Source organism: Anastrepha obliqua, chromosome 1, assembly GCF_027943255.1.
Source record: "Anastrepha obliqua isolate idAnaObli1 chromosome 1, idAnaObli1_1.0, whole genome shotgun sequence".
Lineage (NCBI taxonomy): Eukaryota > Metazoa > Arthropoda > Insecta > Diptera > Tephritidae > Anastrepha > Anastrepha obliqua.
The window spans coordinates 131,843,517-131,987,695 of record NC_072892.1 but is presented as its reverse complement, the minus strand read 5'-3'; the positions used below and the strand labels follow the sequence as shown (position 1 = coordinate 131,987,695).

Genomic DNA, 144,179 nt, shown 5'->3' with positions numbered 1-144,179 from the left:
AATTGACCAAGTATAGTAAGACAGATTTGATAAAGGAGCGGAACCAAATAACGCGGGAAAAGCTTACGCAACTTCAAAAAAGCTAGTTTTAAAATGAATAAATTTTTCTAAGCTAATGGAAGTGTATGTAGACTTTTGTCGTTGCGTTTTTTTTGTTTTTTGCAAATTTTTTTTTTTTTTGTTATACAAAAAATGAAACAATTTAGTTTTTGTAAATTGAAGGATAAATATGAATTCCGAAAAACTATAATACATCGACAGTTTTTTCAATTATTTTACCCGTTCTGGGCAATAAGAAAATATGCTGCTGTATGTAAGCTTAAGGCCTTCACTATACAAACTTTTGAATGACAAGACTCAGTCTAGCGTTGGTTTCGTTCATCTATTTGATTTCTGACAGGGTAGGTCATTAGCCTGCCGCTATCAGTACTAAAAAGTGGAAATACCAACCTGTCGTTGTTTAGTAACAGCGCCTTCTTACTGCTGGGAGCGCCATCTGTGTTTCACATTTATCTAGCAGAAGGATCACACAGATGGTTGAGGACTTCGCTAAATTTGGTGTGTCTGCGCTATTACCACGATTGCCCGCTCCCTTTGTATGTTTTTCTTTGATTTTGCTTTTTTTACCAGCCACAATGCAAATAATTCGCTGACTATTGTGCGGGAGTGAGGATGGAAAGAATAAGATTGGTTTGAGAAGTGAGTTTTGAAAATATTTTTGGAATGGAAAATTATTAGAATGAGCGAAAGTTGGTAAATTTGGAAAAGTGCGTGGACCATTCTTCTCATGGGATTCAAATCCAAAACCTTTGGAATGGGAGGAGAGTCCACTTACCCTAGACTACCGAGGCCGGCTATATTGCAAAATAAAAAAAAATAAAAAAAAGTATAAAAAATAAGAAATTATATTAAAAAGTACACATCAAAATAGTTAACAGTCAAATATACTTTACGTAGATTGAATGCAATAGCTTACCTGTCACAGCGTGTAAAACGATGAATTGAACTTTCATTCGCAGTCAGTTCTACTTTACCGGAGTAACCTGAACTTATATCCGGCCAAGGACTTGCTAACCCAGCATTCCCCGTGCGTGTATGGGGAATGTTTCGGCTGTCACAACAATAACAGTAACATGAATTGGACTTTCACTTCCAGCAAACTGATGCTGCTATCAATCAATTTTCCACAATACTTTTTAACGAGCTTTTCTTTCTAAAATTCTGCGAAAACTTTTTGACAACTAGACACTAAGCAATTTTCATACTGTTAAAAAAGTACACGCGCTGCACAAAGCCTTAAAACTTATTCATATCTGGGAAGGAAATAAAAAGAAAACGTAGTTATGTACATACAATGGAATTTTCACAGACTACAAGCGGGCATGCACACACATACACATATACATAACTATTTATATAAATCGTTAGACAAGAATATTTTATACCAATCTTTGTCAGTCAATGCAGATTTTTGTGAACCCAAATACATGCATACGTGAGCACATGTATATAAATAATATACACATATGCATACGCAAATATATATATAGGTGTACCTGTAGATGCACACTAAGTCGGGTCGATTTAAAAATCGCTCATCGCTCTGTGAAAATCGTAAGAAACATTGCCGAAGGAACCATACCTCTAAAACGAATTCTGATGTCCCCCAATTTGGGTCGAACGAAAAATCTCACTTTGACCCATTTAGAGTACTCCAATCGAGTCCAAATGTATGACCGACCTCCACTAACTTTGGACGGCCAATCCACCCATGCCAGTGGCACACCCCCTGGAACTCCCCTGGGGGGTTCCCCATACAATCATTTCAAAATATCACCATTTTTGGCCTTTACATGAGAAACTAAAAAGTTCGACCCAAATTGGGGGACATCAGAATTCGTTTTAGAGGTATGGTTCCATCGGCAAAGTTTCTTATTTTGATCGCTAGAATATGATTTTCACAGAGCAATGGGCGAGTTTTTTGCCTCCCTACAAATCGACCCGGCCTAGTGCACACGTATACATATTTGCAGTTTTTGAGGAGACATTTAACCATTTCTAGTTTAATCTTTACGCTAACAATTTGGTTGTTTGTTTTATACTTTGATTTTCTTGATACTCAACTCGCTTGCACATTTTTTCGCCATAAACTTTTACTGCTACAAAAAATTGTGTTTGCAACCACGTAGCTTATCTGACTTTCATATTAACTTAGCCAATATTATTGGCATTTCGGAAGCCAGTCGACGACAGCGACAATGTGAGCGTTCAATGTAGACGATATTGCACAGCAGTGCAATAAAGTCAGATTGTAGCAAAGTTGCAGTTACTTTGATAAAAGTTAGCTTAAAATCACGAAGAGAGAGTTTTAGTTGATGCGCACAGGGCGCTGCCACACGTACGCAATTTGGTTACGTATACGCCATGTGCTACGCTATGCAGAGCAGTGCAGAATAAATATACACGTTATACATTGCAGATTGGCTTATTGTAATTTTTTACTTTTTTCGTTTAAGTAAACATTTGGATTGATGGTATTTGAATTGATAAAATGGGTTTTGCTCATTTTTTGTCTACTTTTTTTTGTACTCAACTTTACTTTTGGGTCATAGTGTAGAAAATATGTGTGTAGGTATGCATATGGAAACTGTGTAGCTTTGTGCGGAAATTCATTGTAGAGAATGCATGGAAAATATAATTAGATGTAGTCGAATGAATTGGATTTTTTTAGGTACATATATTTTTTGGGTTATTTCTCGTCTCGATTTTATAAATTTTCTTCTGGCTGCACGTTCGCCAAGCCTGTGTTGGTATAATATTTCAGGTTGATTGAAAGGTATTTAGACAGACACTTACTGACCAGTGGAGTAATACAATGATACTCCATCTTTCATTTGAGCACGCAAGTCATTTTATTTCGATCAGTGAAAGACGGAATTTTTCGCAATGATGAAATTTTTTCTTTTGGAAAATTGATCAGCAATAGAACTTCATAGATCAATTGTACAATATTATAATATATTTATTTATTTAAGTCTACGATTACAATAACCTTACAGATTAGATACATTTACTTATATTTATTTCAAGTCTTGTGGTGCACAACATTCTTACAGACTACAAAGTCAACATTATTCTAAATGTGAATTAATCTTAAAATTAGAAGAAATATTAAATTCAAGAGCTAAGATGAAACACTTGTGATGTGGTGCAAAGAAAATCAAGAATAAGAAGTATGGGATCAGTGACCCAATGACCCAAATCCTCTACTCCTCCTCACAGATAACATTTACTTTTCAAATCGTCATGAAATCCAAAAACCCGCTACCCTCTTTGAAAGCGCAAATCTGCTTATTCCATCAGAATTACACGCGCCACATCCTTATCATTATTATTATTATTATTACGTAGTTAATAATAACTACTTATTGTCTTCTTCATGACCCAGTTATCACCTCAGCCACTGGCACCACAATCAAATCGCTTATGCAACATTTTCACTTTCACTTCATGCCATCGAACTTTTAACACTGTTTTATACGGTGAATATTTCTTGCCTACTTACAAAGTACAGACTTCCTTTACCACCCCTCTCCTTTCTTTTGTCTCTGAATTTTGACAAGCCCAACAACTTTGCGTTAGTTTGCCCAACTTTCTTGAAAGCGAAGATAAGTACATCGATTTTCAAATGAATGCCTTCCCCTTCGTTCTCCGCAAACAATGCTTAACAACAAACAACATAACAATACCACTACTACTACTCACAAGCCCACAACCGCACACATGTTAAAGAAAAGGCAAAAAAAAATGGTTGTGAAAAAATTTATGAGATTTTCGCAATCCTTAGGCAACTTGGCCGGATGCTGCCGAAACACCTTCGCTTTACAGTGTCTCTGGCACAACTAGCAACTCGATGCGACAACTTCGTTAGTTATTTAATATGTGTGTGTGTGTGGGCGTGCACGTTTACATGCCACTATAAGTAGTCGTACAACAATAATAGAGTAAGTCAGCTCTTGGACAACTGCAAGAAACTCTGAGTTAATAGTTCTGGGCACAAGTGTTCGAAGCAATTTTGCTAAGCGAAAACTTTTAACAACAAGCGCCGTACCTTAACAACTCAACACAACTCGACTACGCGTCCTTTGCCTACTTTTATATGTATTGAGAAGTGTGTGTATGTATGTATGTATGTACGCTCGTTATGTGCTTTGCACCTGAGCGCCAAATGGTTGCGCACACATGCACATTCCAACATACACCCAAAGCTCCACAACAGCAGCATTTCTCTGTGCTACGAGCACCGACTGGCAGCTACTCGACTAGTGTTTGCCATCCCCATCCACCCAACCTCTCGTATCGCCTGCGCTTTGTCCAGCAGCAGGTGCAACTTTATGTGCACCGTTTAAATTGTGCATTCCACTGATAGTTTTATTGCTTGTTGTTGCCGCTGCTTTCGTTACGCTCTGCTGTGTGTTCCACTTTTGCTGCAATTATTAGTGTTCTTCCTACTTAAGTACTAAGTGCGTGAAGAGGTGAAGAGTATCTGTGTATGGGTTTTTTTTTTGTGTTTCACAGCTTGTTAAGCAATTTCCGAAACAGTCTGGAGGTTGGGCGGCATAAAGCTGAGGTATTCAAGCAAACTTTCTCAACTATTTCAGCTACTTCTGCTCCTCCAGTATCCACTGTTGCCATCAAAATCATATTTTTAATGAGTCACTTTTGGGAAATTTCAGCAAAGAAATAGTTAAATAAATTTAGTACAGTGAAGTGCATTAAAAATAGCGAAATTGCTTCTAAATTGCAAAATAATAAAGAGTACTTCCTCACACAACCGCAAGTGGTCGCTGAACGCTTCAAGCAGCAACAAAAATAGCAGCAATGCCATTATGAGTGAATAGGTAAGCGGAAAATCATAACAGCTAGCGGTAAAGCGCACAAGTAAACAGTTACTTGCTTCTGTGAATGGCGGCGAGCGTTGCTCCTTTAATAGTAAATGAGTTATTAAAAGCGCTGCGCGAGCAAAGAATTTCACTTGCTCGAGAAATACTTGAAAATTTGAGAGTAAATATAACAGAAATATGGCGAAGTAAATGTTTAGCAAGTCTACCGGAGCTATTTGAAAAGTAAGAATGGCAAACACTCTCTGCTGTTTATTTTCAGTTTTGAGCAACTGAAGAACTTAGTGCTTCATTTTTGGAGTGCATGCTTTTCTTCATTTAAAGCAATTGATCGTAGCCCAATGAGTTGGTGCGAATCCATGGGGTAACGCTTATAAAATTGTTACAAAAAAATTCCAAGCTAAAATGCTGCACATAGCAACAAACCTCTTTCCGGATCAAGGTGTACTCTCTATCAAAAGGGATTTCACTGATAACGAGGACGAAGTGCCCGAAGTAGACCTCAACGAACTAGAACTGATCTGCAAAAGAATTAAATTGCAAAAAGCACCGGGCATTGATGGAATCCCTAACACCGTGCTGAAAAAAGCACTGCAAGTGAGACCAGAAGTTTTTCAAAGCTGCAAAATCCTGCGCGACTTTATCGCGATTGATGCCCAATGTGGGCTGACGAAGCAGCAGGGGTAATAGCTGGCAGAATCCCCCTTGATATAAAGGTAAAATGCATGAAACAAAAACAGCAGCATGCAAAAAACGCGTAGGACGCCCTACAGAGGGTCGAAGATACCGCTCTGCAAAACTGGTAGACCAAATGGAACGATAGTGGGAAGGAAAGAATCACTTTCACTATGATCCCCGACATACAGAAATGGATCCGGAGAACATATGGGAACGTTACCTTCATGCCGACACAGTTTTTAACTGGGCATGGCTGTTTCAGGCTGTATTTGTACAAATACAATCACACAGACTCCCCATTCTGCCTATACTGCCAAGAAAAACATGAAACGCCTGAGCATGCCCTGTTGAAGTGCTCTAGATTTGATGGGGAACGAAGCATGTGGCGCTCAAATATCAGCGAGAGCATGACAGCTGCTAGCCTAGTACAATATATGCTAGAATGCGAAGAAACGTGGAATTATGAACGCAGACAAATGAGTGAATAAACACACCCTGCCCCCTCGAAGGAATATCTTAACTGGTAATACCGGTGGGAAAAGCAGAACAGCGAGGCGATGGGGTGGTTTGGTCCGCAGGCACTACGAAACTCAGTTCAAAAGAGCCGGGGAATATCGCATGTGAATCGAGCATACGTCTGAGTCGGCTCATGCGTATCTTTAGAAGATTCCACCTCAAAGGTTCGCATACCAAAAAAAAAAAACAAAAAATGAGTTGGTGCGTGGCTATCATTCAGGAGTGCGCAGATTCGAATATACGGGCATGAAGCAACAAAATGTTATAAAAAAATGTGTATCTAATAGCGGTCGCCCCTCTGCAAGCTAAAAAATCTCCACATAAAAACCCATTTACCATTCGGAGTCGGCTTAAAACAGCAGGTTCTCCATTTGTGGAGCAACATCACGGCAACGACGCACACCGTAAATAGGAGGAGGAGCTCGGCCAAACAGCCAAAAGAAGTGGACGCGCCCACTATTTATTTATTTTTTTTAATATACCCAATGGCCAAGCCCTATAAACCTAAGTACACCACCGAAAGGTATTAGCCAATTTTTCTTATATTCTGAGTCATGCAACGAATTGTGATACAGGGCTGAATAGGCAAATACTGAATAAATAACGAAAACGTTTTGTGAACTACCAAAACGCTCTTGAAACTTCTTTCATAATATTTACTATCATGAAGTGTTTATCTCCGGAGAACAATAGTTACATTTTTAAAGGAAAAAATTCAGGCTCTCATATGAACACAATTAAAAAACATCAAAAATATCGAACTTAAAATAAATGAGAAAAATCATATAATTGGTTAGGAAAAACACATTCGATTTAATAATACTAACTTCTATTACCGTTATTACAATTATGGTACTTCTCTTCAAAACTCAATCGCGAAATATTTTTTTCTCTCTAGAAAAAATTAAAAATAAATATAATAAATAATTTTAACCATTTGAAAGGAAAATTGTAAAGCTTAAATTTAAATGTAACTATAAAATATCAAGAAAATTAAAAAGAAGAAAAATAATTTTTTTCCAAAAACTCATGCCAATACCATGATTTCTAATACTTTAATTTGAATATGTAATTTATTCTACCCCCAAAATATTAAGTACGTATCGTTTTAGATGAAAAATTCCAGGCTTTCTTTCGAAAAATTTATGATATTTTAAAATAATATAAGTAAAATGATAAGAATTTTCGAAACCCTCTTTCGCTAAAACCACATAACTTTTCCAACGAAAAACTGCAATCTTTCAATAGACAAAAAATACCAAATACAAAAATAGTATTGAAACCAAAAAAAAAAAAACTAAATAAATAAAAACAAAAAAAAATTCGAATTAAAAAGTATTAGTTGCGCAACTAAGTTCTCGCTGTGTTTCTTTTATGAAAATGCAATTTTATTCTGAAAAAATGGTTACAAGTGAATCATTAAAAGTATTGCGCATCGCTGCTACTACTTTTTCCCATCTTTCTGGTAGATCTCGTATACCGTCACGGTAAAACTGTTCATCTTCTGAGCTTATCCACGGATCAAGCCATTTTTTGATATCTTCATGTGAATAGAACTGCTGGTCAGCCATACCATGTGCCATCGATCGGAACAGGTGATAATCGGACGGCGCAATATCTGGAGAATATGGTGGGGTAGGATTTCCCATTTCAGTGTTTCCAGGTAGGTTTTAACGGGTTTGGCAACTTGAGGCCGAGCATTGTCATGCTGTAGAATTACTTTTTCATGCCTCTCCACGTATTGCGGCCGTTTCTCGTGCAGACCTCGGCTCAATCGCGTCAATTGAAGTCGATACCGATCCCCAGTGTGGTTTCGCTTGGTTTTAACAGTTCATAATAAATAACACCAACTTGGTCCCACCAAATACACTCCATAACCTTCGCAGCATGAATATTCGGCCGAGGCGACGACGTAGAACTATGACCGGGCAGTCTCCATGGCTTTCTTTTCTTTGTATTACTGTAATGAATCCATCTCTCATCACCCGTTACGATCCGAAGAAGAAATCCCTTCCTTTTTGCCGCTAAAGTTGTTCACAGGCGAAAAACCAACGTTCAACATCCCTTAGATTCAACTCATAAGGAACCCTAGTCCCCTGTTTCTGAGTCATTCGCAAAGCATGCAATCGCTTGGAAATGGATTGGCGGGTAACTCCTAATACTGCAGCGAGCTGTTCTTTCGTTTGCCATGGATCCTCATTGAGCAATGCCTCCAATTTAGCGCCTTCGAAGGTTTTTGGCCTTCCTTCACGTGGACGGTCGTCAACATTAAAATAACCGTCTTTAAAGCGACGGAAACAATCTCGGAACGTTGTTTCACTTAAAGTAGCCTCCCATAAACTTTTTGTAGCTCTCGATACGCTTCAGCCGCCGTTTCTTTCGAATGAAAGAGGAAACTTAACACTTCCCGCAAATGACGATTATTCGGCACAAAATCAGACATTTCCGCAAAACCAAAAGTATATGAAACCAAAAAAAATCACTAATGTGTCGAAGCAGTTTGTTTACCATATGTCTAAGCTTGGTTTGTGACGCGTAGGTTATGTTAGAATCGACTAGCACACACTGCTGTGGGAACTTAGTTGCGCACCTAATATAAACAAATATATAACTTTAAAAACAAATTTTCAAACACATTTTCAACTAAAAAATATAAACTTGTCAAAGGAAAACCTTTGAATAGCAAAAAACTAAGAAATATAAAAACAATATCGAAACTAAAAATAAAGAAACACATTTTCTAATTAACAAAGCATCAGAAACTATCGAACTTAAATAAAAACGATTTAAGCTTTCATTTTAACATGACATAAAAAGTAAAAAAAGATATCGAAATTTAAAAAAATCTTTTTCAAAAATCTTTTTAAAAATCTTTTTTAAATAATAAAAAAAAATTTCCAACCACATTTTCGATGAAAAAATATAAACTTTTCAAAGCGGAATTCCAACCATTTATATATATATATACATACACATGTACATATGTATAATTGGCGCCTACACCCTCCAGCTCCTGCCCCTATTTGTGTTGTGCGTCTTGATGTTGTTCCACAAATGGAGGGACCTACAGTTTCAAGCCCACTCCGAACGGGAGATATTTTTATGAGGATCTTTTTCATGGCAGGAATTCACTCGGAGGTTTGCCATTGCCTGCCGAGGGGCGACCGCTATTAGAAAAATGTTTTTATTAATTTTGGTGTTTCACCGAGTTTCGAACCAGCGTTCTCCCTGTGAATTCTGAATGGTAATCACGCAACAACCCATTCGGCTACGGCGGCCGAGTTCCAAAATGAACAAACAGCTAAAATTAAATTTTACTAAAATATGCGCGCCTATATAAAGTTCAGTTCGAACGGAATTTAGTTTTCCTTACTTGCATTTTTATCATTTCGTTTGCTTACCAAGCTGCTGCATCCCACCACAGGTTTATGAAATGATAAATAGAAAGCCTGTACAGCGTTCAAACTACAACTCTGTCTTTTCACATAAAAAAGATGAGAGTCTTTTAAGCTGCAATGGTAACTAGTCGACCATCCCATTGATTATTTTTAAAACGGAAGAAAGTGAAATATTACTCCTCCTCATTTCAAGAGGTTCCAGAAAAATAAGAACAAACATAATTTGTAGGAAGGTATAGGATCAGTAAAATACAACGAACGATGAGCAAATTTTAAGAACACATTTCAGTCTGTCTGTAGAAAACTGAGAACAGCGTAGCCAAATAAACGCTGCTTATTCTAGTCTATTATAGGTTAAACAGGAGGTGAAAAAGTAGTTCTAGAGTACTGTGGTCTACTAAATATCCGCCGCTTCGACGAACAAAGCCTAAAATCGGTTTAGAAGTAATAAAATTGATGAGGCTATTATAAGAAAAATTGGACTCGAATATAACTCAAAGGTCCTTAATTTCCTCAACAGGCTTCAGGATTGTATTTGAAAGAGTGTAATAATTGCGTTACGAACTTTTGAAAAAGTTTTTTTTTTTTAATTTAGCGAGAAGCGTGACTTTTGACACCCAAGAATTATTTTATGTACCTTAGCAGAGGCTATTGTAACACCTTTTTTATTTTTATTGGTGTGTTTATTGTGCAATGCAACTTTTGGAGGAGAAAAGTTGAACAACAAGTTTCATAAACTTGATTCAATAAGAAAATAATAATGCGAATATAATATGGAACACATCAGAGCCATGGGCTTACATGCAAGTCCTCAGCCGCCTCAATATTCAGCCAAGAGGAATGCACACACAAGCGCACAATTACATATCCATGCAAATATTTACTCAGCACCAAATATTGTATAAGTCCGTATGTAAATATATTGTTTGCAGAACAACTATTTATCCTTCTGGGGGTTGGAATACCTCGTCATTGCCTTGTCTGCGCTTTGCTATTTAATCTCCTACTTTTACCCTCTAACATTCATTTGGCATTTCTTGTCTAATTTCTTGCCATCTAAATATATTCCCCAGAGTCCCTGTGTTCGTATATATTTTCTTAGCTAAGAAACTTTTTTAACACTCCACGTATCGCAGAACTTAAACTTAACTTCAATGATGCGCCGCCTCTTTCAACCTCCTAAACTTTTGCTTCGTCTCAGCTGCACAAACTCGTTTTCCCTTGGGTCCACGAATATTCATAGGTGGGTTGCATACACACACGTTACTTATACCTACACATGCGTAGTTGTAACGCATACACATACTTGAATGTACGTCATCTGTGAGTTGCAAGTCTGCAGTTCATTGCGTTCTCTTGACAGCTTCCAAACATTTGGATTGCTGCTCTCCAGAGGTTTACTGCTAAAACAACATTTGATGGATCACAGCGCGCCAGAAACTTGTCATTTTGGTTGCTTGTTTTGTACTTTTCGCCTAGCTAGGGAAACTTTGAAGTTTTAGTTGAAAAAAAATAAGCCGAGTGAGAAAATGTTGTAGTTTTTGCGAGCTTGCTGGGTGTTACTAAATATAATATTATGATGCTATAAGAACATTTTAAGTAGTTAAACTATTTATATTTGGTACTCGCTCTTAAGGTGGGTGTTGTTTTTTCGGTATGACGCCCATGAAGAAGAAACTCTTACGGGTACTACTATACCGACGACTTGTAACGTCAAAGCTACACTTACGTACTTAATACCTCTCCACAATCTACCACACTTTCTGCAGAATTGACAAAAAGGTGATACCACACGGGGCTGGTTAGTTCATAGACTCGAAGTTATGACGTCAACAAAGCTCTGCGCATCTTAAATCATAGTGAATATATTTTGCCTGCACGCATTTGCTCGGTTCAATATGTTGAAAGTTTCATGAGCATAGCGTGGCCATTTGAACAAAACGAGATCCGCGTCCTCTTCCCTCTCCGTGCAGATTGGGCAGCTTAGGAACACTGATGGCCGAATTTATGGATGTACCCAGTGCACTGAAGGGAGTTAGGTTAGGCGTAAGGTTGTTTCCCAGTGGTTGCTTCCTAACCACTTCGCAGGAATGGGTATAAGCCCATGCGTTCATCTACCTTTCGGTGATCTATTCTACCGGTGGGCGATTGAATGACGCCTTTCCTCTTCTGCAATATTTTTACGACTTGCTCTACGGTCGTGTTCGAATAGTCTTATGGCCACACTCTGCATTTTTTGCGCCAAAGTGTACGAAGGAAGCGTCGTCCAAAATCATACGGACTCGAATACAGACAGGACTCGATGCCTTCTTCACAACACATTACAGGTGCGTTGTGAAATTTAAACGACTGTCAATTGTCATTTTTAGGTATTTAGTAGCGGATTTTGAACTAATAGTTACATTCCCAACATTTACATTCATAGTTTCTATTGTCTTTCTGTTGCTTATTAGGATCGTATCGGTTTTAGTCCAAGTTCTATTGACCTCAACCAAGCCTTAAGCCTGCTTACTAATATTCGTTGGCGATCTTATCAATTTCATGGTTATATTTCCCACCCCTACTACAGTGATGTTGTCCGCGAATCTAATGACTTTAGTTCAAGGGAGCATATTCAGTCTTAGAACCACAGCAGTGAACCCAAAACTGATCCTTGAGCGATCCCTGCTGACACGATGTACTTCTCAATGCATTTGCCGCTTCTTAACCTCAGTTTGGGATACGTAAAATAGCTTCTAATTATTTTAATAATACAATGCAACAGGGAATTACACAGCAGCCAAGCCAGCAACCTAATAAAGCTTTTATAAATTCCGATAAGAAGACCGTCATGCCAGATTCCGTACGTGTTGTGGCCTTAATTTCCACGAGACAAGAGGGACACATCATAGGCGTGGCAGTTCGGCCTATGGGTACCACAGTATTGGCAATGGTATTGTCAACTATTGGCGTTGTGGGTGCAGCAATCGGAGTAAACCGTTGAACACCTCCTACAGCTTCCTGATTAGGTGGATGAGAAGGTGGCGCTGATGGCGGCAGAACATAGGTATATTGTGGAGGTGTAGCTGCATTTGTTCACTCATTTTTTAAGATTATTGCATTTGAGTTCTTCGATTAGTTATATTCAAATACATATATAGTAAAGAAGCCATCCAATAAGATTCACCTCAAAGATATATTTTTTAACAATTTAATTAAAAAAAAATTGCCCAATGCCCGTGACTGCCTTTAACAGGCGTTCGAAACTTCTGGCATTAATCACCAAATGATGGAGCAAGTTTTTTTTCCTTATAGCAATCGTCCCATAGCAGGAAATAGCTAACCTCCGATAGTATTTCTGCCATAAAAAAGCGCCTTATGCAAAACCTTATCATAGGTGGGCACACTGCATTATAAACTTACTGCATTACAAATAGCAGTAATCAGTAAAATTTTACTGATAATGAAGTTTAATTTGCATTACCAGTAAACTTTTCCTGATTACTGAAAAAATTGCAGTAAAAATATTTTTTTACTGATTACTGAAAACAATTTGCAGTAAAAATATTTTTTTACTGATTACTGAAAAAAATTGCAGTAAAAATATTTTTTTACTGATTACTGAAAAAAATTTGCAGTAAAAGTATTTTTTTACTGATTACTGAAAAAAATTGCTGTAAAAATATTTTTTTACTGATTACTGAAAACAATTGCAGTAAAAATATTTTTTTACTGATTACTGAAAAAAATTGCAGTTAAATTACTGATAATATAATTTGATTTGCATTATCAGTATAATATTTACTGTTTATGGGAAGTCAAAATGTAATACACTCTCATCACGAAATTTAATCACTTATGTACTCAATAATTCTTTCTTTTTTTTTGGTTTCTCTTATTTTCTTTCTTTCCAAAGGTAAAAAATCATTCAATTTAATTGAAATTTTTTATATTTACATATTTTCTTACTGCACAGATGCACACAACTTTGGAATAAATGCAATAGACCGAAATCTGCAGAAGTAGTTAATGGAGTGATAAATGCGAATTTAATAACTCCATGCATAACAAGGTGGAACTCGCTTTATGATTCCGTAAATAAGTTACTGGAGCACAAAACCAATTTAGCGGAATTGTGTTTCCGTTTAAAAATTCCTACCATTCTCAGTGGTGAGCTTGAGTACTTAGAGGAATACGTAAAGCTTATGAGACCTATTGCAGAAGCAATCGACTTCCTTCAGGGTGAAAAGACCCACTATAGTGTCCTTAAGAATAAAAATGCGTCGTTTGGAGCCTAAAAGTTTTAAGTATTTAACCGAAAGTAGCAAAAAAATGCATGAAGCTTTGCTTAAAAGATTTGAAAAGTACTTCCTGATTCAGCCTGACGCTTGGGATGCTGTTATTGCCGCTATTTCTGTCCCTGACATTAAGTTGTGATTTGTGAAAGCTCTTTTAGAAACAGCTAAAACGCAAACAGGAAGTTAAAAAAATGTTGAACACTTATGTGGTCAAGTATGGAAAAGTAGCCTGTGCCAAAACTCGTATTCTGCTCTCAACCCCCTCAAAAAACATTGTTTGACTTCGGGGATGAAGTAATGGTAAACTTTTTACACTTGGTTTTCAATTAGATATGTGTTTTACGCATATATTTACTTAAATAGATATTAGCATACAATGTGGTTCCACTGACTCGGAAAATTATCTTCAAGAAACGCTCTTATACCTGGCCGAACGAGAAGAAACAACAAGTTGCCTAAATAAATATCAGGCTATTAAAAACGCATTTTTAAAATACAATACCCCATTACCGTCATCTGCACCTATAGAACGGTTGTTTTCATTCGCTGGAATTGTAAATCGGTCCAGAAGGCAAAAACTCAGCGATGCAAATTTTGAAATGCTTGTGTTAAGAAAGGCTAATAGCTAATAGCAAATCAAATTATATTAACAGTATTTTTACTGCAATTTTTTTCAGTAATCAGTAAAAAAATATTTTTACTGCAATTTTTTCCAGTAATCAGTAAAAAAATATTTTTACTGCAATTTTTTTCAGTAATCAGTAAAAAAATATTTTTACTGCTTTTTTTCAGTAATCAGTAAAAAAATATTTTTACTGCAATTGTTTTCAGTAATCAGTAAAAAAATATTTTTACTGCAATTTTTTTCAGTAATCAGTAAAAAAATATTTTTATTGCAATTTTTTTCAGTAATCAGTAAAAAAATATTTTTACTGAAATTTTTTTTCAGTAATCAGTAAAAAAATATTTTTACCGCAATTTTTTTCAGTAATCAGTAAAAAAATATTTTTACTGCAAATTTTTTCAGTAATCAGTAAAAAAATATTTTTACTGCAAATTTTTTTCAGTAATCAGTAAAAGTTTACTGGTAATGAAAATTAAATTGCAATATCAGTAAAATATTATATTTACTGTATTTTTACTGTTACTGCAAAGTGCCCACCTATGAACCATATGTTGTTCGGAGGCGGGATAAAATTGTAAGTTTCTTCATTTCCTGTGACGCACATCACAAAATACAGGGTCCGGCACTCGAAGTATACCCAATTAAAAATGCCATAAATTTCGTTTGGAAAATTGCTTTTATTCAATTCAAAGTAAAAAATGTGTGTAAATAATACAAAATTAAGAATCAATTTACTTTTACTGGATATGACCACCTTTTGCCTTGATTACGGCCTTGAGACGGTCCAGAAACGAAACGCAAGCTGCCCGAATTTGACTTGCAGGTCTTTTGGTCCACTTGCAGACAATGGCTTTCCTCAGCGCCTCGATACTGGTGAAACTTTTAGTTTAGACCTTGCTCTCCAAAATGACTCAAAGAGAATAATCCATCGGATTCGCGTCTGTGGAATTTGAGGGCCATTGTGTAGACGTTATGAAGTTCGAAACGTTGTTTTTTAGCCATTCTTGGTTGACTCGAGCTTTGTGAGTCGAGTTGTGTGCCGAGTCCCGTTAAAATGCCGTGGTCTGCCACCAAAATACTTGTTTGCCCACGGCCTCAAAGAATACTTTCCCGATAAGAATAATTACTTAACACCTCAAACCAGTTGTAACAAAATAAAAATATAAATAAATTATTTTAAAATTTACAGAAAATTTACCCAAAACATCCAGGGAGTTATTGCACATTTTTAAAATTTATTTCTTACTTACTTAATTTTAGTATTTTTTTTTTTGCGTAAATATAAAGTGGCTTTCAAAAGACGCGCCTAGTTGTTGTTGTAAAATAAAACATGAAAAAATATATTTTCTTTTGTTGTTGTTGTTGTTGAAGTGGTAGAATACTGAAATACTCCTAATTAGTGACCAGCATCGTTTTACTACCACGGCCTCGTGTGATGATGTCTTTTGTTTTTTGTTTTGTTTCCAAGTGAGACTCATTTAGTGAGGTCCAAGTATAACAGCAAATCCTTTACCTCGATGTCTGAGATCTTCTTAATTTGCTGTAGGAAAGGCTTACCGAAGGAGCGGAGTCGTGCCCTGGCTGACCCCGGACATTCACATAAATAGTGGAAAAGACTTTCCTTCGCCCCTTCCGCTTGACAGCTTCTGCAGATGGAACTGAAGGGGAGGTTGAGTCTGGCTGCATGCGCCCCTCCTTTGCAATGACCTGTGAGGATTGCACTGATGTGTGAGATGTTTGGCCGAGAACATCTTAACAGGAGATTCGTTCTTTGGATTTTGTTTGACGGCCATGTGATTTTGGTTGTATAAATGCAGTTATTTGCTTCCATCTTCTTTCGGCTAAAGCAAGTGCGAAGCAATGGATGCTTTTTTTATGTTAAGTGGGCCACCGCCTCTGCTATGTCTAGTGCTGAACCTTTTCTTGCTAGCTCATCCGCTGTCTCATTATACCGTATGTTCCTATGACCGGGAACCCATATCAGAGTAATTTCAAGCCAACGACTAAGCAATTACAGCTCTTCTCTACACTGTAGGATCAGTTTGGATGAAATGGATTTGGAGACTAAGACCTTTATGGCCTTTATAGCTGCTTGACTGTCTGAGAAGATAGCTACTCTTGCACCAACGTCCTTATAGAGCTTTAGTGATGTGCATGCTTCTCTGATCGCTAAAACTTCTGCCTGGTACACGCTGGCATAGTCTTTTAAGTTTGACTATTCTTATTCAAACTATGGCTTTTAACAATTACATATGAAAAATGGCATCACTTAAATGTCCACCATCAGCACATCTACAGGTAAAATCCACCAAACAGTTGCCGTCGATTCATCAATGCCTGATTGTTGACAACATCGAGATATCGATGCTAAAAGTTTTGCAGCAACACTTTACACTATAGCGTAAACGTCCAATTTTTGATCTGCCAGCCCTTTTTCTATCTTTAACAAAACCAGTTTCTTAAAATTTTTCTGCCAACCTTTGAATTGTCGACCGGTTCGGGCGATTATTTCCACCCAAAAATTGCGAACTTTGCGATATGTTCACCCATTTCCATAATAAGTTAGAATAATTTTAACGCGTTGTTCTATCATGGAAAATTCTGCACCAGCGGAATTGACAAATGTCAAAAATGATATAGAAAAAAGGCGTCGGAAAGGCACTAGCAATTATTCATTACTAACATCTGAGCGCCACTTTTGAAAGAGTCTTTATACAGTCAAATTTCAAATTTTTTGCAAATTTGAGGAAAAGGAAATTGAACGAATTTTCATCAAAATTTGTAAATTCTGAAGCCAAATTTTATAGCCCATTGATATTTGGTATAATAAATGCAAATCTGGTGGCATTAAAATCGCATTGGTTTTTAGGAATTTTTTTTATTTTTTGCTGCCGGTCTTGGGTATTTTCTTCACATATCGAATAATCATCATATCTAAATCATTTCTTGGTTAAGGGATCGCGCTACGAAATAGATCAAATATCTCAGAGAAAGTGATGCTAGCTGATTTTTTGAATTTTCGAAACCTTCATATAAGAATTGCAGCCGCTTTGCTGAATTCGACCAAAATCCCTTAAGCGGTTTTACACCAATCAATAAGAAGAATATGAGCGTCAATAACTAAAAAATTTACAATATAATTAAGTTTTTTACAACAAACCAAACAACCATTTTGTACTACATTTTTATCAGTTAGAAACTTGAAATAATTGTTTGCCAATTTTTTGAATCGTACTCAACGGCGCATCTTCATCCATTCGCATACAAAGGCTTCAAGGTAATCTGACAATTACAACAGTCTATTAGCCCACTCGATTCTTTGTAACCGAAGAGATTTTCAAGAAGTTCTTTAATTCTCTTGGATATCGATTTTTAGCAACTGGAGACTAAATGCTAAACATCCTTACTAAGGCTCCCGACTAGTTAACAGCAAAGGCAGACAACTATACCTACAAAGCAACCATAAACACGAACTACACACTTGATTTTGCTTCTCCGGATAAGCCCACATACTGGCCCACGAATCCAAGAAAAGTTTCTGACCTAATTGATTTTGGTATTACTGGAAGACTTCCCAGAAATATAGTTACAACTGATACTCACACAGACTTATCATCGGATCATTCTCCTGTGAGTTTCGTAGTTATGGACAACCCGCGGTTTACCGATCCCCCATACAGACTTACTTATATTGCAACTAATTCTCAAGTAAACACAGTTGAAGATATGGAAAACTTGGTGGAAATGTTCAACTCAATCTTCATATCTGCTACGCGTCACTCCATATCGAGCATAAGTTTCTTTCGACAGAAAATCCATAATATAACAAATAGTGGAATCGAAAGACTCGTTAAGGGAAAACGCAGGTCCAGAAGAGAATAGCAAGAGTATAGATCCCCTGCATCTAAGCCGAAAAAACTTTAAGAAAGGCGCTTAAACTAGAAAAAGAGTATAATAACAGATTTTCAATACAAAACCTATCGCCAACGGGAGCTAATCTGTCCTTATGGAAGGTATATAAATTGAGGCCACCAACTAAATCTGAGATACCAATTACTCACGATAAAGGCTTCCGGGCTTAGACACATCCAGAAATAGTGTTTGCTGAGCATTTGGGATGGTGTTTCAACCCAACCCACCAAATAATGAGTTTGAATTGCCTGCAACTCAAAACGATTTGACGAATTTTGGTAGTGAGTCTCCATCACCACTTGAATATAGTAACAATGCAATAAAAATTCCTCCGCATGAGCTCAAGTCAATAATTGAGAACGAGATGAATCCTAAATGAACACCTGGGTATGATCAAATATCTCCAAAAATGGTAGTTAAGACTCCAAACTGCGCTGTTATATTTCTTAGTGTGCTTTTTAATGCAATTCTTCAAGTTGGCCACTTTCCTTCTCAATGGCAAAAATCGACCACTGTAATGATACCGAAGCCAGGAAAAAATAAAGCCCAGGCAGCTTCATACAGACCTGTAAGTCTATTGCCATCTCTCTCCAAAGTATTTGAAAAGTTGCTAAAACGAAAACTTATGCCGCATCTGCAACAAATTAACATTGTTCCAGCTCATCTGTTCGGTTTTCGTGAGAAACATTGCACAATTGAGCAAGTCAATCGCATCAGCTCCGAATAAAGGAGTCCTTTTGAACGACGGGAATATTGCTCATCCGTATTTCTTGATGTAGGTCAAGCGTTCGACAAAGTATGGAACCAGGGACTTGTCTGCAAAATCCATATCGATAGTAAAGCCAGCGTACCACGAGACAGTGTACTGGGTCCGCTTTTATATGTAATATACACGGCTGACCTTCCAACAAACCTGCAAATATTTACATCCACGTTTGCTGACGACACTGCAATCATTTGTCGCTCTGAGTATCCAATAAAAGCGTCGGTTGAACTCAACAGTCATTTGAAACACATAGTAAAGCGGTTGGCAGACTGGCGCATAAAAGTGAATGAGCAAAAGTGTAATCATGTGACTTTTGCGCTCAAGTATATGCCTAAACTCCACACTCATACCTCATTCTAATGAAGTTACATGCCTTGCGATTCATACGGATAGGTGCCTGGTATGGAAAAGGCACATTGAGACCAAAGCTGGACAGATGAAGCTAAAGACGAAAGATCGTCATTGGCAAATTAATTCCCGTTCCGGGCTTAGCCTTGATCACAGAGTATTTCTCTACAATACAATCATCAAACCAATCTGGACGTTTGCGTCACTACTGTATTACCCCACAGTACTCCCAAGTGCCAGGAATATTGCAATTATACAGCGAAGGTAATCTAAAATATTAAGAATGGTTACTGGAGCTCCGTGGTACATAACTAATGAAAATATCCATCGAGACCTAAATGTTCCGTTAGTGGCAGTAGAAATAGCATGAATCCAACAAAACTACTACCAAAGGCTGAGACAGCACCCAAACCCGTTGGCTCGGTCGCTGTTTGATGCCGTCAATTAATCACGTCTTAGAAGAATTGACCCTCCAACCCTGTCACGCATATTTGAGGCCCATATAACAACCTTAACCTTCTTCAAGAAGTTGTAGGAACTATAATTCAAGTTAGGAGCCAAAACCTTATTGTTGGTATTAAAATTAATTAAGGTGGGAAACCGGTTTAGGAGGCCAAAATTTTGGTGTTTTTCGAGAAGTTTTGGAACAAAGTAGGAATAATCAGAAATTGTTTATGTTTAGAGGATATTTTATTTATATAGGTTGTCAAAAAAGTCTTGCGGTATTTTTATTGAATTTTCAATTGTTCATAAAATTGGTTATAATAATGCGATTTAAGTAAAATATGCGCCGTTTTGTTCGATGACGAGTTCTCAACGAGATGCCAACTTCATAATGCCCCTCTTTCCTATTGTCAAAAAACTCGGAGAGCCAATTTTCACAGGACTCTCTTGTGGACAACTTCCGACTACCAAGCTCGTTCGCCATGGACAGAAATAGGTGGTAATCACTTGGTGCGAGATCCGGACTATACGGTGGATGTAAAAGAACCTCCCATTCGAGCTCCAGGAGCTTCTGGCGCGTCACCAAAGATGTGTGTGGCCTGGCGTTGTCCTGATGGAAGACAATTCGGCCTCTGTTGATCAAAGATGGCCTCTTCTGCATGAGTGCTGCATTCAAGCGGTCCAGTTGTTGGCAGTACAGGTCCGAATTGAGCGTTTGGCCATAGGGGAGCAGCTCATAGTGGATGATTCCCTGCCAATCCCACCAAACACACAGAAGAACCTTTTCGACCACGACCGTTTGCGCTTCACGTTGTCGTAAGTGACCCACTTTTCATCGCCAGTCACCATCCGCTTCAAAAACGGGTCGATTTTGTTGCGATTCAGAAGCGATTCGCATGCGTCCATACGGGCAAAAATGTCTCATGCCCAGCTCTTGGCCGATGCTACGGCTGCTACTATGCCGGTCTCTTTCGATCAATTCGGCAATTTTATCGCAATTTTTGACGACAGGCCTTCCGGACCGTGTCGCATCTTCGATCACCTCTGCACCAGAACGAAAACGTTGAAACCATCGTTGTGCGGTGGAAATGGAAACTGTATCGGGTCCATAAACTGCACAAATTTTATTGGCGGCATGAGATGCATTTTTGCCTTTATCTTAGTGGTACTGTAAAATATGCCGTATTTTCTCTTTATTTTGCTCCATGTATGCGACGCTATAACTCAAGAACGACTAAAAGCAAACAACAATTAATCAAACACGTGTTAGCACGTGAAAAGAGCTTTCCAAAAAGCTCTAGCGTGAACCGATGCGACGAATACAACTAGAACTACGCGCTTGCAAAGACAAGCTTGCGGAAATACCGCAAGACTTTTTTGACAACCTATATTTTTAAGTACACTTTTAAATTTATTTGAAGCTATTTCGGCGGGAGACAGTGGACGATCGCCATCCGAGTGTCTTGCTGGTGGGAATTCCTGAAGTTGCAATTTTTCTCTGAAATCATATCAATTTTTTTTTTTAACAAGATATTTCCTAAGAATATGAACCTAATTGTGGTAAAAAAATATTGAAAATTGCATGCTTTTGAGCCGCTTGAACACAAAATAGTTTTCTTATACCATATTTTTTCATCTATTCTGCTTAAAAACTCATATTTTAAATAATAATACAACATAATCCCAGAATTAAGTCCATATATTTAGAATAGAATTGAATAAAGAAAAAATGCCGAAAAATGTTAAAACGATTGGGCGATAACTTTTTAAGCTACAATGTCCACCAGTTGAAAAAAAGTAATTTCGAGAAAAACGTCGTTCTTATTAACGCGCGCTATGGTGGGGAACTGACGGGTAGTCACTTAAGTGCTCGTAGAATCAGGAATAATGCGAATTTCGCTTTAACATTTTTACGACATATTCTTGAGTAGTTATACTAACGATTTATGCAATAAAAAAAATCGATTTTTTGATCACTCTAAACCGGTTTCCCCCCTTAATAGATTCAGTACAAAAATAGTTTTTGTTAAACCATTATTTTTTATTTTTCAATTTTAAGTATTTTTAACACACTTTTATTAGCTCGGGTTGTATGTATGTAACGGACTCTTTGAGCTTAATTTTCACTGGCTTCTAAAAATCGGATCGACTGATAAAAGTTTTCCATTATCCTTATTAGGATTGCCAGGATTAATATTTTCTTTTTTTTACTGTGGGCAAAAAGTAAGGTGAATTTGGTTGTAAAATGAAAAATCTTTATTTATTCTTGTAAATCAATTTCATCCCCTTCAAAATGATCCCCTCTCGATGAAATACACTTATGCCAACGATTTTTCCAATCCACGAAACATGCTAAATAGTCCATTTCCGGTATAGCCATCAGCACCTTCTTCGATTCAGCTTTTATCTCCTCAATCGACTCGAAACGCGTTCCCCGGAGTGGTCTCTTAAGTTTTGGGAATAGCCAGAAGTCACATGGAGCCAAATCAGGCGAATACGGTGGTTGCGGAACGATATGCGTGGAGTTTTTGACGTTTTCAGGGTAGTTGCATTCTCACTTTGTATAGTCTTCACACATGCGTAGATACTACAAGTCTCATACACGCAAATTTTCTCTATTCAATGTGCATATAAGATGAAATAATTTTCATATAAGATGTAATTTTGTTAATTACAATAAAATAATCAAAACATAAATTTTGAAATTATTTTACGGAACAAATTTTTGGCAAATAAAGAAGGAATTTATCATTACCATAATTTCATTTATAAAATTTTATCGATTAAAGTACAATTCACAAAAAAAATTAACTAAAAAAAACCAAACTGGAACTTTACATCTCGTTTTGATTCTGTCAATATAATCCACGGTCTCCTTTTTCTGTGCTGAGAGTATTTATTCTGTGTCAAGGCCAATGCTGGCCTTTCTTTGGACATATAGTCGGTAAAGAAGAAATTAAATATAACACAATTAAATCGGACTAGGTATAAATCACTCACTAAATGAAAACAATAAATTTCATTCAGGAAAACAAGGCTCGACCTTCAATCAATGATCTATATGGGAAAAAGTATGTAACATATTGATTATATCAGTATATTTTGTTGTTACCTCTCCGTTTCAGGAGTGGGGTAGCCGTTTCTTAGGCTCCCTCCACGAAATAAGTTCTTCATCCCGATTACTTCTTTATCACGGCCGATAACTGCATAGCTTTAGACTCACAGTCTATAAGAAAGGAATTAAATATAACACGAATATATCGAATCATTAATTCACTGACTGCAATGATAACAATAATTTTCATTCATAATAAAAAATAGTTAAAAAAAAAAACTAAAAAGCACGCTTCTATTGCTAATCGAACTAAAAATTAGAAAATAAAAAATAGTTTAAAAAAACTAAAAAACACGCTTCTATTGCTAATCGAACTAAAAAGTAGAAAATAAATTTTAATGACAAAGAGACCTATAATGAAGTAATTATTTTACTTATAAAAAAATATAATCGAGATCTGTGGACAGGAAATCTCTCAGCTTACACTCTGTTTACCCTTTGGTTATTATAATTGTAATTCTATCACAAGTCTAAGCCCCAACAAGGACGCATAAGAGGTAGCGCACACATTACACACGCAAGGCAAGATATTAAATTACTGAGTGTATGCGTATGAGTTTATCAAGCCCTTAAAGCCGTATTTATTGGTGTAATACTCAATGGGATGCTTGTAGGTATTACATATATATACATACCATCTACTGCTAAGACCAACAAAACATGCGCACACTTACACTTTGCACAACAGTCAATATTTAGTGGGGCGCCTACAAATATGCTACTACTAAAATAAATAAGACAAGTAGGCGAGTGAGCAAAGCCAACCGGACCACATAGTTGAAATGATGGATGAATGTTTGTGAGTGGCAGCTACAAGAACAAAATAAACTTTAGCAAGCAAACAACAACAAACCGCTGCAGCATAACAAGAAAATTATGGGCTACTAAAACATATTTATTTGTGACAGAATCCAACAACATGCAGATAACTAAAGACATCGGGGTGCGAACGCAATTATAGTAGACTATAGATGAAAAGGCGGAAGAAAATTAAAGGTGCAGCAGTCTGTAGTCAAAGTGAAGGAATATGCAATGCCAAGCTGCATCCAATCTTGAGAGACTCCGGCAGAACTTCTTCTGTGTTCTTTAGGCAAAAATATTTTTAGATTTTCGAAAACAAAAGGCCTGAAACTCGCCAAACATGAAACCGCAGTCATCCTTATGACATGAGATCACATGCCACTCGAGGTCAGCATGCAAATAGGCCACACGTCCTTAGTCACCTAAAAAGTAGTGAAATACTTAGGTATTCAACTTGACTGCAGGCTTACTTTCTGGGCCCAGATACGGCATGCTCCTACCAAAGCAGCAAAGATCACGGGTATGCTAACTATTATAGATTAATGGCAAACATGGGTGGGCCAACATAGAGCAAAAGAAAGTAAATTATGGCGGCCATAAACTCAATTTTCCTGTCCGGCAGCGAAGTATGGGGAATTGTGCTGAATTGCAAAGCCAAGCGCAAAACACTGGAGGTTGTGCAACGAACAGCTGCACTTAAAGTTGCCTCAGCCTACAGCAATTTTCGTGATCAGCGGGCAGATTCCCGGCGACCTCATGGTCCGGGGACAAGTAGATGCGTAGGGCTCGAAGAAGAAACACGTCATCACTAGCTTCTCAGAATTCTCAGAACGGAGATGCCAAACCATGCTGCGGTGGCCACCCCGTGGGAAATTGAACCAAATGGACGGCGAAACTTATTTCATCAATTGACAAATGAGTCCAAAGGAACTTCGCGGAAGGGAACGACTTCTGGAACTGAGTTACCTCTCGGGCCACGGATACTTCCGAAGACACCTTTACCCCATGGGCAAAGTAACCGATTCCAAGTGCATATACTGCGAAGCGCTGAGCGATGATGCTGAACACATATTTTTTAGTTGTAACAGATGACTCGCGGAAAAAAATGCTCTGAGCGAGCAAATTGGCGACATCGCACGGAGCAACATAATCAGCAAAATGCTCGAATGCGGTAGAGGAATGCATCGAGAACGAACTACGGAAAAATATTGACCTCAACACAGTGCGAAGCCGCACAAGTAGAGACCCAAGAAGACGAGCCTATAGCACGAAAGCTGGCTACAAATATGGTGGACCCAGACGTGGGTGAATAGAATTGGTCCTTTATGGATGTCGTTCTGGGCCTCCCGAAGTAATATAGAAAGCTGTTCCGGGAAGGGTGTCGGAGGGATCGTTTTAGTGACCACTACATACGACACAGTAGACGGCGGTCGCTGTAAGTGCGAAGGCATTTGGAACCTTACCTCACCCAACAAAAAAAAAAAAAAAATACTCAGTGCGATATTGGGTTGATTTTGAGCGCCTGCATCTGGAAGGGATCCAATCGTTTTGGACATTGTAGTCAATTCCTCTATAAATTGGTGCATTTCTAATGAAAAGTAAACTGTAAAAATAAAAAAATTAATTTATTTTATAACTAATTTAATAATTTTGATTTAAACTTGCAAAATTTGGAGCGTGATTTTTTTAAATGAAATACCATGAAACCTTTTTTTTTTGTTAATATAATAATTATGATAAAATATGCTTTTAAAAATGTTGGAATAAATTTAATTTTTATATAATTTTTCCGATTTTTTTTTCATTTTTGAAAAACTGGTGCTAGAATAAGGCACACAAGGCTACTTAGTTATCACAGCAATGATTATCTTAGTAGCTTTCTAAGTAGCAGTCAATACAAATATTCGCATAAGAGTTAGAAGTGATTAGTTTGACGGCTTCGCAGCTGCTTTAGTTATAGCTCAGATCTCTGGTTGGAAAACTGGGTTATTGTTATTATCCTGGAAGCAATATTCGAGTTGGACTGACCTGATAATTTAGTTTGCGTCGTGACACTACTGTTCTTTATTGTGCCTCTTTACAGAGTCTACAAGAATAATTTTCTACCACATCTATCTTTCTCATGTGTTAATTCAGTTTAGAATGTCCTGTTAGTAGTTCAGAGCAGAGTTTTATGTCTGTTCTGCTGAGTTAAATATTGCTCCTACCTTTATGCGTTCTGGATCTATGAATCTTTTCGATTGCTGCATGCCCGATTAACCCTCGTTGTTCCCGTTTGCGTAAAAAACCACTTTTGAAGCTGTTATTTACCCGCAGAAAGGTTCGGAACCTATGAAGGGAGTATTTGTACCCTTTTTCGTTGAAGTGTCTATAATTTCCTTTCCTTCGTGCTACTCATGTCCCAGTGCCTGTAAAAGTAGAGTAACAAAGTTGCTTTGGGAATTTCAAAGCATTCCCAGACCAACTTTGATGGGAACGAGAAGCTATCTAGCGAACTTAGAGCTACTTGGCTGTCAGAGGGAATGTTGATATTGGCACCGCGCGTACCTCTCCGTAGACATTCTCTGGCACATAACTCTAAGACGTGGACCTCCGCCTGAAATCGTTTTTCCCATTGTAATTGCCTTGTTGAAATGTGTAGACCAACAATTCCTGCCCCGGCACTGCCGTCTTTCCTTTTGGACGCATCACTAAACCACTCCTGGCTGCCTTGTGTTAAAAATATTTCAATATTTCTCCGTGCTCAGCTATCACTGATGACCACTTTCTAGTTTTCTTTTCATCCTGCCACAGACCGTCAAGCACGGAGAGTTCAGAAGTGAACCCAGAAGTCTAACATGCCCTGTAAAATTGTTTTATTTAAAGAGGCAAACCGAATAGGTCTGGTGGCGAACGAGGACAAAACGAAGTACCTCTTGTCATTAAACAAACAGTCGGCGCACTCGCGTATCGGCACCTACGTCACCGTTGACGGTTATAATTTCGAGGTTGTAAAAGACTTCGTATATTTAGGAACCAGTAGTAACACCGATAACAATGTCAGCCTCGAAATCCAATGTAGAATCTCTCTTGCCAACAACTGCTACTTTAGACTAAGTAGGCAGCTGAGTAGTAAATCCTCTCTCGATGAACAAAACTAACACTCTACAAGGCTCCGATTTCTTCTTCGGCGGCGGTATGTAGAGAACGAGAAATGTTGCTCCATTGTTCGTGCATGCTGGTTTGTTGGGCAATGCTCTCTGAGAGCAGGAGTGAGAATCGAGTGGCGAATCTTCTGGCTGTCTGTTGTGATTGCAGCTTTTCGATGTCGAACATTCTTTGCTTAGGTAGATGCACGTTCTTTGCTGCACAGAGGCGTGTGCGCAGTTTGGCTGCAACAAGGTAGTGATCCGAGTCGATGTTGGGTCGTCTAATACACTAGAAGCGTGTCTTCCATCTATCACAACATGATCGATCTGGTTTCGTTTTTTTCGATCAGGAAACAGCCAGATGGCTTAGTGAATCTTCTTATGCTGGAATCTGGTGCTGCAGACTACTATGAATCGGGCCCCGGCGAAGTCGATCAGCCTCTGTCCGTTACCGGATGTTTCGTTATGCAGGCTGAATTGTCCGACTGTGGGACCAAAAATTCCCTGCTTGCCCACCCTGGCATTGAAGTCGCCAAGCACGATTTTTATGTCGTGGCGGGGTCAGCGCTCATAGGAACGTTCCAGGCGCTCATAGAAGGAATCTTTGGTCGCATCGTCCTTCTCTTCAGTCGGGGCGTGAGCGCAAATTAGCGAGATGTTAAAAAACGGGCTTTGATGCGGATTATTGCGAGACGATCGTCCACCGGAGTGAACGACAGTCCTTGGCGACGAAGTCTCTCTCCCACAACAATCATCAACGTCGTACTCTTTTCTTGCCTTGTCCCGTCCATCGCATCTCTTGAATGGCAGTGATGTCAACCTTTACTCTCACGGAGACATCAACCAGCCGGGCAGTGGCACCTTCCCCATTGAGGGACCGGACATTCCAGGTGCATGCCCTCAAATCGTATTCCTTACTTCGTTTGCAGTGGTCGTCATCAGTATAGGGAAGTCTCATCCGAGGCTTTTTTAAACTTTTAATTGGGGGGGATTTTTAAGTGGCGGGTCCCAAACCTACGCACAACCAGCTATCCTGGAATGTTTCGCCTTCTCACGTTAGCTCACTCCCAAACGGGTGTTCGGAAGCTACCCAGAGGATACGTGGGCTAATCCCTGCCGTTGTGAGCTGATTGAACCATATGCAGAAGAATAGTTCTGGCCATTCTCAAGTGAATGGCGATTAGTAACTTTCCTCACTTCCTTGGACTTCTACACATGGAACCATCCTCCTTATGAAATATCACTCTCAAAAATTCCATAGCCCCGGTTAGAGTTAGGACTGCGTCACCTAGTTTTAAGGTTCCTAAACTAAGCTTCCTTCTTCTTCGGGTGAAGGGTACCAAACACGTTTTTTTCGGATTTATCGAAAGTCCTTTCTCCTGACACTAGTCTTGCGTAACGGAGATAGTTGCATGCGATCAGTTATAGTTGAGTCAAACTTGCCTCTAGCAATAATAATTGGATGTTTTTTGTTTTGTTTTTTCTTTTGTTTTGATACTCCATTCCAAATTGGTTGAATTGATGGCTTATAAAATGTAGGAAATCGCATAAGTTATGCTCTGGCACTTTCTTAACCAACTCACAAAACCATTAATGATGCTTTCCATTTAAATTCAACCGGGCTATTCGGGTCATGTTCTTCGATTTCGATGTAACTTAAATATGTTGCTCTCTGGTCAAAATAATGAGACACGTATTTTTTTGTTCGCCCGAAAAAAATTTTTTTCAAGAGTTATCGGCAATTTTGTTTTTCGCCTCAAACTCGATTTTTTTTAATTATATAAGAAAATTTTTTTTTTAAATGCCCATAACTTAGTCAAAAATGAACCGATTTTAATAATTTTGGGTTCAAAATGATCGTAATTACATACACAAGCGACTTCATGTAGAAACAATTGCAAAAAAGTAGTTGAAATTTTTTTATTTAGCAAAAAAAAAAAAATTGAAATTTTTTCGAAATTCAATATTTCAAAAAGTGTATTTTTTTTTTTTTTATAACTTTTTCCAAATCAAAAGGACATCTCAAACTTTAATTGAGCTGCATGCCTAGTAGCTAAAATGAGTTGTTTTTGAGTAATGAATTTTTGAGTAAACACCCTGTTTCGCACTTTTTGTTTTTCGCAAAATAAAAAATTTTCAACTACTTTTTTGCAACTATTTCTATATGAAATCGCTCGTGTAAGTAATGACGATTATTTTGAACCCAGAATCATTCAAATCGGCTTATTTTTGACTAAGCTATGAGCAATTAAAAAAAAATTTCTTATATACATTCTTTCCATTTCAATTCAAAAGGGCTTTTCGGGACATGTTCTTCGATTTCGATGTAACTCAAATATGTTGCTCTCTGGTCAAAATAATGAGACACGTATTTTTTTTCGCCCAAAAAAAATTTTTTTCTAGCTTTATCGGCAATTTTGTTTTTCGGCTCAAAATCGATTTTTTTTAATAATATAAGATTTTTTTTTTTTTAAATGCTCATAACTTAGTCAAAAATGATCCGATTTTAATAATTTTGGGTTCAAAAGGATCGTAATTACTTACACGAGCGATTTCATATAGAAATAGTTGCAAAAAAGTAGTTGAAAATTTTTTATTTTGCGAAAAACAAAAAGTGCGAAACAGGGTGTTTACTCAAAAATTCATTACTCAAAAACAACTCATTTTAGCTACTAGGCATGCAGCTCAATTAAAGTTTGAGATGTCCTTTTGATTTGGAAAAAGTTATAAAAAAAAAAAAAATACACTTTTTGAAATATTGAATTTCGAAAAAATTTCAATTTTTTTTTTTTGCTAAATAAAAAAATTTCAACTACTTTTTTGCAATTTTTTCTACATGAAGTCGCTTGTGTATGTAATTACGATCATTTTGAACCCAAAATTATTAAAATCGGTTCATTTTTGACTAAGTTATGGGCATTTAAAAAAAAAATTTTCTTATATAATTAAAAAAAATCGAGTTTGAGGCGAAAAACAAAATTGCCGATAACTCTTGAAAAAAAATTTTTTCGGGCGAACAAAAAAATACGTGTCTCATTATTTTGACCAGAGAGCAACATATTTAAGTTACATCGAAATCGAAGAACATGACCCGAATAGCCCGGTTGAATTTAAATGGAAAGCATCTAATATGTTTCTACGGTAAAACCAATCTTAAAGTGTCCCATGAGACAAATGATAAAAGTTATTAAACTATCCCAGTTAAGTTCTGGAGTTCACTCAGAAGGCCTCTGAAAGTGGGCTGTAAATTTATTTGATTGCCTTTCTCCCTCTGACTTGCTATAGTTCTTGGCTGATTATTACGATCGCTTTGCTGCAGTATAACGCTTGACTGCCTCTTTCTGCCAAATATAAAAATAGCTACTTAAAATGGCACAATATTATACCACAATTGCATACCCAGAATTTTTCTAAAAACTGTGAAAAAGAAGTTAAGAATTTTAATGAAATTTAACTGAATTTTTTTCTTTTTCATTGTTTACCTCTTTAAACTTTACTTTGTATAATTTTTCTTGTAGTTTGAGTTATGTTTTTCTAAAATAAAAATTCAAGCAGTTAAATACGAAATAAACAAATAATTCAACTTTTACATTATAACGCGCTGCTATTATTGTGAACACAGGTGTACCCATTTATATACTCATCAATTTTACTGCACCTCTAATATTTACTAGTTGTTTACTTCTTTTAACTCTATGTGAAAATATTTCTTTTTCTTCTTCTGATTAAGAAAAATAAACGCTTTTGCGGACTTTAGCATATTCCTTTCTGCAACAACAAAGCATTTCTTCCCTACACACCAGCAACTGCCACATCTGCCATCAGTTTGCTAGTCCTCATGTGTCTACATGGCTGAATGATATTAACTGTCCGACAATAAGTCAGCAAATTTACGTATTCATTATGACCAATACACACATACATACATACAGCCATACATACGAACAAAAGCAACAATAAGCACAACGAGCTGGAAAATGCCCGATCTATTTGACTTTGACGCGAGTTGGCATTAACTTCGCTTAGCTCTTCACACATCAGCGCAGCCACGCGTCTAAATAGACAAAGATTGGTACAGATGGGGCACGCATATGACACATGCACATGCCACATGCCACAATATCTCAGCATTTGTGTAGAAAAACAATTATGCTGCTGGCAGAGGAGCCTAGTTCAAATATTTCAGAGAGGGTTTTTTTCTTTTTGTTTTTTTTTTTTGTAAAAAGGTTCATTTATATTAAATGAAATATAAGACTTAAATTTTAACTCTTGTAATAGAATAGAATATTTTCTCCCTCCACGGAAACTTCCAGAAATAATAGCATTGCCGAAACCAACTAAAGATCAGTAACCATCATCATATAGACCTATTAGCCTCTTACCAATTCTTACAAAACTATTTGAAAACTTGATTCATCATTGCCTTGAGCTCATCGTACATACAAGAACATAATTCCCTCCCACCAGTTTGGATTCCGACATAAATATTCGACCATTCAGCAAGTGCACCGAGTAACTAACAATATCTCAAGTGAAATTGACAAGAAAAACTACTGTGTCGCAACTTATCTCGACGTAGCGGCAGCTTTTGACAGCGTATGGCACCCTGGGCTACTGTATAAGTTACAAGAAATATTCCCACTTGACTACTATCTATTACTGCGAAGTTATCTAAGCGACCGGTTTTTCTGTGTTAAAAATCAGGACGAATGCTCGGAGGTATTAAAAATGGATGCCGAAGTACCACAAGGCAGCGTATCGGGGCCATTGATGTATATAATTTACACATATGACAGACATTCCCTATCCAAATGACAACAGCATGATTGCCACGTTCGCCGACGACACAGTATTAATTACATCTAATAAGAATATAAATGTCGCTTCATCGAAGTTACAAAATCTAATTGGCACAATGTTGACTTAGTTCGCGAAATGGAGAATCCAAGTAATCGCAGACAAAACGGTCTAACTAATATATACCAATCGTAAATCTAAGCTATGTAAATATCAATTGAAGCATGTTATTTAAATGCAGGACATAAAAAGTGTCCATGTACAGATGAAATAAAATTCGGATTAAAAAAAATCAGTTTGCAGAACTAAAATTAAACGAAATCTGTATAGAAACATTGCAACTTCTAAAGTTTATTACAGATTTTTTATTCCTAATATTTTTCTCTTCCCACTTCATATAAAATTCAAAATTGTTGGTGTTCACTTGAGTTGGAAAAATAACAAACTGTTTGCATATTGAGTTACTTGAAAGGTTTTTATCAGGCAATCGTCGATTGTGAAAGAGGATCAAAACTTTCCCAACTTCATTTTTATATAAAGCGGTGCCCATTTCGTAATAAAAGGTTGCCATAAAGGAAGGGTAGAATATATACATACATGAGATGGAGTGACACTTAGCTCAATCCGGGCACTGTTCCATCAAACTGCATAATAGCCCATATTTTTTTTTAATACAAGCATTAATTCAAAATTTTATTGAAAGGTGTGCGAGGCGTTGAAGGCAAGGTAAATTTAGTCATTTGTTCAGGAAAATAATTTAGTGGAGAATTACTTATACAAGGTGGGCAGGTAAAATTTGCTTTTTGAATCAGCTATAAAAAAAAACTAATAAATATTTTTTCAATCTTTTTCTTTTATTTTTAAGATTGAACTTTGAGAATGACAATGAAAAATAATACCATTCAAATGTCTGCCACGACTGGCTTTACAGTAGGCCATTCGATCAACCCAATTTTTAAGCACATTTTCTATTGTTTGGGCTCCAATTTCATGAATGGCAACTTCAATTTCGGGTTTTAAAGCATCAATCGTCTCTGGATGGTTCGCATAGCATTTGTCCTTAACGGCTCCCCACAAAAAATGGTCCAACGGGCTTAAATCGCAGCTCCGAGGGGGCCAATTGATATCGGAATTTCGGCTGATTATTCGGTTTTTTTAAAAACGGTAGCCAAAAGTTCGAGTGTAACTTTGGTAGTGTGACAAGTTGCACCATCCTGTTGAAACCATATCCTCCTCCATGTCATCCTCTTCAATTTTTGGAAACAAAAGCTCGTTGAGCATGTCACGGTAACGCTCGCCATTTACTGTAACCACGGCTCCTCGCTCATTTGCGAAAAAAAAATAGCCCGATGATGCCGCCAGACCAAAAACCGCACCAAACAGTAACTCGTTGTGGATGCATTTGCTTCTCTACAGTAACGTGTGGATTTTCTGAGCCCCAAATCCGACAATTTTGCTTATTGACGTAGCCACCGATGTGAAAATCAGAAAAGAAGCAGAAGACTCACCACTTTGGAAATAGGTTTTCAATATTTTCCTATTTTGTTCAAGCGTATAGCGTCCCATTTCGTAAATGTCAAACCTTTAAGTAAATTATGAACACATTTGACATGTCATTTGTGTTACCATTCTCAAAAAAATTGGTGGTTCAAAAAGCAAAAGCTGTATGGCCCACCCTATATATTTTAAAATTTGTAGTGACCTATCTACAATTTCAGTATGGGTCCGCGATAATTATCTTAGCCTAAATGCGGCCAAGTCATATATAACAAATGGGCTGAAAAGTCCCTGCTTTATCGTTTGCCTCAAAATAGGCCTCAGTTACAGGGATAACCCCTTCATCCGAGCGAAATTTTTTACCGACAAACATTTTCAGATCTACGTACAGCCTGTAGTCTCTAGGCGCCAACTCTGGCTAATACGGTGGATTTGGTAGCAATTCGATGTTCAACTCATGTAGTTTTGCCATTGTTTTGATGGACTTGTGACACGGTGCGTTGTCTTGAAGAAACAAAACACGGAACGAACGACACCCACTTTGAACATATCTTTTTCATAGTCAAATGCTCATGCAATATAAAGCGAACGCATTTTTTGATCTCTCTTCGATGTCAGCCAGCTCACGGAATTTCACTTTTCGATCATTCAAAACGCTTTTGTGATTTTTTTTAGTGTTTTCTGGTTTTCAAAAGCGCAGAAGAAATGGAGCTTCATTTCTTCATATGCTACTTCCAAAACCCTTTAGCTCCTGTACAATAGACGGAGGACTCAGAGAAATTTCTGGGCACTCCACGTATGCAATTTCCAAACTCGTAGTTGTGTTTACTGGTCATTGGACGAGCGGCACTCACGCGGAACGCTAGGATAACCATTTAAATCCTATTGCAGAAGCTGTGAGCACCTTTCAGAAAAGAAGATTGTTGAGAACTTTCTCTACAAATATCCGGGTTTGGCAGCTAGACACTTAAGGTCACTGGGTGCTCCTTTCTTTGACAGACTGGGGCAGTGCGCTAAACTAAATCCCAACAATCTTTTCCCTTACATCAACGGCTCTGGCTGGCTGTAGATATTTTCCTGTTGGAGGTCTCATAATGGTATCTAAAAGGCGCTTCAGTGCTACTTGAGGAGGAGCAGGCTGGCACTTAAACCATTTCACCTACCTACCTAACCTTACGTAAAAAAGTTAGATACTCGTAGACATTTAAGTGCTTGAGCTCAACCTAATCTTAATAATATTTAAAATTTCAAGGCCAAAGAAAATAGTACAGGAGCAATAAATCATTTCATATGGGAAGCCTGCAGAGTGTGCTTGGGACTACAAGGTGGCGCAAAATTAATCTCCCTAATGGAGGTGTACGCCAATTACATTTGTCACCTGTTAAATTTTATTTATTTAAATATTTTTTTTTTTTGAAGGGGGTTTGAGTCAAAATGTCGGAAGCTCATCAGCACTTGTGAACTAGACAGCTGCAGCACACAAACAAATAAGCAATGCATTGCGTAAAGGTCAAAATAAAGATTTCCATGCCTCTAAATCATTTTTTTTTTAGTAAAAAAGTTATTCAAAAACAAAATTGGATGAATAATTTTGTGCCACCTTGTATATAGCTGAGGATGTAGATTACCGCTACAAAGGAGTAGAATATTTCATATTCTATCTGCTACAAAATTGAAACTTATCTCCAAATGAACCAATCGTGAACCATTATATTAGCTTCGCCAACAAACGAACTTCTTGCAGCCCACGTGAGGCGCTAAATTTAACATTTCTTTCGGGTATTTTCTTTTCCAGAAAAATTATGAAAAAGCTGTAAATAACTTTTTCTATCATTCAATGCTACACTTATCTGTAGATTGGTAAAGTTTTGAGCAAGAGCTTCCGAGTTATAACTATTTGATTCTCAGACTTGGGCAGTACCACTCCCATTTTGCAAAATTTTGTCTCAAACATTTTTATACTTGATTTATCACAATCTTTCTGCCTTAGTTTTATAGCTTCTAAAATTCACACGGTTCTTACGGCCTTCACGCCATGGCTTGGGCAAGTGAAACCCCTCTCAGCCCTATTCAGTGCCACCAATCAATATCTACACCACTGGCATGACATCTTCAAAAGCGTCAAATGTTGTTTCATTAGCAAAGTGGTTAGCGTACTATAGATGAAGCTCAACATACATGCACAGAACTTAGGATCACATACACAGCCACACCCACAGTTTCCACTTGCTCGCTCCCCGCCTTCTTGGTCGTACTAAAACTATTTGAAACACCACTACTCACAAATATGTGCATATGGCGATGTGCACCTACACATATATATCGGGTGTTTTTTTAGTTAAATGAGAAATATCGATATCGTTAGGTTAGGTGGGAATGGTTGCCCAAGGAATGAGCACACTTAGACGAAGATAAACGGATTAGTCCTTTGTGATACCAATATGAAGGAGGGAAGTGAAAGAGATAAACAATGGAAGAAAAGGAGTGGGCGGGGAGAGATGGTGGTGCGAAGGTTAGAAGGATGGGTTTAGAGTGTATGGATTATGAACGATGACTGTGCTGCGTTTGTGTAAACCGTTTTGTGCTGCTAATGAAATTCATCAGATATATCAGTAGGCGTAGCAAAGAAGTAAGAGCCAAGATGCCTGGACCTTAACTCCACCTGAACAGGCAGCTAAAGAAAAGGTACTAAGATGATTCCACCTCATCATCGAAACATCCAACGTGAAAAGGAATCGAGGTAATTCTAAGACTCACAGTATGCATTCTTCGTGCATAGTGTCCTGTGAGAAAACCTACGAGATTCGAGAGCTAATATTTTGTCAACCTCTGAAGCTCGCCCGAGCGTCTCCGATCCGTGGTCAGAAGGATTTTGCGACCTTAAAAGTTTGTGTACCAACGCTCGCTGAGTTGGCAGTCAGGGGATCCCAATTATCTCCCTTCGCGGGCAAATCACCTCACATGTCCCTTGTCTGGCCAGCTCATTCGTCTTACAGTTTCCCGCAATGTCGCTGTGACCAGGAACCCATATAAGGCTTATATGAAAGAATTCGGACGCAATCGAAAGTGGGGTCAGGTATTCCCTGACCAGTTTCGATTGCACCGTCACTGACCGGTGGCCCTTATTGCCGTTTGGCTGTCGATATTGATAACTATGGTTTGACAGCAGAAAATAGCGAATTGTGTTGGCATTACTGTTCAGTAAGGCTTGGCGCAAGTCATCATGAATTATTTAACACCAGAGCAACGTTTCCAAATTGTGGAAACCAACATTGAAAAAAGTAAATCTGTTCGCGAAGTTCATAGAGCGAAGTGTTGACGAAGACGCCGAAATGTCGATTCGTCGTCCTTCTTAACTTGTCCTTGAACTAGGTGGAAAGTTTTACGTAAGTATCTTGGCTTTTTTGTCCTTGTTCACTCCACTCGGGAGTCTCGACAATACTCTTTCATCATACAAGATTCCGGGCCGCAATTTTTACACAGTCCCATGTGATGGCGGCATCTGCTAGCTTGCGCACCATCGACCTTTTTCAGTATTCTTTAGCCGACCGCCACCTCTGCTTCCCTTCGGGTTCCAGTCCAATTTATTTCTTGTGTTCCTACCCGGTGATTTTCCAAGCGTGTTACCTATCCATCGCCACGTGTAGAGTTTGATTTGCCATAGGACGAACTCCTCATGCGTTGATCTCCACAGCGCGTCGTTGCTGATGACGTTCGGCCAGAATACTCTACGGATGATGCGGAGCCATTTGTTGACGAAAGATTGTAGGCCTCTATGTGACGATTTTGGAGACCAGAAATGTTTCACTTCCTTATGACAATACTGACTTCACACATGAGCTGAATATTTGCCGTTTAGTGTGCCTGGTGATTTGTGAACTCGCCTATACTTTATGCATTCGATAAATTCCATCGGGCACACGTCAACCACTATATGTATTGCTTTATTGAGGCGGGCTCTCATAGGTTTCGTCTTGGCGATGTTGATCTGCAGTCCGACAGTATGTGCCAACGTAACTAACCTTCACTTACACTTCAGTGAATTTGTGAGAGAGGAGGAAGATGTCATCGGCGAACTTCAGGTCCTCAAGATACCTGGTGAAACTCCACACTACGCCGCTTTTGTGCCGGGTTAATTGGCTCATGACGTAGCATATGACGATGGCGAAGAGAAGGGACGAAGGGGACAACCCTGCCTTACATCTGAGTTGGTGGAGCATGGATCACTGACATTGCCATTATGAAGAACAGCCAGTTCGGAGTTCTCATAAAAGGCTCTGATGAGGCGAATAATCTTAGCGGGAACTTCCTTTCTTCTCGATGCCAGCCAGGAGCTTCACTTATGAGCCTATAAAATACAGAGTGCGCAAGAATTGAAGCCAAATGACAATCGTCTGTGTCGCATTTTTGCTGATTGGGCTTATTTAGCTTTGTTATTTAGATTTATCGGAAAAAGGAGTGAGCAATTTGACGGATGGAATGAACCATGTAATTCGTAGGCGCGGCAGACACATGCCAGATATCCTATTCCCAAAATTAATTCCTTGAAATTATGTACCAGATTATAAATAAAAAAATTATTCCAACAATTTTTCCGTTTTGTATTACCATTTTACATGATCAAGCTCTTAAAAAAGCACCCTTTATTTGTATGTGCGCAGATACTTTCCATTTCACTCACCCAACACCCAACCGACTTGTCTATTTTTGCGGCTAATTTGCCCTGGCTCGGTGAGCAGCTGCTGACATTTATGCGCGCGTCTAATGGATTTACGTGCGCTGCCTGACCCAATATGAGCAGACGAACGGCTGCTTGCTGACGCAACAGAAGGCAAATTAACTATTGTATGAATCGTAAGTGTATGTGAATGTCTGTACAAACACATAGAAACTTGTATGCCAACGTAACATATCTGATAATGCGAAGATCCTTTAATTTCTTTATGCGCTTTTACGTGTGGCGAGTTTATGGTTTCCACTTTGACCACACACTCACACATACACATATGCGCGCTATGTATATATATATAAGTATAAGCAAATGGTTTATTATGACCGAATACATGTGGGGTGGACTGTATGTGTTTATGTGTGAGTTATACAAGCGCACACACTTCTCATGCTCAAATAAATAGTTAGTTTACATACACACACATCTACACATACCCATACGTGAGACACGAAATAGCCTTTTGCCCGTTTGCTTGCTTATTTTTGCCGGATTCATGGGGTATGTTGGTCGGTCGTTTGGTTTGTCGGACGCTTTTACCGGATTATACTGAAAGCGTTAATTGTAGTGCATAATCCCTGTTTCTGTCAACTCAACCCGTATTTAGGTTGATGGTATTTCAAGGAATCCAAGCGGTCACCGCAACTGCGAGGGTTTATGCGTAGCTATCTTTAAATTATCACTCGATTGGTAGCGGGTTCGACACCCGCTGGCGGCATGAAATGTTAAACAGGATTTCCCAACAGAGATCGCGCTTCGGCAGAAACAAAGGCAAGCCTTCGAGTATAAATATTTATTTCATGAAAAAGCTGCGCATTAAAACCTCGCAGGCCAATAGCCTCTGCTGCTAGCTGCCTCAATTGCGTTTATAATGATTTATTTCAGCATCATCAAACTGCGTTACAGCTCGAGGTGAGCTTCAAATTCATTCTCAATTTTCTTCGGCTGTTTCCCTCCAGTTGCATCTTTTTCAGGTCAATAATGACTCGTTTGGGCGTCCTCGTGCTTTCGAAAGCAGCAGCCTATAAGTGGTCAAGATTTTTTTTGGGCGGTCATTGTTCATGCCTTCAATATAACCCAAAAAACATATTTTTTGTGATTTTATGTGTTTAATGACATCTTCTCTTTTGCATAAGGAATGACCTAACACTTCGTCATTGTACCGTATTCTATAAGTGCCATCACTTTTCCGGAGTGATCCAAAGATTTTTCGGAGTATTGTACGTTTGAAAATTTTTAGGTATTGCTCATCAGCGTGGGTAAGTGTCCATGATTTTCATTCAAAACAATGTCTTCCAATAGTTATACTTTCCGATCGGCGTTGCCTTTCACATCGGCAAAGCTTTAGGTACTTCATTTTACTTTCATTTATATTCAGACCGACGTTCCGATGATTTCGGAAATTTATTTTGTATTGCCAGCTAGAATAGCTATGTCACTGGCGTACGATAGACCTGATTGACTGAAAAGGTTGCAAGCCGGCATTGTTGTTGCAGCAGTTAACTTTGCTTTATCAGTGAAGTGTAAATCACTGGTCGTGTTCGGTAGGCCCGGAAACTTGCTGTTTCGACAGGTTGGGTCCAGAGGGAGATTGGTGTTAGATGAGTGGGTTTGATGGGGCATGTGAAAAGCTGGTTAGTGTCGTGCGGGGGGCCTTCACATGCCGGACATATGTCTAGTGTGTCGTGGTCAATTCCAGATAGGTAGGAGTTTAACCTGCTACAGTATCCAGAACGTAATTGTGTGTCAGAGAGGGAGTTGTGCTGCACCGGTGGGCTCCTAACCGTTGAGGTTTGGTTAGTGGCGGCAGTTTTAAGTGCCGGTACATTTGACGATGAAGCCGTTGAGGCAGGGGTCGCCTGGTGGCGTGAGCAACACATGGCCACAAGTCATGTGGACCTCTCCCTATACGTCTTAAGGCCTGAGCAGGTCCTGTTGCATTTATTGCACCAAACAGCATAAGCAGCAATAGAATATTTCTGGTCCAGGGTTGGGTTCGATACCAGCCTTGAAGAAAAGTATTTGGAGTAGACATACTGCGTAGGATTGCTCCTGTCACGATAGTTTGAGGGTGGGGTACGTTACTCTAAACAGGGTTAGTTTACTGGGCCGGCAGCCCTTGGTCGGGAAAAACCCGAGTCAATCCGGTAACATAGAATGGGCTGCCATGGGAAAAACGACGTGGATAAAGTTGCGTGACCCCGCATAGAATTTTAAAATGGATGGCATACAACCTGCAGTATTACAACTTTTTCTGTGGTACTTGTCAAAGTGTCCAGATGTGCAAAAGCTTCGAGGATTTTCCCGCGATGGATGTTATCACAAACTTGCTTGCAATCCAGAAAGAGTATGTGGGCATCGATGTTGTGCTCATTGCATTTGTCGAGATTCTGCTAAAGATGTTAGAAGTAATCAGAGCCGCGAAAAAATAATAATTTTTAATAATTTTTTTTGGTCGTCAGTTCTTCGATCATGCACGAGTTTTTCTGGTTTTCAAAAGCAGTATAAATTTTATTGAAATCTACCAAGCGGTTTTTAAGTTGGGGTGATCACCAGTTCAAAAAACATAGTTTTAAGAAAAACGCATTTAACCCCTGAAGCATGAATATTTGCTCCGTCACTGATTGGAAAACTGATTCCGCCGCCTTAGTAAAGCTGCCAGGCTAAAATACTCGAGAAGAGTTTGGAAGTGGTGTTGAATGGTGTTATGTCCCGGTACATTCCAGTCGCCAAATGCGCAGTATGGACCGAAGAATAACTCGCAACCCATCGTATGTATATATGTTACAAATTCTATTTCTCCAATTTCAATACAATATAAACGAATTATGGCAGTTTAGAACAGAAAACTCAAAACGATTGATTTATCTTCAGTAAACAATTAAGTACTCCTTGTGCAATCCACGTTTTTGGACAAAGGGTTTGATATTTTTTTGAATTTTTACTCTTAATTGTACATTAGGCTGTAACAAAAACGAAAATTCCCCCTATACCCTTGAGTCAAAGTACTTTTGTGAGTTAATTTAGAAAAAAAAATATATTTTTTTATGTAACATCACTGCAGTCTATAGTCCCCAAAACATCAGATCAAATACGACCAATACATAGAGCTAATTATAATAATAGTCACGACAACCGATTTTTGATGGGCGGTGACTTCAATGCGAAACACACACACTGGGGCTCGAGATTAATCACTACAAAAGGTAGAGAATTGTGCAAAGCTCTTCAACAGACTGGATGTATCACATTTTCTACGGGAACTCCTACATACTGGCCAACGGATCCACAAAAAATACCCGACCTAATAGATTTTTTCATTGCCAAAAAAATATCAGCTAATTATATCAGCATAGAAAGCGGGTTGGACATGAACTCGGATCATTCTCCAATTCCATTAACATTATACGAAAATGCGCTTATCAAGAAATTGCCATTCACGCTAACGAATAAATATACCGATTGGGAATAATTTAGGAATATCTTAACCGCGGATAATCACAATGCAGAAATTAACAACAGTTCCGATTTAGATAATGAAATATTATATTAAAATTATCTAAACTCATACAACAGGCAGCCTGGAGTAGCACTTCGGAAAAAAAGTTTGTTACATCAGGTCATAAATATACCAGAGATATTAAAGATATGCTCGCAGAAAAACGCAAGGTACGTAGACGATGGCAGCAAACAAGATCTCCGACAAAAGACTACTAAATAAAAGTACTTTTTTCATTTGCTCTAAAATAAAAAGTAGCTTTTCCAGAAAGACATCACGAATTTTGTAAGTGGCTCAATATGGCCAAACAGGGTGAAAATTAGACATCTTACCTATGATTAAAAAGTACCGGAAATGTTAAATTTAAACGAATGGCGCATATGGGAACCAGTGCATATTTTTTTCTTATGTTGGTGGGACTGTACGACACACGCCTGTCACTATTTATAAACGGTGGCCAAATTTCAAGGGCTGATGTTGAATGTGAACTAACTCAATTTGGACCACGGAAAGATACACAATCGAGCAACGCGTTAAAGTTATTCAGGCTTATTATGAAAACGGTTACTGTGAATAGTGTTAGCTATCGTGAGATGATAACGAACTTTTTATGGCCCGAATTGGAAGATACTGATGTGGACAATATGTGGTTTCAACAGGACGGTGCCACGTGTCACACAGCTAACGCAACAATGGCTCTTTTGCGCGAAAAATTTGATGGCCGAATAATCTCAAGTCGCGGTGATGTTAATTGGCCGCCAAGATCATGTGTTTTGACACCGTACAACTTCTTTCTTTGGAGTTATTTGAAAGAAAAGGTGTACGTCGATAAGCCAGCAACAGTCCAAGAGCTAAAAGATGAGATAATTCGGCACATTAATGGCATAGGACCTCAATTATGCCTCAGCGGCATCGAAAATTTGGACCATCGGATGGAGGTGTGCCGCCGAGACTGCGGCGACCGATATTTTGTTCCATACATAATTGAGCCATACCAATATTATCATAATAAAGAGAAATGACATTAATTTCCTAAAAAGTTGTATTTTATTCAAAACCAACACCGGCTCTTGAAACTTAACTACCCTTTGAGACGTACAACATCTCTCAAAGGGTAGTTAAGTTTCAAAAGCCGGTGTTCTTGGATTTTGTATGATGATAATACGCCATCGAACCGCACGAATTTGGGTTGCTGGATTATTTGCCCAACACCAAGTAAATACCAAGTAAATCGTGCATGCACCGTATTCACCTGATATGGCCCCGGGCGACTTCGATTTGTTACCCAAGTTGAGGAGATCAAAGAGAATGCGACGAAGGAGCTGAAGGTCATCGCTTCGTGGGCCTACCAGGGGTGCATGGAGGACTGGGTTAAACGTGGCACATGTGTGTTGCTTTAGACGGGTAAAAATAAACTTGCCTGAAATTTAACTCTGTTTTGTTTTATTTGAACATTCCCGGTATTTTCTGATCATAGAATATATCCCCTTCAATTAATATTTTTGTAATAATAAAATTGTACTAAACTTCTAAGCGTGTTTATATATTTTATATCACAAAAACTGTAGCATCAAATGAATTTTTGGCTTACTTGAGCCAAGTTTGGGAAAACTGGAACTTTGCATGATTTTAAGGGCTTATCGAATATGAATAGAAAATTCTCCTATTTTTACAAAAATATTTATTCTTACTGGAGGTTTCCATATTGATATGAGAAATCTAGCTCTTGCAGCTTTTCATTCATTCGTTGATTTGTATATAAAAATACTCGTATAAGCCCTTACAGCCAAGTCCAATCCCCTCATTTAATTTCTCTTGAAATTAACAGGCCTGACGTATAAAACTTGAAAGTCTTATGCTCCATGAAATAATTGTAGAAATTTAAAAGGCCTTCAGCCGTAAATAGCGTTTTGCCTTTGTATATAGAATATGCATACATTTATAAGGAGAATATTTAATACGAGTCAAATAATACATAAAAATTAAGTGCACCAACAAAGGAGTTCATAAATCTCTGCCGCTCAGCATCATTGTAGCTGGTAGCTAATAACAGTAAACATTCCCGCAATTTATTTGCAACAATAACTTACCAATGCCGACACAAGCGTACTCCTACATATAAACTCAACAAATTAGTTGGTAACCTATGGAATAGATTGTAATGTAGAAAATTTGACTGTATCCAACATAACACTATACTGGCCCATTTTGGGGAGGTACCAGTTTGCGATTAATTTCCAGCAAATACTTGCAGAGCTTAAAACCAGGAGTGATGGCTTATGTTAAAGACCTATTGATCTCCACTTCCCACTGATTTTGGATCAATTCTTATAGGCACACATTTTCGTAAGTTCTCAGAACATGACGGAATGGTACACGGGCGGTTACCTCACTGAAAAAGGTGCAGGTGCAGATGTAGGGACCGGGGAAAAAATACTCAGAAGCACCAAGGGAGAACACAAATCCATTTCAAGCGAGATTTAAAGCTACGCTCACTTTAACCTTCAATGCAACTAAAATAACAGAACCATAACTATAATTACTGATGGTCAGACACCAATCAAGGCACTAAACTTTTTGCAGGTTGTATCAAAACTGGGACTGGAATGTCTTGCTAAGCGGAATATCTTAGATAAGTAGGTAAGTATCCCATGGGTTTCAGCATACATAGGAATTACTTGATACAGATAAGACATTTGCTGGCTAGGCCAGCTTCCCTGTTTATAGACCCAGAGCACTTTTGTGGTATAGGAAGCATAGGAAAGGATAACTTCTTGGGTAGAGGACTGGAATAATTTAATAAGTTAATCGCAATCAAAATCAATGATACGTGACTTTAACCTAAATCGATGGAATTAAATAAAATAAAGTTTACAGGAGTTTTAACAGGGCAAACGCGTTTGAAAAGATCTTCTTCAGCTCCTTCATCGAAATCTCCTTAATGGCTTTTATAGACTCAAAGCGGCGTCCGCGTAGTAGCAGTTTAAGTTTTGGGAAAAGGAAAAAGTTCCAGAGAAGCTAACTCCAGTGAATACAGTGGTTTCTCGATGATATTTGTCGTGTTTTTGGTCAAAAAAGTGTTCACAAAATGAGCCCTGTTAGGCGGTGCGTTATCATGATGCAAGATCCATGAGGGTTCTTTCCACAAATTGGGTCGTTTCATATGCGCATTCTCTCTCAAACGTCGCATAACTTCCAAATAATATTCTTTATTTACCATAGAACCATTGAGTATGAATTATGAGTGCACAAAACCAGGATAATAAAAGAAAATGAGTAGCATGACTTTCACTTTTGACCGACTTTGACGTGGTTGTTTGTTTTTTGGGTTTCGGCTCATGTGAATAGCGCCATTCAACCCCTTGGTGACTGGTTTGCTTGTCAAACTCATACACCTACGTCTCATCACCTGTTATGATACGCTGGATATTCGGCGGGTCCGAATTCATTTGCTCAAAGAAAGAAAATCAACTCTCTTGGAACGAGTCGAGCAGCCATGCGTCTTAGCGTCTCATGCCCAATTGATGCTGTGAAATGTTGCAAATTGATTCCTGAGACACATCAAGGTCACAAGCTACCACCCTCGAACTTAAATGAAAGTTTTATAGCACCATTTCCTTGACCTTGTCGACTTTTACATCCGTTGAAGACGTTGATCGGCGATCAGATCGGTGCAAATTTTTCACGACTTCGTCCCTCTGCAAAAGCCTTATACTCGTAGACCCACGTATCGTATATTTGATAAAACACACTCACCATAGGCTTTTCTGCAACATTTTCAATGATTCGATGTCAAAAACAAGCTAATGAACGCTCAAGCTCTGCGACACTATAGAGGACAGTTGTACCAACATTCCAGCAAAAGAAATTTAGACATATGGGTAACGCCCGCTTTTTAAATTTTTTTTGACACAATGTAATCATCATCTTACTAAACATTCCCAGGAATGGTCCAATGGAACTTGCAGGCTCTGTAGGGAGGAAAATGAAATTGCCAAGCATGTGCATCGTTTCCAGTATTGACGCATAAGCAGCACAAACACCTGGATAAATATGTTTTACCAGAGGAGCAATACTCAAATTTATTGAGGAAGCTGGACTCAGAGAAGTAATCAGAATCCATGAAGGGGCCACTGGATCTTTCAGTTTGCAGTGGTAAATACTCCCTTGAACAAATGAATGACGTTTGCACTTCGACCTAAAGCCTTTTGTGCCTTTAATAATAAAAAATATTTGGGTATGCAAAAGCTATTCGCAGGATGGGTACAGCGATAAAGGCGTACATATTTGATAGTCTTTAAACGCAACCCGAACCAGTTTTTGTTGACTCGTGAGAAAAATCGAAGCGAGTTAATCCTTCCACTGTTGTTGATTTGGTCCCTGTCGGAGGTTATAGAACATCATCGCATGGAAATATGTATTTAATTTTTTGACGAAAATGAATGCTTGAGGGTAACTGCAGAGCCGATGAGCTAGCGAGATTCGGCACTAAATTGTCCGATGAGTACAATGGCTTGGCGGCCGCCGAAGCCTAATGAATTCGTGCGCGATTACCATTCAGCACTCAGAGAAGTTCGAATCTCGGTGAAATACCAAAATGAAGAAAAAGGTTTTTCTAATAGCGATCGCCCCTCGGCAGGCAATAGCAAACCTCTGAGTGTATTTCTGCCATGAAAAAGCTCTTCATAAAAACAATATCTGCCGTTCGAAGTTGGCTGGAAACTGTAGGTCCCTCCATTTGTGGAACAGCATCAATACGCACACCACAAATAAGAGGAGGAGCGCGACAAAACACCCAAAAAGGGTATGTATATAAGTTAACACATGACTCCCATGCAGTCAACAGTTGACTCCCACGCTATAATTAACACTTGACTCCCACGCTATATTGGTTTACATTAGAGTTAAGCAATGACAGCAGCAGCTATGGCTGCAAGTGCAGCTGCAACTAAGTTCCTAGAATTAAGCAAGCATTTATTGTACTCCTAGTTTTAAGCAAATCTGAAAAGGCTAGCGTCAAAATAAAATTTGAATAAAATTTAGTAAGATTCAAGCAGCCAACAATTGAAGTTGTGAAATTACTCCAGCAGCAAGCACCGGTTAGAAGCCCTCAGTGTATGACAAGATAAATCAACCAATAAACTAAATCAACTTATATATTGGGTTGGGGAAAAAGTAATGTCGTATTTTGTCAATTGAGCGCGGCATTTAAACATATCTTACGTTGTACTTATTGCAGCGGGTCACACTAAACGGCGATTTGAAGACGACAATCTGTACTACAAATGTTTTTTTAACAGTGTTGTGATCGTACGTTTCAGCCTTAAGTTATAGCGCGTCAAAGATGGAGTCCACAAGCAAGAAATTCGTCATATCTTCCGTTTTTACTAGCTTAGAGGTAAAAATGCAACGAAGGCGGCGGCAAAAAATTGTGAAGTTTATGAGCCTGATACTGTAACGATTCGCACAGCACAGCGTTGGTTCGATCGATTTCGTTCTGATGTAGTAGATGTCGAAGATGCATCCCGTACTGATAGGCCAATCGTCGTAGAGACTGATAAAATCGTTGAAATTATCCAAAGAGACCAGCATGTGAGCATTCGCTCGATTTATCAGGAACTAGGTTTAGACCACACGTACTGACGCAAAAAAATCTCTTGGACCGAATCAACGCTTGCGATTCTCTGCTAAAACGGAACGAACTTGACCCATTTTTGAAGCGGATGGTGACTGGCGATGAAAAGTGGATCACGTACGACAACGCCAAGCGAAAAAAGTCGTGGTCGAGAAGCGGCGAGCCGGCCTAAGCCATCGCCAAGCCCGGATTGACCGCCAGGAAGGTTTTGCTGTGTGTTTGGTGGGATTGGAAGGGAGTTATCCACTATGAGTTGCTCAACTATGGCCAGACCCTTAATTCGGTCCTCTACTGTGAGCAACTTAACCGTTTGAAGCAGGCGATTGACCAGAAGCGGCCAGAATTTGTCAATAGGAATGGTGTTGTGTTCCACCAGGACAACGCTCGACCTCACACATCTTTGATGACCCGCCAGAAGCTACGGGAGCTCGGATGGGATGCCCTATCGCACCCAACATATAGTCCGGACCTGGCACCAAGGGACTATCATCTCTTCCGGTCCATGCAAAACGCACTTTGTGATACCAATTTTTCCTCAAAAGAGGCTTGCGAAAACTGGTTGTCTAAGTTTTTTGCAAATAAGGCGGGGGGGTTTTATAAAGGGGGGATAATGAAGTTGCCTTCTAAATGGCAACAAGTTTGCGAACAAAACGGGGCATATTTGACTAGAATCGGATAATTCTAAGTACGTTAAATAAAGCGTCAAATTTCGATCACAAATACAACATTTCTTTTTCCCCAACCCAATATATACAATGACTTAGACATACCCTTACAAGCATGAAAGCTACTTATCCTTGAGGAAATCGAAGTTGCCTAGATGGGGAAGAGGAAAAGACGATCCCGCAGTTCTTGGGCCATTGTCCTGCTCTATCCAGACGTAGATTTACCATTTTAGGCAGGCAATCCTTTAATGAATCGGAAGATCTTAGTTATGCAGAAATCAGGGATATACTAAAATTTTTGAAGAGATAAGGACAAGCTTTTCATACGGCTTCACAACGGGCTATGAGCATGAGTGTGTCCCACAGGACAACGACTTGAACCAAAACTAACCTAAAATATTCCTTGTTCCGATTTTCAGTTACTTATAGATCCACCCCCGTAGTGTTGTGTGATAAAAAAAGTGTTTTTGCTCTTGCTTTTACATCCATTTGAAACCGGTTTGAATACAGTCACATGCAAGCGACTCTTTATTTGTGAGGCCATCACAATTTTTTCCTCGCTCTCCTTTGTGGTAAGGACATTTATTGCTATCCACCGCCGAACGTGTGTTGTAGGGTATTTTTGTGTACTGGCCTGTTACTTTATTGTAATTAGCTTCTTGCGCTCTATTCAATGAAACATTTCCCTCTCTTTACCACAACGAAACATTTAACATTTAACTTTAACTTATAAGGATTGAATTTGTGGATGAGAAAATATGCAGCTGTAGTTTTAAAATAAATGTAATTGGGCCACTAAATGGTTGTTTCTGGCTTTTTAAAGCGGATGAGTTTTTTGTGCGATGTGGAGCGCATGAACGCAAGGCTTTCGAAGATGTTTAAAAATGAATGCTATGAAAGGATATCAAATCTAAAAATGGTAGTTATTGAGGCTTGACAATTGATCTAACGGACTCACCACTTAAACTTAGGAAAGAGTACAGAATTCTAACAAGAAAATTTTAGTTTTTATAAGTAAAATAATAACAGTTCTCGCCATTCGTGAATGGGTTGAAAACTGTTCAATAATTATTTATTTACTATTTCCTATTTATTATCTACTTTTTTTTTACTTTTAGATATCTGAACTAAAGGGAATTTCAAAATATGTGACTAGATGTGGTTTTATGCGACATAGGCCAGTTCTGGTCGACTTGCTTGCGACGATGTTTTGCACAGCGTCGTGTGCACTTGTTTTTTTCACCTAAACTCTAAGGCGTACGACATTACTTCTCGCATCATGCACAATACTTGATCCATATCCCGGCAACCGCAACTCTTTTTGGATTTGCGGAATATATATATATATATTATTTATGTATATAATTGGCGCGTACACCCTTTTTGGGTGTTTGGCCGAGCTCCTCCTCCTATTTGTGGTGTGCGTCTTGATGTTGTTCCACAAATGGAGGGACCTACAGTTTCAAGCCGATTCCGAACAGCAGATATTTTTATGAGGAGCTTTTTCATGGCAGAAATACACTCGAAGGTTTGCCACAGCCAGCCGAGGGGCGACCGCTATTAGAAAAATGCTTTTCTTAATTTTGCTGTTTCACCGAGATTCGAACCAACGTTCTCTCTGTGAATTGCGAATGGTGGAACTTTATAAAATGCATTTGAACTGATAACCAGGACTTTTGAGTACAATTTTTCAATTCAATTCAATAGATATACAAACATTAGAGCCTTTAAAATATTTGTAGTTCTTGCGGTTTGAAGGTAAACATCAAGAAGCAAAAACTATGCAGCCATAAAAAAACGCTAAAAGCAAATATCTCTCATCTCTCTCTTGATTTAACGGTGAATCAAGGCAGTATTAATGTTTTTCACATTATTAATTAGTCATAATCAGTCTATTGAATTAATTTTGGCCTATCTTTCTACAACAACTATAAATTTTAAAAAGAAAGTTTCTTTGTAAAATACTGGCATCGATACTTTACTTAGATCTGGCTTCGGAAAAAAGGATCGAGTACTAAATAAATATCGGTAAAAAGTGCCGAGTAACAAATTTTGAAAATCAAACAAGTCCAAAGTGAGTTTTCGAGCACGCAAAAGATCGAATTAATGGGTCATCTGCCTTACTGCTCTCATTTAGCACCCAATGATTTGTTTTTGGTCCCAAACATCATCGATGTCAACGTTTTTCACAGTTCTTCAATGGCTGAAGAAGTTATTGAAGCCAGTTAACAGCTCGTTTTGGAGGTATCCAATTCTGAGTGACAAAAGTGTTTTGAAAGTTGGTTTAAGTGAATGCAGAAGTGTACGAGTATTAACTTCCAAGGAGAATATTTTGAAAAACTATAAAGCCATTTTCATTATTATTTTACTGTGTTTTCATTATTGGGTGCGAAATGTTAATGGTAACCTTCGTATGCAAGAGGTTTTGGGCTATATATAAAAATTATTGAAATAAGAATTTTGCACTCAATACTCGTATGTAGTTGAAAACTCGAGAATATTGTGCTTTTGATACCGAAATTCTCGATTTGATCATCATTTAAGTATACAAGTCGTAATATTTTTCTGAGTGTAGGTAAGAGCACTATAAAATTTATGTAAATAAAAAAATATTATATACACGTAGCACATGAGCTGAAAAGTCCCAGGCCTAACACATAAAGGGTTTTTCAATAGGTGCGCTTCAACTTTTTTAGGGAGGGCGAACGACGCAATATTTTTTTTTCGCTTGTCATTTGTGAACTTCATTGGTATACATTTCATCATGGAACGCAACACACTTGACCAACGATTGCAAATCGTGCAAATTTTTTATGAAAATAATCGTTCTGTTGCTGCTACTTTAAGAGCATTACGGCCATTTTACGGTCCATTTAACAAGCCGTCCCGTTTTGGGGTTATGTGAAGTCATTGGTCTATAGTAACAAGCCGGCGACGATTTGTGAGCTCAGAGCCAATATTGAACGCGAAATTGCTGGAATTTCGGCCGATTTATGCAAAAGAGTGGTCGAAAATTGGGTTCAACGATTGGACTTCGTAAAACGTGCTCGCAGTGGTCATGCAAAAAAATCGAATTGCATACTTAAATGTATATGTTCAAACTCGATAATAAAAAAAAAAATTAGTTAAAAAAGTCAAACCGTTTGTGTTTTATTCAAAAAAGTTCAAAAGCTGAAGCGCTCTTACTGAAAAACCCTATATATGGTTTTACTGCATTTACCAAAAAAACGTTGTTTCTTGCTTAGGCCCAGGACTTTTAAGTCCATGTGTTATATATGAAAAATCGACTTAGAGGTTTGGTGGAAAAAATGCAATATAAAGCGATTATTGGTGAATCATTAATTAATCACGGATTGCTAATGCACCACTCGACAACCAGATTTTTCCGCTGAATAACTCCATTTTTTTGCACGAGTACTCAACCCAGTATCTACCAGCCTCTACTTGATGTGATAATGGCTTGGAATTTAAGTGTACACGCTCGATTGTGCAACATTAAATGCAGTGAGCGAGTAATCACCTATTCCGCCTTTAGTAACTCCGCCGACCAAGCTGAAAAAATTGCAATAAAGGCCGCAATTTTTTGCTACCGCTTGCGGAATTTTTATTAGCCTCCTCGGTTTAGCTGAGCAAGTGAATTAATAGCTACGGCCGAAGCCACAACAGCACAGCAAATAAAATTGCTAACGGGTGTATGAGTGTGCGTCTGTGTGTGTGTTGGGTAGGTAAAGTGAATTATGAACTATTGTAGTTCAGTGTTGGTGAATTATATGGGCGAAATTGAAAGTAAGCGCTTACTATTATTATTTAATTAAATGTAATGAATTGTTATGAGCTCCTGAAAATATGATGAGTGAGTAAAGTATGAGCAATTCAATTACACAGGGCAACAAAAAAAAAAAAAATCTGCGGCAATAATTTTGTTAATGGTTTTCATTAGCACCTGTATTATATATATTGAGTATGAAATTACATTTTTTGAATTGACTCTGGTTCTTGAGATAAACGCAAAATTAAAAATTACTAAAAAAATTTAAAGTGCCCTCCTACAGTTGCACTAATTTGATTAAACCTAACTACGGTTTCGTTATCTGTTTGCATATTTAGGTACAACACTTTCACTTATTTGCTGTTAGACTCAGAAGTTATCAGTTAGTGTCATTTTTCAGTTTTAAAGAAATTGTTGTCTCGAAAATATGAGTTCGTCACGAAAACCTTGTGTTAACGATTGCAACAGTTTTTGTTATATATGTGGCAAATTTTGTTCGCAAAAGCAAAGAAAACAGATCACAGAGTTTGTGAAAACAACCTACCAAGCATACTTTGGGATAAAGTATGTACAAAAGAATAAATATTGGGTACCCAATATTGTGTGTAAGTCTTGTGTAGAATCTTTGCGATACTGGAGCCAAGGAGGACGTAAAGGGCTTCAATTCGGAGTACCAATGATGTGGAATGAGCCAACGAATCATTTTAATGACTGTTATTTCTGTGCAGTAAAAGTTAAATGTACAAACCGTTTTAAGAAACGGAATTGGGTTTATCCTAATATTAAATCAGTTAGACCCCCAGTATTGCACAGTGACAATTTACCAATTCCTGTGTTTACAGGACCATCTTCTGCTAACTGTAATGACATTGAAATGTTAGAGAATTCTGACAATCAAGCAAGCAGCAGTGAAAGTGAGGAACAGGGAGAACGGTTCCACCAGGATATAAAAATAATGGAAGAAAGGTACCAAGGTCGATGGGACTGCCACATGATGGCAGACTACTGCTGGACCTTATTAAGGGATTGTCCTAAGCAAAACCATAACTGAAAAGCCAACAGAAAAATTTTTTTTGTAATGTTTTTAAATTATTTAAGTTAACTGCAAATATATATTTTTGTTTTTGTATAATTTTTAATGAAATATATTAATAAAAATATTTTTTTAGTGCATATTGGTATTTTAATACTGTTTTTTCCAGTGAAATAGATAATAGTCTTTATCTCAAAAACTAGAGTCAATTTGAGAAATCTAAAATTTTTCTAGTATTCAGCACACTAGTCTCACACAGAATTGACTTAAACCAACCCTGCCGCAAAATGACTGTTCCCCAGTGTTATTAAATTGTTAAAATATACATATTTTTTTAATTTTGTTAACCCGCTATCTGTAGAGCATCAGGGCGCTAATTTTTTTTCCAAGCCAAATATGGTCGTACGTATGTTTAAGTTGTTGATTATTCTATTGGTTCAGATTTCACTCCACTCTTTTCTAAATCCTTTCTCTCCTCTCCCATCTCTCGTAAGTCCTATCTGCTTTGTTAAATCAGAAATGTGCCAAGGAAATTGGCCTCAGAGCCCATTCTAGCTTAACAGTAAGAAGTCTCGATATCTACGATACCTACGTGTCCCGGAACCCATGTTAGCATCAGGATATTATGTCTAACGACATAATTCAACCTGGATTTACAATACTCAATTACCCTTGAAGCAGTTTAACAGCTGTCTAAGGCCATGAGCGCAGCTTTGTTGTCGCTGCAGACACATACAGATCATTTGAACAGCATACACCTCCGCTCGAAACAAAGATGCGTGCATCCCAAGGGCAAAGTGTAGTTTTGTCCGATTGGATTCCACCTCAGAGCCGGAGCCATGCTCGGTCCTGGAGCCATCCGTGAAAATGCGAGATCAGTGTTTGCCGGGCTCATTTTCAAAGTTTGACCATAGTTGAGCGTCTGGCAGCACCACACTGTATATCTTGTCAAGTACGACTCCTGATGGCTTGGAGTCAAGAGGCATGGCGAGGATAGTTGGAGCGAAGTCCAAGCATCTCATGCCGGGCCTGAAGCAATCGGAAAAGCTCCGGTGCAACAGATGGATGCAGTGTTTCGACGTTTATTTCGGACTTTGTTGATCTATGCTCTATCAAGCTGTTATATATCTCACTTCTGCGTTTGAAGTTGCAATATTCTTTAAAGTTACGAATTATTTAAACAATCAAATAAGACATTATGTGAAGTATGTGCCCTTGGAAGTTACAACTTTACTCCATCTTTCAGGCAGCATACATACATTGAGCCAGTTTGTGATGCTTTCGTAAGAAGTGAACCACTCTCCAATAAGGGGTGACCGTATTGATCGGAACAGAGAGCAATCCGAAGGTGCAATGCCTGGGAAATACGGCGGGAGGCGCAAGATTTCCTTATTCCCTCTAAATATTTCTCTATCGATTTAGCAACGTGTGACCTGGCGTTATGATGCAGCAAAATCAGTTTATCATGTCTAGCGTCCCACTCCGGCCGCTTTTCTTTGAGAACTCGATTCAAACGCATTAGCTGCAGTCGGTAACGATTGCCAGTGATGGTTACAGATGACTTAAAGAGTTCATAATAGATGACATCCCGGCACCCTTCTGGTCCCAACAACTGCACAAAAAACCATTTGAAGCATGAACTTTTTTTTTCGCTGACGATGGACTTGGCTCCCCTTGCAGGCTCAAACTTTTTCGACGCTTAGGGTCATCATAATAAATGCATTTTTCATCGCCAGTGACTATTTTTCATCTACCAATAAACAGGACAATTTTGCAAATAATCTTTAAGTTTTTTGTCAAGTTAGCTGAATTTTCAAATTAAAATGTATTCGTTGACATGTGCGGTTTTGTTAGTGGAGAAGGAAAGTGAGAGAAGCAAACGGAGTCTCAGAATTGAGCGAAAAATATTGAGAGATCCAAGCAAGCTTCTCGATATGAACGAACCAATGTAAGTGCTTATCTTTTTATTCCTGAAAAAGTTAACTCAAATACGGTTTAAAACAGGTTTATCAAAAATTACCAGTTAAATAAGTTGTGAGTTTTGAGTTTAATTGAAAACAGCGCAATCTCAGCGAGGTGATCTTCCAAAATTCCAGGTCTCCGACTATTCTCTGTTTTACGGTTTCTTACGGAGGGAGGATATCAGCTCGCAGTTGGCAAAGATTTTGACGTGCCAATGGGGCAGTGGACATTTAGCTGTGTGCTAAAAGACGTATTGGCGTCACTACAAACACGATTGTGTCCTCAGTAGGTAAATCTGGGCATGAGTGCCAATGAAAAATGGCAAAGCAAAAAGTAGATTTCCTGGCATCATTCTGTGTATGGATGGGACGCACATAAAAATTATTTCCCCCACTAAAGAAAAATTACTCTACTACAACCGGAAGGGCTACTACAGTATCAATGCTATGATTGATTTCTCCTTTATTAGCTCCAACAAAGTGGGATATTGTTGCCGTGTTGTTACAACTTTACACCTGTGGAAGTCATATAAAAGTACAAATACTTCAAACATTTCTTTTTATTTATAGTTTAGTTAATACAGGACTTACATTTTACAGCTTTTTTATTTGTTTACTCGTTCTAATTTTTGTCCGTTAGTCCAACGTCGTCGTAGAAAAATTGTACGAAACTCTAATATTTGACATTGCGAGTGTACTCGGTGAATGCTACTCTACGAGTTTCGAATGTACGTTCGGAGCTATTCGAATTGTATGATTACAATTTCTTAGTTTCTACGAAAAACAGGCTACGATGAATTGTATGATAGGGCTGATTATATTATATATATATATATATATATTTTTCTAATTTTATCATTAAGAACTTTTTAGTGGCTTCATTATAAAAATCTCACACACAAAATCGCACTTTATCATCATCAAATTTTCAAACTCTTTTCAGACATTCACATGAATCAGGCGCTCTACCTCTCGAATCTCTCCGTCCCGCGCATTATCGATGCCGCACAAAAGGCGAAACTATTTTGCAGCTACGAAATGGGTAATCGCACACTCAATTCAGTTAAGTGGTACAAGAATGGGCAAGAATTTTTCAGGTGAGTTAAACTGGAATGTAGGGTGAAGGGAAATATTGAAATTATTTATATTATTACGGGTCGGAATTATTTAAGCCATTAAACCAACCTAACTGACGTTATAAAAATCGAGATTCCGGCGCAATTAAAACAACATTTCTTTAATGCATATGTATGTAAGTATGTATGTAGGCACTCGTATATACACACAAAACATTGTAACCGAATTTGAATTTTTGTCTGTACTCTACTGGACTTTATTCGATTTTTTTTGCATCAGCGCAGTCGAATTTGTATTTTTGCAAGTTTGCTCGTGAAATTGAAACTGACATGAACTGCAACATGCAGCTGTCACGCTGCCAGCAACACATACACAGGCATGAACAATTTCACAGTCACTAGGAAAAATTTCAGTAAATTTAGTAAATTTGAAATCATAACTTTTGACGATTTGTTCTATAAACTTCAAAAGTTCGTAGGTCATTCTTTGTGAAGATATTAAACTAATTTCGGCATATATTTCAGCACCAAAGTACGACAATTTCTCTGAAATATATTTTCATAGAAGCTTTTATGGAATTTTTCGAAGCTTCTTTTAAATATTCGAGGGTCAATAGAAGTCAAAGCTCCCTAGCCGACTTCCGCCAAGGCATCCAGTAGATTCAATAAGTGTTAAAGTTTTTCTTTTGCTTTCATTCACTGCAACTCCATAATTCTCAACGGGCTTATGACTTCACATGCTAGCATAGGTGCGTAAAAAAGTATGTTTGATTTAAAGCTATAGGGGTCAAAAGAGCATAGGTTCGAATCTCCGTGCATGAAATACCAAAATGATAGAGAAAGTTTTTCTAATAGCTGCCGCCGCTTGGCAAGCAATAACATATTTCTGTATTTCTGCCGTGAAAAAGATCCTCATAAAAAACATTTGCCATGGCTTAAAACTGTAGATCCGTCCATTTATGGAACAATGTCATGACGCAAATAGGAGGAGGAGCTCGGTCAAACATCAAAAAAGAGTATAAGCGCCAATTATAAATGTTTTATTAGTGTCATTCTTGGTAGATCCCACCTATTTCTCCTGTCTCTCAGCTGACTAATGAAATTACTAACTTTTTATTAAAAAAAATGTAGTAGGGAAACGACCCTAGCCTTGTTTTCGTACGAGTAGCAAAAACAAAAAAAAAATTAGTTTTTGCAAATATGTGAAATGTATAATTTTTTAGAGAATTTTCAGATTTTGGATATTTTCAACTGGAGCAGAACTAGTCTCCCCCAAACTAGTCCCACCTAAACTAGTTTCATACAACACTAGTTACACATGAGTTAGAATCCAGACTCAAATCCTCACTGCATAACAGTAGTGCATATAATACACTTACAGGCGCATTTTTGATCGCTCTCATAACATCTCTCTGTCTTCTATTCTGAACTAGTCCCACCCAAACTAGTTTTGCAAATATGTGATATGTATAATTTTTTAGAGAATTTTCAAATTTTGGATATTTTCAACTATAGCAGAACTAGTCGCCCCCGAACTAGTCCCACCTAAACAAGTTTCATACAACACTAGTTACACATGAGTTAGAGTCCAGACTCCAATCCTCACTGCATAACAGTAGTGCATATAATACACTTACAGGCACACTTTTGCTCGCTCTCACAACGTCTCTCAGCCTTCTCTTCCCATCTATCCGCCATCCGCTGTTACTTGCCACTCGTTGAAAGTGAGTGTTGTCGCATCGCACAACTAATTTGAATGTGTAATTGAAATTGGCGCAGATTGGCTGCGAGCTACGAGTTGAAAGCAAGTAGAGAATCAGTGGCCCCTTGCATCACACTGAACTTGTAATTTTACGTGCCACCGAACATGCAAACGCCGCACATTTTTTCAGCCAACCCTATTGGTTAGCCTCTTTCAGCTAGGTTGCATCTCTTCTCCTCCACCACGCCTCACCCTATTCGGTTGCGTAAGTCTCTGGCCATTATGCATTTGGCGATTTTTATTGGCCTTGGCAGCTGCAACATTTAATTGATGGAAAATTCGCTGCCGCTCTTAATTGGTCGAAAAAATACAAAGTAAAAAATTTCATCGTACATTTTTTCAATTTATTTTGATTTTTGTATTTTTTTTTTGCTCGGCAACAACTGCACTGCACAAACTTTTATTTGACAATTTCGTATGTAGTATTAATAGTCGGCATTTATTCCAATATTCAGTCGCATCCTGGCCGAGCCATTGAGCACGGAAATATTTTAGCTACTAATTTACAGCATAAATGTTTACTTTTAGCAGATGTCAGTGTACATATTTAGGTTTTTGAATAAATGGAGCATTCCATGGTTACTTATGGACATATTTAACTTGTTTTATGATTTTAGTTGTAATATTGATTTATGAAGTTTAGTTAAAATACATCCAGAGATAGGTTGACTGGACACGGTAAATATGAATTTTATTTAATATTTTGGGTATTAGATTTCTTTATATGCGAGCACTTTAAACCCAGTTCTACTTCAACCGAAAAAAATCGCATAAAAAATCGCATTTACATGCTGAAATTCCCAAAAAATAGTTCTTCTATGAGTTAACTCAATTTTGCTGGACTAACAGAAATTGTTATATCAACAATCCTGGCAATATCGAATCAGAATCGAAGATGAGAACATTCCGCTATAGCAGGAACTAAGTAAATAAGAAGGATACCATTACTGAAGTTTTGTGTGTTAGAATTTTTATGTAGAAAATAATTTTTTCATTTTCAAGTTTTAATAAGAAAAGATACGCTAACATATTGAAGAAAGTAAAGGGTGTTTTTTTAGAGGTTAGGTTTTCAAGTTGGCACTACTTTTTTCGTAAATGGTCTTTTTGACAGCTGTCACTTGATTTATGCTCAGTTTGGTTTGCCATTTCATAATGAAAAGACTTACACCTGAACAACGTTTGCAAATCGTGCAAATTTATTACGAAAATAATGGTTCGGTTCGCGCGACGCATCGAAGAAAATTTTGTTCAGCGATGAAGTTCACTTTTGGTTGAATGGGTATATCAATAAGCAAAATTGTCGCATTTGCAGTGAACATAATCCGCAAGCCATTGCTGAGACGCCGTTACATCCTCAAAAAGTCACTGTTTGGTGTGCTCTATGGGCAGAGGGAATCATTGGTCCATATTTCTTTAAAAATGAAGCCGGCCATAATGTTACAGTCAATGGAGAGCGCTATAGAGCCATGATTAATGACTTTTTCGTGCCTGAATTGGACGATGTTGATGTGGACGACCTTTGGTTCCAACAAGACTGCGCTACATGCCATACAGCCAACGCAACAATCGATTTATTGAAGGAAACTTTTGGTGAGCGCATTATCTCGCGCCGTGGACCTGTGGCGTGGCCTCCAAGATCGTGCGATATAACACCGCTGGACTATTTCCTGTGGGGCTATGTGAAGTCGCTTGTCTACGCAGAAAAGCCCGAGACGATTGACGTCTTGGAAGAGAATATTCGGCGCGTTATTGCTGACATACGGCCCCAATTGCTGCAAAAAGTGGTAGAAAATTGAGCCTCTCGGCTGGAATTTATTCGAGCCAGCCGCGGCGGCCCCTTGCCCGAAATCATTTTTAAAACATAATGGCAAACCCTTATCTTTATAATAAAGCTAAATTCTTGGCCATAACATTAAATTATATACATACGTTTTATTTCATCTTGAAAACCTAACCTCTAAAAAAACACCCTTTAAAAAAAGTTCCAGAGCTTTGTATAACAGGTGCAATGGGCACCACTCTCACGGGGGCACTAGACAAGATACTTGATCTTCACGCAATAGACTTGGTAGCTAAAAACTCCTGCAAAGAATTTTGCACTTAGGCTATTGAGAACTGTATAATTATATAATTACAACTCCTCCGAATTCATAAATAAACGTTTACATTGACAGCCAAACAACCATCAAAGTAATAGCAACTGTAATGGCAAACTCACACTGCTTGCTACAATGCCGGAACAGGTTTGATGAGCTCGCAACTGAGAAACAAGCGCCCATATACTGGATTCGAGGACAGGAAATTGAAAGCAGGCGCAAATCTTTCTATAGTTAGCACGGCCGATTTACAACCACCTCTGTGCAAACAACGACCGAATATAGATGCAGCAATGATTCAAGAAGCGAATGGTCAATGCGTGATCAATAGGATCAACCAAGTCCAACCTAATCTAACCTACTTTTTCATTCCTTTTGATGCATTTCAAAAGAAAACACCTTTTCTGAAATTTTTGTCTATACGCAACCCAACTTTTCGATTGGTACTGTCACGAAGAAAGTTCTGAGGATGGTCACTGATACCGAGAGTAGGAAGAAATTCCTGACGACTTTGATGCCTATGTACAGGAATGGCGATACCCTAGAACAAGCCCTAGATGTTAAGCTCTTCAAAAGCTGAAAATCGTGGAATCACTGCTTCCGAAACAGAAACTGAGATACCCTTAAACAACAAGGCCATGTTAACCAAATTCGTCTTCACTACAGAAGAAGAAATACTAAAGGCTGCAAAGAGCTTAGCCGACGCAAAAGTTCCTGGACCACCGAATGGAGTGGCAAACAAATGCTTGAAGCTAACGATCATATAACAAACCAAAGTGCTTGAACTTGTCTCACACCGGTCTCTCGGGGTGCACCTTTCCGATAATTTCTAACGCCAAAATTTAATTCTGCTTCAAACTCAGTTGCGAGAAACTCAGTTAACCTCGGAGAGGACTGATTACATCGTCCCAATGGTAACATTCAATAGGAATTTTGCCACTCTCTTCCCATCTAAGGAAGAATGGAATAAGGTATTCTCACTAAACAACTTCGACACTACAGATGGCAGTAGAATGGATTATGGTGTAGGAGCTGTGATATAGTCTCGCAGACTTAAAATTGAAAAATCTGTGCGCCTCCCTAATACCAGCATTGTACTCCAGGCGGAAGTAATTGCAATTGGGAAAGCTTGTAAGATACTAACCGCAGATTTCTCTTTTAAGGGCAATATGGCTATTCTTTTGGATAGCCAAGCTACAATTCAGGCACTGGATTTGGTCACAAAAACCTCTAAACTGATGGAACAAAGTAGGAATAGCCTCACCCCCTTGAGCGAAAACCATAAAGTTACCTTAATCTGGGTCCCGGAACACCAAAACATTGAAGGTAACGAAAAAGCAGATGAACTGGCAGGAAAGGGATCTGCCATGAATAACGTTCTTGCAGAATCGGTATTCACACCGAATTACGGATTATATATGAAGGCACAAGAGGAAATGCAAAATTAGCAGAACGTTATAGCCCATCTATAACTTCAAGCAATCGTCAACATTGATAAACATGAAACGATGGGCTGCTAGAAGGCTCACGACAGTCGTAACTGGCTTTTGGTCCATCGGAGAACAAGCAGCCAAAATGGGCATCCCTCACAACTCATACTGTCACAGTTGTAAACAACCAGAGAAAAAGGAAACAATCTTCCATTTCTTCTGCGAATGCCCTGCCCTATGGAAGGGCAGAATGTTAATCCTGGGCAAACCGCTGTTCGAGAGAATCGAACAACTGTCTGGCTTAGATGTTAAAAACCTTCTTCTTCTTCTTAATCGGCTGTATAACCGCTTACGCGATTTTGGCCGAGTTTAACAAAGCGCGCCAGTCGTTTCTTTCTCGTGCTAACCGGCGCCAGTTGGACATACCAAGTGAAGCCAAGTCCTTCTCCACCTGATCTTTCCAACGCAGTGGAGGCCGCCCTCTTCCTCTGCTACCACCAGCTGGTACCGCATCGAATACTTTCAAAGCCGGAGCGTTTGTATCCATTCGGACGACATGACCCAGCCAACGTAGCCGCTGGATCTTTATTCGCTGCGCTATGTCTATGTCGTCGTAAAGCTCATACAGCTCATCGTTCCTTCGTCTGCGATATTCGCTGTTGCCAACGTGCAAAGGTCCAAAAATCTTACGCAGAATCTTTCTCTCGAACACTCCAAGCGTCGCTTCATCGGATGTTGTCATCGTCCAAGCTTCTGCGCCATACGTTAGGACGGGCATGATGAGAGTCTTGTAGAGTGTTAGTTTTGTTCGTCGAGAGAGGACTTTACTACTCAATTGCCTACTTAGTCCAAAGTAGCAGTTGTTGGCAACAGAGATTCTACGTTGGATTTCAAGGCTGACATTGTTATCGGTGTTAATGCTGGTTCCTAAATAGACGAAGTCTTTTACAACCTCGAAATTATAACTGTCTACAGTAACATGGGTGCCGATACGCGAGTACGCCGACTGTTTGTTTGAAGACAGGAGGTACTTCGTTTTGTCTTCGTTCACCACCAGACCCATTCGCTTTGCCTCTTTATCCAGTTTGGAGAAGGCAGAACTAACAGCGCGGTTGTTAAGACCGATGATGTCAATATCATCGGCATACGCCAGCAATTGTACGCTCTTATAAAAAATTGTGCCTGAGCGACTAAGTTCTGCGGCTCGTACGATGCTCTCCAACATCAGGTTAAAGAAGTTACACGACAGCGAGTCACCCTGTCTGAAACCTCGTTTGGTATCAAACGGCTCGGAGAGATCCTTCCCAATTCTGACGGCGCTGCTGGTGTTGAGCAACGTGATCTTACATAGCCGTATTAGTTTTGCGGGGATACCAAATTCAGACATCGCGGCATACAGGTAACTCCTTTCCGTACTGTCGAATGCAGCTTTGAAGTCGACGAAAAGATGGTGTGTGTCGATTCTCCTTTCACGGGTCTTTTCCAAGATTTGGCCTATTGAGAATATTTGGTCGATGGTAGACTTTCCAGGTCTGAAGCCACACTGATAAGGTCCAATCAGTTGGTTGACGGTGGGCTTCAGCCTTTCACACAATACGCTAGCTAGAACCTTATAGGCGATATTTAGAAGACTAATCCCGCGGTAATTGGCACAAATTGCAGGATCGCCCTTCTTATGGATTGGGCAGAGCACACTTAAATTCCAATCGGCAGGCATACTTTCATCCGACCATATTTTGCATAGAAGCTGATGCATGCACCTTACCAGCTCCTCGCCGCCATGTTTGAATAGCTCACCCGGTAGCCCGTCGGCGCCCGCGGCTTTGTTGTTCTTTAGCCGCATTATCGCTATTCTCACCTCGTCATAATCGGGTAGCGGAACGACAATTCCGTCGTCAACGATTGGGGTATCGGGATCTTCACTTTCTCGGTGACATGCGCAGCTGTCACTGTTTAATAGGTTCGAGAAGTGTTCCCTCCATAATTTAAGATTGCTCTGTACGTCAGTCACCAGTTCGCCGTCTTTGTTCTTACAGGAAAACGCCCCGGTCTTAAAACCTTCTGTAAGCCGCCGAACTTTCTGGTAGAATTTTCGGGCATTGTTCCTGTTGGCCAGCATCTCAAGCTCTTCGCACTCACGTATTTCGGCCTCTCGTTTCTTCTTTCGGATAATACGTCTCTCTTCCTTTTTCAGCTCTCTGTAGCGATTCCACAAGGCTCGCGTTGCGCCCGATCGCAGCGTGGCTCTATAGGCGGCATCCTTTCTTTCTGCGGCAGCATGACATTCCTCGTCGTACCAATTGTTTTTTCGGGCTAGCCGGAATCCGATTTCTTCTTCGGCGGCGGTACGTAGAGAACGAGAAATGTTGCTCAATTGTTCGTGAATGCCGGTTTGTTGGGCAGTACTCGCTGAGAGCAGGAGTGAGAGTCGACTGGCGAATCTTCTGGCTGTATGTTGTGATTGCAGCTTTTCGATGTCGAACATTCTTTGCGTAGGTAGATGCACGTTTTTTGCTGCACAGAGGCGTGTGCGCAGTTTGGCTGCAACAAGGTAGTGATCCGAGTCAATGTTGGGTCCTCGGATCGTACGTACATCTAATACACTAGAAGCGTGTCTTCCATCTATCACAACATGATCGATCTGGTTTCGCGTTTTTCGATCCGGAGACAGCCAGGTGGCTTGGTGAATCTTCTCATGCTGGAATCTGGTGCTGCAGACTACCATGTTTCGGGCCCCGGCGAAGTCGATCAGCTTCTGTCCGTTACCGGATGTTTCGATGTGCAGGCTGAATTTTCCGACTGTGGGACCAAAAATTCCTTCCTTGCCCACACTGGCGTTGAAGTCGCCAAGCACGATTTTTATGTCGTGGCGGGGGCAGCGCTCATAGAAACGTTCGAGGCGCTCATAGAAAGAATCTTTGGTCGCATCGTCCTTCTCTTCCGTCGGGGCGTGGGCGCAAATTAGCGATATGTTAAAAAAACGGGCTTTGATGCGGATTGTTGCGAGACGCTCGTCCACCGGAGTGAACGACAGTACTTGGCGACGAAGTCTCTCTCCCACAACAAATCCGACACCGAATTTGCGCTCCTTTACATGGCAGCTGTAGTAGACGTCGCAAGGTCCTACGGTTTTCTTTCCTTGCCCCGTCCATCGCATCTCTTGGATGGCAGTGATGTCAGCCTTTACTCTCACGAGGACATCAACCAGCCGGGCAGAGGCACCTTCCCCATTAAGGGACCGGGCATTCCAGGTGCATGCCCTCAAATCATAGTCCTTAGTTCGTTTGCAGGAGTCGTCATCAGTATAGGGAGGTCTCATCCGAGGCTTTTTTAAAGTTTTCATTGGGGGGGATTTTTAAGTGGCGGGTCCCAAACCCAGCGCACAACCAGCTATGCTGGGATGCTTCGCCTTCTCACTTTAGCTCACTCCCGAACGGGTGTTCGGAAGCTACCCAGAGGATACGTGGGCTAATCCCTGCCGTTGAGAGCTGCTTGAACCATATGCAGAAGAATCGTCCTGGCCATTCCCAAGTGAATGGCGATCAGTAACTTTCCCCACTTGCGTGGACTTCTACACATGGAACCATCCTCCTTAAACCGCACAGACTGGATAAAGTCTTCCTGTAAATAACTGTTAAACAAGTTAGTAACGAGGATGTGGCAACAAAATGGTGCGGAAGCGCTAGTTGGATTCTGGTTGAATCCCCAACCTTAGATATCATTATAAAAATTATACTCTAGCCAGATATTATTTTCGAAACATTAAAAACTCACTCTTTTTGTAGACCTTTTATTAATCTGCATCTAATTGAATTTTAAGATATTTAAGAATCGAAAATTTTCAAACGTCTGCGAGTTACACTTTTTATGGAATTCTCCACATGTACTAGTTACAGTTTTTTTTGCTGCTATGTTTTGTTTACTGTTAGTTTGATGGCTTAATATTATTTGTGTGTGAAATCAAATAAGCCGACGTGCAACAACTGGGCTAATTAAAAGCTATTAGTGACATTTTGTCCAAAGCAATTTGTTTAACTTAATTAAGTGGCAACCTGCAACTCTCATCACAAATCAAAATCAAAAACGTACCTTAATAAAATTGCAAGTCCTAATCAATTATGCGGGAAACGGTAAAATCCTGTAAAAACGGTGGAATTGTAAAAGAACGCTTTTTGTTTTTAGTAAAATAAATTGGCACAACTGTAAAAGTTGAATTTAGTTTTAAAAATTTTTTCTAACATGCGGCCATGATGTCATGTGCGCACTCGCACTTGAATCAATGTAAAAATCAGTTCTACCGAATACGCCGCTCAGAAATACGACACCAAAGGCATTACTTTGGCTTTTGTTTTTGTCCGACCCTTTGGTCGATTTATCCTTCAATAATGGTCACTGATTCCTATAATGACCAGTATTTTTACAATGATAACAAGTAACTGTTTTTGTGTTCCTTGTTTTGTTTACATTTGAGGTTGAAATATGGTTGCTATTTTTACATTTCTTCTGCCAACCTTTAGCAACAAATGCGGAATTGCGCTCTGTTTCACTCACAAGAACCGATCCATTCGTCACTAATGGCGAATCCTGTTCCTCTTAACCGTTGAGACGTTTCTACTATTTGTGTCACATAATTCGTCATATTTTCACTGTTTTCTAACCTTATGGATATAAGATGACGAAGCAAACTAATTCTTCTCGAAAAACCTGAATCGTCGAACAAAGAACTCAGCTTTTCCCACAACTCTTTCGTAGTCTTAGTTTTCTTTATGTACACAAATAAAGGTGAGTCAATCGTCAAAATCAGCTTAGCTCGAGCTTTTGTATCTGTCGCAGTCGCTGCTTCCTCGGTTCCTTCGTCTTTATGAATTTATCAGCGTGGCACGTTTATGGCACGTTTGTAAGATAACTGGAATACATTTTTCTGGCTTGCACCACACTAAATACCACAATTAACACTATTGAAGCAAGCTATTAGCCCATAACCTTTTATAAATGAAACACGTGGATCGATTTTTTATAAACATGGTAGCAGAGCAAGGTTTCAATCCTTTTTTTCGATCGAAAACAGAACTTTATTGCCAGATTTGTTAAGTACATCAATGATTTTAACACAAATATTTAGCTTTAGATGATGCTAGAATATACATTTTGATATACATTTTCAACAAAACAAAATTGACAAAATGGTGCGGTTTTGAATTTTGCACTCTAAAAATCGCGTTTTTTTTTCAGTTAAAAAAAAAAAACGAAATAATTGAAATAATAATATAATTCTAGTACAGGCGATAGCCATTGATGTTGTGAACAACAGATTAACAGACGATTCGGTTAAATAATTTTTTTCCCCCCCAAAAAAAGTCGTTTCGAGATAAATGAATTTAAAGTTTGAGGCGCAGGAGCGTCCGGAATGCTCTCTACCTCGTTAATGGGCTGTAGAAGCTATAATATTGGGAATATCCACATAAAAATTTCACAGTATATTCTCAAGATACTATACTTTCAAAATATAGAAAAATCAAAAAAATCGATTTTTTGAAATTTCTAAACCACCGAGCCCCCTTAAGTCGGCACATCGACAGATTGGGTTATGGGGTTCCCAACTAAGTAAATGCGGATTTCACTCATAGAAGGCTTCAGTTGAATTTTTAGGTTTGCAGACGTAGTACAAATGTAAAACACATTTTGCTATTTAATAGTTGGCAATTCGGCAATACTGCTGTCAATCAGTAAAACAAAGTTCGGTTGCGTAGTTTTCGTTAGGCGTTCGTTGAAAAATGGAAAATCAAAAGGAACATTTTCGTCATATTTTGCTTTTTTATTTCCGAAAAAACCGCAAGCAAGTCAAGTTATGTGATGTTTATGGTGACGAGGCCTTAAAAGAACGGCTCTGTCAAAATTAGTTTGCTAAATTTCGTTCTGGTGATTTTTCACTCAAAGATGAAAAACACTCCGATCGTCCAGTTGAAGTTAATGACACCCTAATCAAAGCAATAACCGATTAAGATCGTCACAGTACAACACGCGAGATTGCAGAGAAGCTTCATGGGTCGCATACGTGCATTGAAAATCACATAAATCAACTTGGCTATGTTCAAAAACTCGATACATGGATTACCCACGAACTGAAAGAAACTCATTTAACGCAACGCATCCAATGAAAATTGGATTGTCTACAACAATATCAAGCGGAGAAGGTCGTGGAGCAGGCCAGGTGAACCAACTCAAACAACATCAAACGCTGATATTCATCAAAAGAAGGTTTTGTTATCAGTTTGGTGGGATTACAGAGGAATTGTCTACTTCGAACTCTTACCGCCCAACCGAATCATCAACTCTGATGTCTACATTGAACAATTAACGAAATTAAACAATGCAGTTGAAGAAAAGTGGCCCGAATTGGCAAATCGAAAAAGTATTGTATTCCATCATGACATGTGGCCTAGCAACACAACTTTGGTCACTGTGCAAAAATTATTGGAGCTTGGTTGGGATGTTTTGCCACATCTGCCATATAGTCCTGCCCTTGCACCATCTGATTATTTTTTGTTTCTATCTTTACAAAACTCCTTGAATGGTAAAAATTTCAATATTGATGGTGATGTCAAATCGTAACTGATTCAGTTGTTTGCTAATAAAAACCAGAAGTTTTATGAACGTGGGATTCTAATGCTGCCTGAAAGACGGCAAAAAGTCTTTGAACAAAATGGGCAATGCATTACAGAATAAAGTTATTTAGTTTCATGAAAAAATTGTCTTTGATTTTCAAAAAAAATCCGCAATTACTTAGTTGGCAAGCCAAAAATAGAACACTGGCTATATACAGCAGTGGTACGACCTATTATAACACACGGTGTCTTAGTCTGGTGGCCAACACTCGAGAAAAGAACAACAGTAAAATGCCTACAAAGTTTTCAAAGGGGTGCTAGTCTCTGCATAAGCGGGGCTCTAAAGACTACACCCACGGCAGCGATAAATGTCTTGCTGCACTTATTACCGATTGAGGCTTACAGCAAACCGCTGGCGGCGAAATCGGCACTTAGGTGAAGAGAATCTTTAACTTAGCGACTAACAGAAGAGGTCACACAAGAATACTAGACGAATATCCCTCTCTACATCGAACGACTGACTTTTATAGCTCAGTAGAGTTGCATTTAAACACATCCTTTACTACAACTTTCCCAACGAGAGAAGATTGGGGGAATGCGGTAATGCGGTAATGGACAATAGGAGCGGAAGCAGTATCTATACTGATGGTTCCAAGCTACATGATCAAGTAGGCGAAGGTTTATTAAAAACTTTTCTAAATTTTTTTTATGGTTTTCACTTTATTTATTGAGGCACAACAACTCAAGTCGTGTTTTACCTGGTATTGAAATAAAAGCAGAGCGCATTGGTATTAAATAATGGCAACTCAGTTATTTTTCCTATGTTTTCTACGTGCAAGTATTTAACATTTTTAAAAGTAAAATATTAATTGAAACAATGTACATAAATAAGAAATAGATAAATATATTTTTTGTTTTCATGAAACTCGGAAAATTAAATTTTTTATAGTTTTTTTTTTGAGCGCTTCTTTGTGAGGGCTTGAATAAATCCTCTTAAGCTGCATATATTTTTATCTTATTGTGAAAAAATATTTAAAAAAATAGAATTAATAATTGAAAGTATTAAAAAAGAATACCATGGTTTGCAATTGTTAATATTCCAACCAACGCCGTAATCTAAAATATCATCGATATCAAAGCACACATTTTTTTTTAATGCAATCCGGTCATCAGCAGGCAGGCAGCCAGAGTCAACAAAGTTCCACGTGCAAACAACACTGCAAATGTGTGTGTTTTGCCATTCCCATTCTCTAACAATTACCGGCATTGAGCGAGTGGTCCAATTAATTGGCTTTATCAAATGGCAAATTCAAATAGAAGTGATGGCACACTAGATGCCACAGCCAGCAGGGAAAATCATAGATTCTGAGCAGGCAGTAGCCTGCTAGTGAATCAGACCCATAGCTAAGATGGCTCGTATAATTCGCTGAATGGGTAAGTAGCTTTTCCATTTTTGTACGGATATCTAAAATCCTCAGACTGAGCCTTCCTGCGTAAGTCACCACCCACTGGGCGCATGAACGTAAACGAATGAAAGGGAGCAAGCAGTCTAATGGTTATGCCAAAATCAGTCAAAGTATCAGATACGCTCGCCTCTGTCAGCAAACTTAGAGTCGAGCATGACGTGGCCATGATACCGAAAATGAACACTTTGTGTACTGCATTTAAATCTAACAGGATTGCTAAAGTCATGAAACTGTCTTTTATTACGATCAAAAAAAGATTTTCAACTATTGTGTAAGTAGTTGGGGTTCTAATGGCAGGCAAGAGCTCGCATGTCTCCCCTAAGAACTTCAGACCAATCAGCCTTTCATCTTTCATGCTGAAAACTTTTGAGAGACTGATTGACCTGCATTTAAGAAGCGAAATTCCTCGGGGATGTTTGTCGCATACCCAACATGCTTATTGTAAAGGTAGATCGGTGGAATCTGTCGCCCTTCTGGAAGCAATTACTAAGTCGCTGGGTAAAGTGGGGGTCGGAGCCGACCTTACCAGAATTACCAACATAATGCTTTACGGCAGAATAGTCGTGGAAAAGTGGGGTGGCAAATTACTCTGCAAGGGCGCCATTGGCAAAAGATGGGGTATTTCGCCTAGAGTTGTATTTTAGCTCTATAATACCATTTTAAACCCAATTCTATCATATGGAGCTTTAGTCTGGTAGAACTCACTAGAGAGGACAACACCGCTGAAGAAGCTGGAGAGGATTCAAAGACCGCACACATATGAAAAGACTGCATAGCGCTTAACGCACTGTTAAAAGTGATACCTGGAGACATCGCAGGCAAAATTGCCACCGCACGTACCACAATCAGACTAAGGGGTACATGCTCGACCTAACTTATGGACACTGAAATATCTTAAGAAACTTCGGGTTCATCCCCCTGTCGACGGATCAATTTACACCCTCGCTTAGTCCAAGCGGCACAGTCTCCACTCGTAAACCATCAAGGGAGGAGTCGACGGAGGGCCATACTTGGAAACAGCGCCTGGTGAACTTATTCACGGATGAATCGAAGTCGGAAGAAGAGTCCTTTCCGAGTAAACTCAAATTCAGGTTACGGACCACTGCAGGGTGCTCCAAACAGAGGTATTCGCAATAAAAAAACAACTGATTAAGTACTCAGATGCGTACCAACTGTTAAGAAAGAAATATTTAATTTACTTTGATAAACAAGCAGGAATTGTGGCCCTTGGTAAATGATGGTGCATTCCAAACTGGTCAGAGAACGCCTCGCTTTACTTTCGAATGCAACTGAATTCTTTGACATATGGAAATGGTCACAGCGACAGTGTACGAAGTTGTGAGACGGATGAGCTGGCCAGGGTCCCTTACCTGGGAGATGATTTCCCCACAAAGGGAGTGGATTCAGATCACCTTGACCTCCAGGAAAGATGGACTTCGCGCCAACTGATCGAGCACTAAGGAAGTACACAAACTTATAAGGTCGCGGAATTCATTTGGCTCCGAGTGAATCGGGGACGCTCGAGCGATCTTCTGATATTGACAAATTATCAGCTCTCGAATTTCATGGGTGCACTTATAGGACACTATCCGCGAGGTGTGCATGCTGGGAGACTTGTAATTACCTTTTGTGGCATCTGTAGGGGGAATGAGGTGGAACCATCTCAGCACCTTCTCTGTAGCTGCCCTGCTCTCGCGGAGCTAAGATTTAGACATCTTGGCACTTACTTCTTTGCTACGCCTGCTAATATAGGAGACCTTGACATTAAAAATTTGATGAGCTTCACCAGCAGCATAATGCAGTTCATGTAACCGCAACACAGTCATCGTTCATAATCCACGTATAGTAAACCCATACTCCTAACCACCTCATCCCGTCTCTCTCCGCCCTCTCCTTTCGCCCTATCGCTCTTCATCCACCTTAAACATCTTAGAAGGAGTTAGGAAAGCGAACCTAGCTTTTTATACCTCTAAGAGAGTTTTAGGTAAGACCTGGAGAATTAAATCTAAGGTTGCTCATTGGCTTTATGCTGCTGTCATCAAACCCATTCTTCTATATGGAAATGATATCTGGCGGTGTGCTATGCTAGAAAACCTATTTTAATTTATTGGATAAGGCTGATCGCCTTAAGGCTCAGAGCGAGCTCACAATGGAAGACTGTCACTCATGGATATTCAACCATATCATATACGAATATCACCAGTGATTATCGCCCTCCCTTTCTCTGCTTCGAATGGAATTTCATAATGAAAATCCCTTCTAGGCTGGAATGGCTTGAAGAAGATCCATCACCCAACACACTCGTTAAGATGTACACGGACGGATTTAAAAAGGATCAGGGTTATATTGCGAAAAGTTTTTTATCAGTGAATCCTTTAAACTAGCGGATCACTGTAGTAATTTCTAAGCGGAAATAAACGCTATACATGAAGCCTTAAAATGGTTAAAGATAAACACAAATATCATCAACAGATATCTGCATTCTGTCAGACAGCCAAGCTGCCCTACGGGCGCTGGATGCTTTCCAAATAACATCAAGGAGTGTCTTACATTGTTACCAGACATCTCTTAGGGAGATGGCCAAACAATATCGTACCATCTTATGCTGGGTTCCAGGTTACAGAGATATACCAGGGAACTGGAGGGCTGACCAACTTGCAAGAGAAGGTACTTGTACGCCAATCATAAACACGTTTATGGGGGTACCTCTCGCAACTTGTAAGCTTCTTATTAAGGACGCGCTAATCAGTTCTGCAAATCAAAGATGGGTTAGCGTTAACACCTTTGAAATTGCTAGGCTAAATCTACGTCTGTCCAAGAATATTATAAAATTGAGTAGACTTCAAATTAGGACCTTAGTAAGGGCCCTCATCGGACATTGTCTTATAGGAAATCATGCAAGGAGATTAGGCGTTTACAGGCATGGTTTCTGTCGTAGCTGCAAGAATGGGAGGGAGTTGGAAACTATTCAATACCTTTTTTGCACATGCCCGGCTCTAGTCAGAAGCAGGAACCGATGTTTAGTATCCTACTTCTTTATGAATATAGATAATCTATACACTTTGGGTAACAACAACCTTTTACTCTTTGTCGAAAGTTTAGGATGTTTCAATATGGAGAGGGAAATGTCACCCAGCCCCTACGGCTCACAACGGACCCATTTCGTTGTCTAAGTTGCATCGCTGTCTCTATATGCGATGCGGCTGCCAAACCTAACCTAAGCCTAGTGTAAGTTGTAGTAGAAATTGAAGTGCATGGAAGGTAACCAGGAGCATCGCCTATTTACTTTGCCACCATTGAGCATTTTTCACTCACTAGGCGCTATAGTAGACCAGAGTATTGACAATTTACTAAAACTCAGTGAAGCAGTGCAACATTTCTACGATCTCAAGCCTACGCTTGTAGAATCTAATTACCAACACTAAGGACCAATTCGCGTTCAGTGTTGATCGTCCTATCATTTCCATATATTCGTTAATTTTAGTAAGACATTTTTATTAATTGGAATTTACTTTCACTATTTCGCGAATTTTCCTGCAGGGCACAAACTACTATCGATGCACACACACATACTCATATACCAGCTCTTGCGGCATGTGTGTGTGGCATTTTGTTAGGCTGGTTTTATGTAAATTTATCTGCGGCAAACTAAGCCAAAAATCAATTTCAATTAAAATACGCGATTTTCTCCTTTCTTTTTTTCGTGGTTTTTTTATTTTTTCGCTATTTTTGTAATTGTCAACAGCAAATGGCCATGCCCGCAATAAAGAAGCTAAATAAAGGAGAGCCGCAATGGTGAAATCCCTAAACCGTGATTAAAGCCATAAAAAGCCGACATTTAGCAAGTAAAACAAAAACAATAGATGAAATTATTTTCAAAGCCGAGCGCTTAATTCGCTCGAATATGAGAAAAACAAAAGGGGAAGCTGTTCAGTGCTTTCACAAAAACAAAAAAAATATTTAAATTTTATTCATTAGAAAACATTTAGGCAATTCACAATTCAGTCATTTTTTATTGGACCATAACTTTTATGGGTTCATATAGAAATAAAATTTCTTTTATATGCAGAGATGTATTTATTAGTTAGGCATGAACAATTATTAATATTTGATTTTACTTTTATTACTATTTTTTCCTTGCTTCAAAGGTATTTTTTTTTTTATTACCGATTGCCCAATGAATACAAATTAAAAGCCGTGTTGCCAAAATATTTGTTATTTGCAATATGAACCCGAAAAAATCATCTACCGCGAGAAAATATTTTACTTATTTTATTTGCTTAGTAGTTCCACGTACATTTTTTTAAAGATACTGGACTGGATATGAAAAATAGAGATAGAGAACTGGTATCAGAACTTTCTTGTGGTAATTTCTTTTGCACCGAAAATAATAAAGAACTGGGAATTTTTTTTATTTCTTTTTAATAATTTTTTTTGTGAAAATGTTCACTATCTTCGATCGAATCTACCAGAGATTCTGCGAGGCTCAGTCGTATCTTGTCCAAAGATCATTCAATGGCTTCTTGGGTCAAGAAGCCAGATGGCACTTGGACTTCTACGGCAGAAGAGTCTCTAGAACTTCTCTTAAATACTCATTTTCCAGGATGCAGCGCTCACGACAGTGATGTTGGGAGAATTCGGCGGAGCCGCTATGACAGCATCTTGCGGATGTAATAGTCACAAAAGAGAAGGTTGCATGGGCAATCAAATCGTTTTCACCTTTCAAATCTCCAGGCCCTGACGGGATTTTTCCCAAGATGTTATAGGAAACTCTTGATAATATTCTGCCATGGCTAATGGAAATTTTCAAAGAGTGTCTAAACCTAGGTTATATTCGAAATAGCTGGAAACCTGTTAGAGTCATCTTCATACCAAAGGTGGGCAGAAGGGGACATGAATCAGCGAAGGACTTTAGGCCAATTAGTCTGTCGTCCTTCCTTCTAAAAACATTTGAACGGCCTTTGTGTATTCCTAACATTAGAAGCTCGCTGGAGAGTTCCAGTATATCAATTGCAGAGCGCTTCAAGAGGTAATCCGAACAATAGAGGGGTCTCTAGCGAGATCTCTAGCAAATACACCATGGCAGCTTTTCTTGACATAGAAGGCGCATTTAATAACATTAGCACTGACGCTATCCAGCGTTAATAAATTTAGAGATGGAAAATTGTATCAACAATTGGATCATCTCTATGCTAAAAACCAGGATAATTAGAGCTAATATGGGTAATATCAACATAACAAAAAGAGTCCACAGGGGCACTCCACAGGGGGGAGTATTATCTCCACTCCTCTGGTTATGTGTTATTAGTAAAATCTTAACAAAACTTAATGAAGGAGGGGTAAAAGTGGTCGCGTACGCTGATGATGTGGTGTTAATGGCACCAGGACCGTGTCCCAATACCATCAGTGGGATCATTCAAAGGGCGCTAAGCGAGCTTAACTCTCGGGCTACAGGCTGTGGCCTAAGTTTAAGCGCGCGTGAAACAGAATTCATGCTTTTTACGACCCAGTGCAAAGTACTTAGGGGTAATTCTGGACTTCAGACTTAGCTGGAAATTAACTATTTAAGAACAGGTAAAGAAAGCAGAAATCGCTTTATATGCCTTAAACGTATGCTCGGAAGAAGATGGGGTCTTCAACCCAAGCATACATTATGGTTGTATAAGGCGGTTATACGACCAATTTTAACGTATGGCTCTGTAGTTTGGTGGAAACCTCTAGAGAGAGAATACAACATCAAATTACTTAGCAGAATACAAAGATCAGCCTGTGCAATAACAGTCGGTGCGATCAGACCATGTTCTAGGGAGGCCCTGAACGCTCTGACACACGTTATGCATTTAGGTTAAATGAAGCGGGTCAGTGGTAGCAAAAAGCTCATGGCCATGCCAGTCTATTACTGCGACAAACCCAGTATATCTCGAAGAGGACTGACTACATCGTCCCGACGGTGACATTCAGTCGAAATTTTGTCGATCTCTTTCCATCTCGGAAAGAATGGAATAAGGGACTCTCACTAAACAAGTTCGACACTACAGACTATACAGATGGCAGTAAAATGGATTGTGGTGTTGGAGCTGATATATATTCTCATAGACTTAAAATTGCAAGATCTGTGCGTCTCCCTAATGTTTGCACTGTCTTTCAGGCGGAAGTGCTGGCAATTGGGGAAGCTTGTAGGTTCCAAATCGCATATCCCTCTTTTAAGGGCAATATCACTATTCTCTCGGATAGCCAAGCTGCAATCCAGGCACTAGGTTCGGCTACTATAACATCTAAAGTGGTGGGACAAAGCAAGAATAGCCTCATCATCTTGAGTGAAAACCATAAAGTAACCTTAGTAAAGTAGTAAAGTAGTAGTAGTAAAGTAACCAGTTAAAAGTTTTAATTCTACTATGCTGAGTGAAAGTCGCTTATCACAAATTCCTCTGTACGGCGTTAGGAATTGTTCCGCTTGTTGCTGATCGATAGAAGTTCGCTGGGGACTTCCTCCCACTAGCTGAGAAGTTCGTTGATGTGGCCCTTTGTAAGTCCAAAAAAAGGCTTAGGACAGGAGGACTTGCTTGGAGGAGGCAAATAGCACTGAGCACTTTCTCTGTGAGTGTCCTGCCTGAGCTAGAGCAAGACTACGATTTTTTCGTTCCGATGTCGTGAGAATGAGTAATGTTCGTGCTCTAAAAATGGAGGATATATACAGATTTGCCAAAGAGTCTGGAAAACTCTCACAGGACTAACTAACTTTGCCTCTGTCTGCATTCTTTCCTATCTCTTTCTCTGATACTTTTCTCCTTTCCTCCTCGACTATCTACCCTCTTTCTAGAGCTCTAAATACAATGGGCTTTTTAGTCTGAGTGTTTTAGGAGCCACCAAATCTCATGGTGCTCCTTAGCTCAACCTATTCAAATTTCAATTTTAATTTTCAAAGCTTAGGACCAATTAGAGGCATGTTGAACCCTTTTTTAGCTCGATTGTTCGCTATTTTATTTCCCTCGTGTCCTTCGTGTGCAGGTACCCGACCTAATAATAATATGTGGAAGTTGTCTAGCATATTGAGAAGGTTCAGGAAGTCATATACCATTTCCGAGGTGGTTTTAGTGGATAGAGCCGCCAGACTATCTGAAAGTATGTTAATGTGAGCTCCTCTCATTTTTCTGCGGAGACATTCCCTCTCACATATCTCGACGGCATGTATTTCTCCCTGGAAAACTGTTGGGTAGAGACCCATTGGAAGGTTTTTTTTAAATTAAGGCCAATTGATTTCCGCCTCTATTCTACCATCTTCTAACTTCAATCCATCAGTGTTCCATATCTAGGATCCGAGTTTGAAGGGGATAGAATTATTTTTCCAGGCCGTACGTTGATTAATAAGAACTTGAAAGAGAAAGGGTTTGGGAGATAATGCTGGTAGTCTTATAAGATTTTGAAATATCCTTTCACCTCCACCTTTTTAAGCGCTCAAACGTGCTTCTTTTTCAATCGAATTGTAGCTACCATTTGGCTTTTTCAGGGTACATTTGACGTTTGAGTGATCTTTTGGTCTTTCTGGAGACGGATGCATTCGGTAGATTTGAAATCTTTTCCGAATAATCCGTCCAAGAAACTCATTCAGATTTCCTCAACTCTTTGCCTAACTTTGTTCAATTCGAATATAAAATCAGTTATTCTCTATTCTCTGCTAAAAAAAAAATACAAACGACCTCCAATCTAAGGTCCAACTCGGTTTTTTCATATTTTTCCTATTTGTAAATAGTCTTGCTCAAAGTAATTTTCCAAAAATCTTCCTAAACGAATTTCAAAAATGTTTAAAAATATTTCCACCGGCTAAAATATTCTGCAAAATATTTTTTTTCTTGGCCTTTTATACTTTCCGATACTTTGGTTATCTACTAAATGGAAAGAGAATAATATTCAAGTGCATATGCAAATACTGTGGCCCCAAAATTGCAGCAATACTCACAATCCGTAGAAGCGCCCGCCCGCTGTTTATTTGCCTATTTCAAGGCGCATTCGATTTTATTTCCAATTCAAGGTATACATAGCTGTGAATTTTATTTGGCTTTTATGCATATATGCGCATATAAGTTTTGCATATTTTCACAAGCAATCAAACGTAGATTTTTCCAGGCCATCAAGGCGTTAAATTAATGCACCCTCCTCCCAGGGTGGGCAACAAATTTTCCGTGACACCTTCAATAAAAATGCACTTTTTAACGCTTAGCTTTTTGAACGTCTGCTCAATTTTCAGCATCATTCTTTTCTGCATAAATACAAACCATTTTTTACTTTCGCATGCAATTTCCTCTTTTGAATGCAAATTTTCTTGTGCATTTATTCATCATCAGTAGAGTGAACAAGAGTGCTAATGGTGGCCGATAAAATACTATACGAGGAAGAGATGTTGAAGTGGCATCAATTTTGGTTGTGCTGACTATGTAATTTTCATAGTTTTTTACCTTTGTTTTAGTTATACTACACATGTACATATATACACATATACACACAAGAACACGTGTTGGCGTAAGGTCATTAATCATGCAGGCAATCAGTCATTCACTTGCTCTACCATTCACTCATGTAAATATGTTAGGCCGCAAGCACACAAGCATATACATATATGCCACCTACACCACTACGGAGGTACACCCTCAAAGTCACATATCTGCCCATTGATTCAGTCAGTCATTCATTTTTTCTCTCTCAAAATTTTCTACAAATTTTGTTGCACATTTTTTATCACTTACAGATATTCACCGCTGACTCCGCCAACTACAAATTGGTTTCCCGTCAAAGGTGTCACCATCGCTGATGGCTCATCGCACTGCAATCAATTCATCTGTAATGTAGAACTGGAGAAACTGAATGTCCATTCGTCCGGTTCGTATCGTTGCGAGGTATCCGGTGATGCGCCCGAATTCAAATTGATCGATAAAACGGCCAATATGACAGTGGGTGGTAAGTAAATTTACGAACGAAAGTAGAATAATATGGCAGTATAAGCAAATTTAAAATAAAATGTATATATGTATGCACAGTAGACACACATATACTCCTATATAGATACATAAAATGCACTTATTTGAAATTTAAATGCATTTATTTGAAATTTAAATCCGCCTCACCCTTGGTTTGATATCCATCCTAAAGATTGACCTTTCAGTTACTTTCTAAATCAATTTGTTTGTGTGATCATTCCAGCCCCAAGGCGCGTATACCTAACATTTCATATACAGTGAGTTCAATAAATATAGCACTAAGTCTTATTGACAAATTTGGACTATTTATTTTAATCTTAAGGCCTTTTCGATTCGCCAAGCAACTATCAGCATTATTCTATGTGAAACTTTATCACCACTCTCATTGCTTCCATTCTAATAAAAATAAGACAAATCCATCGCTTTTCTGGAAGCTGTAGCAAACCGTATGTAGTCGTCACCGAGTAACGAGTGACCCGAAAAGTTACTCACGAAAGAGTCTCGATCCCCTCATTTGTCGTATAGGTGCCGATTTGAGTAGTTGATATCCTGTTCTTCTATTCACCTCTAATTTATAAGTGTCAGTAAAATGGAGTGACGGAAAGTTGTTGTTGTTTTGTCAATTCGCGATAAACTCATTTTCACTGTCATTCATTCTAATTCTAATTTAAGAAATGTTATTGATGAATGCCACCACCTTGAATAGACTCGCCTTGGTTATTCTCAAAAATGCTAAAATGCGCCCTTCAGAGAGTGCGTGATTTCCCATTGGTGCAGTTGCATGAGAGAAATGTGAACAAGATTGTAAGAAGAAGAAGAAATTACACAAACAACACACTAATAAATTGCACAAGCGCGACACACATACAGCGATTACGTCAAATTCGCTGAGAGCTAAGTACCGGTACCACCTTATTACTCTCTCCATCTTGGGTTATGTCTACGTTAGAAATAATTCTGAAGGTGAGGCCAGACAATCAGACCTTTATTCGGCTCTCAGTAAATTTTACAAAATTGGTCAAACCTGGTAAATCTATCATCCTTGAGTTATACTCAACGCGAATTAAGCACTGATGGTGGTGCCTTCTCAAAACAGTTACTTTATTTTTCGCGATTTTGACAAATCCGACGTCAGGCTCCTTTCTAATAGAAAATAAGCAAAAAGAAATGTAACTTCTCCACATTTTTGTGAAAATTCAGTAAGTGGATTGACAATATTGTGATTTATGAGATTAAAACTAAACAAACTAATGTAAACGAAGTGCCGCGTGTTAAATTGTGGAGGCACAAATTAATATAATGCCTCCAATGTAGTTTTTTTGCGTTTTTATGCGGAAGACACTGTGCCAAGAAAGTATGTGTGTGTGCGTATAACTTCTTGTGTTCGGTAGTTTCTATTGCGAAGGTAGGAAGGAAGAGTAGGCGATCTTCTTCTTAACAAACTTTGCTCTGTCAGTGTAAAGTAAATCACCGGTCGTCTTCGTCTAGCTCATCTAACGGTAGGTCCAGGAAACTAGCTGTTTCGACAGGTTGGATCCAGAGGGAGAGGGGTGCTAGATGAGTGGGTTTGATGGGGCATGTGAAAAGGTAGTAAGTGTCGTGCGGGGAGCCTTAACATGCCGGACATATGTTTAGTATGTCGGGGTCAGATCTGGATAAGTAGGAGTTTAACCTGCTACAATATCCAGAACGTAATTGTGCCAAAGTTACATGGCACTCTCGTTGAAGTAGGAGCTCTTCGTCTGCAATGGGTGGTGATTGGACTCCGATTACGGCATTCGGGGGTCGGGAGCTCAAGAAGATGGTAAGAGTCACCCGATGAATGCCGTTTATTGTCTGTCTAAACACTGTCCGGCCCAATGGTTATCTGTTAATTTTGTCCTGGATCTCTTTGGCGTAATTGAGGAGGTGCCTCCTGGCGTGCCTAGGAGGCGGCTCTGGCTCAAACATATAATATATCTGCATGTGTGGAACCTGTGGTAACACTTTAACAGGAACTGTTTACTGAGCAGTTAATTATGCTCTTTTACAGGGAGCATATGGACCTCGTCGTGTAGGTATTGAAGTGGGGACATCAAAAAACATCCTGTCGCAGTCCTAATGGCAGTGTTTTGACAAGTCTGTAGTTTCATCCACTGCGAATCACTGCCACCGATGCGTTGGCTGGATCATGCCGGCGAAATGGATACAAACGCACCGGCTCTGAAAGCCGGTGGTAGCAGAGGAAGAGGAAACCCTCCTCTACGTTGGAAAGATCAAGCGGAGAAGGTGTGTTCAACTGGCGCCGGTTAGTACGAAAATGAAACGACTGGCGCTCTTTGTTAAACTCGGTCAAAATCGCGTAAACAATTTTCTCGCCAATTAAGAAGAAAAAGAAGAAGATGTGCCATTGTTTACTGATATAATATATTTTTTCGCCAAGGTAGGCAAATTCTTGTACAACCTCAATTGTATATTCTTCGTTAAGCAGGTTAGCATTATACCTTGAACCATAGCTAGATCGGACCCTGTACTTTGTTTTCTCCATGTTAATTCTCAGCCCAGTTTTTCGAACTATTTTCTCTAGTTTTATAAACGCATTCTGCGGCTCATTTAGAACACTTGCAACTTCCAACAAAAAACAAGCACATTTGAGCTTCCTTTCTAACTTCGAAACAGATTTTTGCAATAAATTGAAACATTAAAAAATAGAATTTACTTAAGCAGCTAATGCCATCAGAAGCACAAGTAGGTCAAAGATAAATTACTTCCTTTCGAATGCCAATAAAATTTGTTTAAAAATAATAATCTCTTTGGCGTTCATCTGCGCTTTACAAATCAAATCAATGTTCTTCTAAATACCACTCATGTAAATCGCTTTTCCCGAATTGACTATTAACTTTAAGTAGACTGCTGCTTGAATGCTTTAATATGCTCATTTATAACAAATCAGGCAATAAAAAAACGTAGAAAAACAACTCAAAGCAATCAATAAATATTTATGCGCGAGCGACTGTAAGTGCTTTATGCACTCATTTAACGGCAATTCTAAATTTATTACCAAATCAAAATACTTGTGTATTTACATGCCAGCAGAAAGAAATGCAAAAGGAAAAATGGCGAAAAAACAAAAAAATCAAAAAACCAAACAAAAAAAAAAAGAAATCATTCACAAGCCACAGGATGAGGCACGGGAGGGCGCCAAATCAAATCAGCCAACAGGAAAAATGCACATTGCTCGTAATTTATGTTATTGGTTTCGTTGCTATCGCTATTGTTGTTGCTGATGGTTTTGTTGCTGCTGTCGCCAAAAGCTGTTACATAAGGAAGCAGCCGCACAAATAAATCATTGATGCTACTAACGGCATAAGGACACAAACATCAGCAAACACCAACATTTGCGGCCTCACATAAAAGCGGAAGTAACGTTCAGGCTAAAACGATGGCGATGGAGTGCGAGAATGAGCAGCTTATGAGGGAGAAAAGGAGATAGAGAGATAGAGTGAGAGAGAGAAAGGGGGAGAGAGAAAAGAAACAGTAAGCGCAACATTGACAACAATTGATTTGAATTTTTCGCTACGGAAATAATGCGTTAAATCATTCATTTAAGGCAAGCCAACCAAGGGCTTCCTTTGGCTGTTGGCAACTTAAATAGCACGACCGGCAATCTACTTAGAACTTTGCAATCACATTTTGGTGGCTACAAGTGATACATACGTGCACCATCTAAGGTATTCAGGTGGCATGTAAAAATGATGAATGAATAGATGAATGCGGAAGAAACAAATACAAGAATACAAGCAGGAATGGAGAGAAAGTGCGATGATGGTCTACTACGCATCAAGTTGGAAAGATGCATATTCAGAGAACAAATACGACGGAATTGAAGAAATGTATGTATGTATGTATGTACACCTATTTTACGTTGGATTAATCGCTTGATTTTTTTTTTTTGTTGTTTTGTTTCTTTTGAATTTCCTTGGCAGGTATACCTGATAGCGTTCAGTTTTATTTTTATTTTCTCACCATTTCTCGACAAGTGTCTTTCATAGGCTAATCGTTGCTTTTCCACAGCGCACGTGACATCATAAGCACAGAATGTGATAAATTGCTTCACGCAAAATAGGCAAATGCGAGAAATTTGTTTGAATTTGCTAAGTATGAGAATATCTATGCCTACTGCCTACTGCCTACTGTCTTTAAGAAACTTCAGAATATCACGTAATTGCGCGTATTGGTATAAGTAGGTAGCCAACAGTGCTTGTAGTGTAAACGTGATCTAATAAAGTAAATGTATAGTTTACAACTAGTATCATTCGGACTAGTCGGAAAGTAGTTACATTGTTCCCAGTTGATAGTGGCCGAAATATGATTTCGAATGTGGAGGTATGCATATGCTTATTACTGTTTTGAGAATTTTCAGATTCATTGTTTTTAATACTTCTGTAAAAAGTATTATATGAGTAAAAGGGGCGGCCTACTTCTAGAGAGAACTTGATCTAATAAAGTAAATGTATAGTTTATAACTAGGAACATTCGGCCTAGTCGGCAAGTAGTTTCATGATTACTAGTTGAAAGTGGACCAAATATGATTTCGAATGAGGAGGTATGCATATGCTTATTACTATTTTAAAAATTTCAGATTTGTTGTTTTTAATAGCTTTGTAAAAATTATTATACAAGTATAAATAGGCAGCCAACAGTACTTGTAGAGTAAGCGTGCTCTAATAAAAAAAAAAATGTATAGTTTATTACTAGTAAAATTTGAACTAGTCGGCAAGTAGTTAGATTGTAACTAGTTGAAATTTGACCAAGTAAGAATTCCAATGTGGAGGTATGCATATGATTGTTACTGTTTTAAAAAATTTCAGAATAATTGTTTTTAATACTTCTGTAAAAAGTTCTCTACAATCAAATAAAAAATCAGGAATATCTCTCGACTAATATTTCTATGATAAACAGTCAGCAACTGTGTCTTGCACAGCAAACAAAATCTAACGAAGTAAATTTGTAGTGAGTTGAAGGTCTTAGTATTCAGCGTTCTTACTAAATTTTAGTTGATTGGTTATTTATAATTATTACTCTTAGAAATAAAATAAAATATATAAAAATGTTTAGTGTTCTCCAGACTAGTCGGCATATGATTACACTCTTTCCAGTTGAAGGTGTGCCAAATATGACTTACCGAAGCAAAGAAATAAAAATATGTTTTCACCATAACTTCAAAATTGAAGGTACAAAATTATTTGCTCAGAGCATTTTGAACTGATTTAAAACAAAAAAAAGATGTTAACAATAAATTATAAAAATCATTTTACTTAATGACTGAAGAATAATATTATTAATAATAAACATTTTTAATAATTTATAATAATAATTATTATTCTTCAGTCAATAAGTAAAATGATTTTTAAAATTTATAATTAATTTTTTTTTTTGTATTATAATTTATAAATAATAAAATTTTAATAATTTTTAATAATTGTTTATAATAAAAATTCCTTAAATGCTAATTCTAAACAGGCAACAACTACTTGTATTGAAGATTCATCATTAACAAGAATGAAAGTTCACAAAGAAAGCAGAAATTATTAGATGTTCATTAATTGAAAGTGGTCCAAATTTGACTCAAGGCAAAAAATATTTTGGATGATTTAAAATAATTAAATTTAGGTAGATTTAATACCGCTTTCTTTGATTATAGGTAATCGTGAATCAATTTAAAAATTGATATTAAAAAAATTCAATCAAATCCTACTCTACATTTACATTTTATTGTAAAAGGAATCGTCATTTTAATGTTGTCGTCAATCAAATCAAAAATCAAAAATATGAACTCAAAAACCTCTCTCTAATCCTACTTGAACATTCACATTCTAATGTAAAAGGAAGCCACATGAAATCGTCAGACTTGCACTCAAACTTCAATAGATTTTGCGTGGAAACTGTGGATTTCTCTATATGGTAGCAATGTTTATCGTTCAAAGCCCCAATGTGAAGTAGACGCTAATGCACCGCATGCCAACTAGCGAATTTATTAGGCATCATTACTCATACAAATGGATGCTGCGTGTCGCAAATTTCTTTGCTACAGCTACGTCAGCACTGCCCAAAAATTCAGCAAAAGCATTTCCAAAGACACCTCTGCTAAGATTTTTTTCTGCTTCTTACACAAAAGTACAAAAATGTATAAAAATATCAACACGATTATGGGCACGGAGGTCTGCTCATCCAACTGTCAATGATAAATGATTACGCCTGCGGGATACTGCTGGTCCTGCTGTTGCTGCCTTTCCTATTCGCTTCCCATACATTAGCATATAGATTCACGTTTAGCAACCATTTGCTGGCGTTCGTGTACGTAGGCTTCGCGCTTCACAGCAGGCATTGCAAATTGCATTTAATTCATTTGTTATTCTTTCAAATTTTTTTTTATAGACAACATTTTTTGTTTTTTTTTTTTTTTTGGCATTGTAACACATTCCTTTATTTCTTCCTTCGCATTTGTTTAGTCACTGCTGGTACCATTTCGATTGATGGTGAAATAAATTTCCTTTATATCGGAATGAGTTTAGGTGAGTGTGGAGAACATAAATTTAATTAGTAATTTTTTCTTTAAATAGATAGGATGAATATGTTTCGATTTCTCGATAAACAGCATACTGATATATTTATTTATAAGTAACTCAAGTATACGCAAGTATGTCTGAAAGCTAATCCATACACTGGTGTGAAAACGGACTGGTTTTGCAGGTTTTTACTAATGCAACAGTTGATGACTCACAACGCCAAGCATAGAAGTTTCAACGCTTCGCAAATGGCAATTTTATCTAGAACGCCCAACGGGTCTCTCTCTAACAACCAATTCAGCTTGCGGAAAGCCAGATCTACGGCCGATATGATAAGAATGGTGGCAGAAGTAGCACAAAGGGTTATAAGAGCGGGAAGGTCTGCAAGAAAGTTTTGCGCTGTGATCACCTTAGACGTTAAAAATACTTTTAACTTGTCAAAATGGTGTAGCATCATCACTGCCCCTCAAGGTTTGACCGTTACAGCCTATCTTGTCCGCATTATCAGCAGTTATTTAAGTGACCGAATCCTGCGGTATGACGAATTCTGCGATACAGCCCGATGGTGTACTTCAAGGGCAAGCACCAACTTTTTGGAACGTAGATAAAGATAAAGCTTCCGAAATTGTGGGTTATGCTGATGATATTGCTCTGGTGGTAGTTGATAGAATACTCAACCACTTGAGGTAAAAGTACAACAAAGCTGCAGCGATAGTGCAACGAGGGCTTAACGAGACTAAGTTAGAGTTGGAAATTCAAAAAATCGAAACAGTTCTAATAAGTTAATAAGTGCTGTAGGTCAAACGTCCATTGAGCTGAACTTTGGTAGCCACCAAACAATCTCGAGAAAAGTGATCACATACCTATCTTGGGATCTGTATCGACACAAAACTTTGTTTCAGGCAGCATTTAATAAATGCCAGTTGCAAGGCGGCTTCTGCCAATAGTACTCTAGTGCGACTCCCCTCTAATATAAGACGTCCCCAAGATAATAGCAGGCGACTACTGTTATTGGGTACTGACTCCATAATCCTTTATGCAGGTTGCATCTAGGCAGGAACCAAAAAGCCCAAACTACGTGAAGTCACTCAAGCACACAGGCAAAGTGCGCTGCCTATAGCTTGAGCAATTTGTACCTCTGGACATCTTGGCAGACGAAATGAACCGCTTCTATAAGGTGCAAGGAGCTCAGTCCACACCAGAATGCAAAGCAGCCGAGCTAGAGCTGACAACGATTGCCGTTGGCAGCAGCGGTGAGATCAGTCACAAAACCTATGTTGGGCCTACAAACTCGTACCACTTGTTGCTGAGTAGTTAGGAAGAAAATATGGAGAGCCCACTTTTACCTCTGCTGCTCAGCGGACATGGTTGTTTTTGGGAATACCTGCACCTTTCACACTTTCTGTCTAAACTGCCAAAATATTGACGAAAGCGCAGAAAACGTGATTTTTCATTCATCTACTTCAGAAAGGAACGAGCTATTCTCGAACGAGCTCTGGGTCATCAACTATCTCCCAGCACCCTCATACGACATATATGTGCGCAGTCAACAGTAAGTGGGAGCCAGCCCAAACGCTCGCTGCTAAAACCATGACGTGACTTTGTCATATAGATTGGGAACGCAAAGCGATGCAGCAATAGTTACAGCAGCAACAGTGAAGGGGGACGATTTATGACGAACCAACGACAATCATAGACTTTTGAGTAAAAGACTCACTACAATGCCGCACAGAAGGCAAGACAGTAGTGGGTTTATATGACACTATTGCGACTTTTCCGATGTCTCTTTTACGTAAGAACCACCCATGAACGCAGTCGGACTACCGACGGCGTATAGCCTTCATAAGCCAGCAAGAGTGGAACCTGGACGCAGATACCTGTTGTGTCTTCGGGCATAAACAAACGCAGCTTTACCCAACTGTTATACTTTTGTGGTGTGCCAAGGTGATCGTGATAGTACTAGTATGAGCGTGCCCCACATACAATTGGTGTGATGGCATCTTTGAGATGTTTCTGTGATTTTGATTTAAACCTTCTTAAAAAAAAATAACAAAAAAGTGGTGATTTCGACGTGGAGGACAATTTCCAAACTCTTAGTTTTTTCTACCGGTCATTGAACGATCGACCCACATGTGTTAAAGCTAGGCTTATGATTTAAAGTCCGTGGCCGAAACTGTGGGGCCCTTTCAGAGAGGGAGACTTCTGATCACCTTCTCTGCGAAAGTTTGGGTTTGGCAGCTATACAATTAAGGTCACTGGGTGCTCCTTTCTTCGACAGTGTGGGACAGTACGCAATCCTAAATTCCATCAATATTCTGCCTTATATCAACAGCTCTGGCTGACTGCAGATATCTGCCTGTTAGAGGTCTCTTAATGGTATCAAAACGGCCCTTCAGTGATACTTGGGGAGTGCCAGAGTAGTACTTGAACTATTTTATCTACCTACCCTAAGCTCCTCCATCGAAGGTAACTAGTGACCCATATTATAAGCCAATAGATGGTGCCGTTAGTACGAGTATAGGCTATGAGGTGAAATTATTGCGATTGCGACTCATGTATGTACCTTTTTCGCGGATTTATTGATAAAAGTACTGAATTTTTTTAGATCGTGATTGTTTTTTACTTGGACCTTTTAAAATGTTCGGTTCGATTCTATAAAATTGGCTGAATCTCGGTTCGGTGTGGCCTTAAAAATCGATATTCGGTCGTTCTCTACATTTAATGGAATTAAATTTTTACTCTTTCCAATAAAAGAAAATTCATTGCAAAATATGCATATGTCTCTTATTTATAGTTAAATTAAGTTAAATTCCAAGGGATCTATACACCAGCGTTTTAAGTTTCTTCTTGGGGTACTTATAGTGTGAACACTTAAAGTTGGAAATTATACTTATACTTTATGACGCAGTATATGACGCAGTTTATGACGCAAAATATCTCAAACTTCATCAAAGAACTTCAGTGGGAAAGTGTAGATAATTTGCAATTGCCCAATTTGAATTTGACATCTAAAAATAAACACAAAATCAAATATTTATTTAAGTGCAAGCTAAAATAACAAACTTTAAAAGCTCTCTAACCCCCGAAAATTAGTTGTTCGATATGATTCCGTTAGCACAATTGCCATGGTGAATAGAGGTGGGAGAAGAGCTGAGCGGAAGGCTTTGTCTATACGCAAACACCCTTGAGAGACCTGAGTGTAAGCAAACAATAACATCTTTCCGATACGACAAATATGACACACAAGCACAGGCAGGAGATTCCCTGTAGGAAAAGATACACGTTGTGAAGTAGAATAATACCAGTTCACTTTCTGTTGAAGCAGCTAGTGCGCTTTTCTCCTTGTTTTCAAGTGAGATGTCCTATGAAATGTCTATTGTCCGGTCTTGCATCTGCAAAATACCTGTTAAGATACCAGTTCGCACTAGCCATACAAATAGCCAGGTCATACTACTCCAATACGCTTCTAGAATAACCAGTTTTAGACCAGTTCAAATATAAAAACGCAGTTCCACACCAACGTTTTAAAATATTATATTTCCCTACACGACAGCTGACTATCATATATAAAAAAAAAAAAAATAATTGGCGCGTACACTTCTGTTAGGTGTTTGGCCGAGCTCCTCCTCCTATTTGTGGTGTGCGTCTTGATGTTGTTCCACAAATGGAGGGACCTACAGCTTCAAGCCGACTCCGAACGGCAGATATTTTTATGAGGAGCTTTTTCATGGCAGAAATACACTCGGAGGTTTGCCGTTGCCTGCCGAGGGGCGACGGCTATTAGAAAAATGTTTTTATTAATTTTGCTTTCACCGAGATTCGAACCAACGACCTCTCTGTGAATTCCGAATGGTAATCACGCACCAACCCATTCGGCTACGGCGGCCGCCTGACTATCATATAAGCATTCATAATATCATCATCACTATCCTCTCTAAACTACACATTTTTATTCTAGCCATGGGAAAGTTCTAATAGTTTCCCCTAGTCGGTGTGATATTCTCTCTTTCCCCTTTACCAATAGCAATTTTTTATAACTGAGAAATATATCTGCTCTGCTCTAATGGCAAAGCAACTAATCATTTTTATTCTTACAATGTAATAACTGCTGACAACTAAACTCCTCATTGTCGTCATCACAAACTTCTCAGCACTAATAATCATACTTCTCATTTTTGTAATCAGCGCTGATGGGCCAAACTACTCATTTTCGTTATCAAAAAAGAATAAGTACTGATGACAAAAAATGTTCATTTTCGTAATGATAAAATTAGTATTTCTTTGTATTCATTAGAAAACTCTTACATATCAATTCGATGTTTCATTCACGTAGATTCGAACTCACGCATTTTCAAATGTTAGCCAAGCATCTACCATTCGGCTATGGTGGCCATACAACAAACACATCAAAAGTTCACACTAGTATAATACTTTTTCCAGAGCAGCCTCATTATAAGCATACAAATGAGATGCCTTCCCGTTTAAAGTATAAAATATATCTACTGTATATTTTTCACTTATATTAAATTCCTATTGGTAAAAGAGATATAGAATTCACACCGACAAGGGTAAAAGGATATAAAATAAAATATTTGATTTCTGATAATGCGCATGTATTAGACACTAATAAAATACTTGTAAATGTGTTGGAATTTTTGTCAAAAGTGCTCAGCACTGTCTGGTAGGGTTCATATTAAAATTAAAATTAAATGAAACTTCCTTCAGGTACCGTAATGGTTTGATGGGGCGTACAAAGGCGTTACATCTCTCCATTTCTGCCAAAAAAGGGTTAAGACCGGGGCAAAAGTGTACCAGGAGAATGTCTTAGAGGGCGTGATGTAGCTATTGAGCAGTACTCTGTTCAATGGAGAGCGTTGGATTTTCCAGAAAGATTCCAGTCCAGCTCATAAGGCAAAAACGACCCAGCAGTGGCTATAATAAAAAACAATATTCCTGGGTTCATAATCGCAGAAGATGGGCCGCCGGACAGTCCAGATCTGAATCCATTGGACTAGAGTTTGTGGTCAGAAGTGGAAAACATCGACTGTCGAAGGCCTCACAGAAATTTGGAGAGCCTCAAACAATCTTTGATTCAAGCAGGGACGTCAATATCCAGGGAAGCTGTGCGTGCTGCAAGAGCTTTATGGCCTAATCGTTTGAAGGCTTGCGTAAAGCATCACCATCGTTTCAAATGAAAAGTGAAAATTAGTTTCTTTAGTATTTAGAGCAGAAATCTGCCAAAGATAAATATAATACCTTACACTCTGTAGAGATGTCAGTAGTGATGGTACCCTTTTTATTTCATTTTAGACAGATGTACACTTAAATTTCTTTTTACACTTTTATTGAAACTTTATGAAAAGGGTCAATCTTTAAGAACAACATATCGCAGTATTGGAGATTTTTGGAGGAAATAATTGACCGAATTAGTCGACAATTGAAAGGCTGATTAAAAAATCTCAAGAAACTGGTTCTGCCGGTGATAGAAAAAGTACTGGCAGACCAATCACTGGAAGTTCTGTTGGGAATATTGCTGCTGTATCGCAAAGTGTCCAGATGTTCTCAACAATTAGACATTCATGAATTGACTGCTTGGCAGATTTTACCTGTAGACGTGTTCTGGGAGACATTTAAATGATGTCATTAAGGGGTTACGGCTAGTCAGAGCACCGAAAAAATAATGATTTTCAATAATTTTTTTTTGTTAGTCAACTGCTTTATTTTACAAAAATAAAAAACATAGCATTAAAACATCATGTTTCGACTTGACTTTAGCTAAATTTCAAAAAAAAAATTAATACTTGTAAAAGTTATCACTGTTTGTGTGAAGCCCGTTTCTCGAGAAGTCCCTTGCGGTGATCATCACAAGTCCTTGGAGATTCATCTCAAATCAATCGGACAATAGAAATTAGTTTTATTAATAGATAATCTTGTGCCTCATCGAAGCTTTAACAATATCGAAGCTTTAACAATATGGCGGTCTCAGGAAATATTTCTCAGATTTTCGAGAAAAAAACCGACAATTAATGGTTTTAAAAAAAATCGAAATTTTGAAAAAAATCCTTCGATCAGGCACGAGTTGTTTATGTTTTTCAAAAGCAGCATACATTTTATTAAAATCTACTAAGCGGTTTTAAAGTTACAATGATCAAAAAACACAGTTTTGAAAAAAACGCATTTAAAGTGTTGCTATCGACAGCGGAGCACTTAATTGTTAAATAACTCGAAAAGTATTTGTCGGATTCACTTCAAATTTTCACACAATATTTTTAAAATATTATATTATACTTCAAGAAAACGGAAAAAATCAAACCCCTTAATTAAGAGTCTTATTTTGAAAATAAAAAAGTGAAACATGAAAGAATCTAAATTTTTACATGTTTCATTTTAATCATTTGGGGACAAAGGTCGGTATATAGCCGCACAAGCCGTTTTATCGTTGCGGACGCGTGTCAGCATTTAGCCGCCCAAATTAGTTCGTAGCTGCAAGGCTCGCGGTGTCTGTCGTTCTGAGCGGTAAGAGACGCACAGGATTAGTAAAAGAGTCAGGTTTTCATTCAAAGACATTAGAGGCCCTTATAATGTAAACTTACGATGTGATAGGACGATAGAGTCAAAACGAATTTCAGTTCTTCGATTCAGTCTCTTAGGGTCACTGCCAGAGGAACCAGCAGGTTTTTTATATATTTTATACTACGCACGAAGGCTAAGCAATCTAGAGGTGATAGGTTAGATAGTGACAGTTCTGATGAATATTAATTTGAATCTGATAAGACGGAAGATGACGGCATTACTTCGTCAATTTGAACGATACTACACAATGTCCTAATATCCATATACATAAATACAACCAAACTTCTTTTTGTTGTTGTTTTTTTTTTAATTTTTTTTCTTTATAATTATTTCTTGATTTAATGAAAAGAAGGGTTAAAACAACATCCAGGCGCGTCTTTTGAAAGACCCTGGCATGGTTTTTCGTACACCACACAATCACAGCACGATTCTTCGGCCCACGTTTCCTTTCATTTTAATTAAATTTCTGCAGTTTTTAGAGAAAAACAAACTTGAAGCTACGCGTCCATGGAATCTTGACTGCCGGACTAGAGCAGTATTTTCTAAGCGGAAAGCCACTGTTGGGATAGCCAAGGAGCTGGCATACGCAAAAATAGAAAATAACCCAACAATTATACTTATGCGGACATTCAAGCATGTTGGCAACGGCGAATATCGCAGGCGATGAAACGATGAGCTGGCTTTACGACGACATAGACATAGCGCAGCTAATAAAGATCCAGCGGCTACGTTTGCTGGGTCATGTCGCCCGAACGGATACAAACGTTCCGGCTTTGAAAGTATTTGAGGGGAAGAGGAAGGCCTTCTCTGCGTTGGAAAGATCAGGTCGAAAAGCACTTGGATTCACTTGGTGTGTCCAATTGGCGCCGGTTGGCACGAGAAAGAAACGACTGGCGCGCTTTGTTAAACTCGGCCAAAATCGCGTAAGCGGTTATTGGGCCAATTAAGAAGAAGAAGGGCATTCAAGCAGCAATAAAAGCAATAACCTCATATTGTATGAAGTCCAGAAATATCCATCGAAGCAGGGAAGCCATTGAAAGGCTAGCCGCAAATAGAAGACTGCACATCTATTGGATCACAGAGGCATCATGGGAAACGAAATAGTAGATGAGATACGTAAAAGCGCTATGGACGACTGCATGTAAAAGCAAGCGAAAATGAGCTGGACTAATCTGACCACAAGCAAAATTGCATTACTAATGCCAAGAAACTGACTCAATTCATGCTTACGCTCTCACGAAAAACCTGCAAAACTATTAAAGGTATGATGACAAGTCACAATCTATTGGGAGCACATTCTTACATGATAGAAATTTCTAGCAACGACAAATGTAAGAAGTGCAGAGAGGATAGTATTTATCAAAAATGCGCTCGAAATACCTGTAAGCCCCACAGTTTGATAACCTGGAGTATATCTCACCTTGCAGCACTCCTTAGATTTGCAAAAAGCGTAGGATGAAGTCTACTTTAAGTCTTAATAGAGGTCAATCTCCATTTGGTGTCGCTAGGGAGGAACAGGTCTATGCGTGGCTTAATGGCATCCGGGTTAACCTAACCTAACCTATCAGCATCTACTCTCTTAACAAAATGTAGACTTTCTTATCTAAGAAAAATTGGCTTATTTCCCGAAAAATTTCCGGTATTATTCTAGCCAATGACGAACTATGTACTATGATTTCTTCTATACCAGTAAACCACGGTACAGAACCAAACCAGTAAACTCCTGTAAGGAGGAGATCAAATCTCTTGCGTGTGCCGGTAACATTTCTCTAATCTGGGTTCCAGGACATAGGAGCATAGAGGGAAGTGAAATTGCTGATGAACTTGCCAAGAAAGGGACTGAATTGTCCTCAGAGACTTCCAACCCGGTCATGAGCATCCCCCTGACTGTTCTTAAAGGGGAATTGCATAACTTCTTATATATTTGAGGAAAGCGCTGAAAAGATGGAGTTTCATTTCTTCATGTGCTATTTCCAAAACCTTTTACAATAGACGCAGCACTCAGAAAGTTTTTCGGGCTCCAACGTCTTCAATTCCGAAGTCCGTAGTGTGCTTACCAGTCATTGGACGATCGGCACACACGCGAAACCTAGCCAGGTTTATTATTTAACCCCCCCTTGCAGAGTCTGTGGGGACGGAGAATCGGTGGGAAGGAGTCTGTGGAGCGCTTTCTCTGTAAATGTCGGGGTCTGTCAGCTAGACGATTAAGGTCACTGGGCGCTACTTTCTTCAACAGCCTGGAACAGTGCATCAACCTAAATCCCATCAATCTTCTCCATTATATCAGCAGCTCTGACTGGCTGTAGATATCTGCCTATTGGAAGTCTCATTATGGTATCAAAACGGCGATTGAGTGCTTCCTAGGGAGTGTCAGAGTGATACTTAAGCCATTTCACCTACCTACCAGTATCTGAGGTAGAAAGTCTCCTTACAAGTTTACTTTTTCCTGCTGGGTGATATTTGGCTATGTGTGTGTATGCGTAGCTGTATATGAGCCAATCATTGGCGATGATAACTTTTTAATTGGTTCAGTTCGAATCCAAACACGTAGTTGCCAACAACAACTTACACAATCAAGGTTGCGTTGCTCAAGTTCAAAATCGATTCGCCTTTCAAAAATTGTGGAATCCACTTGAAACGCAAGGTACCTTAGAAACAAAGCTTGGGTGATTTTTTTATACGATTTTCTTTAAATTCGTTTAAGTAGTGCTTGACAGTAAAAACAATGCAATTAACTTAAACAAATAAACAAGGCAGGCAACAAACAAAGCGAGCACTCCCACAGCAGCACAGCCCATACAGACGGGCTAAGGTGGTGAAGGTGAAAGGTGGTTAGTTGATAGTGGGCGGAGAGTGGGTAGGAAACATGAAATTCAGGGTATGTAAATAAGCTCTCAAACTACATACCTGCCAGTGGCAGATTAAAGAGCCAATCAAAACAACAAAGGTGGACAGTCAAGAGGAGCAGCGCAGCGCGGCGCTGTAACCGCAGTAACCGCAAATGGCAACCCTTGTCATAAAGTTCACATTAAAAGTCACAAGTTTACAGCAAATAAAATTGTCTGTCCTGTTTTGATAGCCAACAAAGATGAACAGAAGACGAGAGCATTTTGGGGAAGTAATTTTCTCATAATGTTGGCATTTATTTGTGTGTGTGTGTGTGTGTGGGTTGTATGCCTGAAAGTTTTTGCTCCTGCCTGGGTAGAGGTCACAAACCACAAGCACAGTTAATTATTAAGTCACTCATCGGCAAATGCTCAACATCAGAGCCTCAAACAGGTTTGAGAAATATTGTGTCAGATATAAAATTACGTCGCTTTAAGTGTAACGAGGAAAGCGTAAATATGCACCATTTTAAACGGAAGAAAGTGAAAGTGGAAGAGGATAATTTTTAAAATTCCAAAGCAAGACAAATTTTACCACGAAATAAACTGTAATCCGACAGCAAGTAGAAAAACAAAAGCAAAAAACTTTACACCAACCCCAAATAGCTCCACTGGCATCTCCACTTAATCAGTGAAGTTCATAAAATCCAAAGAACTTAAAGCTTGTTTGTAAGCGCCTGGACACGCACACATATGCAAAAGTACATATCCCATATATGTACATCGATAAGTGCTGTGAGATGTGCCCTAGAAAATCTTGGCTAAGAGACTTCATCTTCACCTTAGTTGTTCCGGCTTTTCCGGACAGTTTTCTTCATTCCCAAAATCTTGTTATGCTATCTACTTCTTGTGGGCTAAATAACTTTGCCACTTGCCACCTGTCACCTACCTCCTTAAAGTGTGCCATACCACAAGCTGGCTGGCTGGCTGGCTGGAAGACTGGCTGGTGCTCGCATTGTTGTCACCTTGGCATGGACATTCTTGCCACAACGGAATACACAACTAAGCTAGAAGTAGAAGAAAACATGGAAGTGCAAGAGCAGAAGTGCAAGTTTTAAGAATTTAAGCTTCCAGGAAAGATCAACAGTGCAAATAAGTGAGAAGCCAAATGGAGGTCGAAATTGCGGGAAGCCTAAAAAGAATTTAAATATCAAGAAAAACAAAAAATAAAGCAAAGAAGAAAAATATGTGCCAGTATTTATGTATTCAAGTAGTAGAACATACTGAAAATTCAATTTCGTTTATTTTGGTATTTGAGAAAAAATATTTCATACAAATTGTGCTTTAAATTTTCTATTGAATTGCCGTGTAATTAGAAGCAAAGACTGAATAAAATAATTTGCCATATAAAAAAATGCAATAAAGTGGCAGTTATGAGTGAAAACTTAAATTATCAAATTTCTTTGAATTACCAAATAGCAAATTTCGTAGCAAAAATGTTAGTTAATGCACTCTCCATGAGTTTCATAAAATGCTTAAACAGCTAAAAAACGAAGAAGCAATGAAGGGGAGGCGATACTACACGGGTTGTACACCACCCTGATCAAATCCATTATTACATATGCCTCTGTAGTCTGGTGGAAGGCTACTACGGTTGATTTCAGAGTAAAGCCCTTACCCAAACTACAGAGATGTGTGTGCTTAGGTATCACAGGAGCTATGAGAACAACACCTGGCGATACCCTTAATACCATCCTGAACTTGCAATCTCTAAATCTTCCAAATTTGAAAGGAAGAAGATGGCGTACAGGCTCAAGCGAAACGGAGTATAGGGAAACGAGGAAAACACTGGCCACGGTCAGATATTTCACCCGTTGTCGGAGCGGTGCACACTGTTCTCGATGCCAGCAGTCAATCGGGTGCCTGTCGTTAGCTTCGGTAGGAACTATGATGTTTTGATCCCAGATAGAGATCAATGGTTAAGTCCAGGTAACATATTAATGGGAGTTGAACGCTCTTTCTACACCCATGGATACAAAACCAGTAATGGTAGGGGAACTGCATGGCACTTAGACGAAGACACTGAGTACTCCTACAGGGTTTGATTGAAAAGTAATGAGCCTTATTTTTTTAAGCAGTTTTATTAAACCTTTTAGCTTTTACAACTAATATTCTTCAAAATAGGACCCTTGAGCGTCAATACACCGCTGGTAGCGGTCCTTCCACTGCAGGAAACAATTTTTAAACTCATCCGCCAGAATCGCGTTCAGTTCGGCTGTCACAGTTTTTTGGATCGCCTCGATGGAGTCGAAACACCTCCCCTTCAGCTTTCTTTTCAGGCGCGGGAACAAGAAGAAGTCAGCAGGGGACAGGTTTGGGCTGTAGGGAAGGTGGGGAAGCACCGGAACCCCCATCTTGGCCAAAGCAGAGGCGCAGAGGAAGGCGATGTGCGCCGGCGCATTGTCGTGATGAAAGGTCCAATTTTTGACGAGGTCGGGCCGAACCCGGGCGACGCGGTTTTTCAGCCGAACGAGCATTTCTTTGTAAATCGCTGCGTTTACAGTGCTTCCTGGAGGCATAAACTGTTTAGCTTTACGCAAAATTTGATCGAGTAACGTTGCTCCAACGATCGCTGCATTTTCGCCACTGCAAAATCCTAACATACTTTTAAAACAGCTCTCACGCGCGGAGCGATGTTGACTGCACCACTGTTGCCAGCGAACTGGAAGGGGAAGGTCCAACGATCATTTTCCCCCACCAGCTGATTCGGTTGATCGCTTGGCACACGCTCCGCGCGATAAGGCTCATTACTTTTCAATCAAACCCTGTATGCTACCGGACAGTTGCTTACGTTATTAGTAATGGAAGTATATGCCATCTTAAATGTCGCACAGTGGCTAATTGAGAAAAAGTAACGGTCTAGTTGTATTGGAATTTCTAGTGAGAGTCAACTGCACTAAGAGTTCTTACTAACCCATGCTGCTCTTCGAAATAAGTCAGTGAATGCAGGACAAAACTAAGCAGTGTTGCAAAATGCAATGTTTGTCTTATTTGGGTGCCTGGACATTGTGGTATTATAGAGAACGAGTTGGCTAATAAACTGGCTAATGAAGGCTCTGCAATCATACCATTAGGTCCTTAACCCTTTCTAGATGTCAACTCTGCATCGATGCAACAATGGATTGACGACTTCATGAGGCCTGCCCACAGAAGATGTCGGTCTGAGTTAGACGCCTACAAAGTAGCCAAGTGCTTTGTGAGAGAACCAAACAAGCAGCTAGCGACCTTTCTCCTAAAACTTAATAGGAAAGATCTGAGAGTACTGGAAGGCATTTTCTATGTAGCGGCACGGCGTTTTCTAGAATCAGACTTAGTCTATAGAGGGGCGATGTATTGAGTATGGATGAAGTGCATGCTCTTCCTCTTCCAGATCTTTTAAGACTCATTAATGAAACCAAAAGATTTGCGAAAGAGTGACCTCAAACCAATTTTTCTGTCGTACCATCCTCATTGTATCTATTCTATTTTCACTGTAATCCAACCGGTTGTGATATTTATAATACTAAATTTATTGCCCTCATAACCTCATCCAACCAAGCATCCACAATCCATTTGGGGCCAATGAAAGGAAGACAAATTTTTTCCTACTGAATATACGCATGGATTTGTGTCACCAAACTAAAAGCCACTCATGAAAGTACAATTTTTCATAAAAACTTAAAAATAATTTATTTTAATAAAATGCTCGTACCAAAAGGTCACTTTTACCAAAGTGTCATAAATTTTACTTAGATAAATTTCATTGTTCCATATTTTACTCGAATACAAGTACAAGTTGAGCTAAATATTGTCGCTTTTGTGGGAAAATCCATTTTAATCCATATGCAAATATTTTAAAAGCTTATGTGTGCAGATTTTCGCAAACAAATTCATGGCAAATTTAATAGAGTTTTATGTGTTCGTATGCGTGTGAGTGTATTAGTGAAAGCTGCGCTTATAAATGCTGGTGCATGCTTTCGGCATTGACATAAGCCTTTGGTGACGTAAACAAATCGAATTTTATTTCATGCACTTAATTTATGGGTACACGAAAGTTCGGGCTATATGCACACCCACCCACAAACATTCCTGCCACTCACACATGGACAACTGTGTGCACAAAAGTAGGAATTTTCGCATTGACAAAGTGCGAATGGATATGAATATGAATTTTATATTTAATAAAAATTTATATAAATTTCTACTTAAAATATATATGTATGTGTATGTGTACTTGCGTGCGTGTGTATGTGTTATTGATGGTCACTTTGTGCACTCTTTAGTTGTGGCTGTAATTTATGGATGTTGACTTAAAGTGCTTGCACTGCTGCAACTATTTTCAACTCCACCAAAACTCTCACGCCTCTCTCTCACTTCCCATCATGATTGCCCATTCCCACTGTTTGCTCACTCCCTCTGTTTGCTCACACAGTTTTACGCATTTGTATATGCATCTCATGCCGTGCTGTCGTGTCACCACACTCTCAAGCTCTCATTTATTTTATTTACAGTTTTGCCCAAATTCGATCCGTTCATCAGCGGAATTGTGCATCCGTACCGATATGGGGATTTTCTCGCAGTTAACTGCAGTTCAGAGTGGTCAAATCCCGCAGCAACGCTTGCATGGTATATCAACAATAAAACGGTATGTATGTGTATTTGTATATTTATGAATACTTATTTATGACAGTACTCACGTATGCATTTCCAATGATAAATGCACAGCTCAACACAAATGGGCAAGTACAGTATATGGCCAATGAATTAGGAATGATAAGAAATGATGGCACATTCTAACTTCGACTAGCGAAAAAATTGAAAGTTTTGCTTGTGTTTAAAATGTTTGAGTTTTAAAATGAATTTCAGTATGCATTTATATAAAAAGGATTACATCAAATTAATTTTAAGTCACTATAGATGGAAATTGATATATGCAAAAGTAAGCTTAGTATTCGAAGTGGCACTAAAAAAGATGAAGCTTGCGCCTTTATACAATACCCCGGTAATATCAGGGACCAATTAAGGTCAATACGAGATCGTTGGCGATAAGCCAATTTAATTTAACCTAACCTAAGAGGAAGTATATGTGTTGCAAAGTGGGTGAGTAGTAAAGTCCTCTCTCTTTAAATAAATATCCACTTTATTAATCTCTCTTAATGTCCGTCCCATCCTTGAAGTGCGGTAAGCGATTGGCGCAAGAGCTGATGCCACCAATGGAGCGCTAACACGAATGCTGCCTACTGTTCGTGGACCGCAAGGCAGCAAAAATTGGTTGTAGACTCCGTACTCTTTTAAGCTGCCCCTAAATGGGCCGCTGACAAAGCGTCAAGCATACAAAACGCAGCACAGGTGCTTCGGCGAAGTGCAATAAGGGTGGCATGTGGATACAGAACGGTCTCAAGAGACTCAATAGACAATATCGCGGGCAAACTAGCAGCTGACATTCGCCAACTAACGGGCGCTGGACTCATAGGTTTATCTCAAATATTAACCAATGAATGACCCGGAAACACGGAGACGTTGACTACTATCTCACTCACCCACTAAGCGGTTACGAATGTTTTTTGGAGTACCTCCATCGGTTTAATCTGGAGGACAACTCGTTCTGCCCAAATTGCAACGAAGCAATTGAAAATGCGGAACACGTATTCTTCTACTGCGATCACCTCATAGAGGAGCATCTAACGCTTGTAGCACTTCTGGAGAGGACAGCTGTGTCCGGATAATCTAATCACCAAAATGATCGCATCAGTTAGAAATTTTGCAAAAACGAAGCTATAGCTTGCACGCACAAACTGGCAACATGCAGCGAACAAATCAACAGCAGCTTTCGACTGGAGGTGGAATGCCTACGAACTGACGACAAATCACAGACGCCTAAGCCAAATACCCGCGACGGTATCAGACCACGACATGTCGGTAATACCTTCGAAATTTTTTTCCGTTGTTCCATTTGCGGTAGAACCATTTATGAAATGGAAGCATCGAATGCCATGGATAGCGTATAACCTCCATACGCCCATGGGAGAGGAACCTGATCCAAGGTACCTGTTGTGTGAATAGACTAAACGCGGCTCTACCTTGGTGAAATGTGAATAGAACTCAGGCGAGAACGAGGATTGTTATACAGGATCCGGCACTCGAAGTGTAATGAATTAAAAAGGCGTTAAATTTAGTTAGGGAAATTAATTTTATTCAATTCGAAGTAAAAAGTGAGTGAAAATAATACAAAATTAAGCATCAATTTACTTTTGATCGATATGACCACCTTTTGCCTTGACTATGGCCTTGAGGTGGTCAAGAAACGAATCGCAAGCTGCCCGAATGTAACTTGAAAGTATTTTGGCCTACTCGCGGACAATGACTTTTTTCAGCGCCTCGAGACTGGTAAATCTCTTAGTTCGGACTTTGCTCTTCAAAATGGTCTAAAGAGAATAATCCATCGGATTCGCGTCTGGTGAATTTCAGAGCCATTATGTGGACGTTATGAAGTTCCCCAGGCTAAATTAAAATGACTGGAGAGCGCCCATTTGCGGCCCCAACCATTACCTGTGGTGGGTGCTGCCTCCTAGTGCCCAATCGATGACACAAATTCTCGTATGAATGGTAGGTCAAATAAATTCTATCGTTTTGGGAGTTTAAGAATTGCTTAGTTTGAAAAATTTTCCCATCAGAAAACACAATGTTCGGAAATTTACCGCTTTCGACCAAGCGAAGCAACTCCTTCGCTCTCTCAAATCTAACTTTGGTGTGAGATCAAGCGCTTTTTCGATCTTGTAAGGCTTGATTTTGAGTTCATTTTTCAGTATGCGGCGGATGCTACGTTCAGATATTTTCAGTTCTTTAGCTATTTGATTGGCTCTTCGTCGGAGATTTCACTCAAGTCGCTTTTTCACTTTTTGAACCATTTCACGAGACGTTGCAGTCCTCTGATGACCACCTCCATGACGTTTCGCGATACTACCATAATCATTGTAACGATAAATGGTGCGATAAACAAAAACTTTATTTACTTTAAGGTGCTCGATCTCACCAACAATCTCTGATTCGTGATTCTCCAGCCAAACATACTGCAATAAATGTCTAAAACATACAAATTTTCGGTCTTAGTGATCACTTATACATAGGGGTTGGATGGTCTGGTTCTTAGACAAGCAAATCATTAACTATTTGTAAGCCTGCGTTTTGGCTCAAAAAAGTAAAAGTATAGAAGTCTTTAATAGTATTTTAATACAAGAGTATACACACAAATATTTCAATACATTTTCCTTGGTTTGTTTATATTACGTTAGGTATAGATCGAGTAGTTATGCTGCTGATCCCACAATAAGTCCCTTCTTTGTATTAGATTTGCTACTTTCGACTTTCGAACTGACCTCCAATCCTCTGCGTTTATCGTTTGTACTCGTATATCGTTGGACAGATGCTGTAAATTTCCTGTGTTGAAAAGGTACGACACATCAATGCAAAATAAGATTGTTGTTCTGTGTTTGTATTAAAACATACGGCTTGTATGTATATCTGTAGAATCAAATGACATCCAGTAACCAGTAACCGCCAAAAAGCATCTGAGTTGTGAGTTTGTGATTTGCCTGAAGTGATTTTCCCATAAAAATTCTGAAGATGTGTAACTTTCGGATGTGGGATTATTTTATTCTGATTTACTCTCACCTCTTTAGTTTAAAAGTTACACATTTATTCCTGTGGAGGTATATACGCACGCGTATATAATTTTCTTTTAAATACAGTCTCCTTCTTCTTCTTCTTCTTCTTCTTGAATGGAACGATAACCGCTTAAGCGATTTTTGCCGAGTTTAATAGGTCGTTTCTTTCTCGTGCTAACCGGCGCCAGTTCGACACACCAAGTGAATCCAAGTCCTTCTCAATCTGATCTTTCCAAAGTAGAGGAGGGCTTTCTCCTTCCTCTGCTACCATCAGCTGGCAACGCATCGAATACTTTCAGAGCCAGAGCGTTTGTATCCATTCGGACGACATGACCCAGCCAACGTAGCCGCTGGATCTTTATTCGCTGCGCTATGTTTTTGTCGTCGTAAAGCTCATATAGCCCTTTGGTCCCTTGCCTGCGATACTCGCCGTCCAAAAATCTTCTGCAGAATCTTTCTCTCAAACACTCCAAGGGATGCCGCATCGGATGTAGTCATTGTTCACGCTACTGTGTCATACATTAGGATGGGCATGATGAGAACCTTGTAGAGTGTTAGTTTTGTTCGTCGAGAAAGAACTTTTCTACTCAATTGCCTGCTTAGTTCACAGCAGCTCTTGTTGGCAAGAAAGTTCCTTCATTGGTTTTCAAGGGTGAAATTATTATCGGAGTTAGTATCAGTTCCTAGATAAACGGAGTCTATTACTACTTCAAAATCATGTCTGTCTGCGTGACTAAATATCGAATGGTAGTCACGCACCAACCCATTCGGCTACGGTGTCCGCCATTAGGGATGCTATACTAACCCTAAAAAACATAAGTCTCCAGGAAATAGTGGAGTCACAGCAGAAATGCTCGAAGCCTGTCCCACAACTACCGCTAAAATACTAACCCTATTTTTGTAAAACTATGGAATGAGGATAAGTTGCAGATGATTGATTACAGGTGGCAAAAATTTACTGTGCCAAAAAAGGGAGACCTAAAAGAGTGCCGAAACAATACGGGAATTATGTTGCTTTCTATTGCGGGGAAAGTTTTCACAAAAGTTCTTCTAGACCACCTAAACAAGGAGCTCGACACCGCAATGCGCTGACAAAGAGCGGAGTTCCGGCCACATCGTTCTTGTGTTGAACAAATCTACACGTTTAAAATAATTGTTGAGCGGTCGGCAGAATAAAGAGCGACGTTACACCTTATTTTCGGCGACTACAGTATCGCTTTCGACAGCATTTATAGAGGCTGCATCTGGGACGCCCTAAATCGTCGAGGCATTGCGCCGAAAATCATTCAGCTAATTGAAGCCCAGTACGATAGCTTCAAATGCAGTGTTCAAGACGATGAAAGTTTATTGCATCCTGTACACCTTTGACTCTATATCTGGTGTTCGGGAAAGTTGCCTGATTTCTCCTATACTCTTCCTAATCACTTTCAAGATCTCCAGACGAATACCACAGAGAAATACAATGAAACACCTCAGCGAACACCTTGAAGCCTCGATTACACCGATGGCATCTGCTCATTGTCAACAAAGCACTCCGACATGCAGAAAATACTCGAGGCTTTGGTGGAGGAATCAAAGGAAGTCGGCCTGAAGATTACCGGGGAAAAAACTGAATTGCTTAAAGTAAACGTCCCGGATCCAAGCAGTGACTTTAACGTTATGCATTCCAACATTCAAAACGTCAACAACTTCACCTAGCTGGGCAGTGTAATTTCTACAAACGGAGCTGCAACAGACGAAATACAAAACAAAATCGCAAAAGCTCGTCGCGCGTTTGCTCAACTGAATACGATCTGGAATTCCAGTACATGGATTCCCACAAATACATGACACACTTGCTCGCAAATGTTTAAGACGTTTACTGCGGATTTGGTGTCCCAGAAAAATTAACAACAGAGAGATTTGGGCGAATTGAAAGTAGTTACTCATCCAGACTGAAATAAAGCAGAGGAAGTGGAGGTAGATTGGCCGAACCTCTTCGAAAGGCTCCCACAGAAATATACAGACATTCACTCGATTGGAACCCGCAAGGCAGTAGAAAAAACGGATGCCCTAATCGGTATCGGTATTTCTTATAAAGGGTGGTTAAATTTCAAACGCCGATATTGAATGTGATCCACACCTAAACGTCAAGCTTTTTTCTACATTTCATTTGATATTTTTCAATTTCAGACTAAATTTGAACCATGGAAAGATATACAATCGAATCATTGGTCAGAATGGTGGCAGGAAATGGCAACAGTGAATGACCAATTTTTGAAGAAAATCATCTTCAGTGATGAGGCACATTTTCACCTCAGTGGATTCGTCAGTAAGAAGAATTGCCGCATTTGGGCGAATGATAATCCAAGAGTGATTGCCGAAAAACCAATGCCCCCACAAAGGGTGACTGTTTGGAGCGGTTTATGGGCCGGCGGCATCATTGGTACGTATTTTTTCCAAAATGAGGCCGATCAGGCAGTTACTGTGAATAATGTTCGCTATCGTGAGATGATAACGAACTTTTTATGGCCCGAATTGGAAGATATGGATGTGGACGATATGTGGTTCCAACAGGACGGTGCCACTTGTCACACAGCTAACGAAAGAATGGCTCTTTTGCGCGAAAAATTTGATGGCCGAATAATCTCACGTCGCGGCGATGTCAATTGGCCGCCAAGATTATGTGATTTGACACCGTTGGACTTCTTTCTTAGAACCTCAATTATGCCTCAGCGTCATCGAAAATTTGGGTCATTTTTTTTTTTTTAATTGTATTTTCTTTCAAATTAACACAGGCCCTTGAAACTTAACCACCCTTTACTACTAAAAAAACACCACATATAATAAATAGTGCCTGAGGGATTAAGTTCTGCGGTGTGCATATCTTTCTCAACATCAAATTAAAGAGATCACACGGCACAGACACACACACTGAAAAGTCCTTCAGTATCAAACGGCTCGGAGAGGTCCTTTCCAATTCTGGCGGAACTTCTGTTCGTCAATTCGCACATATAATTCGCACAATAAATACTAATTTAAACTTTAGAAACCATTAAAGCAGAGCTTTTCGCCAGCGACAAAGTACTTAAGCTCTTTATGTGAGGAAAACACAACTACACAAATAATGCAACAATAATTTGATCAGCGAGCATACACCTACACAAACTATTAACATTTACCTTTACTAACAAAGTTCGATTCAAAACTTTCAATGCATTATTTTGCCATCAAATCAGCTTAGCTTTTCTAGCAGTTTCTATGAATTTTCCGGTTAAATTAAATATAATATATGCAGAATATTTAAGGGATTGATAAAATAAAAATTATAGCTTTTTTTACTTTGTCAATCTCTGAAATAAGCTAAAATTAAAAAATTGTATATATTAATTTAAAATTTATATGAGAGCACACTTTCATAGAATTCAATAAATAAAATCGAGAAAATTATATTCACACTCGCAAACTCTTTCAAAGGAAAATTTTATGAAAAGGTTGATACTTTTAAATTTTTTTGGAATAAAAATCGACTATGAAAATTATTTTGGTCAACAAAAATTTCTAAACTATACATACATATGTACATCATATGCGATTCAAAGCCCACTTTTGTTTGTTTTTTTTTTTTTTTGTAATTTTATTTTGCATAAACTCATGGTTTTTTTCAATATTATTTCTTATTTATTACAATAGTAAAATGAACTTGAAAACTGCGATCTGCTTACTTCCCTGACGGCCTCCAGTTAGCGCTGTGGCAGATGAACCTTGTCGTATAACATGTCGTTATTGTTGTTGTTGAAGTGGTTGAGTATTTCTACTGAAAAAAGGCTAGTTAGCGACAAGCACCGATTTACTGCCACTGTTCTCGTGTGATGTCCAGTTATTTTTATTTATTTTTTTTTTTTTTTGTTTGATTTTTGAGTCAGCTCCATTTTGTGAGATCCGATTTCACTATTAGCTGCAGGAGAGGCTTACCGAAAGAGCGAAGTCTTGCTCTAGCTAGACCTGGACATTCGCACGCTTAAATAGTGAAAAAGCCTGACAGCTTTTGCAGATGGGATTTAGAGAAAGTTAAGTCTGGCTGGACTGTTGGACTGGAAACCACACTCCGATCGCATTATAGAAGCTAGGTTTCGCTCCAGAGCTAGAAACATTACATGCATCCAATGTTACGCGCCCACTGAACTATCTGAGATGTCAGTTAAAGAAGATTTTTACAACAACTTAAGCTCTGTGTTGTCAAGTGTCCGAAAAGGCGACATCGTCATTATTCTAGGCGACTTCAATGCCCAAGTTGGAAACGACAACACATCGCTACAAAATGTCATGGGAGTTCACGGCATTGGCAGAATAACTGAAAATGGCCGTATTTTCACCGAAATGTGCGCTACTAATAATCAAGTGACTTGGGTGTCGCCGGACTCGCACACGGAAAACCAAATTGACCATATTCTGATCAGCAAAAAATGGAGAGGCTCACTGCTCGATGTAAAGAACAAGCGAGGCGCAGATATAGGAAGCGACCACCACCTTATTTTGGCTACCCTACGTCTTAAAGTAGCAGCAGTCAAGAGGGAGAATAAACAAACGCGAAGGCACAATGTATCGCAGTTGAAGGTGGCCGAAGTGGCAAACGCATACACTGATGCTCTGAAGTCAGCTGAAAGAAACAACCCTGGTGAGTCGCGTGATCACTGGCCCGGTATTAAAAACATTTTTATAACTGCTGCTAACAACCACATTGGTTACATCAAAACAAACCGAAAAGAATGGATATCCGACGAAACTTGGAATCTTATTCAACAACGGAAAGCTGCCAAAGCCGCAATCAATACCGCTAGAACTCGAAGCGCGAAGCTTGATTCGCAGAGAAAACACAACTTACTAAATCGCATGGTTATAAGAAGCGCGCGTTGCGACAAAAGAAGACGAATCGAAAACATTGCTAAAGAAGCACAGGCCGCAAGCGAGACACACCGCAGCAGGGACTTGTATAAAACAGTGAAGCAGCTAGCGAACCGCCCGTCTACCACTAGTAAGCCAATCCGAGACGAGAATGGTTCGCTTGCCAGCTCAAGTAACGACCAACTCAAAGTCTGGGAAAACTTTTACAAAACTCTACTCTCCAACACTGATGGAAGCAGCAATTTACAATGCAATTGCGCTAGACACGCTGATAACGATAGCGTTCGGACGCAGTGCCCCTCCATGAAAGAAATTGCAGATGCAATAACAACATTAAAAGCCAATAAGGCGCCTGGCATTGATAACGTCGCACCAGAACTATTAAAGGCAGACCCAATTACTAGTGCTAAGCTCGTTCAACCTATCATCGAACGCTTCTGGTCAGACGGGCACCTTCCAGGCGAGCTTAAGGAAGGAGTTATAATAAAAATTCCAAAAAAAGGCGATCTCTCGCAATGTACTAATTGGAGAGGAATTACACTTATATGCAGCGTTAATAAAATCATTGCCCATATTATAAATAAACGAATCCACGAAGCTTACTCGACATCAATATTTCGTGAAGAACAAGCGGGCTTCAGGCCACGCCGATCATGTGTTGACCACGTAAACAGCCTTCGGGTAATAGTGGAGCAAAGCGTGGAATATCGGTCACCGCTTTATTTAATATTTATCGACTTTGCTAAGGCATTCGATACTCTTCGTCACGACGCTATTTGGGCCGCGCTCCGATGTAAAGGCATTCCCGAAAGAATGATTAATCTCATTATAAACTTATATACGGACGCACGCTGCCGAATCCTACATGAAGGACAGCTAAGCGAGCCAATAATTGTTAACACTTATAACGAAACATGATTTTTGTGACACTAAGCGAAACATAAGGTAATTTTGACCGAAATCGTTACTTTTTATGTTTTTTGTTGCCTAAAGATCTTGCAGTTGGTCTCATTGCTGGTAGTCTAGTCAAAATAATATTTCTGGCTGGAGTTCGTACATTTCTTGGAGGTGGGTCACTTTTCCATGCATTTGGAGGCCCGGTTTCATTTTTTTTCATTCGCTCCAAAAAGTACTCAGGAAGAAGATCAATTCCTTCAGCAACTGCATTTATTATGTTGTCCACATTATTATGTAGATTCACAATATCATCTTCTTCACTTTCTGAAGAACTAGGTGTTCCTGGTATGACTTGGTCCTCCTGGTCTGAGATGACAAAGTCCGGATCGGCATCTGAATCGTCGATCACGCTGAAATCACTATCGTTATCACTGTCTGCATTAGCCATCAACCTTTGAATCCAATCACCAAAGTCCGGGTCAGTAGGCCGTACACTTCTACTGAAATCACGACTAGCCATTTTATGATAAAAGTGTGAAATGTTACAGTTTATAACTAAAAAAGTATATTCACCAGCGGGTAAGCGAAACACACGGTAAATCTGACCGACCGAAATCGAACTTGGGATGTGCACAAGACAATAGCGTCACGCCAACTAAATGAAAACCTGTTCAGTGGCGATGGTAGGGGGAGGGAGGAAGGTAGGAGGAGGGGCAGCTGTCAAGGTCAAGCAGTTTAGCCACTATTCCAGCACGAAATTCACTATCGGTCATTTTGACCGATGTTTCGTTATGAGTGTTAAAGCTGGAGTAAAACAAGGTTGCCCGCTCTCTCCAACTCTCTTTAACATTGTCCTTGACGCCATTTTAGGTCAGGCTCTTGCTAATCAGAGAGGCATCACATGGGGTCTTCGTGGATCCTTAAACGACCTCGATTACGCCGACGATATTTGCATCCTTGCGCACAACTACGACGACATGACACGAAAACTCAAATCGATATCGACACTGGCATCGAAAGTGGGACTCAACATCAATGTCTCTAAAACCAAGGCCATGCGCATAAATGCAAATAACACGCGCCCATTCCTACTAAACTCAACACCTTTAGAGGAAGTTCAAAGTTTCTGCTACCTAGGATGCATTATCTCAACCTCTGGCGGCTGTGCGGAAGACATCGAAAACAGAATAAATAAGTCGCTGCAAGCATTCGGTCAATTGAAAAACATCTGGAGCTCCTCATTCTTGTCGCGTGGCACCAAACTAAAAATATTTAATTCCAACGTCATATCCGTTTTACTATACGGATGTGAAACATGGAATGCTGCGCCACGGCTAATACAACGCATGCAATCTTTTACAAATCGATGCCTTAGGCGTATACTAAAGATAAGGTGGCCAGAAACTATATCCAACGACAGACTGTGGGAGCTGACGAACCATACGCTCATCAAAACAAATATTCTGAAAAGAAAGTGGAACTGGATCGGCCACACGCTCAGAAAACCCGCACAAGATATCACGAGGCAAGCCATTGAATGGAACCCACAGGGATCACGCAGAAGGGGACGCCCAGCGCATACTTGGAGAAGACAGCTAGAGAAGGAGATAACATTAAGTGAAATGAACTGGAATGAAATTAAAAGAATGTCATTGGACAGGGACAGATTTAAGAGTTTTGTTGTAGCCCTATGCTTCACTATGGAGTAAAAGGAATAAATATAAGTCTGGCTGCGTGATCCCCTACCTTTCAGTGGCCTGTACGGTTTGCAGTGATACGTGAGATGTTTGGGCGAGAGCATCCTAACAGGTAATGCGTCCTCTGATTGTTGTATGACGGCCATGTTTTTCTTGTTGTAGTACACGTAGTTAATTGCTTCCATCTTCTTCCGGCTAAGGCATGATATTGCGAAGCAATCGATATTTCAATTCTGTTGAATGGGGTGGGTTACAACTATCACCGCTTCTCTTATATTTAATGCCGCATCTTTTCTTGCTAGCTTATCTGCTATCTAATTACCCTCTTTATTCTTATACCCGGGAGCCCAGAGTACTTTGAATCTTGAAGGTATTGTCCTCTTTGCCAGAAGGAGGAAGCTTGATGATCTCGCTCTGCCTAAGCTAAAAGGAGTCACAAACCAGTTATCCAAAGACATAAAATATCTTAAAGTAATCCTCGATAGTAAACTCCTTTGGAAGTCACATATTGCAACAAAGATATTCGAAGCACTGACAACCTTCTGACAGTGCTAGGATGTCTTTAGAAAAACGTGGGGTCTTTCTCCTTGCAAGATAATACGGATCTACATAACTATGATAAGACCGATTATCACTTATGCATCAGTGGTCTGGATGATAAGACTCTCACTCGTAGGAGTCCGGAAGATCCTATCGAGAGGGTTATTTAACAAACGAGTTACTTCAACCCACATGTGAACTTGGCAGGCTGAGAGAGGCTGCAGATGGACAAAACTGATGTTAGCTGATATTTTCGATCAACTGTCGTACATCAGACAGTACACTCTGCCCAGCATGAGCGGCCTTCGCTCGAATAAGGGTTGAGGTCTATGGCTCTGATGTGTTAAGAAGTGACCTCCTTGGTTCCTTGGCGCCACAAGACCTACTCAGATTTCTTCGGAGGTTAGGCAGATATTAAGAAAATTAAAAAGGGAACCCGAGTGCAGTACAACGGGCTTAATGTTGTCTGAGAGCCGCACTTGCTAGTTGGCCAAGCAATTCTAGTTCCTATCTACACTGTAAGACTAGTTTGGACGAGGTGGAATTGTAATATAAGGCATTGATAGCTGCTTGACTGGCTGAAAAGATGGCTACTCTTGCACCAATTTCTTTATAGTGTTTTAGTGATTTGCATGCTTCTCTTATTGCTAATAGTTCTCTCTGCAACTCGCTGGCATAATCAGGAAGTCGAACTGATTTGGATAAGTTGAGCAGCTCCGAAAAGACATCAGCACCCAAACCACAGTTCATCTTAGAACGCTCAGTGTGGATTTCAATGTCGAATCTACCACCCACCCACCGTTTCCTCCATTCGGCTCTCGGTGGAAAACGTAACCCAAACAATTTTTTTTAAGTTAAGGTTGGGGATTGTGAAGTCTGAGCAGTGAGGGTCCCTGTAGGAGGATCTTGCTGAGGCCGTACGATCATGTTGTCCAGCTTTCTATATTTTTGAGTATGCCTGTAACGATTGTTTTATGCATAAATCTAATGGTAAGATGTGCTAGTACGTGTATTCAATAGGACTGGTACTAAGCGTTGCTGTGGTTAGCATACACGCTGACCTTTGTACCTTAATCAGCTCGGTTCGGTTGCATTTCCTTTCTATAGTTTGCTAGTTTGCAGAGTAGTGCAGCATATGTGGGTGTCGGTCTTGCAATGGCTGTGCAGGACCAATGGGATAGGTTTGGCTGAAGACCCCATCCTTTACCCAATATTCTCTTGCAAGTGTAGAGCGCTACATTACCTTTCTTCAACCTGTATTCCACATTCAGCCTCCAGCTGAGTTTGTGGTCTAGGACAACACGCAAGTATTTTGCTTGTTGGCCTAGAGTAAGACTAAGGCCGTTTAATTTTGGAAACTAAAGTTTGGTATCTTGGTTTTCTCAGTGAAGAGCATCAGTTCAGTTTTATTCGGGTTTACCATACATTTATAAGCCAATTATAAAGCCGATTTTGTTATATGGAGTCATTGTCTGTTGGAACTCACTGGAGATGATGACGTCGGTGAAGAAGCTGAAGAGAGTTCAAATCAGGCTGAAAGATTCAATCAATGGATTCTGGTAGAGATGATAGCCAAAAAATATACGCGTATCGGCGATTTGAAACTTTTCGCCTGAATGTTTTGAAGGGGGTCACAGTTTCATTTATTGGACTTGCTTATGGTAAATCAGTCTGGGAAAGTGTGCAATGTGGCCAACAGTCCCAACGCATCAGTATATTTTCCACCAAACCCTTCCATTAAAAAATATGAAACCTATTCAAAAGACCTGGACCCAGATTCATGGCAGGCGGCGACTATAACGCGAAGCATATGCAATGGGGCTCACGTCTTATAACACGCAGAGGAAAAGAACCCTTCAAATCAATGCAAGCGGTTAATTTGGATCATATATCTACGATGCACCGCACTTAATGGCCTAGTGATCCAAATAAAATATCAGATGTTATCGACTTCTGCATAAGCAAGGCTGTTTCCAATAATCAGGTTACCATAAATACATGCCTGGATCTCTTTTCAGACCTCTCACCATTACTTTTATCTTTACACACTCAATTACATCAATCACACTAAGAATGCACTACAAGTATACAAACTGGGCACACTTCAAAAAATTAATTCAAGACTCACTGCCATAGAATTTTCCACTAACAACTGATTCTGACATAGGCTCTGCAGCGGAGCTTTTCAATAACTGTACTCAGAGTGCTGTGTGGACTCCTACTCCGGAAAGAAGGTGTAACTAACCGAATCCAGACATCCATGATCACATAAAAATGTTTCTCCACGATAAACACAAGCTTCGGCGTAAATGCCAGAAAACAGTAACAAACGCGACGAAAAAATCGGAATAAAGTGACAAAACAACTAAAAACCACACTAAGAGAAGTAAAGAACTAAAGAAGTAAAAGCAAGCTACTCATTGTGGAAGTCAACGCAAAACATGTTACAACCAACATTCCATATTGCGCCTATAAAAACATCCCACGGATCATGGGCAACATCCGATAGGGAAAAACGTCTTGAGTTCGCCAAACATCTCTCAAATGTTTTCGCACTTTTTGCCAGTCAAAATGCGGAAGAAGACCACCTGATACGCAAATTTTTCTCAGCCCTGTTCCAAATGGATGTTCCGATACCACAACACACCTGAAAAGAGATTAAGTGCACAGTAAGTAAAGTCCTCAAAACAAATAAAGAGCCAGAATACGACCACATGCGGCTACAGGTTCATCACCTCTATATTTAATGCAATGACTGAAGACTCATACCAAAGACAGAAAATCCTGAGATCTGATATGATCTCTTCTTATAGTTTGATAAGTCTACTGCCTGTAATTTCAAAACTTTTCGAGAAACTGTTGCTGAAAAGATTAATCTAATAACTACACAGAGCAGACTTATACCCACACACCAACTTGGACTTCGCAGACTTCATTCCACTATTGAGCAGGTGAATTGCGTATTTAATTTCACCAGAGAAGGGTTCGAGGAGAAGGAATATTGCATTGCAGTTTTTGTAGACATCACGCAAGCTTTTAATAAGATCTGACAGGATGGCCTATTAATTAAACTTTAAACTCTTAAAATCAAATCTTCAGAACAGGCATTTACTTGTCAAAATAAACGACGAAGCCACCGATCTACACCCAATAAGAGCAGGTGTCCTACAAGGAAGCATCTTACTACACCGCCCCATATGCAGATGATACTGTTGTAATGGCTAAGAGTAATCATGCCACAAATGCTTCTTTTAAACTACAAAAAAACCCCAACAATGTCTGCGCCTGATTGGAAAAATGGGGTATAAAAGTAAACGAAAGCAAATCCATCCAAAAAACGTTCACCCTTCCCAACAGATCTTACCCTCCTATAACTTTAAGCAACTCGCAAATACCCCAACAGCTAATACTCGTACTATTAGGTTAGGGAGTAAATTCTTAGCGTTTTTACTGAAGACTTTTATTTAAACAAACAACAATAGTTATATCAGTAAGTTAATCAGTTATATATACGCCGTTGACGTTTGTAACCTCTGTCCACCTCTCGACCAATTTGTTGACGCCGTTCCGCCAAAAATCGCTTGGGCTGGTGTCAAAGAAGTAGTTGAGCCAGTTTTTAAGAACCTCTTTGTTATCGAAGTTAACGCCCTTCATATGGTTTCACAGGGAGCGGAAAAGATGATAACCGGTTGGTGCAAGGTTCGTAGAATACGGCGAAGGCTGAGGGACTTCCCATTCGAGCTCTTGGAGTGCGGCTTTGACAACGTGTGCAACACGGGGCCTGGCGTTGTCGTGAAGGAGTATGGTTTGGCCATGTCGATCACATTTTTTCAGTTGAAGTAGAGCCCCTTGTTGACCTTGGTATTATTTTCGAGCATTTTCCATTGCACCGTACCATCCCAGTCCCACCAAACACATATCACGATCATCTTTGAATGAAGATCCGGCTGGTCTGTTGGCTTTGGCGTATCTCCTGGAGTGACCCACTCCTTTCTTTGCTTCATATTGATGTATAAGCACCATTCCTCATCTCCCGTGACGACTCGGTACAAAAGGGATGTTTATGGCGAGATGCGAAGAAGCAATTTGAAGGCGACTTTCTTTGTTTTTCTTTTCCGTGAGCTCGTGAGGCACCCACGCTTCCAATATTTCAGTAAATCCCATTGAATGAAGGTGATTAAGTATCGTTTTATGATCGTAGTTCATTTTTTTTTTTGCCAGTTCACGACTGGTTTAGCGACCGTTCTTCTTCAAAATGGATTTGAGACGTTCTGGATGGAATTCAAAAGATTTTCCGCTGCGGAACATGTCATCGACGTCAATTGCGACGCCATTTTTGAACTTTGCAAATCATTTCCGTGCCGTAGACTGACCCACGACACCTTCTCCATACACGTCGCAAATGTGCCGGTCTGCTTCGGCAGCTTTTTGACCCTAATGAAAAGCAAAGAAGAGCAGGTATCAAAAATTTTGAATTATGCCTCCTGTGTATTCCATTTTTAAGCCTCAAAACAAATTTAAAAAAATAAATAACTCAGAAATACACCTAACATGGTTTCGTAGAACAGAAAAAGTTCCGTCGAATGCAATCTTACGCTTTTCCAAACAGTAAACAAATCGTAAAATAAAGGAAAATATAAAAACGCTATGAACTTATTCCCCAACACAATAAAGGCTTAGGTATTCAGGCGTCTGACATTGCGATCTCACTCGGACTTAAACTACGCTCTTTGTAAGGGTTCCTTAAGCAAAAATCGGTGTTGTCGTTAGAGAATATATACCAAGCAATATGGACCTACGGAGTTCAAATATGGCGTTCAGCTTCAAAATCGAACTTTGAAATACTGCAGAGATTTCAGTCTAAGGCGTTTGTAAGAAACGAGGCTTTGCACCGCGACCTGAAAGTTGCAAAAATATATGAAGAAATCGCCAATATCAGTCAGAGATATAGCAAATAATGTCAGATTATATATAATAAATAGAGTTAAAAGCAAAAAAAAGTTTTATAGAAAAAGCAACAGAAAAGATTTTTGCAGAAAATTTTAACCCTCTAACTTCTCTTTACCGGAAAAGGGTCAAAAATACTCATAACAGATGAATATAAACGCTTAAGACGTACCACGAAAATATTTGTCCTAAAATTCTATAAAAACTATCTTAATGCACCAAAGCTCAAAAATCAACTTAAACCCCAGAAATAACTGTAACTTACGAATAACAAAAGGAATGTTTTCAATACACACCAACGAACTGAGCCCTTAAATATTTTTCTGAGCTTATTTAACAAGAGTATTAATTTAAGAGACTTTCCTTAAATCAAGCGCATTGCTGTACTCAAGCATCTATACTTTATTTTTTATAAAGACATTTTCAATATGCTCACACATACACACATACAAGTACTTATAACTCGAACACAATTTTGCATGAATTCACAACTTAAAGTTCACGCGCAAGCGAAAGAGTACACAAATACACAAGTAAATGCACACGCACGCATAACGGTAATAATGCATACTTGTGCATCGTTCATAAATGCACTCGTTATCGGCATATTTTAACGTCATCATCAGCAACGTCACCAGAGTTGTTAAGTTAAGTCGTTGGCAGCAATAACCAGATGTTTTTTTATTATTATTTATTTATCTTTTCCTTTTTGCTTTCACAACGCATCGGTGGATGTTGTATGCATACTTATTGCCATCATCCATAATAAAGTCATTCAATGGCAATAAATGCAGAAGTAATGTTCGGCGCGCTGGCAGAGAGCAGAAGGTGGAAAGCAGAAGCCTCAAGGCTGCGAGTAGAATCACGAACGAAGTTGAGGCGACTTTCACGCTTAACCGCCGCAACTGGTAAAGTATGTTTTCCTGCACATTAGGGTGGGTCGATTTATATGGAATGATTTTCCTCGACATCGTTCGTAGAAAATTCAGACAAGTCCAATCACTCAGTCGGTAGACCATTGTACTACACCTGGATAGATATCAGTAGAAAGAAGAGAGATAGCAAAGATAATAGGTGGATGGTAAAATCGTATAAATTGGTTTGAGGTCACTCTTCCAAAAATCTCATGGATTCATCGATGAATTTTAAGAGATCCGGAAGAGGAAGAGCAGTTCCAGTGTTACCCCTTTCAATATAGGTAGTAACAGGTCTTCCATATTGCGAAAAGCGTGAAAAGCACTAAGGTACTTTTTGTAGAATTCACCGAATGACCATGCAATTCGCACCAATACTCTATCTTATTTAGAGCTACCTGCATTTTATTGCACACATCGTCTGCCTAGGCTTGGATGTGTGCAATTTCCTGCAGATCATTAAGAAGAGAGTCCACCACGAAACACCAAAGTAAGGGAGAGAGTACACCGCCTTGTGGGCAACCCTTCTTAACCTCAACCTTAACTCCTTCATCGCTTTCTCTATCCATGGTAAACAGTCTTTTGGATAGCATAGAGTGGATCCATCTGACAATGACAATTTCTTCCACTCCATGACTACTGATAGAAGAGCACATAGAGTCAAAGGTAGCATTGTCGAAAGCTCCTTCAATGTCCATAAACACACCAAGAGTGTACTCTCTTGTTTCCAGCCCTTTTCCGATTATGCTAACGCACTCGTGCAGAGCCGATTCGCAAGATTTTCCACTTTGATAAGCATGTTGTCTGACGTTGAGAATGTTTCGACTTAGAACCCTCGTCTTAATATGCTTTCCCACCATACATTTGAGACCCTTAAGCATAAACGATGTCAGGCTTATAGGTCTGAAACTTTTTGGTAAAGGGTAGCTGTCCTTGCCTGGCTTTGCGATAAAAACAATTTTCACCAAACGCCACAATTGTGGAACATAAGCTTGCGCAAGACATGCCGTAAAGATTCTTTTCAAAGCCTTTATTCGTTGGTTTCCGCCTTGCTTGAGCATGATTGGGTAAATGCTATCGGGTCCTGGGGACTTAAAGTTTTCGAATGACGAGCAGGCGAACCTTGTCGTTTCCTCGTTAACTATCCTGGATGCCATAAACCAATCACGTCTGCTGATAATTATATTGACATGATCAGATTGAGCGATAGAGCTTTGACCAACAACATTCCTGGAGCCAGGGAAATGTGTTGAAAAGAGAACATCGCACACTTATGATTTTAGTCTGTATAAATACCATCTGGTTTGAGCAGTGAGTCTAGCTTAGCCGTCCGGTCTCTTTAGAGGGCTTTGCATGACCTCGCTGAACTCTTCCGATTCTCCAGTTCACTGCAGAAGGTTCTATAAGAGTCCAATTTAGATGATCTAATTTTCTTTTTATACGAGTATTCCTCAGCTTTCGGTAGGCAGTCCCATCTTCTTCCAACTGAGTTTTCAAAGCTCTGTTAAGAAGTTTCCTGGAAGTTTTCCGGAGTTTCAATAGTTCAGCGTTCCGCCAAGAGACTATCTTACCCTCTTTTCTCCTACGTTCCGGGCACACCTTGTTATAACACTCGATCAAAGTTCGCCCCAATGAGTTTGTGGTTTCTTCAATCGCAGTTATTGTCCGGAGTTTGGGAACATCACGGACTTTCTCTTAAGTGAGATTCTCATATCGTGTGCAATCCGCTTTTCGAGGATTCCAGCCTGCTGGGGTCGAGGTTGTCTCAGCCGCAAGCCTGAACTCTATATAACGATGGTCCGACAGGGAATCTGTATCGAGTACTTTCCACCCATGTGACATGATCTGATATTTTATCGTTAGATAATGTTATATCAAACACTTCCTGCCTTCTGCTGGTCACAAAAGTCGGACTGGTGCCAACGTTCTGTATAACCCAGCGAGATGACAGAATGAAGTCCATGAGTTTATGCCCCCTGAAGTTACATTTTGTGCTACCCCAGAGTGTGTTCTGCGAATTTGCATCACATCCCACAATTAGACCTAATCCCATGGATTCAGCATATCTTGCAACTTCCATAAACTCCCTCGTAGGGGAGGGAGAATGGAGTCGCAAGGAAAACAGGCCGAGGCAACAATTGTCTCTACTTCTTTCCTCTCTAATCGATACTTTATTTTGACCGCAACTAAGTCTTCACAGCAGAATTGTCTTAACAAAGTGCAATCAATCGCTTTCGGCATAATAATACACGTACGCGGACGGATCTCTCCCTCTTAAAAAAGGATAGACCCCCACTTTATATCTCCCAAGCCCTGTATTTGACCTTTAGACATCCACGGTTTTTGAATTAATATTATGTATGGTGGAGAGTATCTTCATCAAGAGATTGCGCATCTCTTCAACATTTTATTGAGAAATGAAAAAATACCGCAAGAGGGGATGTCAAGCGTTACGATGCCAATTTTTAAAAACGGAAAGAAAGATGATCCACAGAACTATCGCGGTACACCCTGCTAAGCTCAGTTCAGAAGCTTTTCACTAAGATTTTGTTGTCGCAAGTCCGTCCGTAGGTAACAAGAAGAAGAGCAGCAGCAAGGATTTCGTCAAAACAGATCCACAACGGATGGTATATTTATTTTACAACAAATTATGGAAAAGTCAATCGAGTTCGATAGTCCTTCTTTTATGTGTTTTGTTGGTCTTACAAGAGCGTTTGATGGCGTCAAACTTGAGGATGTACTGGAAATATTAAAAGAAAGAAAGGCGCCTCGACAAACCCTACAAGTCATCAGAGAACTCAATACCAGGTGCTCAACCAAAATATTGGTAAATGGTAAGTATACCAAAAGTATAAAGTCCGCTACCGGAATACGGCAAGGTGACTCCTTAATTCCACAACTTTTCAATCTTATTATGGATAAAGTCATCTCAGACGCCGCTGTTTTGGTAGCTGATTGCGAAGATAATCTTCAAAGGATTGTGCATCGCTTTGTTACAACTTGCAAAAAATGCAATATGGAAGTTTCAACTGAAAAAACTAAATCTTTAGTAATATCAAAAGAACCTAAAAGATGCAACTTGGAGATTGACCGCCATATGATAGAACAAGTAATGCAATTTAAGAGAGATGCGCAAACGGTGCGCGGCTATCAGGGTGCCTCCGAGGAAGCGTGTGGAGATGCTTTCCATTTCAATTCAACTGGGCTATTCGGGTCATGTTTTTCGATTTCGATGTAACTGAAATATGTTGCTCTCTGGTCAAAATAATGAGACACGTATTTTTTTGTTCGCCCGAAAAAAATTTTTTTCAAGCTTTATCGGCAATTTTGTTTTTCGGCTCAAAATCGATTTTTTTTAATAATATAAGAAAATTTTTTTTAAATGCTCATAACTTAGTCAATAATTAACCGATTTTAATAGTTTTGGGTTAAAAATGATCGTCATTACTTACACGAGCGATTTGATGTAGAAACAGTTGCAAAAAAGTGGTTGAAAATTTTTTATTTTGCAAACAAAAAAAATACGTGTCTCAATATTTTGACCAGAGAGCAACATATTTCAGTTACATCGAAATCGAAGAACATGACCCGAATAGCCCGGTTGAATTGAAATGGAAAGCATCTGGAAAAACAAGTACATGAACATGGAAAATAAAACACGAATCTAACTATAAAACAATTGTAAGGCTTATTGACTTATGGAGCAGAAGCTCGTGCAGAAAACATGAAAACGAAACAACTGCTGCGGACTACTGCAATGCATGCCCTTAGAATCATAGCTGGGGAAACTGGACTAGACCATATAAGAAACGAGGAGATAAGAACACAGACAGGAGTGACCGACATTGTAAAATTTATAAAAGCCAGAAGACGAGCATGGAACGAGCATGTGACAAAAGCCCTTAGCAATCAGTTGATAAACATAGCTCGAGATGGGATACCAGAAGAAAGAAGACGACCAGGAAGACCACCAAAACGATGGGCAAAAAGTTGAATATTTACCTCAGTAGAAAATCAACCACAGTAATGATATGAGATTAATGCATTATATTGTACAGGAATGTACAACAATCTATGTTTAATTTCCCTAAATATTAAATTTTATTTATGTAGCAATGTATGTATATATATTTAAACTTTAATGTAATGCCCACGCGATTTTGGCTGAGTTTAACAAAGCGCGCCACTCATTTCTTTCTCTTGCTAACCGGCGCCAGTTGGACACACCAAGTGAAGCCAAGTCCTTCTCCACCTGATCTTTCCAACGCAGAGGAGGCCGCCCTCTTCCTCTGCTACCACCAGCTGGTACCGCATCGAATACTTTCAGAGCCGGAGCGTTTGTATCCATTCGGACGGCATAACCCAGCCGCTGGATATTTATTCGCTGCGCTATGTCTATGTCGTCGTAAAGCTCATGCAGCTCATCGTTCCATCGCCTGCGATATTCGCCGTTGCCAAATTGCAAAGGTCCAATAACCTTACGCGGGATCTTTCTCTCAAAACACTCCAAGCGTCGCCTCATCGGATGTTGTCATCGTCCACGCTTCTGCGCCATATGTTAGGACGGGCATGAAGAGAGTATTGTACAGTGTTAGTTTTGTTCATCGAGAGAGGACTTTATTGCTCAGTTGCCTACTTAGTCCAAAGTAGCACTTGTTGGCAAGAGAGATTCTACGTTGGATTTCAAGGCTGTCATTGTTATCGATATTAATGCTGGTTACTAAGTATACGAAGTCCTTTACAACCTCGAAATTATAACCGTCAACAGTGACGTGGGTGCCGACTGTTTGTTTGAAGACAGGAGGTACTTCGTTTTGTCCTCGTTCACCACCAGACCCATTCGCTTTGCCTCTTTATCCAGTTTGGAGAAGGTAGAACTAACAGCGCGGTTGTTAAGGCCGATGATGTCAATATCATCCCGGCAAAATCAAACTTTTTTCTGGGTATTGGACCAAACCAATGGATTGAGTGAAAATGTAAAAAGTAATTTCTCCGATTTGCGCAGTTAGCCTCCGAAAACGATATAGTTAATCACCTTAACAACAACACCAGTTTTTTTAAAAATCGGTCATATATTTTTTTTAATATACGGTTTTCAATTTTTCGAAGATCCGATTTTTTAACCAAATCTTCTTCTTCTTAATTGGCGCGATAGCCGCTTACGCGATTTTGGCGGAGTTTAACAAAGCGCGCCAGTCGTTTCTTTCTCGCCAAATAGCTCCTGTAATAAATTTTTTTCCGGAAAAAGTGATATGCCATTTAAATTGATGCTATAAGCAGATATTTTTTGTTTTTTAGTTATTTGTACACATTAATTTTAAATAATTTTTTTCTGAAAAAATTAAATTTTTTGTTTAAAATTTTGGGGTAAAATTTTTTACATATTTATTCAATAAAAAAATACTTCCTATCTCTTCATTTTTTAGGATAAAATATATTTAAAAAATTTTACTTTCGCTCCAAAATGTTGGAAAATAACCTGTTTTATATATAATATTTTTCAAAATTTACTACACATTTTTAATATTTTTAATTTTTTAATACAAGATATAAAAAATTACTTAAAAAAAAAATTTTGGAAAAATATATTGTAAAAAAATTTTGCAAAAAAAATTTAACTTTTTGTAAAAAATTTTGTGGAAAATTTTTAGGAAATTTTAGGACAAAATTTACTTCTAAAATAGTTTTTTTTTTTTGGAAAAAAATGTTTACTTTTTGTCCAAAATTTTGGGGAAAATATATTACTATAAAATAATTTTTTTTTTTTTTTGGAAAATAACTAAAATTTTTTGTTAAAAATTTTAAGGAAAACAATTTCTTTTTAAACAATTTCTTTTTAAACAATTTTTATTTTTCCTTTCTTTCTTAATGCGATCAACTTTTCTGCAACCATCGCAAATTTGGTATTCCGAGCTTTGATGCTCAACTTGGAAAGCTCAAAAAATTTTACAATTTTTATAATTTTTAGACCTTTTTTAAATCAAATATTAACTGCGATTTATATAATATTATATATTTTTATTTATTTTTTTTAATAAAATAAAACTAAAAAAAAACCTGTTTGGAAAAAATGCTATTTTGTTCAAAATTTTAGGGAAAAAAATTTTAATATTTTTTTATACATTTTTAAAAATGTTTATTAGACGTTTTAATATACCTTTTTATATATTTGGAACTTCAAAGGGCCATATCTCAATTTCGGAGTCTTGGAAAGCTCAAAAGAGTCAACTTGGAAAGCTCAAAAAATTTTACAATTTTTATAATTTTTAGACCTTTTTTAAATCAAATATTAACTGCGATTTATATAATATTATATATTTTTATTTATTTTTTTTAATAAAATAAAACTAAAAAAAAACCTGTTTGGAAAAAATGCTATTTTGTTCAAAATTTTAGGGAAAAAAATTTTAATATTTTTTTATACATTTTTAAAAATGTTTATTAGACGTTTTAATATACCTTTTTATATATTTGGAACTTCAAAGGGCCATATCTCAATTTCGGAGTCTGACTTCGAAAATCGCAGAAATTACTTTTTCACTTATGACGGGATCTTAAAAAAAAATTTATTTGGTAAGAAAAATGTATTTGTCTTCGATTTTCTTCTAAAATCTGATTCTGCTAGGAACTATGGTGATAGAAAAATCAACCCGCCCTAATGTGCCTACTTATATGCTTTATCTTATAAAGGTGTATCTGTGTGTGTATGTGTGTGCACACCATCGGCGATATACTGGCGCTTAAATGCAAACAGAAGTATGAAATGTGCATAAAGACATGACTGTGACATCACCAAGAGCCAATATGTAGTACAAGAACACAAACAATTGCCATGAAAGCAAAGTGAATATCAACTTGCTGGAGTGTTAATTTTATAGCAACCGAGCTACCGCTAACGCTATCATACGCACGCATACACATGCAATGACACCCTTTGCTTACATTTTAATTTCTCCCTTACGGATATGTGGGCACCTTTCATTCAATTTTATGTCATTCACACACACACACACACGCTCGCACTCACACACTTATGCTAGTACATTTGTCGCTTTATGGTTAATGATAATTTCCATTCCACTCTTCTCTTTAATCATTTTAATTTACACATCACTATAGCTACTTAAAGTGCTCAACGCCTTTATGTCAGAGCAATTCGGATTGTCGCTTTGACATTCCCATGTCGGTCGTACGTAGATACTGAAGCAAAACGGAATTACGAGTATTTCATAGAATGAACAAACCTCACCTTCCATTTCAAAGGAAATTTTATTGCATTCATTGCTTAACTGAAAGTACGCAATTCCACTAACTTCTTTAAGTGCTTATGCACTCATCCATGCGGGTACATTCATACAAACTCTTCATGTCATTCAAGGATATATTTGCGCATATGTGTGGTATGCGATATTGTTATTGGTGGCATGCCACAGAAGTCAAAGTGTGCATATGTCGTACATTTCTGGGCATATGTGTATGTGTATGTGTGTATGCGTTACTTGCTACCAACCCAGACATGAAGTGCACTTGAGTGCCCATAAAATGTACAAGTTCTTCAAATTGTGAATGAATGCAATTGAATTTCATACACACATACCCACATACATACCTACTCATACATGCCTACATATTTCAAAAGGTAATGTACTTTTTATGGCTAAATGCATGTAAGCCTTAAGCTTTCAAATGGCACTGTTTCTACTAACAGCGTCTGCCCGTCAGACTTGGAAGATCATTACATTTCGAAAACTAAAATTTTAATCCTGCAAATTAAGGTAAATTTGAATTTAATGATCATGACCGGGCGTGGTTACAGCTGAAGCGTACGAATAAAAAATGTGTATGGCGAAAATGTTTTGTTTCTTTTTAACCAACAAAAACACCACCACACCGAAATGCGCTTGCAGCAAAAAGGACGGATTACTCCAAGAAACATGGTAACAGTTTTAAAATAAATTTGCGGAGCCTTTAATGACTAATCCGTTGGTAGGGTATCGTGCCTACTTGAGCTTTTTCGATGGCAATGACTATTGCCCTATGATCGCTATGTGTGTAGCAGTCGGTGATGTAGCATCTCGTAGCTCCACTTAGTCCCCTGCTTATGAACGAAAGGTATATGATGGAACCAGTACCTTTTTTGCTAAATGTGTTCTCTGTGCTACTGTTGAGTAGAACGAAATCAAGCGCTGCTAGTGCATTTAAAAGCTCCCTGCCGTTCGGGTTCGTTCTTTTACATTCCCATTCTACTGCCCACGCATTGAAGTCACCTGCCTTGACTGCCGCGTATCTTTGTTTAGCGTCATTAACCAGTTCATCCATGATGCTGGCAAAGGTACACAAATCTGTACTGGGTGGTATGTAGCAGCTGTTATTTATTTTGGCACGCACATAGCCACTTGTTGCAACTGGTTTCCCCAGATGGGTTGGGTTACTCCCACAGCTCCATATGGCACACTTGCCATTTGCGTTGCTGGCCCATGACGCCTCATGCCTGTTTTTACACTGCTCACTAAGTATAGCAACATCGATGCCCAGCTCGTATACGGCAGGCTTTGCGCTGCTTCGCTGTGGTTGAGGTTAAGTTGCAAGAGCTTCATGCTTTCTTCTGTTGAGCTGCTCTCTGGAATGCGGGCCTTGTTCGCCCTCCCAACACATGGTTAGTGTCACTTTCGCCGTGCTGTAGGCACAGCGCACACCTCGGCGTATTTACGCAGTTTTTAGTTTTATGGTCTTGCCCTCCACATCTGAAGCACTGAGTAGTGCGGTCATCTTCGCTCTTGCAGTTCATCTGGCAGGGCCAAAATCGTGGCATTTGTAGCACCTTGTTATAGCTGCCTTTTCTCTGATACGGCAGTAAACCCAGCCAATACGTATTTTGGATAGGCTTAGCAGTTTTTGTGCGGACGCCGATGGTAGGCTGATGGTGCATGTCTGCGTGCCACCGTATGCTGTGTAGATTGTTCGAATGGCCGATAGCGTAACTTTTCCGTCAGGGGTACTCTTTTTTATCTCCTCTAACACTTTTTTTGTGGACGTCACTTCATCAATATCTTTTATTTGTACCACTGTTTCTTGCGTTAGGGCACTTTCGTCTGTGCACTTTCGCCGAGGACGCCTTCTATTGCTGTCTTGAGCTTCGCAGTAACTGGATCAGCCTGCCGCTTTAGCTCGAATAATAATTCGTCCTTCGCCGTCTTTCTAATGCCCTTTACTATATGGCTCAGTTCCTTAAGCTCAGGTTGCGATTTAATTTTTTTTAGCATTTCCGCGTATGAGACTTCACCGACTTTATGCAGGACCAATGCGTCAGGTTTAGTTGGTATTTTTTGCGTGGTTTTAGTCTTACGTTTGACCACTGTTGACCAGCCTTCACGTGATTGGGTGCCCTCCACGCCTAGGGGCGCATTTAGGTCTACAGCTGCCACGCTTTGTTTCTTTACAGCAACTACCTTTTTTGGTTGGTTAGAGTAGTGTTGTTGCTCTTTGGGCCTGGCCTCTATTGATCCTCTCCGCGATTCTAAGCCGATGCACTTTGCTATTTGCTGCGGCGAATCGGGCGCATCCCTCCCGCTATTGGCAGCCGTGCGGGCTCGCTTTCTTGCTTTTTGCGATCGTTCTCCATTTTGTCGGTTTGTGTGCTTTGATTGGCGCGCACAGTGGGTGGCTTAGATATGCTGTGCATGTCTAATGCACTCACCAAGTCTTTAATTGGAATGTTGATATGCCTCTGCACTCCCATCATACTAATGAGCTCTTTTATTTTTTCTCCCATCACACGTAGCGGATCCCCGTCTGATTCTCGCTTTGTCGCTTGCTCCCTTTCCTCTTCCTTCTGCTGTTGCGTGTCGCTTTTTTCCATGTCTGGAGTTTTATGCTCGCATTGGTACTTTTCATGTGCTCTTGCTCAGGAGTGAGTATTTGTTTTCTCACAGGTGAGCGAGCGATCCTCGCTCGTCTCAGAAAACGATTATTTTCCTTCGATTATCCGCATATGCCCGGAGACTCATTCGGCATGTTGTTGGGTGGTTTGCTTATACCTGTGGAAGTCAGATGTCAGTCACCTCTCTCCGTAGCTGTCTGAGCAGATGTGCAGATGGTAATCAGCTTTTCTCTCTTTTCCCACCAACAATTTGCACCGTTCGCTAAATAATTTGCAGTCGTCTGAGCAGATGTGCTTATATTAAGCAACTGTTCTCTCTCTCTCAGCAACAACACTTTTCACCGTTTGCCTAATAATTTCTCAGTTATTTCTTCTTTGTTTTTTTTTTTATTTTTAATAATTTTTTTTTTTCACTCTTTTTGAGTTTGATAAAAAATGGCTGTATTTACCCCTGGTTGGTCAGGTACTCCTGTCACAGACACTCACTGGTCACTGCCCTAGCTCCTGGAAGCACACGTGCACACTTTTTATCACTACCGTGGGACTTTTTCCCAAACGTTTCGTCACGGGTTGGGTGGTGGGTGGAATTTGTCGAAAGCTTCTGCTACCTCGGCCGACGACGGAGCAGATGAAGATGTCAACCGCAGGCTAAACAAAGCAAGAGCGGTGTTCGGGCGAATAAGTACAGTAAGGGCGAGTTTGCAAATCTTCAGGCGTTCTAAACTGCGAATATTCAGCTCACGTGTGAAGTCAGTTCAATCGATGAGTCTTGTCAAGGCTCTATGCTTCCGAGAGGAATGGACAAGGAAAAAAATAAATATAAAAATAAAAATAAAAATAAGAATAAGAATTTATGAATATTTGTTGAAGGTTTTTTTGTAAACGTGTAGAGTCTACGACTTATTTACGTAGACCAACGCCTTTGAGTGATCCTACAGAAAGTAGTCTCAGGCAATTAAGTCGCCCGATTAAGTTGCCTAACCAAATATAGAAATCAAACAACCTATAAGAGAGTTCCTCAATATCTTGACGATACCACCGTCTTGCTAAAACCACAAATCCCCTCCAACTCTAATTTATATTCCTTCAGTTTTAAGAGTTTAACCAACGCACGACCGTGTCTCCGTTGTCGCCTTCAATAATGTCTGGCCCATTCAGCCAGATATGTTGTGAATAGTTAAAAATCATAATAAGCAGTTGCATAAAATACACTCGGACGCTGCTTTTCCAACTAAAAGGTATTTGTGGCTAATTTCGGTATCCTAATCAGCATCTTGTGGAATCTTTGGCTGCTGCGTAGTCGTTTTGCTGGACTCACAGACTTAATATAGTCCAGATTTACTTACATACAACTTTTGATACTCACCTACAACATATCTCCACTACGATTATTGAGATTGTTTGGTTTATATGTAATTTTCAGTCACACTAGTTAACAAAAAAATGTGGCATTTGAGACATCCCCAGTCCACCTCTGCGCCAAATATGCAATTGTTAGAAAAAGTAGACCTTTCTCAATGAGTTTTTTCTCTTTTTTCAACGAGTTCACCTTTTTCTGTGACCACCGTAAATCTGATGTTCTGGGCCTTTGTATTCAACTTGAAAAACTGAAAAAAATTACAAGTTTTAAATTTACTATTGAAAATTGTGAAAATTTAAAATGAGTTCTTTAAATAAAATATCTTCGGGGCTCTTTATTAACCTTTTCTTTATTTTTTAGGCTAAAATATAGTTTTGGGAAAAATTTTATTTTTTGTTTAAAATTTTGTTACATATTTATTCAATAACAAAACATCTTACGTTTTCATTTTTTATGATAAAATATATTATATAATATTAAGGGGTTACATGGGTTTCGTCGGGTAAAAAAGGGCTATTTTCAATATTTTTTTTCTATGCAAAAAATTATTTATTTAATTCAAACTTTTTTCTTCTTACATATTTAAAGAATAATTTCTGAAATTTTCAAAAAAAAGAAAATTAAAACTCCTCCATTGTGACGTCATTCCCGGTGACTCCTCGGAAAAAAAGGTGCGTCCGCGTTGTCAGCATAACTCCTGACAGGCTCACCAAAAATGAAAAAAGAAAAATAAGTGTTTTAGTTAAGACCATAAACTCGTGCTTGAACGAAGGAAAGAAAAAAAAGTAAGAATTGGAATTTTGGCAGACATTTTTTCAAAAAAATGAAAATTTTGGTTAAATTTGCTTGACATTTTGTATTTTTTTAAATAATTGCAATTGAAAAAAAACAAAATCCTTCGTTCAAGCACGAGTAAATTGTATTTCGAACACCTGTGTAAAATTTCATCAAGATCGGTTGAGTAGTTTTCGAGAACATTTGACCACCGACTTTGAAAACACACTTCCGCGTTTAAAGTTTTGAGTAACAATAAAAGTGGCTTGGAGCGCACTCCTTCCAAAGGCTGTACCTCCGAATTTATTATTCAGATCGTCTTGAAAATTTAGGATAATATTCCTGAGATGTTGTAGAAATTAATAAGCCAAAAAAAAAATAAATCGATTTTTTGAACCAACTAAGCCCCTGTAACCCCTTCAAAAAAGTTTTACTTTCTCCCCAAAATGTTGGAAAAACCCCTGTTTTATATATAATATTTTTCAAAATTTTATTACACATTTTTCATATTTTTAATTTTGTGACACAAGATATACTTTAAGGGGGTATTCCCATGATTCGGATTCAAAAAATTTATTTTTTTTTTTAATTACTGAATTCTGTAATCCCTTTCGAATAATCTCCAACTGGAATTTTCGAGAAATCTTGAAATCTCCATGAGTTACGGAGAATTAAAGCCACGCGCGCACAGGTCAGAATTGGCCTGCCGTTGCAGCTGGCCTGTCGACTCCAATTGTACGGCCTATTGACGTTCCAAGGCTAACCTTTTCTTCTTCGAATCCCATTTTGACCGTTCTAAGTCATTATTGGGCGGAGGAAGGGGCCTTTTGCCTATACACAGGGTTCAAATTTTCTAATAAGTCATTAGCCTTCAGTTGATCGTGAACTGCGAAGCAGACTAGTAGTGTTTACCACGTGTCGAGAAACTTTTTCATTTGCAACATGCGAAAGGACAGGACCATCCCAGTAAATCGGAGTAGACGGAGATTCTGCGGAAAGCGGCCCACGACAGAAAAGGATACGTCTTTCACTAGCGCATCGCATCCAGCGAGGTTACTCCAGCGTTGTTTCTGTGCCGAAGGAGCATGAATACAGTTTTATTAATTTTTATTCTTTATTCTCCATGCTCGGTACTTTAGGGATTTGTCGAAAGTGCCATGGTAACATAAAGTTCGAAGCTTTAGCACATCGAGGCTTAGGCTTTCAAATAGTGTTGAGATGCCAGTGCGACAAAACGGGCATATGAAATAAATCGCCGACTAGTACTTTCGCTGCGGATGTTGGGTGTTGTTTTTGAAGGTCTGAGATTATTTTGTGAGCTCATGGATTTGAGTTCCATAATCAGTCATAATTTATACTATGGCTATCTCAGAAACATCTACACAGATACACAGGCAATATATGAAAAAGTATTGAATCATGCGGTTGAGCAAGAGATGGAGTTTAACGAAAATGACGATCCGGCACATCTCACAGCATCAGGCGATGGCACATGGAAGAAAAGAGGATTTAGCTCGCTATTCGGTGTTTCAACTCTCATTGGAAAATTTTCAAAGAAAGTTGTTGACACCTTAGTGAAATCGAGTTTCTGCCAAGCCTGCAATATCTGGAGCAAAAAATGAATAGCTGTGAATTTGAAAATTGGTACGAAGAACACGAATCGGAGTGCACAAAAAATCACAATGGAAGTTCCGGAAAAATGGAAGTTGACGCCATCCTTGAAATGTTTCAACGATCTGAGGAGAAACATCATGTACAATATACAACGTACACCGGTGATGCTGACAGCAAAACTTTCAAAGCTATTGTGGATGCCAAACCTTATGGAGATGTCGCCGTTGTGAAGAAAGAGTGTATCGGGCACGTGGAGAAAAGGATGAGTCGTTGATTGCGCCACGTCAAAACGAAGGTCAAAGGGATTGGAGGATATGGCACCAGAAATTTAACTGGAAAAGTCATTAATGACTTAACGACCTATTACAGATTAGCCATTCGAAGAAATCCTGATTCACCGGAAAATATCAAAAATGAAATATGGGCTACATATTATCATAAAAGTTCAATTGATGAGACACCTCAACATGGTGTAAATGGCGCACAGCGGAAAAAATATGAAACTTTTTTTTTTAGTTATTTTGCAAAAAAAATTGCTTTTTGTCCCAGATTTTGGGAAAAAATTTTATATATTATTGTAAATATTTACTTTATAAAAAATATGGAAAAAAATATTTACTGTGATTTATACAATACTATATATTATTAATTTTTTTTATTTAAAAAAAAATATACGCGTTTAAAAAAACATTTTTGGAAAAAACACTTGCTATTTTGTTCAAAATTTTGCGAAAAAAAATTTTAATACTTTTTCTACAAATTTTTAAAGTTTTTATTTTAGTTTTTTACTGTTTTTACAATTTACTTTTAAAACATCTTTTTCCTGAAAAAAATTTTTTTTTTAATTTCAAACAAAGAAAAAATTTTTTTTGTTAAAAATGTTGGGAGCAAAATTGTTAATATATTGTGGTTTTTATTATACCTCTTCTATTTTTAATTTTTATTTTTAATTTAAGCAACATATCCATCACACTTATTTAAAAAACAATATTTTTTTTTTGTCTAAACTTTTGGGGGAAATAAATTTTTACATATTATTAAATTTTTTTAATATACATTTTTAAAATATACTTTTAAAAAATTTTTTTGGAAAAAATTTTACTTTTTATTTAAAAATTTTTAACTTTTTATTTAAAACTTTTTTACGATACAATTTTTGTGTTTATATGTTTCTCTTTCCTTTCTTAGTGAGTTCAACTTTTCTGTAACCACAGAAAAAAATTTTACCATTTTGTACAAAATTTTGGGGAAAAAAATTTTAACATTTTTTTATACATATCATAATCATATCATTATCCCTTTTTGCAAATTTTACAATTTGCTTTTCAAAAATCTGTTTTTGGAAAAAATTAATTATTTTCGCCTAAAATTTTCATGGAAATAAATTTTTACATCTTATTAAAATTTATTATTCGACATTTTTAAAATATACTTTTTTGGAAAAAAAATTTACTTTTTATTTAAAAGCTTTCTACAGTACAATTTTTGTTTTTATATTTTCCGTTTTCCTTTTTTAATGGGCTCAACTTTTTTGTAACCACAGAAACAAATTTTACCATTTTATTCAGAAATTTGGGGAAAAAAATTTTAATATTTTTTTATACATTTTTTAAGTTTTTTATTATACCTTTTTGCCGTTCTTACAATTGCTTTTGAAAAATCTTTTTTTGGAAAAAAATTATTTTTTTTGCCTAAAATTGTGGGTAAAATAAATTTTTACATATTTTTAGAATTTTGATTATACATTTTAAAACATACGTTTAACCCTCCGATGTTCGGTGCCTCTGGCCAGACCCATACAAATAATGTAAGAAATACGGTTTTAAAAATAATTTTATTTATTTATTTGAACGGATTAGTATTAATTACGAAGAGCAATTGGGTTTACAACTATATAGTTGCATGGAATGTTCATTAAGACATATGGGACGATTACATTTGCTGCAGTTATAACGAGTTTTACGTCGCTTTTTCGAAGAAGAAGCAGCACGATGACCCTGTTGAAGCAACTTGAGCATATGATTGTTGCTGTGCTGCATCTGATGTCGATGGACAAGATTTCGGTACCTATAAGTAGCGAAATTATTTATTTTAAATTAGTAAATATGAATACATGCATACACATATCTTTATACGCGGAGATATATGTAGGTGTGTATATAATTCATACTCACCTTGATATTGAAAAGATGATTGTCTTATATGAGCAAACCTCCTACTAATGGGTTAGTCGCCCGTTTCGTCATATGTGGGATAACTAGCTGCCGTGCCAATTCTATGATAAATGAGCGCCTCTTATCACTCTGCTTTGCCGGATTCAGCTCGTCATAGGTGATGAAAGAGGCCAAACCGGCAATATCAAGCATATTATAAAACATTGCCAGTGGCTAACGGTTTATCGAGCGTTTGCATGAATAGCCAGTCAACATTTGATCCATTGTATCTACCCCCGCTTTAAATTTATTGTAGTCCAAAATTTGATCTGGCTTGAATCCTTTCAATGGATCGGTGCTTTGACGGTAATGCGCAGTGGATAACATAATTACTGGCTTTTTCGGCTTTGCCATATACGAGCACAGAGCGATATTATTATTGTGATAACAAAATAAAGTGCTTTTAACATCACGCTTCGGGTTAAGCAATTCATGCGGAATGAAGGTCTTATTTTTTCTTACGGTACCGACGAAAGCCACTCTACTACGATCCATCAACATTTCTGCCAAGTTGTATGTTGAAAAAAAATTGTCAGCATAAACAGTCCTACCGCTTTCCATATAATTTTCCATCAATTTCATGACGACCCGTTCACCTTGATTCGTTTCTCGCTGGCCACCTGGTGGTTTTCCGGTATAAATTATACCTTTCAAAGGGTAGTTTGAAACAGAGTCACAAATCCAGGTCACAGGAGACAGCAATAGCTTGAAAAGAGCTTTATGACTCGGTGACGCTCCTCGTAGTGGCCCTTTACGAGTAAAAGTTGTAACATTGTGACAACGAGGCCTTCCAGGTGGTGGAGGATTTGAATTCCACATCTTACCATCTTTCGACCTGTATATAAGGCCCTGGGTAATAGATGTGCTGCATGGTTCCATTGTGGTTGAAGCCTGAAGGGCGTAGGTTCTCTATACAAATTCTCCATATCATCATGGTTTGCATCCAGAACAGCCTCTAACTCGATTTCCTGTTCTATATCTGATGCTTCACCGAAGTCATCTTCATCTGGAAAATATTCATCATCTTCCACGTCGCCACTTGTTTCAAATGGATCGGACTCCTGTCCCATAATTTCTTCAATTTGTGCCTGAAGTCGCTGACGTTCTTCCGGACTCACATTTGCTGCACTTAGCTTACGAAGCAAATGCGTCATCACATCAACTTCATCCATATTTACTTGTTCCATTTTATTAAAAAAAATACTTCCCACTAATTAAAAAACACGTATTCACTTTAATTGTCAAATGTCAACTAAAAAATTATCTCTGTCGCTGCCTCCGCTAACAGTTTAGTTGTTTACACCTAACGGTTAACCAATTTACATGAGAAGCTTATATGGGTCTGCACAGACCCATGTGAGCTTAATTAACGAAATTAGTTTAAAGTTATTATTTTTACAACAAATATAGCAAAAATCTTAATTTTGCTACTTCATTGTGTTTAGCACACTACATTTTAGGAAGTCATGGACTAAGAAGCCTCAGATATTAAAAATAAAAGATCTACAAACATTTAAAGATCGAATGGGTCTGGCCAGACCCATATGAACATCGGAGGGTTAAAAACATTTTTTTTGGAAAAATATTGTACTTTTCATTTCAAAATCGTTTGCTATACAATTTTTGCTTTTATTTTCCTCTTTCCTTTCTTAATGAGTTCAGCTTTTCTGTAATCACAGAATATTTGGGGTTCCGGCCTTTGATGCTTAAATCTTAATTTGTTATTAAAATTTTTGGAGATTTTTCTTATATATTTCCTAAATTTTTATTTTATTTTTATTTTTTAAGACCAAGTATACTTTTTAAGTAAAATTTTTGTCCACAGATTTGTAAACATTTTTTTTTACATATTTGAAAATTTTTGAAATTAAAATTTTGTTTTTTTTATTTATTAAATATTTATATATTGGTTTTCTTTTATTACAAAACAAACATTATATTTACAATAAAAAAAAAAGAATTTTGAAAAAACATTTTACTTTTGTTAAAAATTTTGCGGACAAATTTTTTTTTTCTCATATGCAAAGTTTCTAAATCTCTCTGTAATTTCAAATATTCACAACAACTCTTCTTTAGGCTGCAGTCGCTAGCGTCAAGCATCGTTTATTATTGAATGCCAACGAATTTCCTCACTGAACCTTTTATGAATTGTTATGCCTGTGCACTTGTACACATTCATTCACTTAAAATATTTTGTATGCAACTTTGAAAAAAAAAATGATAAAAAACTCTGTTCTCTCTTACCGTAGGCACCCTTAAATAGCCTGCAACCGCAAGTCAATGAAATCACCCGCAACACAGACGGTTTCATGCTGTACGCCAGCTCATTGCAGCTACGCATACACATCGACGATCCACGTTTCATATCGAAAAGCGAAATTCTGGAATTGAGGTGCGTAGCAGATATAATGGACATATCGAGTGTGCGGCGTGAAAGCAAGGTGCGTGCCACCATCTTGGCACTGCGCGATGCAGGACACAAGCAACGCCTATTGGGACAGGGCAACGATGGGGATGCGACGAGTGGACACTTTCGGTGCGGGCGGCGAGGTAAAGAAATAGACATTAGATATACTGAAAATGTTTCTATGTCAGTACAGGGAAATACTTTATAACTAAATTCTTTCAATTTTTATTTGTTGTTTTTAGAATTTTTGCATCTCTACATTTTCTGGTTATGTTTTCTATTGTTTGCGCGATGGCCACTACAGCTGCACACCTGTGATTGGAGTTAGCCACATGCAAAGGAGATCATCAAACCGTGCCAGCTTCGAGCATAATTGTAACTTAGTAAATCAATGGCTTTTTAAAAACTAAGCATTTGGGAATAAAATGCAAAAACATACCTATGCATACAAACATACATATTCACACAGCATTTAAATTGCATTGCCACAAAAATGCTCATACATAGAAACCGAATACTGAGGAGAATACGGAAACGAAATACTCGCACAGAATTTAGATACACTAAGGCTTACCGGCACCAAAATAAATGCATGAAAATAGCTACTTCTCACACACACACATATTCACGAAATAAGAGAATCACTATAAATGTTGACTGAAAAATAGGAAACTTTAAAATAGAAAACAATTAACTGGGTGTATGGATTGCAACAGCATTCGAGCAGAATTGTAGTGTATACATTAGGGATGACAATTTTTTCGATTTTTGCGAACGGAAGACTTTGTTTCGTGATGCCATTATTACAATCGCAGACTCCGAAATTAGTCGCGGGGTTTAGGTATTCGTTATTTTGCAACAACTTAGGTTGGAAAAAATTGCACCAATATTTTTTGAGAAACTCTACGAAATAGAAATATTAAATAAATGGGTTTTAAATTTACTTTGTTATCTAAAGTGAAAATTATTTATTTAGGAATAAAGCAAAAAAAAAAAATAGTTAAAATTATACTTACTTACTTAGCTGGTACCTACAACCGATGGTCGGTCTTGACCGCTATGAAAATGTTGCTCCAATCGGATCTGCATTGCGCGCGTTGACGTCAGTTAAAAACACCAAGGGCGGTCGGGTCGTCGTCGACTTGGTCTTTCCAAAGTAGCTGACCTTTTTCACGAGTTCCACCAGTACATTTCGAAAGATCACTTTCTTTGCTGGAGCGTATTAGTCCATTCGCGCAACATGTCCTAGCCAGCGCAGCCGCTGAATTTCAATGCGCTTCATGGTTCCATCTTATCAATATGCATTATTCACGAAAATCGGACCATGCATCTTGCAAAGAATTTTTATCTCGAAAGCTCCTAATAACCGTCCATCGGTGTTCGTGAATGTCCAGGACTCAGCGCCATACAGTAAGACCGGAAAGATGAGGGATTGATAGAACTTTCTTCGTGCATTGAAAGAGGGATCCGCTTTTAAATTGCCTACCCAGCCCAAAGTAGCAACTTTTGGCAAAAATTATTATTCGCTGGATCTCTAGGCTGATGCTGTTGTTGGTGTTTATGCTGGATCCCAGGTAGGCAAAGTCCTTGACTACGCCAATCGCAACCTGCTGTTGACTATTTGGTAGAGTGGGCCAAAAAAAAAATGTTTAAGGATCGAATTCTATGGTAATAGTGCGAAAAAGTTGCACCCTTAGTGCATTCATTTCATATTTATCAAATCAGAGGGAGTATTGTGCTTTGTTGTCAAACTGAAGCATAGTTTGACGGGATGCTAAAGTACACCGAATGAATCCATCCCGAGCGTCACTTCCGCATACTTGAAGCGATGCCTTAGTAACGAGTTTCACCATTCGCTCCACCGCAAGTGTGTGGCATGGATATTTAGAGAACGGCCAATTCTCATACACATTTGTTACGTTCGTTAGCACGGGGGTAGAGATTATATTTACCGAAGACCAGTTTATTATTTTGCTGTAATAATCAGCATCAAAATCGAGATTGGGTAGAGTGCGACATGCATGTAGTAAACTACATATTTCGCGCTTGCAAAATTTTTGCCAGAGCAACGAGGTGAATTTCTCGTCTCTCATCAGTCATCATTGTTAAAAGGATGTTTTCCTGTAGAGCAAAATATGCGTTCCGAGAAATAGAAACATTAACAATATCTCAATATTTAGGTGCGAGGTACCGAGTCCGTCTGATAGTTTCAAACAGGAGCCTTGGCCCGTTTTCAAAAGAGCTATTATTTCGTATTTTACCACATTGGGACATAGACGGTCAGTAAATATTTTACAAGATCTTTGAGCTTAGCTGAAGGTCGAACTGTTGAAATATACAAACGCAAAATTCTATTAGCCACCGAGCGTAGTTGATTCGACCAGGATCACAAAATATAAGTACCGATGGGCAAGTACCTCTTTGGATTGCCTTTGATATTTCCAGCAAATACTTTTGATATTTGCTGAGATCCATAGTTAAGATGTCGGGTAATTCACAATTAATAGGTGCATATTTCACCACTTCAAGGTTTTCGCAACCGTTTAGTTTTGAGCCAATTTGACCACTAAATGATTTCGGCCCAGAAGTGACACCATCTATGAACTGGAAAATACTTCGAAACGATTGTTCATTGAAATGGAGGAGGCATATCGACCACTGAAGCGAACCCCCCAGTTTATCCTGCAGGCATCTTAAGATCCCTCCTTTTGGTCCGGTATTAACTGCGGTTTCATCACAACCTACTATTGCTAATTACTTCATAACTTGGTAGTTGATGAGCTGGCAAATCTTTAGGACTTCCAAACAATGGGCAATTAACGTTTGTCTTAGGGAAAATTTGGTTAATGCCATTTTCGTCATATAAACTTTTAATAGAAAATTATAATTGAATGCTTTTATACGAAACAATATCGTTCGAATAAAGCGGAAGAAAAAATAGACAAAGTAATTGAATTTTAATTTGAAAAGGTCGAGCCAAGGAGCACCAGGAGTTTTGGTGGCTCCTAAAACCCTCAGGCTAAAGAGCCCATTGTATTTAAAGCTCTGGAAAGGGGGTAGATAGTCAAGGAGGGAAGGAGAAAAGTATCAGAGAAAAAGATAGGAAAGAATAGAGACAGAAATAGAGATAGTTAGTCCTGTGAGAATTTTCCAGATTCTTTGGCAAATCTGTAAATATCCTTCAGTTTTAGAGAACGAATATTATACTCATTCTGACGACATCGGAACCCAATACTCGTAGTCGCGCTCTAGCAAAGGCAGGACACTCACAGAGAAAGTGCTCAGTGCTATCTGCCTCCTCCAAGCATGACAGGCACACCGGGTTCTCGATGATTCCAATGGTGGTCATATGCTGACCCCATGGATTGTGTCCTGTAATGATGCCGACCATCAACCGAATATCTTTCCTTCTAAGTTTTAGTAGAAAGTTTGACAGTTTTCTGTTCGGACTTGTCACAAAAGACTTTGCAGTTCTGCAGCGTTCCAGACCGGACCATCGCTCCTTATGTAGATTGCCTACATAATCGCTGATCCAATTCTTGATTCCTGCATGACTGATTCCGATTATTGGCTCTGGCCGCTGTGGGGGCACCGCTGATCCACGGTTGGCCAATTCGTCGGCAATTTCGTTTCCTTGAACACCGGAGTGTCCCGGAACCCATATAAGTACAAGCCTGTTTAGTCTTGCGACAGAATTAAGCTTCTTCTTACATTCTTGAGTATCAGGTCATCTTTAGGTGCCAAAAACAGTGGATACTGCTCCGACAGCAACTTAAAGATTTCTCTGTGTCCCGAAGTTCCATCTTCGTGCCAGAAACCATATTTATGGAGTCTACACATTGCTTTTATTGCTTCCTGTTGTATCTTAAGATCCAGGGGAAGCAAATCAAGCATAGCATTTAGGGCATCACCAGAGGTTGTACTCATGGCACCCGTGATGCATTAACATACACTTCTTTGCAGCCTGTATAGTTCCCGGATTGTGGACTTAACCATGCTCCGTCGCCACCAGACCACAGAAGCGTAAATGAAAGTAGTAATTACTGTAACTTCAATTCAACTCGCAGTACAAGGACGAGCTACTGGGAGCTCCATAAACGTGTTGCTTGATCAAACGAACTGAGTGGAGTGTAGTGAATTGAATTCTTTCGGTGGGTTTTTCATATAATATTTGTATATAAAATATACCGGTATGATAACTAATAGTATTTTCAAAAAAGTTAAAATTGTAAAATTTAAATTGAAATTTCAAAATTTGAGGCCTCTGCTGGCGACAGAAGATATCGTTCGATTGTGCTGAAATTTGGCACACACCGTATTAGTCTAACAGTGCAACTTTTCTGCACTATTAGAACTCGATGCTCAAAAAAAATTTTTTTTCGGCCGCCTCTACAATTTAGTTGTTGACATAATGTTCTTTATCTTGCCCTCAAAACCCACTCGACGGGATTATTTTTAAATTTTCTCCAGCAGTCACTACCCGCTGAATAATGCCAACAATGTCGATATCATCAGCGTAAAAGAGCAGCATGAGACTTTTATAGAAAATAGTGCCTGAGAAGACGATGTTGGTGGTGCTAATAATTTTCTCCATCATCAAATTAAAAAAAAAACCACATGATAAGGGATAGCCTTGTCCCGCTTCATTTCAATGGCTCCCAAATATCTTTGGCGATTCTCACTATGCCACTCTATGATTTTTGTTAAGGTCATTTTGCCGGATGAGCTTTGCGAGAATCGCAAATTCATACATGGGGACATACCGGTGATCCCTTAGCGCACTGTCGAATGCAGCTGTGTAATAGGCGAAAAAGTGGTGGAAGTGCATCTGCTTCTCTTGAGTCTTCTCCATGATTTGGCGTAATGTGAAAGTCTGGCCGCTGGTTGATTTACCGGGCTTGAAACCACACTGATAAGGCCCAAACAGTTTGTTGACGAGGGGTTTCAGCTTTTCAAAAAGTACGCTTGATAGGACCTTGTATGCGATACTGAGTAGGCTTATCCCATGGTAATTGGCGCAGTTCGCAGAGCCACCTTTCTTGTGGATTGGACAGAGAACGCTGAGATGCCAGTCTCTGGGCATGCTTTCGTTCGGCCATATTTTGCCTGTGAATATTTGCATGCTTTTCGTTAGCTCATCACCTCCGGCCTTGAAGAGCTCTGCTGTCAGGCTATCCACATCCGCTGTTTTTTTGTTCTTAAGCCGGGAAATAGCTCTCAATACCTCGTCATAGTCGGACGGTAGAACATCGACACCGTCATCAGAAACTGCACTACTCAGATCAACTTCTCCAATGGTGGGGGTGTTCGCGACATCCTATTTAGTAGCATTTATTAACAATTTAACGTGAACATAAATCATAAAAAAATTAAGTTATGTCGAAAAAAGAGCGAAGCAAACAAACTGTAAAATGAAAAAGGAAGAACTTAATTGTATTATTTATATTCAAACCTCCCTGTAGTAAATGGCCGTTCACTCATATTATTTTCATATTATGCGAATAATAATATCTCAGTCATTTGAAAAGTTGAACATTGCACAAAAAAACCCAGCTGATTTCTATCACAAAAGTGCGGTAAACTTAAAATGCTTTTCAATTATAATTTTTTTTTTTTTGCAATAAAAGAAGTTGCTTCTGTCTTCATTTCCATGCTTTATAAGAGATTTCAACTTCTTTGGGACTTAAAATATACCAAAAGCCCAGGATAGACATCCTTTGTATGCATACAAAAAATGCCTGCTTCAAAAACACTCGTCACACACACACTCACATAAGCGAGCAAAAATAGTAAAAATGCGCTAAAGTTAAAGGAAATGTTGTAGTCTGTAAACTGATATGATAAATCATAACTATCTGAAATATGTAAGACCTTAGAACAAATAAGAAATTTATTTAAGAGGTTAGCATGACATGCAAGTCCCCTAAAAGTAGACTACTAAATATGTTCTACATTATGACTCGACTGCATCGGCAGTAGATTCTCGCTTATTTATTTTTTAGATAATTTGTATTATATTTCCTCTCAATCGATGGGAGCGTAAAAGAGATATTGTAAATAACTATTACTCACCGCAGATTGTTTAACATTGATGTGATTAATGAAATTGTTGTGTTTTCAAGAAAAATCAAGCATTTATACTTTAAGCAATTGACTAAGTATGTTACCTATAATGTATAACTGTACATTTTTAATGTAATAAAAATAATTATTTAATAAAGTAAATTAAATTTAATCATTGTTATGCTGATTTCTTGAAAAAGTGGAAGGTAAAAGGTTAACACTCATAGGAATGTTTTCCATCATCTTTATTGTCTGATGAAACACCAAATGATGGAAAAGGTCTTTTCTAACAGCGGTCGCCCCTCGACAGGCAGGAGCAAACCTTTGAGTGTATTGCTGTCATGAAAAAGCTCCTCATAGGAATTACTGGAATTACGAAAATAGGCCCGGAGACAATTTGTGTTCCATGACTTCTATTTTCTTATTCAAGTAGAAAGTAAAAAGAAAAAGAGAAGAAGAAGATAGCTTAAGTTAGGTTAGCCAGTTTGCTTGTCTAAGACAAGGCACTCGGTAGCCTGTGATATCTACATTTGACTTTCATACCTACCCAAGTTGCTTAAACCAGTCAGATTTTGTTAAGAAGGTCATTAATCCCTTCAGTGAGAAATTTTCCTAACTTCTGAGGTTTTCAAAGAAATAATAGCCAAGATATTTGGCACAGCTTCTTTGAAGTTCATAACGTTCACAGAGGAGCTGTTCTACTGACTCAATTCCTTTCTCATTTCCACAACTCCTACAGAAGACACTGTAAGGTACACCCATTCTCTAGGCTAAACATTTTGTCCTTTTAAGATTCAGTTTTAACCATAGCATTTTGGAGACCCTGCAGTTAGTAGTCAAATACCACCGTCTATTGGTGTCCGTGATTACGCTCAAGTCAATCGCAGCCCGTTCGCTGAAGATCAGGTGCAGAGCCTTTCCTTGCACACTCTTCCACTCTTTCATTTTTCTCCACTTCAGAGTGTGCGAGCACCCAATAAAGTGTATTGTAGTGATGTTGAATAAGCGAGAGCGACTTAATGCGTTCTTTAACACATCATGAGTTGATTCGCACTGAGGCCAATGCCTTGGTCGCTAATTGATTATCAACAAAAATCGTAAACTTTGCCGGAGGTAAGTCCATTAGTCTTATCGTTTTTGCTGCTTTGTCTACGAGTATAACGTAAATCTCAGCTTGGAAGACGGCACACCAGTCAGGGGAGTCTAAAGGAGCAATTTGAGAATAACTTTTCCGAGTACACTACCGATCCAGTGCCATTGTTCATCTTTGAGGCGTCAGTATAAAATGGTGACCACGATCATCTGGTATGGCTTTGGTTTTACAATCCTATCTGTGGGGTATTTGTATTTTATAGTCTATGAGGTATCTTGGGGACCTGATAGTCTGTTTTCGATGCGTCTTGCAAGCTTTCCACAGATGGCAAAACTGATGCATGACCGTCCGTGTTTTCTTTTAGCATGTCTGCTGCTTTGCTGGCTTTGCCGCTATCTCTTTAACATTTATATCAATGAGTGGATTATGTAGGATCACTTCCTGCACCGCTGAAGAAGAAGATCATACTGGCACAATCTGGAATAGCAGGAATTCTAACAGAGAAGCAGACCAAACACTGGTTGTTCTATTGTTGCATTCATGAATCAATTGTTTGGCGGATTTTACCTGCAGACGTGCTCGTGGTGAGCAGTAAAATGATGTAATTTCCACGTAGTATTTGTTAAGAACCGTATTTTAAGTAAAAGTAGTAAAATCCGAAAGGACCTAAATTTGTACATGTTTTATTTTAAAACAATTGCTAGATGACCTTGACAACCAAAACCTTAGAAAGCATATTTTACTATGGGGGAAATAAAACTGAATAAAAAAGACAAATACTAAAATTTTAAGTAAAAAAGGAGGAAGTTGAGATCAGAGAAATACTCTGAATCCATAAATGAAACACAAAATATCTTTCAAGTCGCTGTACTAAATCCCCGCATAATATTTATAATGTATGCTTTGTTAAAATAATTCAATAATGTCTTTCCGAGCAGTAACCCGGTTAGGAATGGTGCAGTCAGTATATGCTTAGAAAGATGCTAATTCAGAAGATATTTGTGACTGTATTTTTTGGAAAATATTTCTCATTATTACATATTTGTTATTTGTTTTCATATTTGGGAACTAGAAGTAGAGGCAATAAAGTAAAATGATGTCAGCAGTTATCACCGAACAATTCTACATACACCAGATTCACAGGCTTTTTTGACTAAGACTAGAAGGGCAATAACTGCAGAGCGATTCCAGTTGTTGGCTATTCTAACCAAATGGCCTTAGATAGAATTTGCCTGTTCAAAGATCAGTACAAGATTTTGAGACATTCGATATATACATGCGATATCTTTTATATGCATGCGATATTTTCATATACCAGCGATATTTTAGACAGGCGAACGAATTTGTATGTAACAGATTGCATAACTCCGTGAGAGAATATGTCGGGTATGTATGGTTTTTTTAGTAGTAAATTAAATATCTCTGTTTCATTCAGGGAGACAGCGACCAATGGCTACTGAAATTTTCCTTTTAAAATGTGTGCAGTCTTGAAAAATAATAACAAAAATTAATGACCTACCTAAGCCTAAAAAAAAAATGTTTTATTTTATTTATAATTATGTAGCCAAAATGTTCCAAAAGATAAAATTGTTTCATTTGTAAGATTAAGTATGATAAGAAGCATATTGGAAACATTAAAAAAAATTCTATATATATTTTTTTTTATTTATTTATTTATTTATTTATTTATTTATTTATTTATTTATTTATTTATTTATTTATTTATTTCTTCGAGATATAATTACGAATAATTAGTGCACAATGAGCAACTACGAGTATATAACATAAAGAAAGGCACTCGTAGCTGAAGCTATCTGAGCTGGGATGTAATGAATGTTGAAAATCTTAGTATAGAGCTTTTCAAAATCAAATATCTACGGTTTGTTTCTAACATTTTATTTTTTTTTTCTAATCTATAAGAATAAAAACTAAATAAAATACACTTCGCTACTGAAATTTATGAGGTCTCGAAAAGTAATAACTAAAATAAATGACTTAAATAAATTACCCTTTCTGGGTATTTGGCCGTGCTCCTCCTCCTATTTGTGGTGTGCGTCTTGATGTTGTTCCACAAATGGGGGGACCTACAATTTCAAGGCAACTCCGACCGGCAGATATTTTTATGAGGAGCTTTTTCATGGCAGAAATACACTCGGAGGTTTGACATTGCCTGCCCGGAGGCGACCGCTATTAGAAAAAACTTTTTCTTAATTTTTGGTCTTCCACCGCGAATCGAACCTGAGTATGATAAAGAGTAAATTGAATTTTTTAATTTTTAAGGTTTTATAATTTTGAGGTTTAATTAACATTGAACATTTTTGTTTAATCGAATATCTTTTGATCGCATCCAAGGTTTTATAAGTTTTTTGGAAAAAAATGGTATTAATATTAAAAAAATTTGGAATAACATTTTGTTTTTTTCATTTTTGAAAAACACGTCCTAAAAAATACAGCTCTTGACAAGCGCTTGCATAGGTAGGGGGGTGAGGTGGTTGTTTCTATAGGTTTCTTTTCAAACCATCCGGTAGCTTTAATAAACGAGCAAATCTTGGTTAGTTTTAGATGCGCTATATCCGCTACATCAATTAAAAATGTCATATCAAGAGTGCGGAGCCTCCTTTCCGCGAAGCTTTCACACTCACATAAAAGATGTCTGACTGTTTCGTCTTCTTCTGTATTTAGACAGCTTCTACAGAAATCAAAGTACGGCAGCTTGGCTGCCTATTAAACAAGGGCCAGTTAATACCTCTATCATTTTCTTATAGTTTCTCTGTTAAATCGTAACAAACTTTTTGATCGACCGCTGTTCCATTTCGCCCAGGTCTGTCTGCTTAATCGCATGTTGAGAGGTTTTGCAAACTTGTATTTACCTTTTCGATGGTTTCCCTGTCTATAAGTAATTTACAAGTAGCTATAGGAATGGGTATCAGCGCCTTATCCGGTTTGAGATCGAGCGTTTTACCGGTTCGTGCAAGTTCATCCGCCTTGCAGTTTCCTGCTATATTGCTGTGGCCTACTGTGTCCACCTACTCTGTTGTCTAGTGTTGAGCCATCTGTATAGATTTTTATATCATTTTCCTCAACAATGATCCCATTATCCCATTTCTCTTTGGAAGGAAATACTGTGACGAAAGATTTATCTAAGTTGATATCCTTGGTCTTACGAAATCCGTTGTAACAGAAATGCGTGGGAATTTATCTAAAATTGAAGAGTGTTCTCTCTGGTTTGTTCTGAGTAGACCGATTTCTCTTAATCTGAGAGCTGTTTGCTTGCTGAAATGCTCATAGGTAAAGCATAATGTTTAGTGCTTCTGTGGGTGTGGTCCTTCGGGCCCCGCATATGCAA

At 38.7% G+C, this 144,179-nt stretch overlaps 1 protein-coding gene across 1 annotated transcript; it reads left to right on the top strand.

Annotated features, from left to right (window-relative positions):
- Window positions 1–52,374: 52,374 nt before the first annotated feature.
- LOC129237257 (uncharacterized) lies at window positions 52,375–134,419 on the top strand. The gene is made up of 6 exons (XM_054871874.1): window positions 52,375–52,414; window positions 55,438–55,591; window positions 77,673–77,881; window positions 98,398–98,531; window positions 133,520–133,820; window positions 133,920–134,419. The coding sequence occupies exons 1-6, from the start codon at window positions 52,375–52,377 to the stop codon at window positions 134,003–134,005; spliced, it is 924 nt and encodes a 307-aa protein (XP_054727849.1). The 3' UTR covers window positions 134,006–134,419.
- The last annotated feature ends 9,760 nt before the right edge of the window (window positions 134,420–144,179 follow it).

Bases quoted from the DNA above. Each gene is read 5' to 3' on its own strand.
- LOC129237257 (XM_054871874.1), top strand. From the start codon at position 52,375: ATGTTAGAGAATTCTGACAATCAAGCAAGCAGCAGTGAAA. The intron at 55,592-77,672 runs GTGAGTTAAACT...TATCACTTACAG, and splicing joins AATGGGCAAGAATTTTTCAG to ATATTCACCGCTGACTCCGC. The intron at 77,882-98,397 runs GTAAGTAAATTT...TTTTATTTACAG, and splicing joins GGCCAATATGACAGTGGGTG to TTTTGCCCAAATTCGATCCG.